This window comes from Macaca fascicularis, chromosome 7, assembly GCF_037993035.2.
Source record: "Macaca fascicularis isolate 582-1 chromosome 7, T2T-MFA8v1.1".
In the NCBI taxonomy this organism is placed as follows: domain Eukaryota; kingdom Metazoa; phylum Chordata; class Mammalia; order Primates; family Cercopithecidae; genus Macaca; species Macaca fascicularis.
The window spans coordinates 110115142-110259320 of NC_088381.1; the positions used below are offsets into that span (position 1 = coordinate 110115142).

Sequence of the window (144179 nt, forward strand, 5' to 3'; positions counted from 1 at the left end):
AAACAGTGGTGAACTTGCTTACTGTGTCTTAACTGTGGGGCCAAGCCATGATACTAAAGAAGATTATCCTTTTTTGTTTCATGGAATCACAAGCAAAACCTTCCCAGTTTTGTAAGATGCAACCCAATGGGCTACATGGGGGAACCAAATTAACATTTCTGCTTCAGCAAAAAATACTAGACACTCTGCTCAGCACCTAAGTATTGATCTGGCAATGCTCAAATTGTTCCCATTTACCCCTGCCATCTTTGATCCACTCAATGCGGGGAGGGATAACTTCTTACCAGAAGTTCAATGGGTGGTCTCCAGACAAGATGGAATAGCAGACAATCACCCTGAGTTAGGTCTGTTGAGCTTTTCTTAGCAACTCCTTTAGGGATCCCCTTCACAATCCAAATACACATAACAAGACAAAGGCAAACTAAAGGACTTCCAATATAAAGTCTCGGATTTAAAAAATCAAGAGTATTTCTCCAACACAATGTCCCTTATTCGCCTTCCAGTTGAGAAGAGATTACCTCAAAGACCTACCTTCTACTTTGGGAGGGTCAACGAGCCCTCAAAAGAGGCCACAAGACCTCTGAAGAGACCAACAAATCAGAAGAAAAGGGGGTACCGGTTGTCCTGAGAAGACTCCTCAGAGACATGTAAGAGTTTAATAATTGCAAGGTCACTGAATGAGAAAATGGGAGGAATTCTCAAACCTCAAATCTATTTCCATAAGGGGTATTGGACAAGGGTATTTAAGGAGATTATGGAGGGTGAGGAGCTGGAAAATTGGGATAATCAACTGGTCAAGGTAAGGGGATGAAATTATCAGGATGTAAAAACTGCATCCTTCTATGAGTCAACTTCCTACTAGGCCCTTTACACCTGAGTGCTAAAGCTGGCATTCATAGTTTTGTTGGTACGCGGAACCTAAAAGAGAAGTTCTTAGATTTGTATCTATAGGACAAAGAATCTTGTGACAAGGCCCACATTATTCTCAGGTGGTAAGCAGAGACCAGCTATAAGGTGTGGGGCAAAGGGTAAGCTGGCTTAACGATGACTGCTGATTGTGCTACAAGCTTAGTTGAATTTTACTTTTTTCCTTAGTTGATTTCATAATATTTTCTTAGGGAGAGTTTGGCTTTTTGCTTACTCTTAATTACCAAATTCTTAATCTTTACATGTGTATACGGTTGAAATGATCTTAACATACACATCTTAGATAGGATCTAGCTCCATTAAATATACTCTGTGCTATGGTTTGAATGTTTGTACCCTCCAAAGCTCATGTTGAAATTTAATTGCTATAGTAACAACATAAAGAGGTGAGATATTTGAGAGGGTAATTAAGACATGAGGCCTCTGCCCTCATGAATAGATTAACACACTTACACAAGTGTTAATTTGTTACGAAAAAAGGAAAATTTGACCTCCTTTTCTCTCTCTGTCACTCTCTCTCTCTCTGTCTTGAAAGGCTTTTATTAGATGCTGGCACATTGATATCAAACTTTCCAACCTCCAGAACTATGCACTAATAAATTTCTGTTCATTATATATTACTCAGTCTCAGGTATTCTATTATAGCAGCACAAAACAGACTAAGATACTCTGGAATATTTTATGTAATATTGCCATGGTACATGTGGAAAAAATTGGGTTGGTCTTAATCTAAGACACAGGCAAAATTGAAATCCCCTAAACATTTTCTGTGATTTTTACATGATAAGGAAATACTGATAAAGTTAAGGAAACTTTACATTTCTAGTAGTAAGATTTACTTATTCACATTGTGGATTGGCTGCTCTCCTTCTAATCTAAATATTTCCTGTCCTCATGACAATATATTTGTTTTTTTTCTGCAATTCTATTGTATTCTACGTTGCAATAAGAGTTCTGTGTGCTAGAGCAATGATTGTTGCTTCAGCCCCACCTCCCCTCTCCCGGCCTTGAAGTGAGGAATCATTTCTTGTTTGGAATGAGAATTGAAAATAGATTGCCAATTTTGTGGTTTTATCTCATTTCTTAACATTAAATTTCCTCTTGGGAGCAACACCTCTAGGGTTAAGTTTTAACCCCTCTCTGTTCAAATTAATGAATGGTAGAGTCATTATAATCTTCAACTTACACAGGAATAAATTGATATTTTCAAGAAAAAAATGTTTTTCTAAGGCAAAACAACAAGAGTATGATAGATTTTCAACCCAACAATCCTATTCTGAGTCTGGTTCTTTTTAGACTATAAAAATATGACGCTGTCTAGCTTCCACATGTTATTATTGAACACTGGGAACAAAACAGATCCTCCTCCTTAAAGACTTAAAGTCAACTGAGTTCCTGGGATTAATGTTTCTCCTATTCAGAGGAAATTAAAGAATCCCTTACTTAGCTTCAGGCCCAGTGATTTCTTCTGATTTGCTTTTGAATATGATACTCACTTTAGTGGTCTGACTAAGGACTTGTTTCTTGAGACCAAACCTTTGAGTCTTATCCTAGTTTTAGATAAAACTAGAACACTTACATTTATTAATCACCTTAGCATTCAATATACTGTGTTGAGGTAAATATTGTGCAGCTAATTATAATACATAACAAGATATAAAGCAAGGAAGAGGTATAAAAGTATTGTTAACTTCAAATTTATAAGCTATCTCAATATTCACTAGTTCTTAAAATTCCTTAATTCCTTCTAAACTGCATTGGTACTATGCTCCTGCCACTTACACAGTCACTCAATGAACATTAGAGTAATTAGAATTCTGGCCTTGAAAGCCAGAACCCACTACATAGGAAATGAAAGAGGATTCACCACTCATACTCTTTAAATACCCGTTTTCTATCTCCACATCAAAACTGCTGGCCCTTTTAGTACAGCTTTCTCTTTCATACCTCCCTGCCTGATATCTGCTGCAACATAATGATTGTCTAGTTTTGCTTCTCTGGAGTGAAATATCTTTCAATTCTGAAACTTTGTCCCAGTTCTAAGCTTGTGTCCTGCTGGTATGTCCACTAGGTGATACTTGTTTCCTCATTTGTTTGTTCTTGTATCCAGATTAATCCATGTAGGTCTAACTTACACAATTTTTTCACATGTGTTCAATTACATAATGATATTACCAATTTATTAATATATCCTAGTCCAGTTCAAATGACACAGATCAAGCATTTGCCATTCATTTAATATCAATCAGTCATTTTCCTTTGTATTCAAAGTAAAATGTCCAAAATTATGCTAAAGTGTTTGCAGAAATATCATGATTAAAATCATCAACTGCTATGACAATATTTTTTAAAAATTTAAGACTGATAAAATCATAAAGGAAATAAATTCTTAAAATTAGCATATGACACAAGTCGATTATCTGTACAGTCACATCTATTTTATGAAATTCTTTAAAAGATATCTTAGAGTTTCTCTATTCATGATATAAAGAAAACAAAGAGAAAAATCCATATTCACACTTAAAATATATGCAGTGACCTCATTTTTATTTCTGGGTTTTCTGCTGGTTCTCTGTGTCACGTCTCTTAACTCCTTATGCCTCTTGTGGTATTTGTAAAATAAGAAATATGACCACCTTCTACATCATAGTATAAGAGGATTAATGAAATGCGTAAGACAAATTTTAGGTTTCTAGAAAACATACCAAAGAAAGGCACATTTTATAAGAGAATTTCTTGACAAGTGCCATTTCCTGTGGAATTACAGAGAGACTCTATTATTGAAAATGTAGCATGTTTAAGAAAATGTGTAAGATAAAGCTACTTTTTAAAAGGTATTTTAATGTGTTTTGGTTTTATATGAATTGTTAATATTTGCAAGCTGGAAGTTTTAAAACAACTCTGTTTTTGCTTTATCAGTGTTACTCAAAATCATTCAAAAGGAGACAGTGCTATCTGAAGGACTGAATAAATGAGTGAATTAATACAAAATGATGAAATTGATTGAGCAATAGAGTCTGAAAGCTGATGGAAGAATGGTGGTTGCCGCTGAACTTTTCTCCGATGACCCACCATGTTGAAGGTGTGCTTTAGAAAAAAAAAGGCTATAGTAACACTGATAATTAGAGTCTATGAGACTCAAACTGTAAGCACCTCTATTACGGGATATTGTGAGGAGAATGAAGCCACCAAACACTTCAAAGATGATTGCCAACAATTTATTAAACTGTGAAAATTGAGAAATTAAACTTTAGCAGAGACAAAAGCCACCAAGTGCCCCAAGGAAGACAGTGAAACCTCAACATCGGTGGTGGAGTCTCTAAGACATTTGAAGTGATGGAGAAAGAACTAAATTATTTTCAGTCTAAAAAGCTAAATGAATTTTCATTTTGCTGTTTAATTTATAGTCACATACTCACATACTGGTAAGTTCCTGGGACATTTATGGTGCATTTGTAATTTTTTAACTGTAAAAATATGAGTGGAAAATTACCGTAGAATAGTGGAGTTATACCATCAATATAAGAAACCATAGTCTATACTTGACACATTAAAAGAAATGCAGAAACAAAACCTATAGATTGAATATTTAATGACAGAACTATGGATTTAGTATTTATTTATTCAGGAACCTTGAATGTGCCTCTTACCATGTGTCAGGAAAAAAACTAGGTCTGTGGGATTCTTCAATGAGTTACAGTTTTAGAAGAAAAGGCCAGTGGAAGGCAAATAACTATAAGACTGTGGTATTTACCATAATAGATATATGTTATTAGTGTTATGAAAAAGATAATAGTTTGCCATGAAACTTTAAGAAGTACTCAAAGGTTAAAAACACCTGCAAAGTTTGATATTTTTTGATGGTAGAATGCAAGTAACCATAGGGATAAGATTAGAGAAGCAGAATGGACTCTTGATGTACCTTGTACGTTAACCCTGCTAGGGTTAAATGGGGGTTGTTATATGCTCAGATTTGCATTTTATAATGATCATAGTGACTAACCAGTAGGGTGGACCGAAGATAAGAGGCTTGGTAAGAAACCTGCATTATTTTTCTATTGTTGCTGTAATATATATATGTGTATATATACATACATACACACACACATACATACATACATATATGTAAATTGATCACCAAATTTGGAGGTTTAAAATAACATAAATGTATTATCTTACAGTTTTGGAGATCAGAAGATTAATACCAGTTCCGATGAGTCAAAGTCAAGGTGTCGGCACCTTCTTGGCATCTCTTAAAGGAGACTCCATTTCCTTGCCTTTCTTAGGTTCTAGTGACTAAATTTCCAGGGCATACATTTCTTATGGATTTTTATAGTACACTCAGATATTCAAGGATAATTTTCCCATATCAAATAAATATTGCCTGAATAAATGAATGCAAAATTCATAATTCTGACCATTAAGTACTCAATATATAGGTTTTGTTTCTTTTAACAGGAGAGGACGTGGAGAAATAGGAATGCTTTTACATTGTGGGTAAGAGTGTAAATTAGTTCAATAATTGTGGAAGACAGTGTGGCAATTCCTCAAGGATCTAGAACCAGCAATACCATTTGACCCAGCAATCCCATTACTGGGTATATACCCAAAGGATTATAAATCATTCTACTATAAAGACACATGCACACGTATGTTTATTGCAGCATTGTTCACAATAACAAAGACTTGGAACCAACCCAAGTGCCCATCAATGATAGACTGGATAAAGAAAATCTGGCACATACACACCATGGAATACTATGCAGCCATAGAAAGGATGAGTTCATGGCCTTTGCAGGGACGTGGATAAAGCTGGAAACCATCATTCTCAGCAAACTAACACAGGAATAGAAAACCTAACACCACATGTTATCACTCATAAGTGGGAGTGGAACAATGAAAACACATGGACACAGGGAGGGGAACATAACACATTGGGGCCTATTGGGGTTTGGGGGGCTAGGGGAGGGGTAGCATTAGGAGAAATACCTAATGTAGATGACGGGTTGATGGGTGCAGCAAACTACCATGGCATATGTATACCTGTGTAACAAACCTGCACGTTCTGTACATGTATTCCAGAACTTAAAGTAGAATAATAATAATAATAATAAAACAGATGGAATCTGTATTTTCTTGCTTGTTGTTCCCTTCATTTATCCTCAAAGCGCATCACTCCCATGTCTGCTCATATCACATTCTTCTGTTCTTTGTTAATTCTCCCTCTGCATTTCTTTTATCAGGATATTTGTGATTATATTTACAGTATACCCAGAAAGTCCAGCATAATTTCCCCTTTCAAAATTTTTAAATTAACTTGTCTGCAAAATCCATTTTGCCATGAAGTAACAAACACGGGTTCCAGGGATAAGAACTTAAATATATTTTGGGAACATTATTTAGCCTGCCAAAGAGAATATGTTCAGTTATACAGAACTCTTTCACATATCTCACTACAACCACACGTACAAACAACCCTCTCCTCCCCAAGAAACATGTAAAAACAAACAAAAAACCCACCAGGAAAAATGCTTGCACTAAATGCATGGCAGTGATGGATTTGGTGAGTAATTGGTTTTGTAAAGCATAGAAAATGTAAAGTTAGAGATGAAATCCAGATTTATGCCTGATGTAGTAAAATGCATGGTGGTGCAACTAGCCAAAATGGGGAACTGTACTCATAAATGGAATTAGAATGTCTATAAACAAGTCTATAGTACAGCTAAGAATTTAGTAAAATTCTCTGTATGCTGATACATGATTGCTTCTTTTAAAAACTTCTTCTGCAATAACTGTATATTGAATGATCAATGCCACTTTGAAAGTTATATTCCATACCAATATAATGATGGAGAATATATTTCTTCCTGCTCTGTCTCTATGGAATAGAATTATTATGTTCTAGAGAGAATAGGGATTAAATTCAGATCAATGTGTTTCAATTATGCTAATGTTCTCATTGCTAGTACACTTTTGAAACGTTAAATATGTAGGTTGTAGATTTTTAGTAACTATTATATGTAATTTATGATCATTATTTAAAATTCAAATGTGCTGCTTCTTCAATTTTATAAAAAGTCAAAGCCCAAAAATGAAAGTGATAGCATTTCAAATAAAATCTAATCATTCTACTACAGAAAACCAATTGTCTCAAATTTAATGTAAATTATAATGAACTCAGTCAATCCTCCACAAACTTTTTGTTTCATATTTTAGTCTGATACAAATATCAAAGATGTATACCTTAAATTTATAGGCAATTGGATGCTAGAGCTTTGCATCTTAAAAAGTGATCACTTTAAAGCAAAAGCACTAGACAAAACTACTAGTTATTTTTCCTTCTGAATATAGAAACCAAATATTGTGTGTGTGTGTGTGTGTGTGTGTGTGTGAGAATCACTTAATAGGAGCCATTTACAGATATGTGTTTCTGTCTTTTTATAGTATTTGAATCTACAGAGAGATTCATTTGAGTTTTCTTATATTCTTGTCTTATCATTTTTGTAGACATTTATTGTTTAGGAAAGAAAATAATCTTCACAATTTCAAATACACTGGAAAATCCAAATGAAGAATGCAGGAATAAAAAAACTCCATTTTTCTTTGCCTATCAGAATCTCCCTATTTCTTACCTGCTTTCATAATACTAAACTAAATCTGCGTTGAGTTATATGGATCCAATAATTCGAAATAGCTAACTTTAGCCCCATTTTATAGATTGAATTAAGACATGTAGTTTATTCCAGTTGACAATAGAGAAGGATATTTGAAACCAGTGACTACTGAAATGAAATGGCAAACATTCAACTACTTTTTTAAAAGAAATATTTTAAGCTGTAATTTGGCACTCCTAATAGATTTGTCTGTCCTATTATCATATTGAGTTCACTAGTCTCATGCCTTTTGATTATTATTTTTATTTGTGATATATCAAAATACAAAAGGTATAAAATATAAATAATCCAGCTACTCACATCTGTTATTTAAGAAATTTCAAATACTTGTCACAAAAGAAAAGACAGAAAAAATCTTACCAACATAGAAATAAACACTATGCTGAAATTGTATATTTCTAGGCATGATTTCTTACCAAATCACATAAAACATAAATATATATTTATAGAAATATATATTTATTCATAAATATATATTTATAGAAAACTGCTTTCCTCCCTCAATATGTTTAACTTTGCTTATTTCTCTTTGAAAATTAGGAAATTAATATTTCAACTTATTATTTGTTCTCCCTTAATTTTGTCAAGAGTGCACCTTTTACTCAATTAATAAGATATTTGGTTTATCTATATAGATATGTAGCCAACTTTTGATCTGAAATGATTTCAAAACAGTTCTGCAAAGAGGTAAGTTACATGTAACAGTGGCTATACCTACCCTTTGTCTAGGCCATAGTGAATTCTCAACAGTGCAATCATGCAGGTATAGCTTCACTTTTGTCAGACTGTGAGGTTCTCTATTTTATACTTGTCTCAATAATACCAACATTAAACTTGTCCAAGAAATCAATTATTCTCACAATCAAAAAATAAAATATTTAGTAGAAACCTTAGCATCAGATAAACTCAGACGCAGAAGCTGGCTTTGCCACAGGTGATCTGTTTGAGTTTTGGTGCATTACCTAATTTCTCCAGTTCTTACCTTTATCATTTGTAAAAATGTCCTTCTTTATTCATTCATTACATACAAATTGAGCAAATCATATGTTCCATGTCTGTACCTGAGACTAAAGATACAGTAGTGAAAAAGACTTATAGCCTTTCAAGAGAATAGACATTAACATGTAATTATACAAATAAGGATTTAAATTTAATAGAAACAAATACTATGAAAGACAATGTAATGAATAAGAATCGAGTGTGGATGACATGGCAATTCATCTAAGTGGAGAGAGGACTGTGGGGGAGGATAGAGAATTCTTTCTAGAGGAAGTGACTTTCAAGGTGAGATTTGAAGACCAGGAAAAGAAGAGGAAAAAGAAAGAGATTCTTAGCATAAGCAAAGAATTTGAAATTGGAAGGAACTTAATAGCATACAAAAAACACTGAAAGAAGATGACTGTTTTCGAGAAAGAGTAGAGTTTCAGATGAGGATCAAGACATCAGCAGGGACCACACGTTTCTGTTACAGAGCTTAATCTTCATTCTAGTGTCAATGAGAAGTCTTTGGTGGGTTTGAGGCAGGAGCAAGAAAAAAATTAAACTTAAAAATCTCATATGCCTCAATGAGAATGCATGTAAAGCATTTTCCCATAAATAAAAATTCCAAAGTCTTTATTAGCATGCTCATTTATGGCTGAAAAATTGATTTCTTCTTCAACTCCACAGACGCAGTTTCTTTTGATCTGAAAGAAAAAAAAAAGAAAGAAAGAAAGAAAGAAAGAAAGAAAGAAAGAAAGAAAGAAAGAAAGAAAGAAAGAAAGAAAGAAAGAAAGAGAAATATGACTTAAGGCAAGCAAGGCCAATATTTTTGTTCCAAATTTCATAGATAAAATAAATAAGAGGTGACTGAGATCTTAAAATGTGCTGTATGACACAAAACTAGTATGTGGCAGCTCTGGGTCTAGAACGCAAGCAAAATTTAAGAGATTCTATAGTAGGGAGAGGACAAAGCAAATGAAATTCTATTCTTAACAACGTTGAGCAACAATTCTGTGCAGAGTGCTTTAAATATGTTTTTTTATTTAATTTTCATAATAGTTTTGAACAGTAAGTACAAACATGTCCATTTTCTGTATGAGAAAAAGGAGTGAAGAGATTAAATTTTATTCTCATGAGAGTATTTGAACCCGATCTTCTGGTTTCTGTTTTATTGAACCTGTCATTGCAGTCTTCTTTTCTAAGGGTGATGAAAAAAGCCTGTGGTCAAGACACAAACTACAAAAACTGCTTTCTTCATCCTGGATTTCAGGAGAAGGGGAGAGAGGTAATAAAAACTTGCTTTAAACCAGAGAATAAATTTCTTTTCCTTAAGGTTCCTTTAGGAGAATGCAAGATAGATTATAGAAAGAGAGGTAAACCTTTGTCTACTTTCTTTATTCTTACTATTCCTAGCCTATTTAATCAGGGAATCTTCTTCCTTAAATCAGACTAAAAACAATCAATGAATGGATAAATAAATTTAGAATCCTGCTGAAAATGTTACCTCACTCTCCTTTTATAATTGTTTACCTTTTCATTTTTTTATCTTATTTTGGAATTTTGGCCTACAATTAAGGGCATAACTTAGTTACAGTGTGTGTAGTAATGTATGAAATAGTTTAAATCTGTCTCTCAGAAGTCAGACTACCCGAGTTCAAATTGCCACCTTCACCAGTTTGGGCATTGTGCCTAACTTTTTTAATCTGTAAAATAGACAGAAACCCTAGTTCACAGGGGGATTGAAATAATTAAATATTGTGTTCTTAGCATGGAATAAGCATGGTTATTACAATGTTAGAAATATCAAAATTTTTTAGATATGATTGACAAGTGAAAAGCTCTACATATTTGATGAATATTTCTTGATGAATTTGGGGATAAATAGAACCATGAAATCATCATCACCATCATGGTCATATACATGTCTATCACCTCCCAAAGTTTCCTCCTGCCTCCTTTACTATTATTGTTTTGTTTTATTTTATGTTTTTTTATTCTCTTCCTTTTTTTTTTTTTTTTCAGTAAAATCTCTTAGCATAGGGTCTATCCTCTAAGTAATTTCTCTTTCTTTCTTTCTTTCTTTCTTTCTTTCTTTCTTTCTTTCTTTCTTTCTTTCTTTCTTTCTTTCTTTCAGGCGGAGTCTCACTCTGTTGCTCAGAGGGAGTATATTGGCGCGATCTCGACTAACTGCAAGCTCCGCCTCCCAGGTTCTAGCCATTCTCCTGCCTCAGCCTCCAGAGTAACTGGGACTACAGGTGCCCACCCCCACACCCGACTAATTTTGTGTTTTTTGTTTTTTTTTTTTAGTAGAGACGGGGTTTCACCATGTTAGCCAGAATGGTCTCAATCTCCTGACCTCGTGATCCGCCCGCCTCGACCTCCCAAAGTACTGGGATTGCAGGCGTGAGCCACTGCACCCGACCAGCAATTTCAAGTATACACTAGAGTACTGTTAGCTACAGGTACTGTGCTATATAGTGGATATCAGAATTTATTCATCTTGCATAGCTTGAAGTTTGTATCTTTTAATAATCACTTCTCTATTCTGTCTCTCACCAATCCTTGGCAACTAGCATTCTATAATTTCTATTAGTTAAATATTTTCGATTCTACATAAAAATGAAATCATACAATAGTTGTCTTTCTGTGTCTGGTTTATTTCTCTTAACATGATGCCCTTCATCTCTATCCATGTTGTCACAAATGTTTTTGTTATTTTTATTTTTTTATTTTTAAGGCTGAATAATGTTCCATTGTAGGCATATGCCACAATTTCTTTATTCATTCAGCCACTGAAGGAAATTTAGGTACTTTACATAACTTGATTATTGGGAATAATGCTGAATTCTACATCGGAATACAGATATCTCTTTGAGATCCTAATTTCAACTTCCTTGAAAATAGATCCAGAGGTGTGATTGCTATTTTTAATTTTTAAAGGTAACCTGTACACTGATTTTCGTAATGACAGTAGCAACTTACATTCTCACCAATAGTGCACTAGGATCCTCTTTTATCTTTAGTCTCAAAAACACTTGTTATCTTTTTGTTTTGTTTTATATAATAGCCATCCAACAAAGTATGTTTTCATATCAAATTGTGGATTTGCATTTTCCTGATGATTAGATATGCTGAGTACCTTTATGTCTACCTGTTGATCATTTGTATATTATGTTTGGAGAAATATTTAAATAAGTCCTATCCCATATTCTAATGAAGTTATTTTTAAGTGAAGTTTTCTTTAAGTGATATTGCATTGCAGGCATGTTTTGAATATCAATGCCTTATCAGATACTGATTTGCAAATATTTTCTTTTTCACAGAGTGTCTTTTTGCCCTAATTGCTTTTTTTTTTTTTTTTTTTTTTTTTTTTTTTTGCTTCACAAAAGTTTTTCAGTTTCATGTGGTCCCGCCTGTCAATTTTTCAGCTTTTGTTGCCTATGGTTTTAGTCATATTCAAAAAATCATTGCAGGTACAAATGTCAAAGCTTTTTCCTCTAAGTCTCCTTCTATGAGTTTTATGGTTTCAGGTCTTATATTTAAGTCTAATCATTGGAGTTGGTTTTTATATGGTATAATATGATGATACAATTCCCTATATTTATACGAATGTATAGTTTTCCCCACACCACTTATACAATAGACCACCCTTTCCTCATTGTGTAATCAATGAGTTGACCCTATTTGCACAGGTTAATTTCTGAGCTGTCCATTCTGTTCCTTTGTTCTACATGTCTGTTTTTATGCTAGTATCATACTGTTTTGATTATGATAGCTTTGTAATATGATTTTAAATCAGGAAGGGTAATGACTCTAGCATTGTTCATTTTAACAAAATTAATTCTTCCAAGCTATGAACATGGTATGTGTTTGCTTTTATTATGTCTTTTACATTTTTGTCATCAATGTTTTGTAGTTTTAGTGTACAAGTCTTTCACTTCCTTGGTTAACTTATTCCTAATTTTTTTATGGTATAAATAAGATTTTTTAAAATTTTATTTTTAGATATTTCATTAATAGTGTATAATAATAAAAGTGATTTTATTTGTTGCTTTTACATCCTGCAACTTTACTCAATTTGTTTTTTACTTCCAACAACTGTGTGTGTGTAGGGGCTTATGTTGGGTTTTCTTGATATACAAAATGTACACAAAGATGAGACAATTTTATTCCTTTCTTTCTGATTTGGATGTCTTCTATTTTTCTTTCTTGACTAATTGCTCTGTCTAGGGCTTTGAGTACCATCTTTAATATAAGTGATGATAATGGGCATCTTTGCCTTATTTTGGATAATAGAGAAAAACCTTTCAGTTTTTCACTAATTAGTATAATGTTAGTTGTGGACTTTTCATTTATGGCCTTTATTTTGTTGAGTTAATGTCCTTTTATACCTAGTTTGCTGACAGTTTTTATTATGAAAAAGTGTTAAGTTTTGTCAAATGCCTTTTCTCTACCTATTGAGATGGTCGTGTTTATCCTTTCATAAATACGATCATTTAAAAACTCATGATCATTTTATTCATAATCCTGTTAATATGATAAATCATATTATTTGATTTTTGTGATGAACTAACCTTGCATGAAGCCATTTAGTTCTAAAGTTTTCTTTGTTGGGAGGTTTGGATGATTGATTAAATCCCGTTATTAGTTATAGGTCATTTCTGATTTTCTACTTTTTTATGATTCAGTCTTGGTAGGTCTTATGATGCTAGGAATTTATCCATATCTTCTAAGTTATCCATAATTAATTATAGTAATCTCTTTTGATCTGTTTCCTTTCTGTGTCATCACACTTGTATCACTTCCTCTTTCATTTCTGATTTTATTTATTGAAGTCTTCTCTCTGTTTTCTTCATCACTTCAGCTAAAAGTTTGTTGGCTTTATCTTTTCAAAAAGTCAACTCTTACTTCCATTTTTTTAGATTTGTTTTCTATTTTCTGTTTTATTTATTTCTGCTCAATCTGTTATGTCCTTCCTTTTGCTAACTTTGGGCTTATCTTGTTCTTCTTTTCTATCTTCTTGAGGTATGAAGTTATGTACTTGTGATCTTTCCTCTTTTTTAATGGTGGTGTTGTCGTAGTAAACTTGTCTCTTAGTACTGCTTTGCTTTATCTTAAGTACAGTATGTAATGTGTTTTTATTTTTGTTTATCTCAGTGTAATTTCTAATTACCTTATGAATTTCTTCTTTGACATAGTGGTTGTTGTTTGTGTTTTCCACATATTTGTAAATTTTCCCACTCTGCTTCTGCCATTGATTTCTAGTTTTAACACCTTGTGATCAATAATAATACTTTGACTGGTTTTAATTTTTTTAATGTGTTAAGACTTGTTTTATGACCTACAAATTAAGACAGGTTTATGTGCACTTCAGAAGAATATGTTGTTGCATGGAATGTTTGTAGAAATTTTTTTAAGTTCACTTGGTTGATAATATTGTTTAAATCCAGTTTTCTCATGGATATTATGACTGAATATTCTATCCATTAATGAAAGTGGAATGTTGAAGTCTCCTACTATTATTACATTGCTGTCTAATTCTCCCTCAAGTTTTGCAGATGATGGCTTTATATGTTTTGGTGCTCTAATGTTTAGTCCATATATGCTTATAATTGTTTTATGTTCCTGTTGAACTGAAACTTTCATCGTATCTTTCATCATTTTTAATCAAAGAATGACTTTCTTTGTCTTTTGTTATAATTTTTGAGTTAATTCCTAATTTGAGAAATAAAAGTATATCTCTTCCTGCTCTGTTTTGGTTATTATTTTCATGGAGTATCTAACTCCATTCCTTAACTTTCTCCCTATCTGTGTCCTTAAAGCTAAAGTGAATCTCTTCTAGAAAACCTATAGTTTGATTTGATTTTCTACGCTTTGAGCTGCATTAAGTCTTTTGAGTGCTGAGTTTTATTCATTTACATTTAAAGCAATTGTTGATAGGTGGAATCTCATTATTGCAATTTTGATAATTATTTTCTGTCTTGTAGTTATTGTGGTCCTCTCTTTCTCACTTGCTGTCGTCTTTCCTGATTTTTTGAATTTTTAATGGTCATAAAGTTTTATTATTTTTTCTTTGTCTTTTTTAAACTCTAGGAATTTTTTGTAGTTACCATAATGTTAGCCTAAAATGTTTTTAATAGTCTATTTTAAGCTGATAATAACCCCAATCACATGTCATTAACCTATACTTTTATTATGTTATTACTTTTGAAGTGACTAAATAAAACATTAGTTTTCTGTGACGATTTAGAACTTTTCAAATTTTGTGTCTGTTTACGTACTTTAAATAGTTATAGTTTTAAAATTAAAAGTTATTTAAACCCCTATCATCATGTGTTATAACATACTGCACTTATCTATATGTTTCTCTTTACTAGTGAATTTTATAATTTTATATGCTTTTGTATTGCTACTTAGCATCATTTCAAATTGAACTCCCACAGCTTTTGTTTGTCTTCAAAAGTATGTACCTCTCCTTGACTTTTGGAGAGTTTTGTTTGTTTGTTTGTTTTGTTTTGGTATAGTATTCTTAGTTGAAAGGTGTTTATTTGCTTGCTTGCTTGTTTTTAATTTCAGGACTTTGAATATCTCATCTCACTCCCTCTGACCTGTAAATTCTGCTGAGAAATCCACTAATAGTATTATGAATTTTGCTTTGTAAGTGCCAAGTTGCTTTTCTCAGCTGTTTTCAAAATTGTCTTTTACTTTGACTTCTGATAACTTGATTAAAATATGGCTTAGTATAAATTTTAGGGAGTTCATCTTATTTGGGATCCATCGAGTTCCCTGTATTTTGATATCCAACTTTTTTTCTGTGTTGGGTAGTTATCAGACATTATTTCTTGAATAATCTTAATACCCCCTTTTATCTCCTCCTTCTCAGATGTTCATAGTAAATATGTTGGTCTACTTCATGGTGTCTGATAAGTTAAGTTTTCTTCACACTTTTTAATTTTTCTTGTTTTCTCCTTTAAGTGGATAATTTCTAATGATTTGAATTCAAGCCCACTAATCCATTTTCTGTTTGATCTAATCTGCTGTTGAACTCCTGTATAATCTTTTTAGTCCAGCTATTATATTTTTCAGGTCAAGATTTCCATTTTGTACTTTTTGATAGATTTAAGCTCCATATTGAAATTTTAACTTTGTTAACATATTGTTCTCTTGACCTCACCTGATTGAGAATCTTTATGATGTGTTAAAAAAAAAAATCAGCTGAATTAAATTTAAATAAGTTTAATTGAGCAATGCACAATTTGCAAATCAGGCAGCCCCCAGAATCACAGCAATTTCAGAGAGACTCCAGCACAGCCACGTGGTAGAAGATTTATGGACAGCAAAAGGAAAGTGACATACAGGAAACACAAGTGAGGTATAGAAACAACTGGATTCTTTTCAGCTCAGCATTTGCCTTATTTGAGCATGTTTTGAAGCGTTGGCTACATTTGATTGGCCAAAACTCAATGACTCGCACAGTTGTGGACTAGGGTTGGTTTACACCTCTACTTGTTACAGTTTATAATGTACAGTAAAACCTTTAGGCTGAACTTAATTACATAAGAAGCCAGCTTTAGGCTAAACTAGATTTAACAGTTCCCCACGTTTGCCCATTTTCTCAATTTTGAGAGATTTACCAAAACATAAAACATCGATATCATTACTGTAATCTTAAATGTGCTTACTTTATCTTGAAACCCACTGGGAAACAGTAGAACAATGGGTTTTGCACGGAGGGAACAAAGACTAACTAGAGGGTATCTCTATGCTGAAATGTCCTGATTACAGAAGAAAAAAAAACCTAGTCTCTTCTAGGATCTATGTATTTCCTTAAAGCCTTAGTTTGATGATGTCACATTTAGCATGAGCAACTTCATTTGAGTGTGGTTTGGTCTGTTGGAGCTTAGTGTGTGAGCTCAGTCCAAACAATGGCCTCTCATAATTTTGTTCTAAAAATTCCCCCTTTTTGGTCATGTTCTCACTTAGATGAGAGCATGACCAAAATTTAGGGCCTTAGCGCCACTCTCAGTTACCATCATTTTGGGTTTCCAGTCTCAGCACCTCATTAATAGGTTATAGTGTCCTCATGTCACACATTTCTTTCAGTTCTTGTCATTCCAGTTGAAGAAAGACCGTTTAACATTCTACAGATATCTGCATTCAAACATTTAAAACCTTTGAGAGAATCAGCACACCAGGGAGACTATTATTATGACTATCAGAAGGATAATACCAAGAGGTTAGAGTATGCTACTTACCCAAGGTCTCCATAAACCAAACCATCTCAAATAAATACATCAAAGAACAAACTAGATAAAGAGTTGACTTGCTTAACGAAGTGGTCTTTTTGTTAATCCCCTACAACTGTATCTCTATAATATCCGATGTTTTCTCTGGAGGACATAAGTGCCAGCAGCTACACAGATATTTTTGTTTAGCCAGTAAGTAATCTAGAGCATTCTACTATTTAGCAAAATATTTACAAGAGGATTTAAAGTCTGTTGTTTAAGTATAGCTTTTACAGTAAAATCTGCTATAGAGCCTATCATGAGGGATACATTTCCAATCATTGCTTCTTTTACTCCGAACTATGGAAAAAGGACATAGCAAATGATGGCCTTCTAGAAAAGTGAAGGCCTTCTAGCAATGTACTCTTTAATCCATGATGTAGGTTAAGAGGCGTGAACCAGTGTTGTGTTTCTGACTGATTATGAGGCAACATATGAACCATTAATATTCTTACCTACATTAGGCTTTCATCTTTATCTATCAAAGTTTAAAGTTCTCCATGTTTAAGGCTGGCTGCAAAATTCTTTATGAAAAAATGTATACCCCTTTAGTGCACACAACAGACCACTTTTTCATTTCTATTGTTCAGAGAGGCATACATGAGGGAAAAATACTGAAAGATAAGAGTCTTATGATAGTAGAGAAGTCTTGATCTGTGATCTTGAGAAAAGCTGTTTACATCTAGAATGCCATTTTCTTCTGGGGAGAAATTTTCCTGCTTAACTTTACCTTAAGGGTTTCATTTGGTGTACAGTTCCAAGAGTGTGGAGGGAGTCTTTTCATTTGTGAGATTATGAACCTAAGGTTCAAGATCACAAAGTTTTGTTGCAGTGTGGATAGCAAGGTCCATCTTTCTCGGATGTTCTCAGAAGATCCAATCTTTAGGTTCTAGATTCTTTCTCTGATGTTCTTAGAAGATCCAATCTTCGGGTTCTAGATTGTGAAGGGGTTGATTATCCTCAGTAAATCATAAAAAGTTTTCTTTACCTGGTGAACATACACTGTGGCATAATAATTTAGTGTTATAACATCAGCCCTCTTGCATGGGAAAGCTTTTATATGACTGAAAAAATAATGCAGTGAAAATGAAAATTGAATGAAATCCCTCTACAAATATTTAAATGGCCCATTAGGTAGACAAATGTACTTGAAGTTTTTATTGTTTTCCCAGAATTACAGGTTTGTCGTTTGTCAAAATACACATTTTGGCAATGTTTAGTGACAACTGAACATTGGTCATAAACTATTTTAGCAATACATGTTGCCACACCAGTATATTTAATTTACATCATTTTATCGGTTCCAAGATGAGTTTTGCAATGTGGAACTTGCAACAAAAGCTTTTTTTTTTTTTTTTTTTTTTTTTTTTTTTTTTTTTTTGAGACGGAGTCTCACTCTGTCGCCCAGGCTGGAGTGCAGTGGCCAGATCTCAGCTCACTGCAAGCTCCACCTCCCGGGTTCACGCCATTCTCCTGCCTCAGCCTCCCGAGTAGCTGGGACTATAGGCGCCCGCCACCGCTCCCGGCTAATTTTTGTATTTTTTTAGTAGAGACGGGGTTTCACGTGTTAGCCAGGATGGTCTCGATCTCCTGACCTCGTGATCCACCCACCTCCCAAAGTGCTGGGATTACAGGCTTGAGCCACCACGCCCGGCCTTCAACAAAAGCTTTAAGGACTCAGGAAGGACAAGGTGGCCGTCCTGGTTCTCCATGAGTCCACGCTTAACATTGGACTTATGCCCTATTGAATACCAGCTGTTTTTCCAATTTAGGGGAATAGCACTGTAAATTGATGAGTTTTCATAGGTAATTTGACTTAGGCTGTGGAGTTCATTCAGATTGTACATCTAAACAATTGCAGTATTGGCTGATTTGGCATGGAAATCTGGAAAAGTATTTTCTTGGTATTCAATTAATTTTTGTTCTACTTGAGTTAGCAATTTTATAAACCAGTCTTTTTTATTAAAGTTCCAGGAATTCTTACCTAGCCCTAATAATATGATTCTCGAGTTACCAGAAACCTGTATTCAAGAGTGCTTTTCAGGGTCATTTCCATACTTTCATGAAGCTACTGAATTAAACCATATTCTAGGATTTTTCCACCTGTGTGAAGTTTTCAGAAAGTGAATTAGCTTTATAACTGTGGAAATGACTTTAAATAGCCATAGTTAAGAACACAATTGACAAGAAAATTTAATTTTTACTCTGGTTTACAGTAACTTAATAACCATCATAATGATTGAGAGCATATACTTCAACATATTAGAATTTTAGAAATCCCATACAATTTTGGAACATATTGATGACATACACTAAAATATAACCTAAAGAATGTTAAACATAATTTCTTTTTCTTTTCTTTCTTTTTTTTTTTTTTTTTTGAGACAGAGTCTTGCTCTGTCACCCATGCTGGAGTGCAGTGGTGTGATCTCGGCTCACTGCAAGCTCCGCTTCCCATGTTCACGCCATTCTCCTGCCTCAGCCTCCTGAGTAGCTGGGACTACAGGCGCCTGCCACCATGCCCGGCTAATATTTTTTTTGTATTTTTCGTAGAGAAGGGGTTTCACAGTGTTAGTCAGGATGGCCTCGATCTCCTCACCTCGTGATCTTAACACCTTGGCCTCCCAAAGTGCTGGGATTACAGGCATGAGCCACCATGCCTAGCCTATTTCTTTTTTATTTTGACAATGCTTCCCATGTAACTTCATATGTCAGATGATGCTGTTTACCTCTCTTTTGGATGCTTCCTGGGCCCCCTGTAGCATCTAAAAGGTAAAGATCAGAAAATGTAATTTTGAAGCTGAAATTTAATTTTGGGAAGTTTATCAAATATGTTAACATTTTATAACACTTGATATTATGAAGTAGAATTCCAGGTTCTATTTGCATAAGTCATTCATTTAGCCAAAATGCCAACTCAAAAATTGTAAAAATGCAAAAACCTTTATTTGTTGATAGAGGAAGGACTTAGCTTTGTAAACAATTTATCTCTTGTCTTTCCCCCATTTTTCCCTGCATTTTATTCAAAAGGCAAACAAAAATCTTTCATTATCTTTTAATATTACATGAAAATCTTGTTCAAGAGAGAAAGCCAAATTTCACCCTTGCATTAGTCTACTATTAATAAACTGCAAGTTTTAATAAAACCTCATAGAAAAATTGATTCAATCTTAATCAGTTTGACCCTAAGGTGAGATTCTCAAAAACCTTTTATACCCTTTACAAATTTTATTAAAGAGCCAATCAGTTCTTTAACAAAACCTTATTGTGCTTTCTTTCCAACGTTCAATTTATGGAAAAACAGAAAAATACCCTTTTAAATTTAGATATTATATTCACACAAAGAATTTCTTCTACAAGATTAATTTTTTACAAACATTTCACAACTTGTTTAAACTTTTAGCTTTATCTTATCTAGTTTAAAACAATTCTTAAAAAACAATTTTTATGCCCATGGCTTCCTTTTGAATTTTTTTTTTTTTTTTTTTTTTAGTTTTCATAGGTTTTTGGAGAACAGGTGGTATTTGATTACATGAGTAAGTTCTCTAGTGGTGATTTATCAAATTTTGGTGCACTCCTCACCCAAACAATCTATACTGAAGCCAATTTGTAGTCTTTTATTCCTCACCTGCATTCCACCTTTCCCCCCCAGTCCCCAAGGTCAATTGTATCATTCTTCTGCCTTTGTATCCTCATAGCTTAGCTCCTACTTATGAGTGAGAGCATACAATGTTTGGATTTCCATCCCTAAGCTACTTCACTTAAATAATAGTCTCCAGTTCCATCCAGGTTGCTGCAAATGCTATTAATTATTTCCTTTTTATGGCTGAGTAGTATTCTGTCTTAGATATACACCACAATTTCTTTATCCACTCGTGGATTGATGGACATGTAGGCTGGTTCCATATTTTTGCAAATGAAAACTGTGCTGCTATAAACATGCATGTACAAGTATCTTTTTCATAGAATGACTTCTTTTTCTCTGGGTAAATATGCAGTAGTGGAATTTCTAAAACTGGTTGTTCTACTTTTAGTTCGTTCTTTCTTTCTCTGTCTCTATTTCTCTCTTTCTCTCTATCTTTCTTTCTTTTCTTTCTCTTTCTTTCTTTTCTTTCTTTCTTTATTTCTCGCCCTGTTGCCTGGGCTGGAGTGCAGTAGCGCAATATCAGCTCACTGCAATCTCTGCCTCCCGGGTTAAAACAATTATCCTGCCTCAGCTTCCTGAGTAGCTGAAATTACAGGTGCCCACCACCACGCCCAGGTAATTTTTGTATTTTTTAGTAGAGATGGGTTTTCACCTTGTTGGCAAGTCTGGTCTCGAACTCCTGACCTCTTGATCTGCCTGCCTCGGCCTCCCAAAGTGCTGGAATTAAGGGCATGAGCCACCACACCCAACCTGGTTTTCATAATGATTGTACTAGCTTACATTCACACTAGCGGTGTAGAAATGTTCCCTTTTCAGTGCATACATGCCAATATCTATTATTTTTTGATTTTTTGATTATGGCCATTCTTGCAGGAGTTAATGGTATTGCATCATGCTTTTGATTTTCATTTCCTTCATCATTAGTGATGTTGAGCATTTCTTTCACATGTTTTTTGGTCATTTGTATATCTTCTGATATGGTTTTGCTATGTCCCCACCGAAATCGCATCTTGAATTGTAACTCCCACAATTCCCATGTGTTGTGGTAGGAACCCACTAGGAGGTAATTGAATTATGGGACTGGGTGTTTCCTGTGCTGTTTTCATTATAGTGAATATGCCTCACAAGATCTGATAGGTTATTTTTATTTTTATTTTTATTATTTTTTTTTTATTTTTATTTTTTGAGAAGGAGTCTTGCTCTGTCACCTAGGGTGGAGTGCAGTGGTGCAATCTTGGCTCACTGCAAGTTCTGCCTCCTGGGTTCACACCATTCTCCTGGCTCAGCCTCCTGAATAACTGAGACTACAGGTGCCAGCCACCATGCCCGGCTAATTTTTTTTGTATTTTTAGTAGAGAAGGGGTTTCACCATATTAGCAAGGATGGTCTTGATCTCCTGACCTCCTGATCCGTCCGCCTCTTCCTCCCAAAGCGCTTGGATTAGAGATGTGAGACACCGCACCCAGCCAATCTGATGGTTTTAAACTGCGTGTTCCCCTGGCTAACATGGTGAAATCCCGTCTCTAATAAAAACACAAAAAACTCGCCTGGCATGGTGGCGGGCACGTGTAGTTCCAGGTACTCGGGAGGCTGAGGCAGGAGAATGGCATGAACCTGGGAGGCGGAGCTTCCAGTGAGCCGAGATGGCACCACTGCATTTCAGCCTGGGCGACAGAGCAAGACTCTGTCTCATAAAAAATAATAATAATAAAATATAAAAAACTGAGAGTTCCCTGCACAAGCTCTCTCTTTACCTGCCATTATCCATGTAAGATGTGACTTATTCCTCCTTGCCTTTCACCTTCCACCATGATTGTGAGGCCTCCCTAGGACATCAAATTATAAATTTGATAAATTTTTTATTTTGGAAATTGTGGGGTCTTGAGTATGTCTTTATCAGCAGGGCAAAAACAGACTTATATAACAAATCGGTACTGGGAGTGAAGTGTTGCTGAAAAGATACCTGAAAATGTGAAAGTGACTTTGGAACTAGGTAACAGTCAGAGGTTGGAACAGTCTGGAGGGCTCAGAAGAAGACAGGAAAATGTGGGAAAATTTGGAACTTCCTGGAGACTTTGACTTTGATTCTCTTCTTAGAGAATGGCTTTGACAAAAGTGTGGATAGTGATATGAACAATAAGGTCCAGACTGAGGTGGTCTCAGATGGAGATGAGGAACTTGTTGGGAACTGGAACAAAGTGATTCTTGTTATGTTTTAGCAAAGAGACTGGTGGCATTTTGACCCTGCCCTAGAGATTTGTGTAACTTTGAACTTCAGGGAAATAATTTAGGGTAACTGGTGGAAGAAATTTCTAAGCAGCAAAGCATTCAAGAGGTGACTTGGGTACTGTTAAAGGCATTCAGTTTCATAAGAGAAGTAGAGCACAAGAGTTTAAAAAGTGTTCAGCCTGACAATACAATAGGAAAGAAAATCCCATTTTCTGAGGGGAAATTCAAGCTGGCTGCAGAAACTTGCATAAGTAATGAAGAGCCAAATGTTAATCCTCAAGACAATGTGGAAAATGTCTCCAGGGCATGTCAGAGATCTTCATGGTAGTTCTTTCCATCACAGGCCTGAAGGCCTAGAAAGAAACCATATTTTCGTGGGTCAGGTCAAGGGACCCTACGCTGTGTGCAGACTAGGGACTTGGTGCCCTGTGCCCCAGCTGTCAGCTGTGGCTGAAAAGAGCCATCGTACAGCTTGGGCATGTCTTCAGATTGTGGAAGCCCCAAGCCTTGGCAGCTTCCACATGGTGTTGAGATTACAAGTGCACAGAAGTTAAGAAAAGGGGTTTGGAAACCTCCACCTGGATTTCAGAAGATGTATGGAAATGCCTGGATGCCCAGGCAGAAGTTTACTGCAGAGCTGGGGCCTTCATGGAGAACCTCTGCTAGAGCAATGCAGAAGGGAAATGTGGGGTTGGAGCTCCCACACAGAGTCCCTACTGGAGTACCACCCATGGAGTTGTGAGAAGGGGTCCACCATCCTCCAGACCCCAGAATGGTAGGTCCACCTACAGCTTGCACTGTGTGCCTGAAAAAGCCACAGACTCTCCACACTAGCCTGTGAAAGCATCCAGGAGGGGGACTGTACCCTGCAGAGCTGTAGGGGCAGAGCTGCCCAAGACAATGGGAACCCACCACTTGCATTAACCTGACCCCTATGTGAGACTTGGACTCAAAGGAGATCATTTTGGAGCTTTAAGATTTGAATGACCTGCTGGATTTTGGAGTGGCATGGTCTGTGTAGCCCCTTTGTTTTGGCCAATTTATTCCATTTGGAATGGCTATATTGACCCAATGCCTGTATCCCCATTGTATCTAGGAAGTAACTAACTTGCTTTTGATTTTACAGGCTCATAGGTGGAAAGTACTTGCCTTGTCTCTGATAAGACATTGGACTGTGGACTTCAGAGTTACTGCTGAAATGAGCTAAGACTTTGGGGGACTGTTGGGAAGGCATGATGATTTTGAAATGTGAGGACATGAGATTTGGGAGGGGCCAAGGGCAGAATGTTATGGTTTGGCTGTGTTCTACCCAAATCTCATTCTGAATTGTAACTCCCGCAATTCCCACATGTTGTGGAAGGAACCCAGTGGGAGGTGATTGAATTATGGAGGTGGGTCTTTCCTGTGCTGTTCTCATGATAGTGAATATGTCTCACAAGATCTAATGGTTTTAAAAATGGGAGTTCCCTTCAAAAGTTCTCCCTTTGCCTGCTGCCATCCATGTAAGCTATGACTTGCTCCTCCTTGCCTTTCACCTTCTCTCATGATCGTGAGGCCTCCTCAGCCACATGGAACTGTAAGCCCAATAAATCTTTATCTTTTGTAAATTGCCCAGTCTCAAGTATGTCTTTATCAGCAGTACATCTTCTTTTGAGAATTATCTATTCATGTCCTTAGCCCACTTTTGGATGGGATTGTTTATTTTTTTTCTTGCTAATTTGTTTGAGGTCCTTGTAGATTCTGCATATGAGTCCTTTGTTGAATGTATAGATTGTGAAGACTTTCTCCCACTCTAGCAGTTGTCTGTTTACTCTGCTGACCATTCCTTTCACTTTTCAGAAGCTTATTAGTTTAATTAAGTCCCACCTATTTATCTTTTTGTTTTATTTGTTTTTGATTTCTTGGTCATGAAGTCTTTGCCTAAGCCAATGTCTAGAAGCCAATGTTTATTCAATGTTATCTTCTAGAATTTTTATAGAGTCAAATCTTATATTTAAATCCTTAATCCATCTTGAATTCATTTTTGTATAAGGTGAGAGATGAAAATCTAGTTTCATTCTCCTACATGTGGCTTACCAATTATCCCAGCACTATTTGTTGAATACAGTGTCCTTTCCCCACTCTATGTTTTTACTTGCTTTGTCAAAGATCATTTGGCTATAAGTATTTGGGTTTATTTCTGGGTTTTCTGTTCTCTTCCATTTGTCTATGTGCCAGGGATGCAGGGATGGTTTAACATACACAAGTTAATAAATGTCATACACCACATAAACAGAATTAAAAACAAAAATCACATGATCATCTCAATAGACACAGAAAATGCATTTGACAAAATGCAACATCCCCTTATGATTAAAACTCTCAGCAAAATTGGCACAAAAGGGACCTACCTCCATCTAATAAATACATCTATGACAAACCCCCAGCCAACGTAGTACCAAACAGGGAAAAGTTAAAAGCATTCCCTCTGAAAACTGAAACAAGATAGGAATGCCCACTCTCATCACTTCTATATATCACAATATAGTAGCTGAAGTCCTAGCCAGAGCAATCAGACAAGAGAAAAAAATAAAGGGCATCCATCTCCATAAAAAGAAAGTCAAACGATTGCTGTTTGCTGATGATATTATTGTATACGTAGAAAACCCTAAAGACTCATCCAAAAAAGCTCCTATAACTAATAAATGAATTCAGAAAAGTTTCAGGATACAAAATGTACAAAAATCAGTGGCTTTGTTATACACCACAGTGACCAAGCTGAGAATAAAATAAAAAACCTTCACCCCTTTTACAATAGCTGCAAACAACAATGACAATAACAAAAACCTTAGGAATATACCTAACCAAAAAGGTGAAAGACCTCTACAAGGAAGACTACAAAACACTGCCGAAAGAAAACATAGATGACACAAACAAATGGAAACACATCTCATGCTCATGGATGGTAGAATCAATATTGTGAAAATGACCATACTGCCAAAAGCATCCTACAAATTCAATGCAATTTCCATCAAAACACCGCCATCATTTTCTACAGAACTAGAAACAACAATTCTAAAATGTATATGAAACTAAAAAAGAGCCTGCATAGCCAAAGCAAAACTAAGCAAAAAGAACAAATCTTGAAGCATTACATTACTAGACTTCAAACTATACTATAAGGCCATAGTCAACAAAACAGCAAGGTACTGGTGTAAACATAGGCCATGCCTTCTTATAATCTTTTACTAAAAATACGTTTTACTTTTCTTACAAACCTTTGAAGTAAAACTGTTTTTTTGTTTTTGTTTTTGTTTTTTTTTTAAATTGTCTGAATTACAAGTGAGAATAGTAACTCTTAGCAGATTTTAATTTTGGTAACTCATTTTAATTATGTACTAAGTGTGAACCCCAGGGTACCAGAGAGAAGCAGAGAGATAAGGTCTCTTTTCAGCATAGCTAGGGGCACAGGTAAATCTACATATCCTCAGGACTTACATATCTGTAAAGTAGTCAAGTTGAAAAATTTTCAAAAGCCAACATGGCCTTAAAGCATTTAGCAAACCTAATATCTGACCTAACTATGACCAAATGTTTTTATTTTTCCCAATAATCTTTAAAACTTTTTATTTCCTAAAGATTACTAAAGTCATGTGAACTAAAAAGCAATAGTTTTCATGTTTCTTTCAAAATATTCTAAGTGTTTATTTTTCCCCAAGACAATGAATTAGAGCTCTTTTATATAATCATCACACACACAACACATGTATAACTGCATAGACAGACAGAAGAAGATCCAGTAGTTGTAGAATTTTTTATTTGCCAGTTTTTAAGTTTCTTAATTGGATTACTGACTTTAGGGTGGAGTCCTTGGAGAAAGAGGGATAGAAAAACATGCAGTTTCTAGGGCTTAATAAACAGGCACACCTGGAAAGCAATAACAGATCTCCAAAACTAAGGGTTCCTTTTTATGTCAGATCTTAGATCCCAAAAAAAGAGGTGAATGCTATGGGAGAAGACAGTGCAATGATTTTACCATGCCTTTTATTGCATGGCAACCCCAAACCAATAGCCCATTGTGCTCCTATCTGCCATGTTAGTCTTATTTCCTAGTGGGGGAGGTGAGGATGTCGCTATACTTTCCAGATAGCTAAGAGCATGCTTCTCTGATCTAACTGTGCAAAGAGCTGAGTACTGCCCCATAACTGCCATTTTCCATCCCTGAAGGTATATTTAGTTTTAGATTTTGAAATGGATATATCCACCTCTTATTCCTGAAGTTTCAATAGGAAAACAAGAATTTTTTTCTCAAAATGGGGTCTTTGGTGCCTCCTCTGTTTTTCTCAAGGAGTTTCTGGCTATTAGAGCTTGAATATCTGCTTTTAATTCAGCTGACTTTTAACCATAGCACTCTCTAAAATACCCTTTTTAAATCTGTTATTACCTGACTTTAGCAACATCAAGTGGCTAATATTTCTGGCTTTTAAACTTTACTAAAATAACCTCACAAGTGAAACCAACAAACCTGAACTAAGATTATGACTTAATCATGAGTGTATAAGGCATTTTCAAAGAGATGATAAGCAGTTTTTTTGCAAAATCTAGAATCTTAAAAGTAAATGAGAAAGGTAGATTTAAGAAGAGAAGCTAGAAGTTGTTCATGGAGGGGGAGAGAATCAGCAAATGGTAAAGGTTACACAGATCTCAACCAGAAAGTACTCATTCCCTAAGCCAGGATTGAACCTGGGCCACCACTGTAAAATGATGGAGACCAAATGAAAGTACTGCCATATGTTTAACATGTCAGGCTTCCAAGGACATAAAACAAGATGAAGACCTCATACAGTTTATTTTATTTTATTTTTATTTTATTTATTTTATTTTATTTATTTTTCTTCACATATCTTCAGCAAAGTTTGTAACTGACCAATCTGTTGGGCTAGCTTAAACAGTAGGGCTTATGGGGTCCTAAACTTGTGTTCTATTCTAAAGTACTCCTCTTTATTATAGAACCATACAAAAAAAAAAAAAAAAAAAAATCACACCATAAGATTGGCTACAGCTCAAGATTAGCCTCTTAAGCCCTTTTTTTTTCCATTAATCAAAACTTTACAGGGAATATAAATAGTAATTTTTACCACTTATTCAACTGGTTTGCACAGAGAGAGAGAGGCCAGAAGTCTGACTGGTAAGAAATTCTTACCCTTTTGCTAACATGCCAGCTTTCTGGGTTCCCCTTCCCTGAGCAACACTGCTTGCCACACCATAGCTCCAGGGACCAAGCTGCATTACAAAGGAAAATCAGAGAACCATAGGCAAAATCCTCTTAATTTTGCAAGTTGCCACCCAACCAGCTGCATGAAAAACCTGAATTATAATATTATCCATTCTGGCCAGAGCAAAGTGTATGTGCTTTAAATGAAAATATTGAAATCTTTTTAGTAGCTTCTGCATATCAATAGACATTTCTAGATGAGACTAATTTGGGAGCCCTCATTGTTTTAAATGAACTTCAGTGTGTTGTTCATTTGGAATGTTTCACTGTAAGTTATCTTTAGTATGGTCTTGCCATTTCTGTAACATTTGTTGCTTCCCAGGCCTAACACTTATGCACGTGTAAGCCAGAAAGAAATAAGTTCTTCAGTAATTAAGAATTCCATTTTTATCTAAAGCCAATGCTTTGCTCTCAGGTTCCCTTGATTAACTTAGCCAATGATTTTTTTTTCCTGCCTAAGCACGCAGAAAAAAAATGAAACAAAGAGGTAAATGCAAAGATCCTTGTCAATTTTTAATAACCACATTTTACAACCCCTGCAATATTACCACTTACTGCCAGTTTCTTTCTAACCCAGTCAGATGTAAAAGGCCTCTAACTGGATCTAAGCCAGTGAATTACCAGATCAAATTCAATCCTGGACACAGTCGAACTTCTGTCACAACTTCAAAACCCAGTTTGCTTCAGAAATATGCTCAAAGAAACTTGGAGAGTTTAAAACACAAATTTATGGATCTCCTAAATCTGACAGAGAACTTACCTACAATCTCCAGCTGCTCTTTAGAGATCAGTGGACACAAGTGTGTCATTGCTGGTACCTTGCTTGTTTACTCAGCACTGCTGGGGCATAGTTAAAGCTCTACCCTGGATCCCACTTATGACACCATCTGTTAAAAGAAAAACTTCAGCTGAATTAAATTTAAAGGACTTTAATTGAGCAATAAACCATTTGTAAATCTGGCTGCTCGCAGAATCACAGCAGATTCAGAAAGACTCCAGCATAGTCATATGGTGGAAGAAGATTTATGGATAGCAAAAGGAAAGTGACATATAGAAAATGCAAGTGAGGTACAGCAACAACTGGATTGGTTACAGCTTGGCATTTGCCATATTTGAACATAATTTGAAGAATTGGCAGCATTTGATTGACCAAAACTCAGGGAGTGGCATAGGTGTGAGCTATGGTTGGCTTACACATCCACTTGTTATAGTTCATAATGTACAGAAAAGTATTTAAGCTGAACTTAAATATGTAAGGAGATAGGTTTAGGCTAAAGTAGATTTAACGGACAATTAATTTGAATTCACTGTCAGGTGAATCATATGTCTGTTTAATTTGATTCTATTTCTTGAGATTTATTTTATTCCTTTGTTTTGGAAATGTGTCTCTCTTTCTTCACTTTTCTTCACTCTTTGTGTAGGTAACTGCACATGTAAAACAAACAGCCACCTCTCCTTGTCTTTACAAACTGGCCTCATACAGAATATCATCATCAATTAGCCCATTGAGAGATTCCCCAAACCGCTCAAACTTTCCCGCTAATCTAAAATACTATATTTGTCCCTAGCGACTACCGGAAGTCTAGAGTATACTGGCTCTCATTATTGATATGAGACAGGCAAGATAAAAGCCAGTCCCTTGGACAGAGACAGGATAGTTGAAATGTTGGATATGTGGTCCAACTAATTCCCTCCCTAGAGAGAAACTGAGAACTGAGTTTTATTTCTTCTATCTCTGTGTTGAGTCAAAGGAGGAGCTATGACAACTACATGCATCTATTTCAAACTCCCATCTTTATTCTCAGTGATCCCCAGACATGTAGGGTATGCTGGGTCTCATCAGTGCTACAAGATCAGGGACACAGAAGCCAGTCCTTTGGCAAGACTCCAGAAAAGTTTGAACACTGAATGTGTAATTAAAGTCTTTTCCAATACAGACTGAAGCTAGGATCTATGAGATTTCTCTCGACAGTATGATGCTGTTTCAAGGGTACAAATTATGGAAAGGAGGTATTGTGAATTTTTCTACCAGCTTTGATACAACTTGTTTCATACCCTAACTAGTTTCTGGATTTTTCATGAAATGTATTCGTGCTTTTATTTTTGTTGAATCAGTGTGTCCATGAGAGGGAAAACAGTCCAATCCTTCCTATTCTGACATCTTACTGATATCTTTCCTGGCAAACTACAACTTTTGAACAGACACGTAACAACTGTCAAAAGTCCTAATATCTTGTGTAAATTTGGAGTCAGTTTTTGAATGCATGTAATTTCCCACAAATAACACTTTGATGAGAGCAAAATCACATTCTTATATTTTTGATTAGAGATGAGCAAGGAAAGATGTTAGAAGAACCATAATATGAAGAATGCAGAGTGCTAAAACGTTATGTATAGGTTGGGAGGATAAAATGCACATATATTAAGCTGCTTGATTTTGGAAGTTCAGAGATCTTTCTCTGAATTCTCTAGGCTTTCATCAGCTAAACAGAATTATCTAAATGTACACTGAGTATTAATAAGATTATTATTGGTCAAAGGGGATAACAAGTATTAAAATATTTTGTATACCTTTGTTCAGTTAGGAGTTCTATATTGTAAGCTCCATAAAGACACAGATTTTCTTTGTATCCAGTGTTCTCAAAGCTGCAACTAACCTTATACATGATGGTGCTCAATAGTTGTTTTAATAAATGAATGAATAAACAAAATTACTATAAAATTAATTGGATGTCCTCTCTGTGCATATAATTGAAGTAACCAAGAGAGAAAAATGTTGACATTTCAGCCATTGCATATGAGTTCCACTTCCACTTTCAATTTTAGCTAAATATATATTAGCCTCAAAACACATTTTTTAATAATGGTTTTGAGTAAAGCATAATGTTAGATATCAAATGATATGTCAAGCTACAGTTTTAAAGATGTGTTCTTAGGTCTTTTGAATAAAAATTAAAAAAGAAATCAAATATGCTGAATAGCAAAATAAAATTATTTTACCATTTTCACTAAAAACAAATTCTGCATATATCCTATTCAAGAAAAACCAAATTAGATTTGAAACTGAAGTTAAATGGGAAAAACAGTTTCTCATTAAATTAAATGTAAATTGAACACTGTAATAATATAATACTTTGCAGTGTTGGTACAGAGATTTGTGTAATAATATCCTATTATGCACATAATGCTTAAGAATGCAATACACAAAAGTCCTGCCTTTTAAGCAACAGCATGTAGAACTACAACCAATAAAGATAACCATCAGTATTCTTAATAAGATAAATAATCTATATTGTTCTGAAGGAAAAATTTAAATTATTAAATGATGTACCTTTTGTCTTGCCACATATTTGAGAAAAGGAATACAAAAAATTTCCACTGCTATACAACAATCTCTTTGTATATTTTCATTTTCTTTAAGAAATGAAGATAGTAACTTGCAAACACTCCTAAACTATTGATGTCATAAAGGAAATCTGAATGTAAACTTTATTATACTCACTTTTTGGCATGGTAGTATATTCCGATTTAAAAAGATACATTAGTACAGATATATTTTAGAATTAGTGGGAACACTTACCATCTGGTAAGACTGGAACTCACTTCTTTTTTTTTTTTTTTGAGACAGAGTCCTGTTGCCCAGGCTGGAGTGCAATGGTGCAATCTTGCCTCACTGCAACCTCTGCCTCCCCGGTTCAAACGATTATCTTGCCTCAGCCTCCTGAGTAGCTGGAATTACAGGCACCCAACACCACGCCCAGCTAATTTTGAATTTTAAGTAGAGATGGGGTTTCACCATGTTGGCCAGGGTGGTCTCAAACTCCTAACCTCGTGATCCACCTGCCTTGGCCTCCCAAAGTGCTGGGATAATAGGCGTGAGCCTCCGCCCCTGGCCTCAAATTCACTTTTTATTGTATACTTAGGTTATATGAAAGTGACAAGCCAACTAATGGAAACAGGAGCTGAAGAAAGGTAAACAAACTTTATAAATACTCCTAAACATTTGAATGTGATGTAACCAAATTTCTTAAAGCACCAACTTTAATAGAAGCAATATGTTCACAAACCGTTAAATTAGATATGAGAATAAATAATTACTTTGTATGTTTCTAGTAAAAGGTGCAATTTTTCTTTTTTTATTCTACTTCAAGTTCTAGGGTACATGTGCACAACATGCAGATTTGTTACACGGGTATAAATGTATCTTGTTGGTTTGTTGCACCCATTAACTCGTCAATTACATTAGGTATTTCTCCTAATGCTATCCCTCCCCCAGCCCCCCACCCCCCAACAGACCCAGTTGTGTGATGTTCCCCTCCCTGTGTCCATGTGTTCCCATTGTTCAGCTCCCACTTATGAGTGAAATCATGTGGTGTTTGGTTTTCCTTCCTTGTGACATTTTCCTGAGAATGATGGTTTCCAGTTTCATCTATGTCCCTGCAAAGGACATGAACTCATCCTTTTTTTATGGCTGCATAGTAGTCCATGGTATATATGTGCCACATTTTCTTTATCCAGTCTATTATTGATGGACATTTGGCTTTGTTCCAAGTCTTTGCTATTGTGAATAGTGCCGCAGTAAACATACGTGTACATGTGTCTTTATAGTAGCATGATTTATACTCCTTTGAGTATATACCCAGTAATGAGATTGCTGGGTCAAATGGTATTTCTAGTTTTGGATCCTTGAGGAATTGCCACACTGTCTTCCTCAGTGGCTGAACTGGTTAACACTCCCACCAACAGTGTAAAAGCATTTCTATTTTTCCACATCCTCTCCAGCATCTGTTGTTTCCTTTTTAATGATCGCCATTTTAACTGGCATGAGATGGTATCATATTGTGGTTTTGATTTGCATTCCTCTGTTGATCAGTGATGATGAGCATTTTTTCATATGTCTGTTTGCTGCATAAATGTCTTCTTTTGAGAAGTGTCTGTTCATATCCTTTGCCCAATTTTTGATGGGGTTGTTAGTTCTTTCTTGTAAATTTGTTTAAGTTCTTTTTAGATTCTGGATATTAACGCTTTGTCAGATAGATAAACTGCAAAATTTTCTCCCATTCTGTAGGTTGCCTGTTCACTCTGATGATAGTTTATTTTGCTGTGTAGAAGCTCTTTAATTTAATTAGATTCCATTGGTCTATTTTAGCTTTTGTTGCTATTGCTTTTGATGTTTTAGTCATTAAGTCCTTGCCCTTGCCTAGGTCCTGAATAGTGTTGCCTAGGTTTTCTTTAAGGGATTTTTATGGTTTTATGTCTTACATTTAAGTCTTTAATTCATCTTGAGTTAATTTTTGTATAAGGTGTGAGGAATGGATCCAGTTTCAGCTTTTTTCATATGGCTAGCCAGTTTTCCCAGCACCATTTATTAAATAGGGAATCTTTCCCCCCTTGGTTCTTTTTCTCAGGTTTATCAAAGATCAGATGGTTGTAGATGTGTGGTGTTATTTTTGAGGCCTCTGTTCTGTTCCATTGGTCTATATATCTGTTTTGGTACCACTACCATGCTGTTTTGGTTACTGTAGCCTTGTAGCATATTTTGAAGTCAGGTAGTGCGATGTCTCCAGCTTTGTTCTTTTTCCTTAGGATTGTCTTGGCTATGGGGATCTTTTTTGGTTCCATATGAAACTTAAAGTAGTTTTTTCCAATTAAAGTAGTTTTTTCCAATTCTTTGAAAAAAGTCAGTGGTAGCTTGATGGGGATAGCATTGAATCTATAAATTACCTTGGGGAATATGGCCATTTTCATGATACTGATTCTTTTTATTTATGAGAATGGAATGTTCTTCCATTTGTTTGTGTCCTTTTTGATTTTGTTGAGCAGTGGTTTGTAGTTCTCCTTGAAGAGGTCCTTCACATCCCTTGTGAGTTGGATTGCTAAGTATTTTATTCTTTTTGTAGTAATTGTGAATGGGAGTCCACCCATGATTTGTCTCTCTGTTTGGCTATTCTTGATGTATAGGAATGCTTGTGATTTTTGCACATTGATTTTGTATCCTGAGAGTTTGCTGAAGTTTCTTATCAGCTTAAGGAGATTTTGGGCTGAGAAAATGGGGTATTCTAAATATACAATCATGTCATCTGCAAACAGAGACAATTTGACGTCCTCTTTTCCTAATTGAATACCCTTTATTTCTTTCTTTTGCCTGATTGCCCTGACCAGAACTTCCAATATTATATTGAATAGGAGTGGTGAGAGAGGATATTCCTGTCTTGTGCCACTTTTCAAATAGAATGCTTCCAGTTTTTGCCCATTCAGTATGATATTGACTGTGGGTTTGCCATATATAGCTCTTATTACTTTGACATATGTTCCATCAATACATAGTTTATTGAGAGTTTTTAGCATGAAAGGCTGTTGAATTTTGTCAAAGGTCTTTTCTGCATCTATTGAGATAATCATGTGGTTTTTGTCATTGGTTCTGTTTATGTGATAGATTATGTTTATTGGTTTGCATATGTTGCATCAGCCTTGCATCCCAGGGATGAAGCCAACTTGATCGTGTTGGATAAGCTTTTTGATGTGCTTCTGGATTCTGTTTGCCAGTATTTTATTGAGGATTTTCACATCAGTGTTCATCAGGGATATTGGTCTAAAGTTCTCTTTTTTTGTTGTGTCTCTGCCAGGCTTTACTATCAGGATGATGCTGGCCTCATAAAATGAGTTAGGGAGGATTCCGTCTCCTTCTATTGATTGGAATAATTTCAGAAGGAATGGTACCAACTCTTCTTTGTAACTCTGGTAGAATTTGGCTGTGAATCCATCTGGTTCTGTACTTTTTTTTTTGGTAGGTAGACTATTAATTATTCCCTCAATTTCAGAACATGTTATTGGTCTATTCAGTGATTCAATTTCTTCCTGGTTTAGTCTTGAGAGGGTATATGGGCCTAGGAATTTATCCATTTATTCTAGATTTTCTAGTTTATTTGCACAGAGGTGTTTATAATATTTTTGGATGGTAGTTTGTATTTCTCTGGGATCAGCAGTGATATCCCCTTTATTATTTTTTATTGAATCTACTTGATTCTTCTCTCTTTACTTCTTTATTAATCTGGCTAGTGACCTATCTATTTTATTCATCTTTTGAAAAAACTAGCTCCTGGATTCATTGATTTTTTGAAAGGATTTTTGTGTCTCTATCTTCTACAGTTCTGCTCTGACCTTAGTTATTTCTTGTCTTCTCCTAGCTTGTGAGTTTGTTTGCTCTTGCTTCTCTAGTTCTTTTAATTGTGATGTTAGGTGTCTATTTTAGATGTTTCCTACTTTCTCTTGTGAACATTTAGTGCTATAAATTTCCCTCTACACACTGCTTTAAATGTGTCCCAGAGATTCTGGTACTTTATGTTTTTGTTCTCATTGGTTTCAAAGAACATCTTTATTTCTGCCTTCATTTCGTTATTTACCCAGTAGTCATTCAGGAGCAGGTTGTTCAGTTTTCATGTAGTTGTGTGGTTTTGAGTGATTTTCTTAACCCTGAGTTCTAATTTGATGGCACTGTGATCTGAGAGACAGTTTGTTGTGATTTCTGTTCTTTTACATTTGCTGAGGAGTGTTTTACTTCCAATCATGTGGTCAATTTTAGAATAAGTGTGATGTGGTGCTGAGAAGAATATATACTTTGTTGATTTGGAGTGGAGATTTCTGTAGATGTCTATTAGGTCCACTTGATCCAGAGCTGAGTTCAAGTCTTGGATATCCTTGTTAATTTTCTGTCCAATTGATCTGTCTAATATTGACAGAGGGGTGTTAAAGTCTACCATTATTATTGCATGGGAGTCTAAGACTCTTTCTATGTCTCTAAGAACTTGCTTTATGAATCTGGGTGCTCGTGTATTGGGTACATATATATTTAGGATAGTTAGCTCTTCTTGTTGAATTGACCCCTTTACCATTATGTAATGGTGTTTTTTGTTTCTTTTGATCTTTGTTTTTTAAAGTCTGTTCTATCAGGGACCAGGTTTACAACCTCTGCTTTTTTTGCTTTCCATTTGCTTGGTAAATCTTCCTCCATCCCTTTATTTTGAGACTATGTGTGTCTTTGCAAGTGAGATCAGTCTCCTGAATACAGCACACCAATGCATCTTGACCCTTTATCCAATTTGCTGGTCTGTGTCTTTTAATAGGGGCACTTAGCCCATTTACATTTAAAGTTAATATTGTTATATGTGAATTTGATCCTGTCATTATGATGCTAGCTGGTTGTTTTGCCCATTCATTGATGAAATTTCTTTGTAGCATCAATTGACTTTACAATTTGGCATGTATCTGCAGTGACTGTTACCAGTTGTTACTTTCCATGTTTAGCACTTCCTTGAAGAGCTCTTGAAAGGCAGGCCTGGTGGTGACAAATTCTCTCAGCATTTGCTTTTCTGTAAAGGATTTTATTTCTCCTTCACTTAAGAAGTTTAGTTTGGCTGGATATGAGATTCTTGGTTGAAAATTCGTTTCTTTAAGAATGTTGAATATTGGCCACCACTCTCTTCTGGCTTGTAGGGTTTCTGCAGAGAGATCCACTGTTAATCTGATGTGCTTCCTTTTATGAGTAGCCCAACCTTTCTCTCTGGCCACTGTTAACATTTTTTTACATCATTTCAACCTTGGTGAATCTGACAATTATGTGTCTTGGGGTTGCTCTTCTTGAGGAATATCTTTGTCATGTTCTCTGTATTCCCTGAATTTGAATGTTGGCCTGCCTTTCTAGGTTGGGGAAGTTCTCCTAGATAATATCCTGAAGAGTATTTTCTAACTTGGTTCCATTCTCCCCATCATTTTCAGGTACACCAATTAAATGTAGATTTGGTATTTTCATGTAGTCCCAAATTTCTTGGAGGCTTTGTTTATTTCTTTTCACTTTTTTTCCTCTAATCTGGTCTTCTCACTTTATTTTATTAATTTCACCTTCAGTCACTGATATCCTTTCTTCTGCTTGATCGAATTGGCTATTGAAGTTTATGCATGCTTCAAAAAGTTCTCATACTGTGGTTTTCAGCTCCAACAAGTCATTTAAGCTCTTCTCTACACTGTATATTCAAGTTGGCCATTTGTTTAACTTTTTTTTCAAGGGTTTTAGCTTCATTGTGATGGGTTAGAATGTGCTCCTTTAGCTTGGAGAAGTTTGTTATTACTGACCTTCTGAAGACTACTTCTGTCATCTGTCAAAGTCATTCTCTGTCTAGTTTTGTTCCCTTGCTGGCTAGGAGTTGTGTTCCCTTGGAGGAGAGAAGGCATTCTGGTTTTTGGAATTTTCAGCCTTTCTGTTCTGATTTCTCCCTATTTTTGTGGTTTTATCTACTTTTGGTCTTTGATGTTGGTGACCCACAGATGGGGTTTTGGTGTGGATGTCCTTTATGTTGATGTTGATGCTATTCCTGTCTGTTTGTTAATTTTCCTTCTAACAGACAGGCCCCTCAGCTGCAGTTCTGTTGGAGTTTGCTGGAGGTCCACTCCAGGCCCTGTTTGCCTGAGTATCACTAATGGAGGCTGCAGAAGAGCAAATATTACTGCCTGATCCTTCTTCTGGAAGCTTCATTCCAGAGGGGCACCCACCAGTATGAGGTGCCTATTGGCCCATACTGGGAGTGGTTTCCCTGTCAGGCTACAGGTGGGTCAGGGACCCACTTGAGGAGGCAGTCTGTCCATTATCAGAGCTTAAACGCCATGCTGGGAGAAAAACTGTTCTCTTCTGAGCTGTCAGGCTGGGATGTTTAAGTCTTCAGAAGCTGTCTGTTGCCTGTTCTTCAGATATGCCCTGCCCCAGAGGTGGAATGTAGAGAGGCAGTAGACATTGCTGAGCTGCAGTGGGCTCCGCCCCGTTCAAGCTTCCCTGCCGCTTTGTTTACACTGTGAGCATAGAACTGCCTATTCAAGTCTCAGTAATGGAGGGGACCCCTACCCCCAACAAGTTCCAGTGTCCCAGGTAGATCTCAGACTGCTGAGCTAGCAGCAAGCAAGGCTCTGTGGTAATGGGACCCGCTAAGCCAGGCATGGGAGGGCATCTCCTGGCCTGCTGGTTGTGAAGGCCATGGGGAATGTGCAATACTTGGGTAGGAGTGTAATGTTCCTCCAGGTACAGTCATTCTCTTATACACTTGGCTAGGAAGGGGAAATCTTCTGTATGAAGAACCTAACTGGAAAGAGGAAAGAAATGGAGAGATGTAACAGTCATTGGTCAGTAATAATTCTTAAATCCTGCTAGGAAAATATTTCCTGAACTGTAGAGAAAGCCCTTCACCAGTAAGTCCAGCAAGAGAAGTAACAAAAAGAAATGCAAGAAATAATAATGATGATAATAATAAACAGTAACAGAAATAAAGAATGCTTTCAAAGGGCTGATTAATAAACTGCAAATGGCTAAGGAAAAAGTCTCTGGGTTTGCGGATATACCAATAGAAATCTCTAAAACCAAACAAATCAAAGATAACATTTGAAAGAAAAAAAAATAGAATATCAAAGAACTGTGGACAACTACAAAAGGTGTAGCATATGCATAATGAGAATACTAGCAAAAAAAGAGAGTGAATGGAACAGAAGACTATTTGAATCCATAAGGACTGAGAATTTCCTCCTGTTCTGTGTTAGAAAACAAACCACAGTTCCAGAAAGCTCAGACAGCATCGAGCAAGATAAATGCCAAACCCAAAAAGCAAAAGCGCTATACCTAGGCATATATTCAAAATACAGAAAATTAAATATACAAGAAAAACCTGGAAGAAGTCAGGGGAAAACAATATCTTACCTATAGAGGACCAAAAATAATAATTAAATTTGACTTCTCCTTAGAGATTGTATAAGCAAGAAGATAGTAAAATGAAATACTTAAAGTGTTGAAATTTTAAAAAGCCTCAATTTCTCTTCTTTACAAAATTTTCCCTTACAAGTTAATAAAAAATAAAGACTTTCTCAGGAAAACAAAATTTTAGAGAATTTGTTGCCAGCAGATTTTCACTGAATAAAATATTTCAAGAAGTTCCTCAGAGAGAAGAAAAATGGTTTAGGTCAGTTACTTAAATTTCATAAAGAAAAGAAGAGTATTAAAAAGGAATCAGTAAAAGTAAAATAAAAATGTTAATCTTATTCTTAATTGATCGAACAAATAAAAATTTGTTAAAAATATAACAGTAATACTGCACTTGATTATGTATGTGTGTAGACATTATATATATATTGTGTATATATCTATATCTATTTATATATATATACATACACACATATGCATAGGTATACTGATATATAAGTGAAATGAATGCAGCCATAAAAAAGATACAGGATGGAATAATTAGGATGGTTTTGTTTTTATAAAGTATTCACATTACATGTAAAGCTATATATTGTTATATGAAAGTAAACTTGGATTCGTTGTAAATGTATTTTGCAGACTCAACAACAACACACAAAAACAGACAAAAAGCAGACGTATAACTGATATCCTAAGGATGGGCAGAAAATGAAACCACACAAAATACTTGATTAAACTACAAAGGGGGAAAAAGTGGAAGACAAAAATAGAAATAAAGAATAAGACTAGGCTGGGCATGGTGGCTCATGCCTGTAATCCCAGCACTTTAGGAGGCTAAGGTGAGGAGATCACTTGAGGTCAGGAGTTCGACACCAGCCTGGCCAACATGGTAAAACCCCGTTTCTACCAAAAATACAAAAATTAGCTGGGCATGGTGGCCAGCACCTGTAATCCCAGCTACTTAGGAGGCTGAGGCAGAAGAATTGTTTGAACCTGGGAGGCAGAGGTTGCAGTAAGCTGAGATAGCGCCATTGCACTCAAGCCTAGGCAACAGGAGAGAAACTCCAGCAACAACAACAAAAAAAGCATAAGTCTAACAAATACAAAATAATAACAAATATGATAGATATCAATCCAGCTAAAAAATAATTGCTTTGAACTGAATAGTCTGGATTAATCAATTGAAAGTCAGACATCTTCAAAATGTATCATAAAGCAAGACCATATTATATGTTGACTAAACCAATTCAATAGAGGAAAAAGTATACCAGGTTAACACTAATCAAAGGAAAAAGCAATATCTGCCTTCAGGTAGAGCAGACTTCAAAGGAAAAAAAATTATCAGGGATAAATAACATTACATAACAATAAAAGGGCCAATTTTCCAAGAAGATAAACAGTTCTTCATGTATATGCACCTAAAATCAGATTATCAACTATATGATGCAAAAATTGATGAAGTTTGAAAAAGAAAAGATGAATCCACTACCATAGTTTTATAATTTAATAGCCCGCTCTAAGAAATTGACAGATCCATGAGGCAAAAATTAGTAAAAACATAACTGAACTCAACACCATAAATCAACTGGATATAATCAACATCTGATGATTTTATCCAACAACAGCAGAATATGCACTTTTTAAGGTCACATGGACCATTCACCAATATAGACCACATTCTGAACCATAAAATACAACTTATCAAATTTAAAGACTAAAAATTATACAATGTCTGCCCTCAGAATATAATAGAATTAAAACTTAAATTACTAACAAAATGATAGCTGAAAGATTCCAACAAATGAAGAGATTAAGACATTGGTCAAGGAAGAAATCTCAAGAGAAATTATCAAATATTTTGAAGTAAATGAAAACAAAAACATAAGTTATCTAAATTTGTGGCAGGGCTTAGCGGAAGAGGCATAGCATTGAGTACACATATCAGAAATGAAAAATGACCTGAAATCAAGAATCTAACTTTCTACCTTAGAAAGCTAGAAAGAGAAAAGCAAGTTAAATGCAAAGGAAGCAGAATTAAAGAAAGAAATAGAGAAAAAAACAATAAAATTCAAAACAGAAAATGAACAGAAAAAATTTAAAAAAAACCTCAAAAACTTTCTTTGAAAAGATCAACAAAATTGAAAAGCTTGTAGCCAAGCAAACTAGGAAGAAGAGAGAGGACAAAAATGACCAGTATCACAAGTTAAATAGGGAAAATCTCTACAGATCCCATGGACATTAAAAGCATAATGAAGGAATAGTATAAACAACTTTATTCCCACAAATGTTATAACCTGGACAAAATCGTCCAACTCCTTGAAACCTACAACCCACCAAATGTTCACAGGAAGAAATAAAGAATCTGAATAGGTCTATATGTATTAAACTAATTGAATCAATATTTAATAACTTGACAAAAGAGAAGAAACTGGGCCCAGTTAGGATTACTGGTGAATTCTATCAAATATTTAATGAAGAAATTATACCAAATTTCTACTATCTCTTTCAGAAGCTACAAACAGAGGTAGTATTTTCTAACTCATTTTATGAGGGCTGCATTATTTTAACACCAAAACAAAATAAAGATAATATAAGAAGCATAAACTAGAGACCAGGATCTCTCATGAACAGATAAAACAAATCTTCAACAAAGTATTAGCAAATAAAATATACAAATGTATATAAAAGTGATATACCGTGATCAAGTGAGAAGTATCTCATGTATGCAAGGCTGGTTCAACATTTGAAAATCAATTATTATAATCAATCACATCAAAAGATTAGAAAAGAAAAAATCACATGATCATATTAATAGATAAAAAGCAAATGACAACTCAATACCCATTCACAATATAAACTCTGTGTAAATTAGTAAGAAAGGAGAACTTCATAAATTTGATCTAAAAAACTTACAAAAAATCTACATTGAACATCATATGTAATTGTGATACTTTCTTGCCTGATTTTTCAATATTCTTCATACTCTCTTGCCTGATTATTCTGACTAGGACTTATAGTACTATGTTAAGTAGGAGTGATGAGAATGAGCAAGCTTGTCTTGTTCCAGTTATCAAAATAATGTTTTGAGCTTTTGCCCATTCAGTATGATGTTGGCTATGGGTTTGTCATAGATGGCTCTTATTATTTTGAGGTATGGTTCTTCAATGCCTAGCCTGTTGAGGGTTTTTAGCATGAAGGGATGTTTGATCATATTGAAAGCTTTCTCTATGTCTATGAAGATGATTATATAGTTTTTGCTTTTGATTCTGTTCATGTGGTCAAACACAAATATTGATTTGTGCATGTTGACCCAGACCTTCATCCCAGGATTCTCCCTTGGCAACTTGGTCATTCCTTTCGGCTGAGTCCCCAAAGGCAATTGCAACAAAACTAAAAATAGACAAGTGGTATCTAAGTAAACTACAGAGCTTTTTGCACAACAAAAGAAATTAACAACAAAACAAACATACAACCTGCAGAATGGAAGAAAATATTTACAAAATATACATCTCACAAAGACCTAACATCCTGAATCTAAGAAACTTAAATCAACAAACAAACAAACAAATAAATAAATAAACCTTGTTTAAAAATGGGCAAAGGACATGAACAGGCAGATTCAAGTTCAAGCAGTTCTCAAAAATACTGGGCATCACTAATAATCAGAGAAAACCAAATCAAAATCACAATAGGATACCATTTCACATTAGCCAGAATGGCGATTATAAAAACAGACCAGGCATGGTGGCTCATGCCTGTAATCCCAGCACTTTAGGAGGCTGAAGCGGGTGGATCACTTGAGGTCAGGAGTTCAAGACTAGCTTATACAACATGGTGAAACCCTGACTTTACTAAAAATATAAAAAGTAACCAGGTATGGCGGTGGGTGCCTGTAATCCCAGCTACTTGGGAGGCTAAGGCAGGAGAATTGCTTCAATTCAGGAGGCACTCGTTGCAGTGAGCCAAATTTATGCCACTGCATTCCAACCTGGACAAAAAAAAAAAAAAAAAAAAAAAGCGAGACCCCATCTCCAAACAACGACAACAACAGATGTTGTTGGTGAGACTGTGGAGAAAAGGAGCACTTATACATTGTTCGTAGGAATGTAAATTAGTCCAGCCACTGTGGAAAGCAGCCTGGATAGTCTACAATTTTCTTAAGGAATTTAAACCAGAGCTACTATTAGACCTGGTAATCCCATCACTGGGTATATTCTGAAAATAAACAAACAAACAAACAAAAAATTCCACCCAAAAGACACATGTGCTTGTATGTCCATTGCTGCACTATTCACTAAAACAAAAATACGGAATCAACCCAGGTGCTTATGAATGGCCAATTGAATTTTAAATATGTGGTATGTATACACTGTGGAATACTACATGGCATGAAAAATAATGAAATCATATCCTTTGCAGCAATATGGATGGAACTGGAGGCTATATAATCCTAAACAAATTAACACAGGAACAGAAAAGCAAATGCTGCCTTTCCTCACTGATAAGTGGGTGCCAAGCATTGAGCACATGTGAACATAAATATGCGAACAGTAGACACTGTGGACTACTGTAGAGGATGGAGGGAGGAGGTGAGTTTAAAAACTACTTATTGATGCTGGGCGTGGTGGCTCACGCCTGTAATTCCAGCACTTTGGGAGGCGGAGGCCGGCGGATCACGAGGTCAGGAGATTGAGACCATCCTGGCTAACACGGTGAAACACCGTCTCTACTAAAAATACAAAAAATTAGCCGGACGTGGTGGTGCGCGCCTGTAGTCCCAGCTACTCGGAGGCTGAGGCAGGAGAATGGCGTGAACCCGGGAGGTGGAGCTTGTAGTGAGCCGAGATCTCGCCACTGCACTCCAGCCTGGGCGACAGAGCGAGACTCTTGTCTCAAAAAAAAAGAAAAAAAGAAAAAACAACAACAAAAAAAACCCTACTTATTGGATACATGTTGACTACCTGGGTGATGGGATCCATATTTTAAACCCAAGCATCACGTAATATTCCCATGTAACAAATCTGCACATGTAGCCCCAGTACCTAAAATAAAAGTTATTTGTTTATTTATTTTTTTAACCCTTCTTAAAAACCAACTCAAAATGAATCATAAACTATACGTAAAATACAAAACCATAAAATTCCTTAGAAGATAACAGAAGGGAAAACCTAGATGATGTGGGTATGGTGATGCCATTTTAGATACAATACCAAAGCACAATCCATTAAATTGGTAATTGATAAGGTGGAAGACTGCTTTGCAAAAATCAATATCGAGGGAACAAGGAGAGGAGTCATAAAATGGTAGAATATGTTTTCAAAAGACACCTAATAAACAACTACTATTCAATATTTACAAAAAGTCTTAAAACTCAATGATAAAATGATCCAATTTAAATATGGAACAAGACTTTACAGACATCTCACCAAAGAAGGTATACAAATGTCAAATAAACATATGAAAAGATAATCTACATGATATGTCATGAGGAAAAAGTATATAAAAGTGACAATAAAATGTTACCATACATTTGTTAGAATAACCAAAATTTACAAAACTGACTTACTGAGATATAGAAAATTCTGAATTTTACATATGGTTACTTTCTTAGAATTTACAATTTTTATTTTTTCAGACTCATTTTTAATTGAAAAGTTTTTCATATTTATCATTTATAACATACTATTTTTAAATATGGGTGAATTGTGGAATGGCTAAATGAAACTAACATTTGCATTGCTTCACATATTTATCATTTTAGATTCCACATATATATGTGAAGCCATGTAGTATCTGCCTTTCTGTGCCTGGATCATTTATCTTATAACGCCCTCCAGGTTCACCCATGTTGTCACAAATGTCAACATTCCTTCTTTTTAAAGGCTGTATAGTATCCCATTGTGTATATAAACCACATTTTCTTTATCTATTCATCTGTTGATAGACAAGTAGTTTGCTTTTATATCTTCGATATTGTGAATAATGCTGCAGTGAAGATGGGAATGCAGACATCTCGTTGACATACTTATTTCATTTCCTGTATACCCAGTAGTGTGATTACTGGATCAAATTGTAGTCCAAGTTTTACTTTTTTGAGGAACCCTTATAATTGTTTTCCATAAGGGCTGTACTCATTTACATTCCTATCAACAGCGTGCAAGTGTTTCCTTTCTCCACAATATTTTTTTTTTTTTTGAGACGGAGTCTCACTTTGTCACCCAGGCTGGGGTTCAGTGGCCGGATCTCAGCTCACTGCAAGCTCTGCCTCCCGGGTTCACGCCATTCTCCTGCCTCAGCCTCCCGAGTAGCTGGGACTACAGGCGTCCGCCACCTCGCCCAGCTAGTTTTTTGTAATTTTTAGTAGAGATGGGGTTTCACCTTGTTAGCCAGGATGGTCTTGATCTCCTGACCTCGTGATCCGCCCATCTCGGCCTCCTAAAGTGCTGGGATTACAGGCTTGAGCCACCGCGCCAGGCCTCCAGAAGGAAGGCCCTTCTCCACATTCTTGCCAACACTTAGCTTTTGCCTTTCTGATAATAGCCATTTTAACAGATGTGTGGTGATAGTTCGTTGTGATTTTAATTTATATTTTATGATGATTAGTGACTTTGATAATTTTTTTAATATACCTGTTATTTGTTTGTATATCATCTTTTGAGAATCATCTAGTTAGATCCTTTGCCCCAAATCTGAAGTTTTGAATGCCTGTATTTATTTATTGTTGGAGGTATGTGTCCACTTTCAAATTCTTCAGTAACTATTTCCTCTAAAGCCTCCAGGTTCTCTTTACTTCACAGCCATTGTTCTATCCAAATTGGCTTGTGTGTTAACGATTTTAAAGGTATAGATTCTGGATGCTTCACAAGGGCCACCACCAAAAATGATATTCCAAACCTTGGCAGGAACTTTGTCTTTCTGCTTGAAGCGGTTCCTTCAAACCTTGCAAATTTTTTCCTAGTCCCATACCAGGGACATACCCCATTTCACACATCGTATGTTGACTTTGAGGGTTGTATAATTGCTCTGGAATTAGAACTTGTATTCCCCATTGTTGTAATAAATCTCTCTCCCATAAATTTATAGGTACAGAAGTTATAATTGGTGGAATAGTCCCAGATTGTACATTGGGCCCTTCACAATGCAAAATATTACTACTTTGATAAACTTCCGGGGCTTTATCAATCCCAACTATGTTAAATTGAGAAGGTTGAATTGGCCATATGGATGACCAGTGCTGTAGAGAAATGATTGAAATGTCCACTCCCGGATCTACCAAACCTTTAAATTTATTTCCCTGAATAGTTATTTCACAGGTAGGGCGTTTATCAGTAATTTGATTCACCCAATAAGCTTCTTTGCCTTGTTTATTTGTGCTTCCAAATCCTCCTGTTTGTTTAATTTCACTTTTCCCCATTTCCACATATGGCATAATCAGGAGTTGTGCTATATGCTCTCCTGGCTCTGCTTTCCAGGGAACAGAAGTAGATATAACAATTTGAATTTCCCCATTGTAATCTGAATCAGTGACTCCTATATGTATTTGTACTCCTTTTAAATTTAAACTAGACCTTCCTAGAAGAAATCCTATCATCCCCACTGGCAAGGGTCCACAGACCCCTGTTGGAACTTTTTGCGGGGTTTCCCCAGGCAGAAGGCTCACAGCTTTTGTGCAGCATAAATCTACTGCAGCACTACAGGCTGTGGCGAGGGACAGACATTGTACAGGAGCAAGGGAATGGGCTGAGCCAGAAATGCCCCAGTTTGGAGCCCCTCATGGTGTTTACCAAAATCGGGTTCCCTTCTTTATCAAATTTAGAATGACACCGATTGGCCCAGTGCTTTCTTTTTTTGCATTTTGGACATATTTCTGGCTCAGCAATTTTCTTTTTCCCCCTATCTGATTTTTTCCACATTCTTTTTTAATATGACCATGCTTCCCACAGTTAAGCTCCAGGAAATGGAGTATTTCCTTTACCCACTCTCAGTCCTGCCTAAATAGAACTGAGAGCAGTCACTCGAGGCACTGTTTGAACAGTCACTGGGGCAACTACTTTTCACCCAGTGTCCTCCAGAAAAGAAAGATCTAGAGGGTCAGACCACTCTTTTTCTTCAAAATTAAGAAGGGGTGCAGAAGGGTAGGGATGAACCTCTTCCTCCTTTGCCACTCCAGCTTTAGCTGGCAAGCAAACCTGCTCTGTTACTTCGTTATACTCTCCTCCCTCCTCCTCAACAGCATGAAAAGGTTCCAAAGTGGAACAAACCAGAGCCCACACTTGTCTCATTGTTACCCCGATGCTTCTGCGTTCCCCTTCTTACTCACCATGGGGATTGCTTAAGTGTACTCAGGTGTCCTCCAGTTTAGTTCCACATTCTCCAACCATTGCTCCAGCAACCCTTTCACTCAGGTTTGAGTCCCCACTTATGGGCGCTGCTGGCCGAGACCAGCTCGGTTGTGGAGACCCTAACCCAGCGGCGCTAGAGGAATTAAAGACACACACACACAGAAATATAGAGTGTGGAATGGGAAATCAGGGGTCTCACAGCCTTCAGAGCTGAGAGCCTCAAACAGAGATTTACCCACATATTTATTGACAGCAAGCCAGTGATAAGCATTGTTTCCATAGATCATAGATTAGCTAAAAATATTCCTTATGGGAAACAAAGGAATGGGCTGGAATAAAGGGATGGGTCTGGCTAGTTACCTGCAGCAGGAGCATGTCCTTAAGGCACAGATCACTCACGCTATTGTTTGTGGTTTAAGAATGCCTTAAGCAGTTTTCCACCCTGGGTGGACCAGGTGTTCCTTGCCCTCAGTCTGGTAAACCCACAACCATCCAGCTTGGGAGTCAAGGCCACCACGAGCATTTCACAGTGCTGCAGAGATTTTGTTTATGGCCAGTTTTGGGGCCAGTTTATGGGCAGAATTGGGGGTCTTTTCCCAATAATTTATTTTATAATGTAATGAAATAGAAGGCTGAGAGATCAAAGATCAGACCAATTATTTACATTTGGCAATTAGTGTCTGTTACTCATGAACATTTTGCTCCATGTGGTGAATTGACAAAGGCACGTGTCATCTAAATGTGCAAGAGAAGGGTTTTCACAACAGTAGCAGAACCTAGAAGCTTCAGTACTGAGTTATGTAGGGGAGTAGTACAGCTACTCCTACTCTCCCTTAGGAGAAAGAGAAAGAAAATGTTCTGTTCAGTATAAACACATTCTCCTGAGCTTTCTAACTTAAGGTTACTCTTTAGTCATACTTTAGCCTGCTTATCAAAAGCTTTTGTTCAAAAGCCCTGAACATGCAATTGAAAATTGAAATGCTCACATTGGTTTCCAAAATATTAGAATATGATAATGCAGAATATCCACTAGATGATGTGGTAAGTGTGTGTGTGTGTGTGTGTGTAAACACATATACATATATATTTGTGGTTGAGATGACAAGAAGGATATTATTAGCTTTTAAAATATAGCAGAGTGGCCAGTTTCAGAGGCTTACAAAATTAAGCTCTGTCTCATTTATTTTTTATGATGTCCCAGATATGTATCATATAAAAATAAAAATATTTGATATTTAAAATAAATAAGAAAATTTACATTACAAATGAGCAAACAAGAAAAGGGCTTCTACGTATGTTTAAGTATTTAGGTTTCTGAATGAGTGAGGGTGCTTGCCAACTTATAGCAAAAAATATACATTAAAAGACCTTGATTTTTATTGAATAGAAGTTTGTAAACATTTGATTTTTCATGAAATTTCTGAAATTTGTGCTTTAGATACTAAACATAGTTATTAACAGAAAAATTAATTGTCTTAATTTTTTACATACATTTTTAACAGAATATTTCCCCTGTGAATAATACAGGAGATAAAAATAGTCTATTATACTGAGTTATATTTTTCCAAGCATTATTTTAAGGCTTTTTATAAAAGCCAAGACTCTGAAATAAATGTGTTTATTATACTTCAGATATGCCTGAAAGAAAACTAAGTAACTAAAAAAGGTCAGCTGTAAGAAATCAGCCTTCAAACACCCTGATGTTATGAATTATAACTTCTGCCTGTTGTAGATGCAGGAGATGACTCCTTCAATATCTGAAAACATGTGCCTTGAAATTTTCAATTACTCTCAGGGAACAAAACATTTCTTCTGAAAAGTATTTGACAAGGCTGGATGAAAAAATGTGACTCTGCAGAAGGAAATGCCATTGGATCACTGGAGTGTGATTGAAAGAAAAGTAAAAACCAGAGTTCCAGCTCTTCACATCTGAAAAGGAAACCACACATGGTATCAAGTCTCCTGGGAATAAACTCAAGAAGGCCTTATGCTGATATCAAGTGACATTTAGTGCCAGAAAGAGACAACACATTTTACTATCATAAATTAGAAATAAAGACATTTATTAATGTACACACCTCAATTCAAAATTCTACAAATGTCTTTATAAATTTTGTTTGTTTGTTTGTTTGTTTGTTTTGAGACGGAGTCTCACTTTGTTGCCCAGGCTGGAGTGTAGTGGCACGATCTCGGCTCACTGCAAGCTCCCGCCCCTCCTGGGTTTATGCCATTCTCCTGCCTCAGCCTCCAGAGTAGCTGGTACTACAGGCGTCTGCCACCACGCCCAGCTAATTTTTTGTATTTTTAGTAGAGATGGGATTTCACCGTGTTAGCCAGGATGGTCTCGATCTCCTGACCTCGTGATCCGCCCGTCTCGGCCTCCCAAAGTGCTGGGATTACAGGCTGAGCCACCGTGCACGGCCTATAAATTATTTTATATAAAATTACATAGTGACAGATTTTAATATGCAGAAATTACAGGAGTTAAATGGAGACATAGCCAGACACACATAGTCAGGTAGAGAATAAAGGAGAGAGGTGTAATTAAAATTATCAACAAGTTAGACCTGATATTTTCCAAATGTCATTCCAAAACATCACTTCTATTTTTTCTCAGAAACCATATCCCCATCTTTTTTGTTTGCTTGTTTGTTTGTTTGTTTTTGAGACGGAGTCTCGCTTTGTCGCCCAGGCTGGAGTGCAGTGGCTGGATCTCAGCTCACTGCAAGCTCTACCTCCCGGGTTCACGCCATTCTCCTGCCTCAGCCTCCCGAGTAGCTGGGACTACAGGCGCCCGCCACCTCGCCCGGCTAGTTTTTTGTATTTTTTTTAGTAGAGACGGGGTTTCACCGTGTTAGGCAGGATGGTCTCGATCTCCTGACCTAGTGATCCACCCGTCTCAGCCTCCCAAAGTGCTGGGATTACAGGCTTGAGCCACCGCGCCAGGCCCCATATCCCCATCTTACTAAATTTTTCTTCATATAAAATCCATAGCAACTTTATGTAAGTTGATAATTTAAATATCGTGCAAACCTATGAAAAGAGAATTAGTGGAAGCTTGAGTCTTCTTCTAATGTAGAGAAATTTGGAGTTGTTCTAAAGCCAGGATGCCATCTCTTCTTCATTCAGAGAAAATATATTCTGCCCATTTTGAAAATACTGGTCAAATACAAAGACAGTTTTTATTTCAATGAAGAAAGAATAGGTGGGGCATGTGACTCACACCTGAAATCAAAGAAATTTGGGAGGCAAAGACAAGAGGATCACTTGAGCCCAGGAATTCAAGACCAGCCCTGGGCAAAGAGGAAGACCCTCTCTCTCTCTACCAAAAAAAAAAGAAAAAAAAAAAAGGAGAAAGAATAAAATGCCTTCTCTTTCAGCCTTGTCTTACTCTTGTTTATTCAGGGTGTCTTTCAATACGTTTCTATTGGTTGGTGCAAAAGTAATAGAAGTTTTTGCCATTGAAAGTAATGGCAAATTGAAACCATTACTTTCAATGGCTATTACTTTTGCAGCAAACTAATACTAAAAGCTTCAACAACTCTTCTAAAAAGTAAAAATTGATATGCGATAATGACATGCTAACACTGCCTACTAATGTACTGCCCAAAAGTAGATGAAAAAAATAAAATAAAAATAAAAATAATCTAAAATAAACAATTTAAAATGTGTCTCTTTACATCCTGGGGGGTGCATCAATCATAAATCTTGCAGCACTGAACAACTAGGTCACAATTTTCATATAATATGGCTAAAATATATTCTCAACTATTTTGCAGCATGCAAAATGCAGCATGAAATAGCTTCAGAACTATGAAAGATATGTTAATCATTCTTTTTTGTCCAAGAGATAAGGAAACACCCTATATTTGCATATGCCCAAGATATATGCTTGAAAGTCATTTTTTTTTCTCAAGCCTGTAATCCCAGCACTTTGGGAGGCCGAGACGGGCGGATCACGAGGTCAGGAGATCGAGACCATTCTGACACGGTGAAACCCCGTATCTACTAAAAAATACAAAAAACTAGCGGGCGCCTGTAGTCCCAGCTACTCAGGAGGCTGAGGCAGGAGAATGGCGTGAACCCGGGAGGCGGAGCTTGCAGTGAGCTGAGATCTGGCCACTGCACTGCACTCCAGCCTGGGCCACAGAGCGAGACTCCGTCTAAAAAAAAAAAAAAAAAGAAAGTCATTTTTTTTTTCAAAGAGAAAACATTTTAAAGTTTTTTTTATCTCAGTTAACAATGTGCTGTAATTTATGTGATGGAAAGTGGTTTTGTAAAGATAATTTGATAGAAATGGATGTTGAATGGACAATCTCAAACAACTGAAACAAAATAGTTTAATAAAGCCTTTAAAGCAAAATGTTCATACAGGCAGGGTGAGAGGGAGAAGAACCTATAATGAATAAGTAATATTATTTGTATTTTATATTGTCTTTACCTAAAATATTTATTTTTGCACCTTAATATTATTAGCAATTGCATGTACTGTTTAATTATGCAAAGACTGTTGTTAAAGTTTCTCTGTTTAGGAATATTAAATGTGTTTTCATTGCTTATTGTTTTTTTTTTAATACTAGAGTATACCGTGTTTATAGTTTAACTATATTGTTCTAATGTTTGACACGTTGTGCCTTTATATAACTACACAAAATTGAATGCAAATAATAAACTAGTAGATATTCTTAACTATTGAAAGCTATTTTGAATATTAATGCTGAAGGGAAGAAATTGACTGCCTTCCTCTTCACTTAATGCTAGTAGCTGGTATTAACATAAATACATGTTGATTTGGTGAAATACTAATTATATCTTTACAAATGTATATTTTATTGCACTAAAGAAGTTATAAAGGGCCTGTTTCAGTTTTAATGAGCCAAGACAAATATAGTTTGGTCTTTCTGACTTAAAAGCATATACAATTTTTAACTTGAAGAAATAAAAACACTTCAAGTCTACATTTAGCTTTATTTCTCCGAGTACTATATTTGTAACTGATAATTCGAAAAGTGACCTACTTTTTCCAGGAGATTGCAAAATAAATGTCACACCTCTGCACATATTAATGTGATTGTTCTGCATTTTAAAAAATCAAGTTAAATTCTATACTCATGGCTTAGATTGATTTCCCACCAGGTGAAGGAACTAAATTGTAATCACTGCCTTTGATTAAATGAAGCAAATAGCAATGACGATGTACTAATGTGTATAGATTGACAGCAGTAAAAACTCCAATAACATATTATAAGTTTGGCAAAGCACGACTAGTATATATGAAATTCCTTTCCACTTTCACTCACTAAAACAAGTGAAATAATTCTCACTGTATTCTCTCTAGATGAGATAATACTGAGAGAAAAGTTTATTTTTATAACAACTTTGTTAATTGCATTTAAATTGCATTAAATCATAACAGATTATTTAACAAAGTCCAACTTGGTCCTGTAAAGGTTTTAGACACACAAGTAGTCTCTATATTCATCTCATAAAACTATCATTAAATTATGACTGTTTTATTGAAGTTTATTTTAATAGAAAGATACAATATCTATTTTTGTGTCTACATTCTCTCAATTAATATAATATTTGGGAGTATCATCCATGTTCTCCTATGCAGCTGCAGTTGGTTCAGTTTTCATTGTTGAGTTTTCCATTGTCTTTATATATGGCAACTTATTTATTCGTTCTACTCTTGATGGGCATTTGAGTTTTTGTCAGTTTGGTATGATTATGGAAAAATTCTGTAATAAACTTACTTGTACAATTTTTTTTTTTTTTTTGGTAAGACAAAGTCTCACTGTATCGCCCAGGTTCGAGTGCAGTGGCACAATCTCGGCTCACTGCAAGCTCTGCCTCCCGGGTTCACGCCATTCTCCTGCCTCAGCCTCCTGGGTAGCTGGGACTACAGGCGCCCGCTACCACGCCCGGCTAATTTTTTGTACCTTTTTTGAGTAGAGACGGGGTTTCACCCTGCTAGCCAGGGTGGTTTTGATCTCCTGACCTCGTGACCTGCCCTCCTTGGTCTCCCAAAGTGCTGGGATTACAGGCTTGAGCCACCGCGTCCAGCCACTTGTACTATTTCATTGTTATTTGTGCCTATATTTCTCTTGGAAATATAGCTAGAGGTGGAATTCCTGTATCATAGATTATGCATACATTCAATTTTAGAGTGAATGGTAAATGGTTTCCTAAAGTAGAGTTATACCAATTCATATTCCCAAACGCCTCTAATGTATGAGGATTTCAATTGCTTTACATTTTCATCACTACTGGGTACCCTAGGCCTCTTTCATTTTAAAATTCTAGATGAAAGTTTTGTATAATGTGTAGTGGCATTGTTTTTGCAGTTTTATTTTTTATTTTCTGAAATTAAAATGTATTAAACAACTTTGCATGTCTTTTTGACTATATGAATATGTTTTTTTGTAAAGTACCTCTTCACATTTTGTGTTTATTTTTCTTTTGGGCTTTCTATTTTATTTTATTGATTGCAGTTCTTAATCTAGCTTAATGCATTACAAGCTTCCACTTGACCACTTACTTTTCACTGTTTTCTAAAGTTAGAATAAAGATATATTAATAAAATGAATTATTGAAGTTAATTACTCTTTGATGAAAATAACTCTTCTAAGAGTTATTAATTTTGATAGTTCAATTCATTAATATTTCTTTATGGAACTCAAGTTAGTGATATTCTCTACACTAATTAATAAAAGATTTGCTGTTTTTCCTCTCACAACTAGACCAGTAGATCTGGAACTGTTTTTGTATGTGGTATGAAGGATGGGGTTAATATAATTTTCCTAGGTGGGCATCAATTGGTCCTAGCATTAGTATTGAAAAGACAAGTCTTTTCTCCTCTTCTTTGCAATGCCAAATTCTTAATAAATCAAATATTCAGATGTGAATTGGTCAGCTTCTACCCTCTCCATTCTGTCATTTATCTGTTTGCTTATCTTTGGTGCAATAGCAAAGCCTAAATAACTATAATTTATAATAAAGCTCCTAGCATCTTGTTCTTCTTTACTACATATTCTTCAGTAGTGTCTTTGCTATTCTTTATCCTTTGCATTTCTATATAAAGCTTTGAAATGGATTGACAGATTCAGGGAAAAAAATATCTGTCATGTATAATCTACAAATCAATCTGATTTTGGGGAGAATAGACATTAAACCAATCTAATCCAGGAACACAGTGTAGTAATGCATCACTAATGACAATATGGGTCCCATGGTGTTATTCATATTTTACAGTATTGCACTAAACACGATAAAAAATATACAAGAACCACAACAGATCACTCTTTGCTGCTTTACGCAATTTACTAGAGAAAGGAATTGCACACAGAAAAATAATTACTGTCATATGGCATTTTAAGCAGATGCTTGCAACACAAGCTCACTGTAAATAGCAAAAGGTGGTAGCTATGAAATTATAGTAGTACACTTTGTACTATAGTTGATTTTATGCAGTTATGATTTAATACTGAATCTTTACATTTGTTTACATTTATTTTTATTGTGAATGGTGCTCTGTATGGTCTGTAAGTGTTTGTGTGGGAAAGTTTTGATAAAGTTTAACTTTGTATAATAAGTTAGCATATACTTTATGATAGCACATGACAGGATAGGATCTGCATACTTTTTAAATTCATGATATAATTTTTCCTTAATTCTTTTGATATTTCTCTTGATATTTCTAAGCTATATGTTTTATTTGTGAGTTTTTTGAAATCGTTGCAAATATCCAAAACTTTTTCTAATGTATTTTTTGAAAAACTATCTGTGTATAAGTGGACCAATTCAGGTCAAACCCATGTCATTCAAGAGTCAACTGTATATAATTTATTTTATCTTCTTTAATGTCTTACAATAATATTTTACAGTATTTAGAAATATAGGAGAAAAAAATTACATATTTTATTAGCTTGTTTGGGTATTTTAATAACATTTACAGTGATATATATTCAATATCAGTTCTAAGTTGTTTTCGTTTATGTGTAAAAACACCATTGATTTGTCTATAACACCTATGCTATTATGTCATCTGTCAATATTTCCTTCCAATCTTTTCACTTAGGTTTTTGCTTATCACATGGATAGGACCATCAATAAAATGTGTATGAAAAGTAGTTTTCATCAGTATTCCTTCCTTTACTCAGAGAAAGTTTTTGGCATTTCATCATTATGTACATTCACTGTAGCTTATTTTTTTTTTTTATATGTGAACTTCAGCAGATTAGGAAATTTGCTTTTCCTTCCTACTTCATTAAGTATGTTTAATAGAGAAAACTGACTAAATGAAATTTTCTAAGACTTTTTATATTTCATGAATGGTAGTTGAATTTTATCAAATTATTTTTATTTCTTTGCTAACATATAATGTTTCTCCTTAATTATCTTTAAACATTAAATTACACTGGTTGACTTTTGGCTCTTAAACCATCTTTGTTTTTCTGTTGCCAATACTTTTGAGCCAAAGGCCACCATGAAGACGTCTACATTTAAAAAATTGAGTTTATTGATTCTTGCAGCAAATGGAAACACACACCATGAAAAACTCCAGGATGTCTTAGTAAGAAGCTCATAGAACTTACAGAATTCGAATGCCTTTCCTGATTTTCCAGAGTGTTCAAGGAAGCAGGATGTTTGTATTAGATACTTTCAGGATCTGGAGACAATTTTATAATTGGATAATTTCCTAAATTTTATGCATTTAGTGAGAGGAATAAAATAAGGACAAAGTTGTCATTGGTAAAAAGCATCATAACCCATATTAACAGCAGGATATTTAGCCATTCTGTGGTAGAGAAAATGTTCATGTTATGTTTTTTGTTGTTGTTGTTCTGTGTCAGAAATGGTAAGGAAGTGATTATTTTTGACTTGATATACCATGATCACAGAGTGGCTTTGTGTGATGTTGGTGTGCTATGAAATTAGTTATGTTTAGCACGAGAGAAACAAAACCTAGCTGTGATTACCAAGATAGCTCTTGGCAACATCAAGTCCTAAATTATAGTGCCAGGCCAGCTTCTGGATAGCCAAAGCTGCTTTTCTCATTTTCACTATAATTAATAAACAGTAGTGCATTGTATTTAGTACTGGATTGGTTGGTTGATTGTATATATAATTTTTGCATAGATGTTTATAAATAACATTGACATTAGATGTCAGAATGTTCTTAGATTTTGGTATCATGCTTATGGTCTTTTAAAATAGCTTTGAGCTTTTATTTTCAATTTTATGGAACAATTAATGTAAATTTTGTATATCTTCTAGGTGCTTTCCTTATATAAAAATATGTAATTCCCTAGTACACCATAAGGATAATACATCACAAAATTAACATCATAGATTTAAAAACTATTAATAAAATGAATTGATTAAGGCAGTCCATTTAAAAATATCTCCTACATTAATTTTCAGCAAACACATCTCATATATTTAACTGATTGTCTTATATCTATTTGAATAGGATTTCCATGCATTTTAATCTCAATTTTAGCTGCTAAATTTGAACTAGCCAAACTTGGAAATACTCTATAATTTGCAAAGTAGTTAATTGTATACTTTATCTTTTTACTCAATCTGACAAAATAAAATGCCATTACTCTCAAAAATTGGGAATAGAAAATTATACAAGACTGTCCTTATCAAAATTTCTAATTATTCTATAATAGAATATCTCTCCTAATTATTTGTTGGAATGACTAGAAGTACATAATTGAAGCTCTACTAACTCCTGGGTAAAAATTCTTGACAGATCAGGAATAGAAACCCTTTGTCACCTCAACACCATAATTTTAGGTTAATTGCAGAAGTAAGACCTATATTACGTATCTCAGCTGTTTAATCATCACCCTAGAAGTGTTTTCTTTAGAAATGAAAAGTGAGGTGTGTGTACTGCTAAATATTTTACCTGTAAAGTAACAGAGATATTTAAGATAACAGATGTGAAATACACAGACATATATACACAAAAAGAAGTGACAGCTAAACTGAGGAAGACTTAATAAGGTTGCTTGTTTAAATGTCATTTTTCTGGTTATGACAGTGTATTAATATACAGTGTGCTACTGCTGAGACCAGCTTGGTCGTGGAGACCCTAACCCAGTGGTGCTAGAGGAATTAAAGACATACACACAGAAATACAGAGTGTGGAGTGGGAAATCAGGGGTCTCACAGTCTTCAGAGCTGACAGCCTGGAAAAGAGATTTACCCACATATTTATTGACAGCAAGCCAGTGATAAATATTGTTTCCATAGATTATAGATTAACTAAAAGCATTTCTTACGGGAAATAAAGTGACGGGCTGAAATAAAGGGATGGGTCTGGCTAGTTATCTGCAGCAGGAACGTGTCCTTAAAGCACAGATCACTCATGCTATTGTTTGTGGTTTAAGAATGACTTTAAGCAGTTTTCTGCCCTGGATGGGTCAGGTGTTCCTTGCCTTCATTCCGGTAAACCCACAACCTTCCAGCGTGAGCATCATGGCCATCACGAACATGTCCCAGTGCTGCAGAGGTTTTGTTTATGGCCAGTTTTGGGACTACTTTATGGCCAGATTTGAGGCATATTCCAAACATGTCCCCCTTTTTTGTATTGCAAAGCAATAAAAGCAAAGGCAGCTTTGTCATGGTGAGTTACCTCTCGTAAGAGTCAGGATCTGCACCCACAGACTATACAAAGACAAACAACACAGATCAAAAGCACAATCATCATTGAAATCATAGAGCTTCCAACTGTTTTCATCCATTCTAATGGGTTACTACTAGTTGCTAATCTGTCTGCAGCTCCTTCAAGCACTTCAGTTCCTGGCATTAAGGTCAGGTATTCCTGGCATGCTTTAAATATTTGTTCGCAAATTTGGTCTTATTAAGAGTCATTAATAGTTTCCAGAAATCCTTATGTTTAGCTCCTACAACAGACCATATCATTTGAGGTTGAGGTGCCACTATACTGCCATGTTTCCAGATAATAGGAACTCTTGCTGTACTTCTTGCCATTTCCTCAAAATATCTGACTGTTTTGTTCAGACCAGCTGAACGTAGTGTGACTGTGGCACACAGACTGAGAGATGCAATTCAAGCTAAACATCCCCTTAGGGGACCCATCAATAATGATTCCATAGGAATCATTGCGCAGCACCTCTGCCTGTTCTGCAATGCAATCTTCCCAAACAAGTACATTCATTATTTCTGGCTAGGTCCAATTCTGTTTACAAATAGATTTTTGAGGGTGGTATGCCTCAATTATAGGAGCAGATTTATTATGGTAAATACTGAGGCCAGAAAACATGTGTAACTGTGCCATAGAGTGATTACACCCAGGCATTATTGTCAGCCAAGACTGATAAATATGCCCAATAAATATAACTGTTCTCTGTGTCAGCCCTTGTTGAAAGAATACTGACAGCAAAGGTCATCACTGCTATCATAGCTACCATTAAATTACTCTTTGTCACTGGTTGTCCTGCTTTCCTCAGATTTTCTTCTGCCATCTGTGACAGCTTCTTGATCTGTCCCCAGGTAGGTGGCTGTGTGAGACGGGTGTTCCTCGTGACAGTTGGGGTCCTCCTCAGCATCAGTCTTGACATGGCTGCAACTGTGGGGTCCTTGGGATCCTCTTGGACTCTCTTCTTTGGCATCTGCCTCATGATAAGGTTTCAGGTGTCGATGGTATCCAAATCGGCTGTTGATTCAGTCCTGGAGAAACACAAGTGTAACCTCTACTGCAAGTTAATATTTTACCTATTTCCCAACTTTTTATTGTTGGATCTCTCCACCAAACCAGTTTTTCTGCTTCTCTCTTTGCAGCTGGTTTCTGTAGCTGCTGTTCAGCTGCTGCTAACATCTGGCCTTTAGACAGGCTCAAAAAATTTAAAGTTAATAATGCTAGATTCAATTGCATATGGGGTGTCCTGTAGTCCCTGTTTTCCCCTCTCTGCTTTTGCAACTGCTATTTCAGGGAGAGATTCATTCTTTCCACTATGGCTTGTCCTTGAGAATTATATGGGATACCAGTAATGTGTTTAATATTCCATATAGAGAAAAATGTAGCTAGAGCTTGGCTAGTACAGCCTGGGGCATTATCTGTTTTAATAGAAGCTAGAACGCCCATCACCACAAAACACTGCAAAAAGTGACATTTAACACAGGCAGAAGACTCTCCTGATTGGCATATAGCCCAGACAAAGTGAGAAAAGGTGTCCACACATACATGTACATAAGCTAGTCTCCCATGTGAGGGAACATGTGTGACATCCATTTGCCAAAGGGAATTAAGTTCCAATCCTTGAGGATTAACTTCTCCTGTAAAAGATGAGGAATGTACCATTTGGCTAGTTGGGCATCACTGGATAATAGCTTTAGCTTCTTTCCAGGTAATGCTGTGTCTGTGTTTGAGACCAGAAGAATTAACATGGGTTAAATTGTGAAAGTGTCTAGCATTAGGTATTGCATTAGCAATGAGGTGATCAGCCATTTGATTCCCTTCAGTTAAAGGTCCTGGAAGAGGTCTATGAGCCCGAATGTGAGTGATGTAAAAAGGGTGCATTCTATTCCTAACTGCTGTTTGCAATTGGGTAAATAAAGTCATGAGTTGTCCATCTGTATGAAATTGTAACTGAGCATTTTCAATTAATTGTGTGGAATGAACCACGTATGAAGTATCAGAAATCGCATTAAGAAGCATATCAAAAGCAGTTAATACCTCAATTATAGCTACAAGCTCCACTTTTTGAGCTAAAGTATAGGGCGTCTGGAAAACTTTACTTTTCCAGTCAGAATAAGAAGCTGTACCATTACTAGACTCATCTGTAAAAACATTCTCAGCACCTTCAATTGGTTTAAATTTAGTTATTTTAGGGAGAATCCAATTACTTAATTTCAAAAATTGAGACAGTTTTGTTTTAGGAAAATAGTTATCAAGAATACCCACAAAGTCAGCTAAATGAGTTTGCCAGGTAAGACTATTTATAAAAACTTGCTGTATCTGTGCCTTCGCGAGAGGGACAATAATTTTTCCAGGATCATATCCATGTAATTTAACAATCTGAGTTCTCCCATTTTCTATCGCATTAGCAACTTGATCCAAATAAGCAGTTAGAATCCGTGAATTAGTATCTTGAAGAAAAAGCTATTCTACTAAGTCCTGCTCTTGGACAATAACACCAGTAGGTGAATGCTGAGTTGGAAAAATTTGCAAATCTAGAGTCTTCTCTGAACTGGATCTATTCTATTTATTTGAGCTTTATGGACTTGCTTTTTGATTAGCTGTAACTTTGCCTCATCCTCCTTTGTTAATTGCCAAGGACTAGTGAGACTAGGATCTCCTCTAAGGATAGACAATAAATTACTCATGGTATAGGTAGGAATGCCTAGAGCAAGTCATATCCAATTAATGACCCCTAGTTGGAAAGTGATTTAATGTTTTCAATTTATCCCTATGTATGGTTACTTTCTGTGACACAATGGTAGTGTCATTTACTAAGGTCCTCAAGTAAGAGTAAGGAGTAATAGTCTGAATTTTGTCAGGAGTTATAATTCAACCATTGTGAGAAATCAAGTTTTTCAGGTGATCATAACATTGTGGTAATATTTATTGAGTGGGGGCAACACAAAGTATATCCTCCATATAATGAATAACGTAACACTGAAATTTTTTTTACCAGTAGTTTCAATTGCTTGCCCTACATAAGTCTGGCAAATTGTTGGACTGTTTAACATGTCTTGTGGCAACACTTTCTAGTGAAAATGCTTAGCAGGCTGCAGGTTGTTTACTGCAGGAATTGTAAATGCAAATTGTTCACAGTGTTGCTCAGCTAAGGGGATAGTAAAGAAACAGTCTTTTAAATCTGACTATTAAAGGCCAACTTTTTGGAATTATAGCAGAAGAAGGCAATCCTGGCTGTAATGCTCCCATAGGTTGTATAACTGAATTAATGTCTCTTAAATCAGTTAACATTCTCCATTTACCTGATTTTTTCTTAATTACCAAAACTGGAGAATTCCAAGGAGAAGATGTTGGAGCTATGTGTCCATTTTCTAATTGTGTATTAACTAATTCCTGTAAAGCCTCCAGTTTTTTTTTTTTTTTTTTTTTTTTTTTTTTTTTTTTTTTTTTTTTTTACTTAGTGGCCATTGTTTTATTCAAATTGGCTTATCTGTTAATCATTTTAAAGGTATAGGTTCTGGAGGCTTAAAAATGGCTGCCATCAAAAATGATATCCTAAGCCTTGGCAGGAACTTTGCTTTTCTGCTTGAAGTGGTTCCTTCAAACCTTGCAAATATTTTCCCAGTCTTATACCAGGGACAAACCACATTTTATGCATCATATGTTGACTTTGAGGATTGTATAATTGCTCTGGAATTAGATCTTGTATTACCCATTGTTCTAATAAATCTCTCTCCCATAAATTTATAGATACAGAAGTTATAATTGGTTGAATAGTCCCAGGTTGTCCATCGGGCCCTTCACAATGCAAAATATAACTACTTTAATATACTTCAGGGGCTTTATTAACTCCAACTATGTTAAATTGAGAAGGTTGAATTTGCCATGCAGATGATCAGTGCTGTAGAGAAATGATTGAAATGTCCACTCCTGTATCTACCAAACCTTTAAATTTCTTTCTCTGAATAGTTATTTCACAGGTAGGGCATTTATCAGTAATTTGATTCACCCAATAAGCTTCTTTGCCTTGTTTATTTGTGCTTCCAAATCCTCCTGTTCATTTTAATTTCACTTTTCCCCATTTCCACGTATGGCACAACCAGGAGCTGTCCTATATGCTCTCCTGACTCTGCTTTCCAAGGAACAGAAGTAGATATAACAATTTGAATTTCCCCATTGTAATCTGAATCAATGACTCCTATATGTATTTGTACTCCTTTTAAATTTAAACTAGACCTTCCTAGAAGTAGTCCTATCATCCCCACTGGCAAGGGTCTGCAGACCCCTGTTGGAACTTTTTGCGGAGTTTCCCCAGGCAGAAGGATCACAGTTTTTGTGCAGCATAAATGTTCTGTGACACTACTGGCTGTGGTGGGGTACAGACATTGTACAGGGGTGAGGGAATGTCTTGAGTCAGAAATTTCCCAGTTTGGAATGGAGTCCAGGATGGACCCCTCATCGTGTTTCCTAAAATTGGGTTCCCATTTTTATCAAACTTAGAGTGACACTGATTAGCCCAGTGTTTTCCTTTTTTGCGTGTTGGACATATTTCAGACTCAGCAGTTTTCTTTTTTCCCCTATCTGGTGGTCTGACTTGCTGATTTTTTCTAAATTCTTTTTTAGTATGACCATGCTTCCCACATTTAAAACAAGTTCCAGGAAATGGAGTATTTCCTTTATCCACTCACCATTCTGCCATTGCCTGGGCTAGCAGAGTGGCCTTATGCAGGTTATCTCTGATACTGTCACAGGCCTTGATATAATCAACTAAATGTGCTTTCCCTCTAATATGTTGCAGAGCAGCCTGACAATCAGGATTTGCATTGTTGAAAGCTAATAATCACAACACTATATCCTGAGCAGCTGAATCTGCAATCACCTTTTTAAGAGACTCCTGTATGCGAACTATAAAATCTACATATGATTCTTTCAGTCCCTGTTTTACAGCACTAAAGGAAGGGTATTGCTCTCATCCCAAAGTGATTTTTTCCAAGATCTAATGCACACTCCTCTAAGCTGTTCTATGGCATCATCCTGCATGACCACTTGTGCATCCAAACCAGCCTACCCACCAATCCCCAAAAGTTAGTCTGCAGTTATATTAACCTGAGGTTGGGCTTGGGCATTGTGAGCAGCCTGAATGGAAGCTTCATCTGCCCACCAAATTTTAAATTGTAAGAATTGAGCAGGAGTTAAACAAGCTTGAGTAAGAATATCCCAGTCTAATCCCAGCACTTTGGGAGGCCAAGGCAGGCAGATCACCAGGTCAGAAGATCGAGAACATCCTGGTGAAACCCCATCTCTACTAAAAATACAAAAAATTAGAGGGGTGTGGTGGCAGACACCTGTAGTCCCAGCTACTCGGGAGGCTGAGGCAGGAGAATGGCATGAACCCACGAGGTGGAGCTTGCAGTGAGCAGAGACCAGTTTCAGGGCCAGTTTGTGGCCAGATTTGGGGGCCTATTCCCAATATGTTACCATTGGAGGAAATCGAGTGAAAGGTATACAGGATCTCTCTGTCGTTATTGTATTATTTCTTACAACAGCATGTGAATCTACAATTATCTCAAAACAAAAATTTCAACAGAACTGAGATTTAGGTCGTGAAATATAGTCTAGATAAATGGGGTAAATAAAATATAAAATATGGAAACATAAAGTACTTTAGGTCATTATTTTAGCTTAAAATAACCTGTGAAATCAAGAGTTTTGGCTCTATTGTGTAGCTAATTTGAATAAGGATTTATAATTAAAATGGTCCACTCTTCTTAAACTGAAGAAGTAAAACTAGAGGACTTGTAAAATTCCAGATAATAGTATATTTTGTCATGTATAATAATATATTTTGTCAGGTTTTAAATCAGGGGTCACCAATCCCAGGTGGAAGACCAGTAGCCATCCATGGCCTGTTAAGAACCCAACTGTACAGCAGGAGCTGAGCTGGCAAGGGAGCATTACCACCTAAGCTCCACTACCTATGAGATCAACAGGGGCATTAGATCCTCACAGGAGTATGGACACTATGGTGAACTTCTCATGCAAGAGATATAGGCTGTGCGCTCCTTATGAAACTCTAATGCCTTTTCTGAGGTGGAGCAGTTTCATCCAGAAACCATTTTGCCCCCACACCTCCTACCCATGTACCTTGGAAAAATTGTCTTCTATGAAACCAGCCCCTAATGTCAAAAACATTGGGGACCACTGTTTTAAATAATTGAGTAAATCTCAGAAACAAAAATAAAGCTTTTGCTTCAGTGCTTGTTTTTTTAAATACTCTTTAAAGGTAGCTATAGCCATAAATATATGACCCTTCAATATTCTGTTACTTTTTCTTTTCATCTGATCAGTTGCAATATTTATCTCAAGTTTAATAGTGTAATAACTGTAATGTTAACATTAACTATCCAGGCTGGGTGCAGTGGCTCATGCCTGTAATCACAGCAATTTTGTGGTTGAGAAGCTCTGATTGCTTGAGCCCAGGAGTTCAAAACCAGCCTGGTCAATGTGGTGAAACCCCGTCTCGGCAAAAATAGAAAAATTAGCCAGGGGTGGTGGCACGTGCCTGTAATCCCAGCTACTAGGGAGGCTGAGGCAGGGAAATCATTTAAATCTGGGAGGTGGAGGTTGCAGTGAGTCAGGATCTTGCCACTGCACTCCAGCCTGCGGAACAGAGCAAGACTCTGTCTCTAATTTAATTAATTAACAAAATAAAATAAAAATTAGCTGGACACAGGATGTGCACCAGTAGTCCCAGGTACTTGGGAAGCTAAGGTGGGAGGATCATGTGAACCAAGGGAGAAGTAGACTTCAGTGAGCCATTCCTAATTGTGCCAATGCACTTCAACTTGGGCAAGAGAGTGACATCCTGTCTCAAAACAAAGAAAAATGTTAGTTATCCATAAAATGAGTAGGACATGCAAGGGCAAAAAATGGTCTTGAGACCCCAAAACAGATGACATAGAAGCTATGTATACTAAATATATGTGCTTAAAAGTAGAGGGCTTAGTGTAGTCACTTGAAAACACTTTCTTTTCTCTGTACATTATTTTCACAGCTGTAAGTACAAATTTTTCCCCAGAAACACAATATAACAGAAGGAAGAGAAGAAATGCCATAGAAAGCAGTACGACAGCAGTAAATGTGTTAGCCGTGAGTGGAATAGGAAGGACAGTGGAGGAAAACTTTGAAAAGCAAAACTAAGCATAAAGGCAAGTAGCCATCAAAGGATTATTGAGAACATCAACATTTTACAATATAGAAATGTAGTGCTCACAATGTTGATCTTGAGTCATCAGAAGTTTAAATTATAATTAATAACTGTTTAAAATAACAGGTAAAATAGCAACATGATTTTGTACAATACTTTTAATAATGACAGCATTGTGCACAATAGCTCAGTACTTCTGTCTTTTTGTTGTGTGCATATAACATGCCAGAAAGGTTCATTTGTTTGTGCATAACATTTTTGAGGCAGAATATGTGTGTGTGTGTATATATATATATTTTTTTCCACTAATTTTAAAGAGAAATAAATTGAGGAAAATTGTGACTTCCATAAGGCAAAACATTCACAAGTTGAAAAACAGGATATAAAATAATTTGCAGATATAAATATGTGTTAAAGTTATAAATATGTGTCAAGTTAAAATTTTTAAATAGTTTTATTTCCCCCAAATTACTGTACTTCTCCTTTGCTTGAATTGTTACATTTTCTTATTTTCATGTTAGAATTGGTACTTAAAGATTAAAAATTCAACTAAATATAAAATTTTATCCCAACTGTCCATTGTTATTATGGTATTTGCTTTTAGTAAATTTAGTTAGAATCTATGTTTCCATTCATCTTGAGTTTTGCTGAGCCCTGTGCTGTGTTAGTGTTTCAGTAAAAGGCCACTAAAATATGTAAGATTAGCATTAGATTGAGGAGCGGGAAAACTCAGGCAATTCAGGTGTCAGACTGAGGGAACACAGGCTCAAAACTACTGGCAATCCACAATCTCCAGTAGGTTTTACTTGTCTGGGGCATAAATACTCAATGATAGAAAGCTAGACCAATGAGCTGAGCTTTGCTTCAAAATGGCTATATTGTGTCATCTGGAGCTGCCTTTTAGAAAGAAATGTCATCTCTGGTGGAGGTGAGAGAGAGATTCGTCTTTCAAAAGCAAAGAGAAAAAGAGCAAAGCTTTCACTCAGCCTTGAATGAATGTACCAAAAATAGAATTATAAAAACTGAAACATTTCCAGACAGATAATGGCATTCCTGCTGAGAGTGTAAGTTCCTGGAGTGTGCAAAGGAACTCAGAACAGTGGTCTTTCAGACAAGAAGATTGATTCTATAATTCTCCATCAGCACTACAGGCTGTCAGCATGATTGCACTTGTTTCTCTAAAAGCATTAGTAAGACAATTACCGATTATATCAACATGGCATTTACATGTTTGTGACCATCTATGCCTGGAGCCCAGGAAATTTATAATCCATTGCTGACATTTTTGCTATTCTATGTGAGCTATTAGGCAGCCAAAGAAAAATCTGATGGCACTCAGGAAAATCAAGTGAATGCAGGCTTCTAACTTGTGTTAGCAAAAAAAAAAAAAAGGAGAAATATGTGCTGTATGTGTGCAAAGTTTAAGAAATCAGAATTGGCATTTTTATTGTTTGAGAAGAAAATATTGTTTGATTGATAGGGAAAAAACAAATGGGCAGTTTTATATCTCAGTCTTGTTAATGGATTAAACCACATATACCTGTAAACCGAATTACACATATAAAGCACACAGTTAAAAATAATACACTAAAACCTGACTTTTTATATATAATATTATTTACTTGACCATTTCCTTAATGTTGGCTTTTTATTCTGGGAGTTGACATCACTCCTATAAAACTGCATTTAAGATGTTTGTAAGTAGTTCAATGGCTTACGTCTTTTATTATTTACTTAGGATTAGTAAAAAAAAGCTGTAGGAAAAAAGTCATAGTATAAGACTGTTCTTAAAAATGTACTGGTGTAACTTCCTATTAAGAGGGTTTGAAAATTCTTATTTTTGTATGTTCTAAATTTAAATATACTTGTTTCCAAGAATCTTTGCCAATTTAATAAATAAAAATGCACTTATTTTATTTTGATTTTTTACCAAGACTGCTAAGTGAAATATAGATTTCACAGACTAACTTACAATGAAGTTCATTATCCCTTCTGGTAAAAATGTATCTTGAGATGATATATCCTTGCTGCCTTCATTTGCATTTACCTGATGATTAGTGATATGAAGGATTTTTTTCAGAAATGTCTGCTTAGTTTGCTCATTCAAAAATAGCACTGTTTGTATTTTCACTGTTGAGATGTTTGAGTTCCTTTAATATTCTATATATTCATCCCCTGATGGATGAATAGTTTGCAAATGTTTCTTCCCATTTGGTAGGTTGTTTCTTCAGTTTATTGGTTTGTTTCTTTGCTGCACAGAAGCTCTTTAGTTTGACGTAATCCCATTTGTCTATTTTTGCTTTCATGCCTGTGCTTTCGAGGTCTTATTCATATTATCTTTTCCCAGGCCAATGTCCTGAAGAATTTTTCCTGTTTTCTTCTATAGTTTCCGATCTGACATTTAGGTCTGTAACTCATTTTGAGGTGATTATTGTGTGTGGTGAGAGTAGGAGGGTCTAATTTCATTCTTCTGTATTTGGATATCCAGTTTTCTGAACACTATTGAAAAGTACTGAAAAATTTCTCCAATGAGTGTTCTTCGCACTCCAGTCAAAAATCCCCTGGCTGCAAATATGTGAATTAATTTCTGGGTTCTCTATTCTATTGTATTGATCTATATGTATATGTTTATGTCAGCACCGTGCTGTTTTGCTTACTATAGGTTTGTAGTATATTTTGAAGTCTAGTACTGTGATGCTTCCTGCTTTGTTAGTTTTGCTCAGGTTTCTGTTAGCTCCTTTAGTTTTTCCATGGTTTCATTTGAATTTTAAGATGTCATCTTACCTCAGTTATTATGGTTGTTATCAAAAAGACAAAAGTAACAAATGATGACAAGAATGTAAAGAAAAAATCGGCTGTATGCATTGTTAGTATGTAAACCAGTACAGCCACTATGGAGGACAGTATGGAGGCTTCTCAAACTACAAACACAACAACCATATGAACTAGCAATCTCACTACTGTGCCTTTAACCAAAGAAAAGGGAATCAGTATATCAAAGAGATATCTGCACCCTATGTTTATTGCAGCATTATTTATAATAACCAAGATATAGAATCAATTCAACTGCCCAACAATAGATAAAGGGATAAGGAAAATGTACTATCTATACACAATGAAAGACTCTTCAGCCTAAAAAAGAATGAAATCCTGCCATTTGTAGTGACATGAATGGAACTGGACTAATGATTTCCTGAAGTTTTTTTTTTTTTTTTTTTTTTTTTTTTTGAGACGGAGTCTCGCTCTGTCACCCAGGCTGGAGTGCAGTGGCGCGATCTCGGCTCACTGCAAGCTCCGCCTCCCGGGTTCACGCCATTCTCCTGCCTCAGCCTCCCGAGTAGCTGGGACTACAGGCGCCCACAACCGCGCCCGGCTAATTTTTTGTATTTTTAGTAGAGACGGGGTTTCACCGTGGTCTCGATCTCCTGACCTTGTGATCCGCCCGCCTCGGCCTCCCAAAGCGCTGGGATTACAGGCATGAGCCACCGCGCCCGGCCCTGATTTCCTGAAGTTTAACAGCAGTGGAAATACTTAACAATATCTAATAAGGATCCTTTTATTTTGGTGGTAATTGATCCTACAGAGATCTTTTATTTTTTTCTTAAGTTTAAGTAATAGTAAATATTTTAATTGAACAGGGGAGCTATTTTTCCATTTGTGGGAAAGGCCAATACTTTGTTTCTGTAATTTTTGAAAGAGCATTTTGAACTTGGCCTAAATTTCAAAGGGGAGCATAGTGAAGTGTGTCTGAGCCCCTGTTTCCTGTAATGACCTAAGTTAGTTTTTAAATTTTTTTTGGGGGGGGGGATTTCCTTTGGCCAAGGGACTTAGAGTAAAAAAGACTTATGGCCAATTAAGCACTCTGGGCCAGATGGAAATGGAATTGGAAAGGCATTCATTAGCCCTTAAAATCTTTTGAACACTGTAAAAGTCAAAAACTAGAAAATAAAAATAAGGTTACACATTAATAAAAACCAACAGCCTAGAAACCATCTACACTGGGCAAAAGTGCTGCTCCTATAGAGCTCTAAGACAAAACATTCTAGAATCATGCCATAACCCTCAGCAACTGAGGAGAAAAATTCACAGGAGCTGATGAAAAAGCCAAAGGAGAGAGCCATCATTCCAGACCTTCTTAAAGACAAAAAGAACTGAAAGCAGCAAGACACAACAACAGTTGAATTCTGAGACATACATCCAAGAAGTTTTAAAAGTAACTGATTACCGCATTAAAAGCAAATTTTCCTATAATTTACCAAATTAATAACTTAAGAAAACCCAGTTCTAATATGTAAACCATTTTCTAGAAAGTTCACCAGGAACAATTTTCTTTCAATCATAGCAAGCTTAATCATACACAAAACTTCTTTCATAAATTCGCTTTCACAAATTTACTTCAGAATGTATACAAACCTTCTATACAATGCTTGGACTCTCTGCCTTCTGTTATATCTTTAAGAAAAAGCAGTTATTTTATTCTAGGACAAGAATTTAGGATACAAAACCCTTTTTCATGCAAAATTACTCTTTCTTTATATCATTTTTTTGCACACACACAAAAAAAACTGTCTACAACTTTCTTCACATCTCTTTTCTACTCACTAAATATTTATATTTGAACCTCTCTTTTAATAACTTCCAAGTTAGACAAAAACACTTATTTCCCAATAAAGAATGCATCTTCTTTGGCACATTTTATACAAAAGTAGGATTAAGAAAATCTTAACTGCCCACCAGACATTGGCATTCTATAGATGAGAACCCATACCACAATTTTAAGATTATTTACTATAAAAAGCTCTCATTTTAAAGCCACTTTAGCCATTCTAAAACCTATAAGCACCAGTCATTTCCTAGGTGAAAATATTAAAGTTAAAATGATAAAAACACAACCTTTTTAAACTAACAAGTTTAGATTAGTGTTATTTGTTTAATTTATGAGAACTCTTTTATTTATAAGCCAATTTGATAGCATGCTAGACACAACAGACAACACACAAAGTGACTTATACAACACACTGGATTCAAGTTATTTACAAAATTGGGACCTCTCTACCTGGCCAAATTTTGTTTGTCCCAAGAGGTATGGAAGACAGGGAGAGGCAGGAGAGTGGGCTCCACAGCATCAAATAAGGAAGGGAGGGATGAATGGTGTTGTTGAAGAGAAGAACTCAGAGTCACAGAGCTGCCAGAAAGCTCACCTAGCAGTGGAGACAACAAAGAAAAATGTTCAGGCAGCTGCCTGCCAGCCACTGAGGGAAACTGTCTGATAGGTCAAGGGCTTGAGATCCTCAGTAAACTTACTTAAGCAAGATAACTCATTGGGGCTAGAGGAAGAAGGAAGGTTAGCTCTAATATTGACAGCTTTTTTCCCCTCTCACTGGGGATAGTTAGGAAGTTCTCACTGCCAATTTGCCCTCTTGCTTACAGTAAGCTGACTGGTTTTGGCCAGGGTTGAGCAAGTCAGAGGCTCTTGTCTGGGCAACCCAGATGTTGATTTCATGACACTTTCTTGGGATGGGTAACTCTGAGGTGGCAGGGGGCTTAAAATAATTGTTAACATTTGCACTTTTGAGCCTTTTTTTTAAACCTCTTTGCCCTGTTTCTATTGTTGGAAACTTTAAAGGCCACGTTTAAGAATTGCCTTATAGGGGTTTGAGGTTCCATGGCTGCTTTTCATAGCTTCTTCTTGATGTCAGGGGAAGATTGAGCAATAGAATATATACTCTCCTGGGGTGTCTGTGTCTGCATTAGCATATTTCCTAAGTTCCTCAACCAAATGACCCTGAAACAGAGAGGGATTTTTGTCTTTTCCCTGTGTTATTTTTGTAACCTTGGCATAATTGACTGGCTTAACCACACACTTTCTCTTCTGCTTTTTTTCCACAGCACAGCAAGCAGAATAATTGTAAGTCATGACAAGTTAAATCAAGAACATTGTCAATTTAACAAAAACTCCTCTATAGACTTTTCTGGCTCCTCTGAAAGCTGGCTCAATTTTTCCTTTTATAAAGCAAATCAGGCCTAGAAAATGGCACAGGTACTCTAAGTGTTCCCCCATTTCCATTGGCTAATCTCCTGCAATAGACACAGGTTTGACTTTAGGGGCTGATATGGGGCCACAATCCTGGTGGTACTGGCTGGACTTACTTTCTTGGTCAGTGAAGGTATAGGCTGCGGCTAGTTGTATAACAGAGGGGATGCCTGATGACATTGGGGTGAAATGCTGCATTAGACACTGGCAGGACCATTTTCAGATCTGTGGGACTGAGGAGACTGGGGAAGGTGTAGGCCTTCTAGAGGGAGCAGCTAGGAACTGATCTCTTAGGTGTGGCTTCCTGGTACCTGAAAGTAACATGAACCAATAAAGGATCATAAAATCTTGTACATAGGGACTTTCTCTCATTTTCCTTCCTTTCTACAGAATAAGTTCTACCTTAAAATAGCATCATAATGTATAGCAGCACATTTAGTCCAAATCTCTTGGTTTCCTAATGTGTAATAAATGTAAGCAATGTTCCAAGAGAAAATGAGTTTATTTTTCTTTAAGCTGAATTTGAATTTGCTCCAGTAGCCTAAAAAAGCACCCTCTGGGATGCTTTTCATTGTCCCCACATCCATCAGGATTTTTACTGGGCACATCTTCCGGCCTCTCTGCTGATCACCACCCTCTCACTGTCTTACTTCTGATCACTGCTATCTCTGCTGTCTCACTGCTGTGTAGGTCAGTGCCTCTAAGTTGCCTTCTTCATTTATTCATTGGTTGCCAGATAATACAGAAAATGTAAACCCCAATTCTTGGGCTTACAAGAAGGGCTCTTGGCTTCTCATGGGAAAGAATTCAAAGGCAAGCCAGTGGAGTTACACAGCAATCTTTTATTGAGTGGTATTTCTCCTTGCAGAGAAGGACTAACTCATAGGCAGTGTGCCTAGAGTCAGCAATGTATGGGCTCTTGGCAACTACATTAATGCTCACATAAACCCACTTTATTTTTTCATTTTTAACTTCTATTTTAACTTCGGGGTACATATGCATGTTTGTTACACAGGTAAACCAGTGTCACAGGGGTTTATTTTGCAGATTATTTCATAACTAAGGTATTAAGCCTAGTACCCATTAGTTATTTTTCCTGATCCTCTTCCTCCCACCCTCCACCCTCCGGTAGGCCCCAGTGTGTTATTCCCCTCTAAGTTTTCATGTGTTGTCATCATTTAGCTCCCAGTTATAAGTGATAACATGCAGTATTCGTTTTTCTCTTCCTGTGTACATTTGCTAAGGGTAATGGCCTTCAGTTCCATCCATGTTCCTGCAAAAGGACATGATCTTGTTCTTTTTTATGGCTGCATCATATTCCTAGGTGAGTATGTACCACATTTTCTTTACCCAGTCTACAATTGATGGGCAGTTAGACTGATTCTATTTCTTTGCTCGTGTGAGTAGTGCTACAAGGAACATACATGTGCATGTATCTTTATGATAGAATGATTTATATTCCTTTGGATATTTATATATATATACACACATATACAGTATACATATACATATATATACATATACAGTAATTGGATTGGTGGGTTGAATGTTATTTCTGTTTTTAAGTCTTTGAGGAATTGCCACACTGCTTTCCACAATGGTTAAAATGGTTACACTAATTTACACTCCCATCAACAGTGTATAAGTCTTCCTATTTCTTTGCAGCATCTGTCATTTTTTTACTTTTTAATAATAGCCATTCTGACTGGAGTGAGATTGTATCTCATTGTAGTTTTGATTTGCAGTTTCTCTAATGATCAGATTGAGATTTTCTTCATATGTTTGTGGGCTGCCTGCATGTCTTCCTTAGAAGTGTATATTCATGACCTTTTCCCGATTTTTAATGCGGTTGTTTGCTTTTTTCTTGTAAATTTGCTTTATTTCCTTATAGATGCTGAATATTTGACCTTTGTCACATCCATAATTTGCAAAAGTTTTCTCTTATTCTGAATATTGTCTATTTACCATGTTTTTTCTTTTTTTTTTTTTTTTTTAGGTATGCAGAAGTTTTTTAATTAGAACCCATTCATCAAGTTTTGCTTTTGTTGTGATTGCTTTTATCTTTACCAAAACTCTTTGCCCATTCCTATGTCCAGAATGGTATTGCCTAGTTTGTCTTTTAGGTTTTTATTATTTTCAATTATATGTGAATTAAGGGGGTAGGTCAAGGCAAATTGAGGGGCAGGTCATTTAGACATTTTCAGGAAAGGTGTAGTAACATCCAAGTCATTGTGATGGCATTTGTAAACTGTCATGGCACTGGTGGGAGTGTCATATGCTAATGAGCAATGACAGCAGCTACAGATTGTTTTCTCTGCCATTTGCTGGTTTCTGCCAGTTTCTTCACTTTATCCTGTCTGGATTAGCTTCCATTTTGGTCAGCGGAGTTCTAACTAGAGAACAAATCCTGCCAGTCTCTTACTTCAATATGATGATGAACACTGAATAGTGACTGAGTGGTGACCACATTTTGAAAAACAATCATCCTGTAACCTATTTTGGCCTCAGAAGCATCATATAAACAACCAGTTATCTGATGGTGACAATTTTCAGTGTTATAATGCCACATGCCATATACTGTAATCTGATTTCTATTTAGGGTGTTCCTAGATTATATGCATGATTAGATTGATCTAGATCTAGATCTAAACTTATTATTGTAACCAGCATTCCCTCTCATTTTTTTATACCTATTATTACTAGTATAACTGTTACTGAGTTAATATTTTTTAAATCTCTAAAGAGGTCAAGTTTATAAAATTACCACTTAGCATCTGTTAGGATAGCATATGTGTGATAAATTACTTACAGTAAATGTAGTTTTTGATTTATTAATACTATTGAAACTCATTATAATTAATCAATTTGATCCTTTATTAATCATTTGTTTTTATAATATTCTCAATTGAATTTGGTTTAGTAATTTCTATTTTATTATTCACCAAATTCAGCTTTGTATTGCCATTATTTATTTCTGCTCTTTCTCTCTGTCTTTGTCACTCCTTCTCTTTCTTCTCCTCAACCTTTTTTCAGTGAATATGTCATTTGTTTTCAAGTTCTTGATTACACCAACTTTTTTATTTAAATATTGTACATTTAGCCTTAAAAACTGGATTAAGTACTTTTAAGTAAAGATTTATCTACTTTCTCTATGAAGAGGATACAAAGATGACTTGGAAACTCTCTGAAGCAGAAAATGGAAATAAATATGAAACCATAATCTGATTACTACTTCTTATATTTTCCTCTTACTTATTCTAATATACTGCTTACTCTGCCTTCTAAATAGTTATCTGACCCATCTGTGTCACTCACTTCATTTCCTTAAACATACCTTCTACTGACTTACCTTTCTCTTTCTCTCAGTCTATCACATTTACCTGGAAAACACTCAATTCTCTTTGAATTCACTTATGCTCTTTTTCTGAACCTTGTGTCCTGAATCAAAACTGTCTTACTCTAAATTTATGACCACAGATATTAAGTAGGCCTTCAGCTCTCAGACCTCAAGAAATCCACTTGTATTCCTACAGTCAATTTAATTAAAACGTCTCCTATTGTCTGAGAAATTATTTCACCCTTTTGCCTTTCTCCAACGTCCTTCTCCAATATCTCTTTCATTCTCCTCAACTCCCTCAAATGATCACATTTTATGATTTGCCGAGAAATTAACATCGTCCAAAGAGAACTTAATGTTTTTCTGACACAAACTCTGTATGACTTGGCCTCATAAATTTTTTCTTTTCTCCTCTAATGAACATGAATTATTCTCACGGTGGAGGCCAACCCACCTTGTACACTGAAATATTCTCCTCCACATACTTAAATTTTTGCCCCTCCCAATGTTCCCTTTTCCCCTTTATCACCTTATTTTGTTCTTACTGCTATGGGCAGCAGCTCCAGACAAATAATACACTGTGCAGTACTTTTCTTAACAAACTCATGCTGTAACATGAGTTTAATTTAATTGAAGACAAAGGAAAAATAGATTTTAACAGTACATCCCCCCAGCTTCATATTATTTGTCTATATTCATTCATAGTTAAACTTCCCCAAAAGTGTCTGTATTATTTTTGTTTGACCTTTTTTTATTCTCTTACTTTTTATATTAAAAATCAAACAAATCATAAACATAAATTAAGTGTTTAAATTTTACTAAATCTTAAACTGAAAACATGTACTTTCCCCTTTTTTTTAATGGAGCCTTGCTCTGTTGCCAGGCTGGAGTGCAGTGGCACTATCTTGGCTCACTGCAACCTCTGCCTCCAGAGTTCAAGTGATCCTTTGTCTCAGCTTTCCATGTAGCTGGAACTACAAGCACAGGCCACCACGCCCAGCTAATTTTTTGTATTTTTAGTAGATATGGGGTTTCACCATGTTGGCCAGGATGGTCTCAATCTCTTGACCTCATGATCCACCCGCTTTGTCTCCCAAAGTGCTGGGATTACAGGCGTGAGTCACTGCACCAGACCAGTTAAATTTCTTTGGTATGTTTTATATTTATACCTAAGCTCAAGAAATAATTAAAGCTCAATGGGAACAGTTGTAAAAGCAAAAACAAATCTCAGCTTTCTCTAGGTTAGTTAATGCAAGTAAAATATTATTAGTATAAATTTGTTACAGGAAGGATTGAACATTTCACAAGAGGTATCAATGCCACTGCTCTCTTTTAAAAATTGTATTTATAATTGACACATAATAATTGTATATATTTTTAGGGTACAATGGGATGTTTTAATGCATGTATATATAGTATAATTATCAAATGAGGGTAACTACCATACTGGTCACTTTAAACATTTATCATTTTTTTGTGGTGACCACATTCAAAATTCTCTCTTCTAGCTATCTTGAAACATACAATACTTTGTTATTTGCTGTAGTCAACCCACAGTGGTAATAGAACATCAAAACTTATTCTTTTTGTGTAATTGTTAAGTTCGTACTCATTGACCAAGGTCTCCCAGAGCATCTTCCTGCCTCTCTTCTCCAGCCTCTGGCAACCACTAATCTATGCTCTACTTCTATGAAATCAACTTTTTAAAAATTTCACATAAGAGTGAGATGATGCCTTATTTGTCTTCCTGAACCTGACTTATTTTCTTAACATAATGTCCTCCAGGTTCATCTATGTTGCTGCAAATGACAGAATTTCACTGTGTTCTATGGTTGAATAACATTCCTCTCTCTCTCAGGGGGGGTGTGTGTGTGTAACATTTTCTTCACACATTCATTACTGGATGAGCTTTCAGGTTGATTATATACCTTGGCTCTTTTGGATACTGCTGCAATAAACATGGGTGCACAGATAGCTGTTTAACATAGTGATATTATTTCTTTGAGTATTTACACAGTAATAGGATTGCTGTGTCATATGGTAGTTTTATTTTTAATTTTTTGAGAAATATGGGAAACACTTCATGAAATTGAACTGGTCAAAGATTTCTTGATTAAGACCTTAAAAGCACAGGCAACAAAAGCAAAAATAGACAAGTGGGATTGTATCAAACCAAAAAGTTTCTGCACAGCAAAGGGAAAAATCAATAATGTGAAGAGACAAGCCCACAGAACAGGAGAATGCATTTGCAAACTATGCATCTGACAAGATTTTAAAAAACAGAATATAGAAGTAACTCAAAAAATATCATCTGAAAAAATATTCTGTCTCAAAATGGCAAAATATATGAATAGAAATTTCTCTAAGGAAAACATACAAATGGCCAACATATATATATATACACACAAAAGAGCAACATCTCTAATCATCAGGAAAATGCAAATCAAAACTACAATTAAATATTATCTTGCTCTCTTAGTTTGTTCTTGCACTCGTGATAAATATTGATCAAATCTTCATAAAACATATCCTGAAATGTCTTTTTACATTTATTCATTTGATATTGCTGATTAATGTAGTGAATTAATCAGAATTATTAAAACATCATTAGCGGTTGATTTCTGATTTTTTTCTTATATTAGCCTGAAAGCTCTGCTATAAGCTGTCAGCTAAAAATTACATCTACTACAAAAGGAATACTCTCAGAGGTACTGCACCACATATTTTTAACTATTGATAGTTCAAGAAATAGTTTTTTGGGTCAAACGCTTGGAGTTTAGAGCACCACTACTTAGATAACTCTCAGACTGTACCAGAGTACTGACACAGGATTTCCAAGATTCTTGATGAATAACTTCATGAATTTCGATTTCAAGTAGCACTAACCCATGTATGCTCGAAGTTGCAATTTTCTGAATTTTTGCAATCAGACCTTGACGATGACCTTGAGCAGCAGGATATAAATAACTCTCACATGCTTAATGTTCCAATAATGGAACGCTAGGCATAAGTTATTACATAAGATTAAATGAAATGATAATGTAATACTAATTGTGCTTATTTCTTTTGGAATATTTTTTGTTTTGGAATTTTCTCTTTTATTAATGTTTATATTGTATTTTTTATTTTTTGTTTTTTCTTTTTTTGACTTTTATTTTAGGTTCAATGGGTACATCTGCAGGTTTGTTTCATGGGTAAGTTGAGCATTACTGAGGTTTGGTGTACAAATGATACCATCATCAAGGTGATAAAGCACAGTGCCTGATAGGTTATTTTTGCAATACTGTGTTGCATTTTAAACTATTCCATTTTGTACACATGCTAAGTCTTTGTTGAGTCTTCTTGACTTATTTTAAATCGGAATTTAATAGATTATGCTTATTCAAAGTGCAATGAAATATCCTTTACATGGTAAATTATTCTCACTGACCCCTTAAAATTCTGTAACAAATGCTTTAAATTATTTTCACTTTATACAATAAAGTAAGTTTTTGCATAAGTTCATGAAGAATCTGTTCTTATATGTCTCTCCACTGATGGGTGTTGGGACAAGTATGTACAATTTGTGTGTTTCTGTGTTTAGATGAAGCATGTATAGATGATGTGTGTATATTAATACAAACAGGAACACATATTTGTACATATATATACAGATACATGTGGATATATATGTTTGAATTTGAGAAAATCATTACACACCCACACAATCACATATATATATGTGTGTGTGTGTGTGTGTGTGTGTGTGTATACACACCTCAAACCAGTTTATTTTGATGGGTTAAATAATTGTTATGTCAACTTTTGGCATTTGTATATAACATTCACTTAAAATATTTAGAAAAGTATACATTTAGAAAAATACACATTATGCTAAATATTAATAGCACAATTAGTATTACATTATCATTTATTTTAGTCTATGTAATTAATGTTACTTGAATCCAATTTCATGAAGTTATTCATTAAGAATCCTGGAAAGACCAGGCGCAGTTGCTCATGCCTATAATCCCAGCACTTTGGGAGGTCGAGGTCAGAAGTTTGAGACCAGCCTGACTAACACGGTGAAACTGTCTCTACTAAAAACACAAAATTAGCCGAGTGTGGTAGTGCATGCCTATAATCCTAGCTACTCGGGAGGCTGAGGCAGGAGAATTGCTTGAAGCAGGAGACAGAGGTTGCAGTGAGACAAGATCATGCCATTGCACTCCAGCCTGGGAAACAAGAGATAAACTCCATCAAACAAACAAACAAACAAAAAAGGAATCCTGGAAATCCTGGGTCAGTACTCTGGTACAGTCTGAGAGCTGTCTAAGTAGTTGTACTCTAAATTGAAGGCTTTAATCCAAAAATCTTTGTCTTCTATTTATCATACATTCTTACCAATTTATCATCACCTACAGAATTATGTCTCTCTCTCTCTCTCTCTCTTTCTCTTTGTATATATGTATATATAGAATTTTCTTCTTTTGCTGGAGTTACAGCCCTTGTTTCCTAGATCTCCTATCTCCTTCCTTCATTTGGATGGAACAAATCTTCCAGAGATATTCGAGAATAAGTGAATAGACAATATTGTTTTCTTAAGAAATTAATCAAAATATCTATGCAAATGTTTTATTTGTAGTTTAGTTTAATATACATCACATTCAATTATTGGTTTCTCAAATTTTAAATCACTTTTTTCTAGATATTTTGATTATAATTTCCAATGCTCCTGATTTTTGACTGCAGAAATTCAAATATTTTTTCTCTCTAAAGACTATTACGTTCTTTACTTTGTGTTTAGTGTTCTAAAATTCATGATCTCTGTGACTCATGGTGTGGGTCTTTTAAAATTGGAAACTAAGCATAGATTTACCATTCCTGCTTACAAACCTCCAATGAGTTCTTATACCTTCTAACACTTCTTGTGAAATATTATATGCACAATTATTTTCTTAGCAGTTACCTTTTGCGTTCATTATAATATAAATATCCCAAAAACATTAGCTTGTTTTTATTTTAAACTGTGATATACCATATATCAAGAAAAAACACTGTTGTATAGTGTTTTTACATATTTTTTGAGAAAAGGAAAATAAATAATAATATATAAAGTTTAATACCTTTTTATTTTCTCCCTTTAGACCTCGTGCTGGTCATAATAGTTTGTATTCTAAGTCTAAGCAAAAGAAATAAATTTGATTTATTGAGTTAAGAAATATTTCCCACTATAATTATGTGGAGCACATATATACTTCTGATTTTTTAAAATATCCAAATATCATTTGTATCATGCATATGAATATCAGTTATCGCCTAATAAATTCATATAGAAAGTTTTTAAAGGCCTTTATTTTGAATTAACAATTATTTAACACAGGAACAATAACTTTAACTTGATATTAAACAAAATCCAACATTTTGCTTAACTAATCAAGTGTCTAGTTTTATTTTTATCACAGATCCTTATTATTTTAGGATTTGATAAAAGTTTATTGACCAGAGAAATGTAATCTTTAGCTTTTCAGATCTTTGAATGTGTCTCTGCCTTAGTTTGTGTTCCTCCTGAAACAGACTGCGAGAAAACATTCCGGAAGCAAGTTGTTTATTGATGAACACTGGTAGAGGATTGGGACGATGAGAAGGAAGAAGCAAGGCAACAAAAGACGTATTACCAAGCACATTTCTACTGTTGGTACCTGGAACTTAACTCCTCTTTGGAAATCAGTGAGTCGTTATAGAATATATGACTCAGAGTTATTTTGCATGAGGTGTGAGGTTCAGGTCTATTCCCAGGGCACCGATTTCCCAGGCATTTACAATCTGGCATGTGGGAGCAGAGTAGTTTCTGGTCAAGAGAGGGCCCTCAGGCAGAGACTCAGATGCTGAAAGCAAAAGTGGGGCTGCAGCTAGAGAAATATTCTGTGCTCCGTGGATGTAAGCAGGGTGCTTGCTACCACAATATCCTGAATATTATCCTGTTTGACATATATACCTCAGAATACTTCTGTTCTATATGTGTTGTCTTGAAGATCAACTGAGGTCACAAAGCCTAAGAAATTATCTTGACTGATGCTTTAGTTTGTTAAAGCAAACTAAATATGGTCTAAGAAGGACTCCATACTTCTATCTTTGTGTCGCTGTGGAGGAACTGCAACCTAGCTTAAAAGGTAGATAAGACTGAAAACCTAATATAGGAGTATGCACCAGTAACAATAAATACGCCTTGGCCAATCCCAGTGGCCATACTTCAACCATTCATACACTGCTGACTGTTCAAACTGCATTCCAATAAGGCAAATGCCGAGCTGTAACCAATACAGCCATTCTGTACCTCACTTTCGATTTCTGTATGTCATTTCACTTGTTTTGTCTATAAATCTTCCTCCACCACGTGGCTGCACTGGAGTCTCTGTGAATCTGCTGTGATTCTGGGGCCTGCCCAATTCGCCAATGGTTCCATTGCCCAGTTAAACTCCCTTAAATTTAATTCAGCTGAAGTTTTTATTTTATCAAGTTTAAATCAGTATAAGTTGAACATTGATGAGACACATGAGGTGTCTCTCTTCCATGAATAGAAAACTGTAGATAACTCTTTTGAGCATAATCTTTTGAGCTTAAGGTAGGCCAACTTCCCCAAATTCATATAATCGGAATATAGGCACTGTGAAGTTATTTCTTAGTAGTTTATGCTTTGCATCCATTATACCTCAGACAGCGTTATATTTATAAACTGCTGTACATTTTAAACTACATCATTTTTCCAAGCTCTTTATTGCAGTACTTTTTTTTTAAGTTTTACATATTCCAGGTAATAATTGTTTTCAGAAAAGCAAATGGTAAGCTCGTCACAAGACTATTAATGTTAACATTTATTTGAAAGATCAGATGTATGTGCATATATTATTTTCTTGGTTTAGACGCCCCCACAGTTTCTACTAGGTCTCTCTCAAAGAAATGTTTCTTTAACATTAGTGTCATTACGCTGCACTGCTTTGAATACAAAGAGACAGAAAAAGAACACTTTATAGAAGCTCTGGTTCTAAAGCACCTTCAGAATTCTCCTCAGAGACCATACTAATTTTCCCCAAATTAGTGATACGAATCCCAAAAGGGCACCTTATACGTGCTCCAAAATCTCATTTAAGGTCTTCTACACAGCATTTCCATGTTCCTCCTCTGCAGCACTTTGGGTTCTTTCTTTTTTCATTCATAATTCAAAACTGGTCAGTTATTAGATTAATAACTAATGACAGCTCCAGAACTGCTGATCATGCTTGTCTATAGTCTTGTACTATTGATTGACGATGTCATGGACTCTGATGTTTATGCTGTCTCCTTTTGCTAATACCATGTGTTGACATTTTGAATCTATCGTGTCCAATATGATAGTCACTAGCCAGCCACAAATATATATTGAGCATGTGCTACTGTAAATGAAGTGCTACTTTTTAAAATTTAATTTTGTTAACTAATCATTGAGTTACTGAATAATTTTTAAGTCGGTTTGGAACAACTTGATTAAATGAGTCTACTTTTCCAATTATACATGTCAAAAAAATCCAAATACAGATCAACTATTTTCAAAGAAACATTTGATTTGAAATGTACTTTAAGTGTAAAATACAGACCAAATTTCAAAATATTTTTCTTTTACTTTTTACTGTGGTTACTAGAAAATTTAAAATTATAAGTGAGACTAGCATTATGAGTCTACTGGACAGTGCTGTTTTGCATTGTAATATCTCTCGTACTCTTTTTAGCTTACTTTCTTAATAATGTTCTGTTGGGGAAATATAATTAAAAACAAAATATTTTGCTAACACAGAAAATCACTCCACAAATAAAAGAGAAGTTTGTGTTTTAATTAATTGGATAGATATTAAATCAGCCTGTGATGTACAACACAGGCAATATGCTAAATAATTTGCAAAAATATAAAGACATCTCATTCATTCATATAGTCAAAAAAATCACCTGCTCATCATATGTGTTCTCAAATGATAACTCGTCCACAAGTAAGATAAATTGATAGCAAAATTTGTTAAACATAGCTCATCCTAAATTCACCTGGTAGTTGGGATAGCCACCTATGTTTGCTAATTGCCTTTATCTAAAGGAAAAATACATTTCTGATATTTCTGTAATGGAAGATAGATTGCCAGCTTGAAGCAAGGCACCAGCTCAAGGTAGATTCTTACCCTCCCAGGGATACTTGAAGATGGAGGCATTGTCTTACTTGATGATTGCATTTCAAAGAGCTGGTTCCCAGGTCCTTGACAAAAAGATTCCTGGATTGTAAAGCTGGCAGGAGACTTACTTAGCTTTTAAATATATTTACATACATCTTAAAGGGACAGAGAAAGCATTTACAATTACAGGTTTTCCAAAGTAAATGTTTTAAGAAAAGGAATGAAAGAAGGATATATCTTTCCTGTCTAGGAAAATTCAATATTTTTTTTCAGACTGCATCTACCCTATAGTTCTTGTATTCATATATGTATTATAACAGTAATATATTAGTACCCATATACTGTAAAAAAAATTTAAAAATAGAAATATGTAATAATAAATTAGAAGGTTCTTCTTTTCCTTCATTCCCAATACCTCAGCTAGAATAGCTACTCACTTGTTTTCGGAAAGGTTAAGAATCTATTGTATGTTTATTTTTCCCCTTTATCATATTGTAGAGAATATTTCTTACTTTCGACCTGCCCTCTTTTTTGCTGAGTAAACTTCATTCATTTCAAATTTTAATTTATTTTATTTTATTTTCAGTCAATTGGTTCCATTCTCCAGAGATAGTACAAAATTCAAGCTATAGCACAGTTTTGTTTTTCGTTTGTTTGTTTGTTTCCCCAGGATTCATATGGGTGCCTGAGGGAAATTATACTTCATTTTCGAGATTACAAGAATGGAACCAATTCAGAGAAAACCAGAGCTGAGATGAAGAGAGAAAAGGAGAGGTCAGTGCTTTATAGTTGGAGACCTTTAGATGCAGCAATGCCTGGAGTCAGACTCCACTGTGTATTTCTTAGTTAACGGTCTTAACATATTCCACCTTTAGTTTAGCTTGTTAGGGTTGGAATTTTGTTATTTTCAAGCAAAGATTTTCAGATTTTATATCTATACATATATGGATATATATATGGAAAAATAAATTTCTCATATTTCTGTAATAAAAGGTAGATTATTAACTTGGAGCATATTTTATACATGTATAAAATCTGAAAATCTTTGCTTAAAAATAAAATTCCATATATATCTCTCTCTATATATACACTATATATATCTAGATCAATATATATAATATATACATAGTATATAATGATATATGTATTTATATTTATATATATTTCCAAAATAAAAACAAAGAAAAATAACTATATGAATAATATAAATACATTTAAACATAATATTGATGGGATTCTATGTTCCTTCCATAGTATAAACATAGACGTTCCTCCCATTAAGATATAGTGTTTATTTCCCCTCTTTCTTGAATCTGAGAGGGCTTTGTGGCAGCTTTAACCAAGAGAATGTAGAGGAAATGAAGCTGTTGCTTGTTTCTGGGCCTATGCCTTGGTGGAATGTGCCTTAGCTTTCCAGAGAGACAAAACTAATAGGCTATAGAAAGGTATGGATAAATCAATTCACACTCACACATACACACACACACCCCTTCCAGAAACACTCTCACAGATGTACCTAGAAATAATGCTTTACCAGCTATCCAGGTATCCTTTAATCCAGAAAAGTTGTTATCTAAAATAACTATCACAGAGCTACTTTAGATCATTGACAACAAAATTAACCCATATTTATTCAGTCCTTGGCTTGTGCTAGACATTGTATTATGGACTCTAAAATTTTAATCTGATTGTGCAGCAGGACAAGCCGCAGACAAAACCCCTCAGACACTGAGTGAAAGAAGGAAGGGCTTTATTCGGCCAGGAGCTTTGGCAAGACTCACATCTCCAACAGCCAAGCTCCCCAGGTGAGCAATTCCTATCCCTTTTAAAGGCTCACGACTCTAAGGGGGTCTGCGTGAGAGGGTCATGTTTAAGGCTCACGACTCTAAGGGGGTCTGCGTGAGAGGGTCATGATCAATTGAGCAAGCAGGGTGTATGTTACTGGGGGTTGCATACTGGTAATTAGAAGGGAACAGAACAGGACAGGGATCTTCACAGTCTTTTCTTATGCAAATAACCAGTTAGGTCAGGGGTGGATCTTTAACTACCAGTCCCAGGGTGTGGTGCCAGGCTGTCCGCTTGTGCATTTCATTTCTGCCTTTTAGTTTTTACTTCTTTCTTTGGAGGCAGAAATTGGGCATAAGACAATATGAGGGATGATTTCCTCCCCTATTCCCCCACTTTGAGAATCTCACTGAGTAGTGGGAGTTTTCACTTTCATTCTTGCTACCCATGTCTTCTTGCAAGACAGAATCAATAATGATTCATATTGAATAATGATTCAGCACACTTGTGCTGAAGCATTTTGGTGAACTAAGGTAGCGATTAAGCTTCTTATCATTTGAAGAAGTACAGGTAGCAAACAAGGGAGCAGTAAGCAGTTTCCTATTACTATTATAACTCCTATTATAAGAGTTTTAAATCCTCCTAGCACTGGAACCCTTGTGCCAGTTTTGTCATATCTCTAACTATGTTTTCAACTATGCCCTTGATCATCTTTGTGTAGACAACAATTAGTATGGTTACATTTCCCACAGAACCCTCCTTTAACTGTTAGCAAGTAGTTGAGAGCCAATCTATTTTGATGGATAGCATTTCTCATCTGAGTTTCTTGCTGGGCCAGAGTAGTCAAGGCTCTGCCGTTTTTATTCGTGATTATTTCTAAGACAGCTTGTAACTGTATGATTCAGTTGATCATGTAAATGGGGGTTGGGTATCCCTACGAGCCGTCTTATGCCCAAGTAGCAGGCCCACAATATTGTATGATTCTCTCAGGGGGCCATTCATGATCTTTCCAATTTCCTATAGCTATGCTTCTCTTTTTGTGGGAAGCATAGACAGGGAAGTCCAGGAGTTCGCCTGTATTTATGGGCAGTAGGAAGAAAGATGGTTTAATAGTGCCAATAACACAACTACCTGTCCACTGGTCAGGTAATTTGGCATAAGTTCTATGCCCACGTATCAGTTTAATTCAGTGGGGGCTGTCCAGTCCTGTTGGGACTCCGGGTGGGTCCACACAGTTTGCAACTTTGGGAATTTACTAAATGGATTTTTCTTAGTCTGATTTGAACTCCACTAGGTGGCTATTTTTGTAGTACTATTATACAGTTTTTGTTCAAGGCAACTGAGTCTTCCCACAGGAAGGGTGAAGTCCTTCCCCACTCTTGCTATACAGTATTGTCTAATGATTGAAGCTTTTAGGACCTAGAAGTGATCAGGGTGATTCTTTTGAGCCAGGAATTCATCAGGAACTGGGTCTGTAGGTACTAATTCTCGGGCTTCCCATGGCCATTGATCTCCCATTACAGTTCCTCCACATACATAGCATGAAGTGACATTGAGAGACTAGGCTACATGCTCAGCTAATTGCAAAAGCAAATTTCTTGTTTTTCCTGGAATTTCTGGTACTGGCACATTCAGTTCATCATAGAAGATTTGAAATACTGGCTCAGGAGAGCGTTTATAAACTTCTCCTCAAACCACGATATTTACTCAAGGATCCAGTCCAGCCCCGTCAATTCCTAGGGTTACACGCTCCCCTTTTTCCCAGCGAAGATCAAGGGGGTTGGTTGTTACTATTTCTAAGGGGTTACACTGACCACTGGTACAGGAAGGGTCACTTTTCCCTTTCTTTCTTTTTTTTTTTTTTTTTTTTGAGACGGAGTCTTGCTCTGTCACCCAGTCTGGAGTGCAGTGGCCGGATCTCAGCTCACTGCAAGCTCCGCCTCCTGGGTTTACGCCATTCTCCTGCCTCAGCCTCCCGAGTAGCTGGGACTACAGGCGCCCGCCACCGCGCCCGGCTAGTTTTTTGTATTTTTAGTAGAGACGGGGTTTCACCGTGTTAGCCAGGATGGTCTCGATCTCCTGACCTCGTGATCCGCCCGCCTCGGCCTCCCAAAGTGCTGGGATTACAGGCTTGAGCCACCGCGCCTGGCCACTTTTCCCTTTCTGAAAGTGAACAGGATCCTTTTCATTTTTTATCCAGGTAGTCTAAGTGACACAAGACCAATATCCACATTCATTTCCACACAGTCCTAATTTATAACAAATGTACTTTTTTTTTTTTTTTGCCATATAGACTTTTTCCTAATTAAGAGAACCACATCCTATTCCTAACTTATTGCTATTAATGACAGCACAGGCATCAAATTTGAAGCTGACTTGTTTGGGCACCCCTTTTTCTTTTGTTTTCACTGACAGTTTACTCATATCTTTTATGAGCCCCCACCAATTCTCAGTCCTTAATCTTATTTTAAAAACTATGGTCGTGGGAGGCTCAGATGGGTCATAACACATATCAGGTTGGTCATTTCCTGGGCTACATACCTTGTATAGAATAGCATTATACAAACAAGTTCTTTTTAGAGTCCCAGTACACTTCTAATAACCATAAAATAATAGGACTGCAGCAACTTTTTGTCCTACCTCGGTGACTTGATGTATACACTAGGAATAGTCCTCAGTCTGAAGAAGGTCAGTTGAAGCCCTTACTGTACAAATCCAAATTTTAAGGAAAATGAGTCCTGTGATGAGTTTTCTCATGACTTCAGCCATGTGTGGACCAGTCAGCTTCCGGGGGTGACTGGAGCAGGGCTTGTCACCTTCTTCAGAGCCACTTTGCAGGGATTGGCAAAGTTGCTCCCACCCACATACAGCTCAGAGTCTACTGATGTTCAAATATGGTCTCAGAGGTTGGGCCCACTAGAATAAACTGAAACCAATACCTCTACACAGTGATGTTCAGCTGGGCTCTCTGATACTGGGAGCAAGGTGGCAGAGTTTAGGGTGTTGCAAACTTCAATGATTATGTGGGGATTTTCATATAACAAGTCTTGGTACTTAGTTAATCTAGCATTTGTTAGCCAATGATTTCCTTTAGTATTCATCAAAGTTATCACAGCATGGGGGGCCTTTATATTCAGATTTTGCCCAAGGGTTAGTTTATCTGCTTCTTGGGCTAACAGGACCATTGCTGCCAGGGCCCTTAGACAAGGGGGCCAGCCTTTGGAAACTCAAAAGCTTTGGTCTAGTTGTTTTGAGAGATAGGCCACTGGCCTTGGCCAGGGCCCCATGGTCTGGGTTAAAACTCCAAATACCATGTTTTCTTTTTCTGACACTTAGAGTGTAAAGGATTTTGTCAGGTCAGGTGCCCCAGGGTTGGGGCCAACATGAGTTTTTCTTTTAACTTATGAAAAGCTTGTTGCTGTTGGTTGTAATAGATGTAGTTTATCCAATTTACATTTTTATTAAGTGTCATACACCAAAATATTGACTCAAATACTGCAGCTATTTGATTTCAAGCTTTAAATTGATCTGGTATTCCCCATGGGACTCCAATTGCGTCTAAATAGATGTGAGAGTTGAGAAACGCATAAGGGACTTCTCTAACTTTACGATGTCTTATTTTTTCTCCTTCTGGTTGATGAAATGCTAGGTTGAAAGGGATAGCCAATTGGACTAAAGTACAAGTGCCACTCCAGTTATTTGGCAGAGTGCCCAGTAAAGGGCTACTACAATACCACCACACATCTGCTCAGGGATGAACAAGGGCTGACTGATTGATAAGCTCTTGAAAATTCTTAAGCTTACTGCATCCTTTCAGGTCTCCAAGGAATGCTAAGTTTCCTCCCTTTCATAAGAGACACGAAGTGAACTTAGCATTGGGAGATGGAGGGTGGATGGCCCTCGGGGGCAGACCCGCAGGTTGCCGGACTTTGGGATATAGCAGAGAGCGCTTGGCACTGCTTACTACTCCAGGTTGCAGAATCCTGGAAAATAGCTACCATGCAGCCCACATGTGGTCTACTGGAGGACCACCTTAGTGGAAAGGGGTCAATCTGGGCCTCTGGCATGTGCACAAACATAACAATTGCTTTTGTTTAAGATGTGGATGGAATATTTGAACTATTCCAACCAGGCATTTGCATCTTGGTATCCTGTCTTAATTGCCAAACTTTGTTTTAAGTACTTAACTTCTATGATCCTCTAGTAAAATGAATGTATGATTTTAGGAAATTACAAAAACAGGTTGGGGCAGTCCATCCTTGCTCTTTAGTGGTCCACAGAATGTTGGACAAACTATGGCATAAAAGCTCTACATTGGGGAGCAAGACTCCTGGTTGACATAGGAGTCTTTATCAAAATTTCCCCGGATTAAATGGTCCTAATTTACTAATGCCCAGTCTGAGGAGAGTCAGGAGGGACAGAGGTACTTTTCTGAGGTAGAGAGCTGTCTTTGATTTGGCAAGTCCCCACAGGGTATAACAAGGCAAACATAAAATGCAATAGTTTGAGGCAAAATTGACTTGGTTATGTTAATAGCTAGTTGGTCAGCAATAGAGCAAGGAAAGAAGAAAGAGTAATAGAATATATGAAAGAGTTAAATTTTTCTTAGCTTTAGTTTGGTAGGATTTTCCCCTGGGACTATGGCCCATGGCTCTGGAAGGGGGTGTCTCTTTCTTGACTCAGTTGTGATGAGTTCATCCTTTTTTCACTGTATGAACAGCAGTCTTGGTGGTTAGCAGCACAAGGTAGGGTCCTTCCTAGGCTGGATAGAGTTTCCTTTATTTTCATCCTTTGATGAGAATGTGATCTTCAGGCTGATGCTGGTTTACCAGAAATTCTAGGGGTGGTACATGTGCTAAAATAATTTTAGTTTTGAGGGAAAGGAAAGTTGGTGGAAGATAAATCAAGTATATAATTTCTAAGAAATTGACCTTTTACTTTAAATGTGGGGACATCAGCGTGGACTTTATAGTCCTTGGTGCCTTTCTACTGAGAAATTCCCTTTAGCACCTATTTTTATTAGTTTTTAGACCAAAGAAGCCAACCACCATTTTATATTTGACAATGCTTCCCATATGATTTTTATACCAGATAAGCTAAATTTTACCTTTATATTAGTGTGTCATTTATGTTAAACCTAGTTGTAATAAAACTTTGTATACATATTTATTGAATTTTTAACATCGGACCATAAGTTAAGAATTTTATAGACTCTTTTTAACCTTTTATAATCTTTGTTAAAGAGCAGGTTAGTGCTTTAAGAAAAACCTGTTGTTTTTTTTATGTTAATGTCCAGTTCACAGAAAAACTGGATGATACCCCTTTAACTTTAGCTAATATGTTTACACACAGAATTTCCTTTACAATTAATGTTTTAAAACTTGCTTAAACCTTCAAAACAGTTAATATTTTTAACCTTTTAATGTAAGTAAAAATTTACATTTTATGCCTCCTTATAATCATTTTACCAAAGGTATGTTTTACTTTCCTTATACACCTTGCACATAAACTGTTTTTTTCAATAGTTTTACATTCAGGATGTCTAGTTACTTTCAAATAATACAAAATTTCTTGCATAAATTCCTTTTTTTATAACATTTTTCTCTTTCACGACTTTCACAAACAATTCTTTGACATGCCTCAACTTTCTGACTTATTACAAACATTTCTTTCTTTAAACAACCAGTTAATTTATTTCAGGACAAGAATTTATCATACAACACTCTTTTTACATAAATGCTGCCCCTCCACCTTTTTTCCCCTTTTTTCTCTGAGATAACAACCATTCTCTTCCAAAGCGAACTTCCTTTATGTCTGTGGACTAGATTGTCTAAGGCCACAATTGGAAGTTACTATAATACATGTTACACTGTTAACTTTTAGCAAACTTTACTTTTGTTGAAAACCTTGCAAGTTTGGGATTTTAATTATCCTTTTTATTAATAAGACTTTGTTTTGTCCAAATTAACTTAGAATTGGTATAGATGGCTTATTTTTTCCTTCAATTACTTGGGAGGAAACATCAGTAGTCCTGTCCTGAAGGGAGTTCCTCCTAGGTCTGGTTGAATCTTTGTATGGTAATTAAGATTTAGATGCCCTGTTAGGAAAACTTCTGGGTTAAGGGAATTTTCAGTGGTTAATGTTAAATCATCCTTTTTTTTTTTTCTTAAGATACTTCTGAACTGGTGGGGTGTGCTCACACTGAGGTTTCCTCTAAAAATTATTTTTTTTTTTTACTTTCTTCTTTTAGCTAAGCAGTTGCCACTACAGATTGAATGCATCTGGACCATCCGTGGGTTACTGGGTTAAGGATTTTTGATAGGAAGGCTATGGGTTATCGGTGGCCTCAGTGCTTCAGGATACACTCTTGGTTACACTGACAACAAAGTAGCATTGGAGTATTATAGGGTTACAGAGAATACCTTCAATTATCAATTACATGTTTTAAATTACTCTGACTTTTAAAGGAATAGGGTACACTTTTTTTTTTAACTGTTTGTTTGTTTGTTTCCTTCCTTCCTTCTCTCCCTCCTTCCCTCCCTCCCTCCTTTCTCTCTTCTCTTCTCTTCTCTTTTCTTTCTTTCTCTCTCTTTCTTTCTTTCTTTCTTTCTTTCTTTCTTTCTTTCTTTCTTTCTTTCTTTCTTTCTTTCTTTCTTTCTTTCTCTCTCTCTCTCTCTCTCTCTTTCTTTCTTTCTTTCTTTCTTTCTTTCTTTCTTTCTTTCTTTCTTTCTCTTTCTGTCTCTCTCTCTGTCTCTTCCTCTCTCTCTTTGCCTCTTTTCCTCTCTGTCTCTTTCCTCTCTGTCTCCCTGCTGGTCTTTCCTTGCCTCTGCCAGCCACTTATGCTGCTGTTCTCTCAACCACTGTGGGGATGGTGGGGGTATAAAACCAGCTGTAACCCAGTGTCTATGTACGGGAACTGGTCTGGGTGCCTTGGCTTACAGGTTACCTTGTGCCATACCTTTGAAATAAGGGACCTGTCCAGGCTTCTTCCTGATGGCCAACCCATATCTAATGCTGGTCAGTCTATTTCACACAAAGTTCTAAGTTTTCCTGGTGTCATAGTAACACTGTAATCTCCCTTAAATCCTTTCTTGAAATTTTTCAAGATAGTTCCTATTGGGGTGGGCTTACTTTGTGCCTGACCCATGCTTCCTCGAGACAAAACACCACACTCACACCACATGCACACCACATAAAGAATGTGAAAAGGGCACACACACACTTTTACAGTTTACACCAAACCAGAATCAAAACCAAAATCAGAGTATCAAGAAATCTAAGCCAGGTCAAAACCAAAATCAAAGTATTGAAACTAGGCCTCATAAAACTTAGAAACTAGGCCTCATATAGAAAAAAAAAAATTAACACCAGGTGGCTCTGGATAGGGTCCCACCCTGCCTCGATAAGGACCCACCCTGATAGGGTCCCACCCTGCCAATTCCGGGAAACAACCTCATGGGGTCCCACCCTGCCAATTCCAGGGGTCCCACCCTGCCTCGAAGTTCCCGGAATCAACAACTCCAGGAAAAAAACCTCATAAGGTCCTGCTCTAACCAATTAGCATAAGACACCTTGCTCAGGCCATAGCTAGACCCAGTCATTTTGCACCTTAAGCTTTGTTTGAATTTCGCGCCATAAGCTGTGTTTGAACTTGTGTTTGCCTATATAAACAACCTGTAACAAGCAGTCGGGGTCCCAGGGCCAACTTAGAGCTTGGGACCCTAGCGCGCTAGTAATAAATAACTCTCTGCTGTGAATCTCGTGTCGGTGATCCTTCGCGGCGACCCCTGCCCAGGAGGGAATCAACAGTTCGGTTCCAACAGTATCAAGCAATCCAAGTCAAGTCAAAAACAAAAAACCAAAGTGCCAGTACAGGCACACCATGGGTGATCAGGCCATACTTCCACTCAAATTGAGTAGGCAAGTTCCAAAGACCAGTCTTACCAAGTTTCAGATGTCCAGACTCCAAGTGCCAGTTCCTTCCCAGTGTTCAGCCACCGTGTTGATCCTCCATGGGGGCCTGCCATGCACTGCTCTGGTGAGGCATTCCACTGGGACAATTGCCTACCTGGGAGCACTCTCAGGATCCATGTTGCTCAAGCTGACTGGAGTCCCCCACAGGGATGCTCCACAGGGCAAGTCTAAGCCACCTGAGGGGCTCCCTTGACTGTCTGTTAATCACCTCGCTTCCTGGTCAGGGAACGGAGAAATGCAACAGACAAGCTGCAGACAAAACCCCTCAGACACCGAGTTAAAGAAGGAAGGGCTTTATTTGGCCAGGAGCTATGACAAGACTCACGTCTCCAACAACCGAGCTCCCTGAGTGAGCAATTCCTGTCCCTTTTAAGGGCTCACAACTCTAAGGGAGTCCACGTGAGAGCGTCATGATCAATTGAGCAAGTAGTGAGTGAGTATGTGACTGGGGGCTGCATGCACCGGTAATTAGAACAGAATAGAACAGGACAGGGATCTTCACTTCCTAAGCACTTTTCTTACGCAAATAAACGATTAGGCCAGGGGTCAATCTTTAACTCCCAGGCCCAGGGTGTGGCATCGGGCTGTTTGCTTGTGGATTTCATTTCTGCCTTTTAGTTTTTACTTCTTTCTTTGGAGGCAGAAATTGGACATAAAACAATATGAGGGGTTGTCTCCTCCCTTAATTGAATCATCAAAATTTTACAGATGATGAAAATGATTTGCAGAAACAGTAGCCAAATTGTTTAAGCTTACACAGCCTGTAAGAGGTGGAGCCAGGATTGGAACCTGAGCTGCCTTTGCAGTCTATCCTCTCAACTCCTCTCAGCTCCATTAGATGAGACCAAGGGGGACATTTAATTTGAGCAATTTTTGTTCTTATTGTTATTTATTTATTTTGTAATGCCAAACATTTGTGCATATTTATAAAATAAAGGAAGGACCCAGTAGTGAGGAAAGTATTAAACATAAAGGAGAGGGGATAATAAATAAAGCTATGCAGAAATAAAGGGAGGTATGGAGGTCTTGATGCTGAAATTTAGTTTTAACACTCAACTTTATAAATGTATGTTTATCTTAAAACACACATTAGGAACTCAAGTGTTATGCACATAAAACCACAACATTTATTAAAAATAGTTAATACTACTTTATGGCACACTTATCCAGTGTAATGTAATATTATTAGCATTTTACATATAGTTTATACATAATTATCTCATTTATTCCACACATTAACTAATGTGGGAAGTAGGTGATAAAACTCTGGTTCACAGGCTTTAATTATTTGCCAAAAATTATGCAGCCAGGATTTAAATCCAGATACCTTATTTGTGCCCCAAACTGCTCCCACTACTTCTTCTCACAAAGGCAAGAGCTCAAGTGTGGGACCAAGAGAAAGAGAAACTTAAGGTGGACTGCTGACCAACTACTTGATGTGAAAGGGTCATGATTAAAAAAAAAAAAGAAGAAGAAAGAAAGAAAAAAAGGAAAAGATAAGAAAATATTCCTAGAGGTGAGATGGAATGATGGAATCCAGGAAAGTAATTGTTAAAGAAAGAAAGGAACAGTATTTACTAATGCCCAAGTATGGGACACATATAATAGGCTCCATACACAGAGCATTACTTTTCATATTCACATGCGTTATAAGATGCTCATTATAACTTATTCTATTAAGAGCAAATTGACACTAATAAAGGTAAAATTTATTTGCCAAAGTTACAAATTTATGTAATGGAGTTGAGATTTGAAGTCAGTCCTATCTGACTTCAGAGTTTACAGCTTTTTCTTTCTTTTATACCTGATTATGTGATCCTGCCATTTAATCTGCTACAGGTACATGTGAATGTGACAATGAACAAAAACAATGTACCTGCACTAACTTCAACGGTGTAAATTTTCCATTATATTATCAATGGTCCAAAAAGTTTATTTTTTTAATATAATTCTGTAACAATATTGATTTTCAAAATCTTTTGTGAAATATTTGTTTTGTTCCTCCCATATTGCATAACTTCACTGTCTAATATTACAAGTCCAACATTGTTGATTATATTTCATGGATTCACCTTTAGACAGTCTGGTTTCTGGAGTTGGTTACTTTAATCCCATGAGAACCTCAAAGGTGTGTGACAGATAAATTCTTAATGATTGAGTATGTACAACTGTGATAAAACCAATTCTTTCTTCCAATAATTCTTTGCTCAATTTTGTTGAAAGATAAAATGGAGAATATAAATTATTATGTGTCGTTAGTGTTGTCAGTTAGTACTCATTTTTTAAAAATTCAATCTGCAATTGTATGTTTCTCAGAATGTTTTATTGTGTTTACTTCAATTTCCCAATCTACAGTGGAAATACCCTGCAAATGCTGAATTGGTTAAATTTCTACATTTTCTGAAAGTCAGTTGAATTGCTGTATTTTCCTTTTGCATGACATTTGGATATGAAAGTATCTTTCCCATATATTAAATGAAAGCAACAGTTACAAAACAATGTGTCAACATGTTTTCAAAAACATGTGAAAGTTCTGAGAAGTAGGTTGCCTGGCTGAAGTTTAGAAACCATACTAAGAAATACAATATAAGCAGATTTTTTTTGTTGTTGTTTTTGACAGACTCTTGCCCTATTGCCCTGGTTGGAGTGCAATGGCACGATCTCGGCTCACTGCAACCTTTGCCTCTTAGGTTCAAGTAACTCTTTTGCCTCAGCCTCCCGTGTAGCTGGGATCACAGGCGCCCACTACCACGCCCAATTTTTTATATCTTTAGTAGAGATGGGGTTTCATTATGTTGGCCAGACTGGTTTTGAACTCCCAACCTTGTGATCCACCCACCTCGTCCTCCCAAAGTGCTGGGATTACAGGCGTGAGCCACTGTGCCCAGCCAAAGTAAGCAGATTTTTAATAATATTAAAATTTTAATTTTTGAAACATCTGGGAACATTTTCACATAATGATTTTTTCTGCATTATAAATTATTAAATGTTAATATTGTTTTAGACCATATTAAAATTTCACCTTGAAAGACTTGGGAACAGAAAATCTTAGCTACTGAAGTACTAAAATATTATGACCAAATACTAAGATTAAAATAGATGGGTAAAAAATAATCACATTTCATAATTTAAAAATTAGATCACATGATTCCATTTAAAAATACAAATTGTGTCCAATATGCAAATTGGAAGTAGTATGGAAAACATGTAAATCGAGCTTTTGCTGCTGGAATTCTTTTCAAAATGCTGTATATTTTTTCCTACTACACATGCATTGGGATGGAAACAATTCTAGTGTAGTTATCAGTAAATTTAAATTTAAGTCATGATTTAAACTAGAAACCCAAATTTCTCCAAAAGAATAATACAACACTATTTAGAGTAGCACTAATGCAAAAACTTAATATGTATACTTTTTTTTCAGCGTTTGGGGAGAGTTTTACCTCCATTTCTAAATGTAATACAATGGGCAGAGCTGTGACTCTGCCAAGACATGGATAGTTTAACATACCTTCTGACCGTGTAATCTAGCTAAGTAGACTATTATTTAATAGACTGAATAAAATTGCTAAAGTGTAACCTAGGGCTTTGGAAGATAGTGTGACATATTGAAATGTCTAGTTACAGTTATCTTTGGAAAGCATCCATCTGACAATACAAAAGGTGGAAGACTTGGAAACAGGTCATCTTAATTAGTAAAATATAGTTGCTATTATTCTGAGTTTTTGTTAGCAGAAAATAGGCTATAAACAAGGAAAGACAGTAGTGGATTCCCATGGGGAAAGTTTCCAAAGTAAAGTATCAAGTGGTATCAACTATAAATATGAATTAAAATATACTGATATAAAACAGAATAGTTAGAGTGAGTTGCAGAAATCAAGGTCATAGAAAAAGGTAAGGTTGTTTAGCAAATTTTTGAGGGAGGTTATGAACCTGACTTAATGGAATATATGGAGAAGCCTTTTCAAATATACACACCATGTCAGAATGTTATGAACAGGTGAGCATTAAGACAAGGTGGATTGGCTTGGCAAGTGTGTGAGAACCAGAGAGCTTAGAATAACAATAAGTGGAGGTGGGCTTATGTTAATGGTTGCTCATTTGATTTCAAATCTTGGAATAATAATAGTGATAATGATAATAAGAATTCTTGAAAAATAGTGCCTTGGTATATCAAAATTAATATTTTTAAATACTCGAAGATTAGTGATGTCATATCTATTAGATTATATATTTAATAGTAAAATAGTTATTTTATACAAGCCTACTCCCTTGATCAAAATTATGTGTACCCGTAAATATAGAATATTAAAATTTCCCATAGAATAGTAATACCCTTCCATGACCATTTCCTGAGCTTTAATATAGAGACCATGGTTTTAGTCTGTTGGCAGACAGATTTACCAATTTCTTGTTGTCCGGTCTACTGTGTGGAGAACACTAGACTGTCCAAAACACATTTTGATTATTTGCAAAACTTAGAACAACACAACTTTGATTACAGGTCATTATTTATCTTATTAACATTGAAATATACTAGTCATGAGGAGAAGATACAGTTTCTATTTTACCTTTTTATGCCAATTTTTACTCTTTCAATCTGGAAAGGAAGGAAATGTTATCAACAATGAAATATTTTTTCTACCAGGAAAAAAGTTGTGTATGTACTTTTTGAAATACACTGTTGGTGGGAATGTAAATTAGTTCAGCCACTGTGGAAATCAGTACGAAGATTTTGCAAAGAACTTAAAACAGAACTACCATTCAACCCAGCAATACCATTATTGGGTGTATACACAAAGGAAAGGAAATCATTCTACCAAAAAGACGCACGCACTTCTATGTCCATTGCAGCTCTAGTCACAATAGCAAAGATAGAGAATCAACCTAGATGCCTTAACAGCGGATTGAATAAAGAAAATGTGGTACATATACACCATGGAATACTACATAGTCACAAAAAGGAACAAAATCATGTTCTTTGCAGCAGCATAGATGTAGCTGGAGGCTATTATTCTAAGCAAATTAACGTAGGAATGGAAAACCAAATACTGCACATTCTTACTTATAAGCGGGTGCTAAACACAGAGTACATACAGACACAACGATGGGAACAATATACAGTGGGGACTACTAAAAGGGGAAGAATGGAAAGGGAAAAAGGTTTGAAAAAATAACTATCAGTTACTATACACACTCCTAGGGTGACAGAATTATTCCTATATTAAAGCTCAGCTGCATGCAATTTACTCATGTGACAAACATGCACATATTATACACCCAAACCTAAAATAAAGGTAAAAATAATAATAATAAACAAAAAATAAATTATTTCTTGAAATTTTTTAATAAACTATATTAAAATCTACCTCTTTGAGATCAACAAAAGGAACGTTGTGATTTTCCTTTAAATATAATGGCATTTTGCAGTCATTTTAAAAGCAGTCTCTTAAACTGGGAAATTTATTTACTGTATATCAAATTGCAAGTTTGACCAAATCTGGAAAAAATATTATTTGTAAACTACGTGCATTTCAAAAGTTATTGTTTTAAAAAAATGTAAAGGAAAGTATCTTCCAAATATATAGCAAAAGTACCTAAAATGATTATTTGGCAAAAAGATAAATATGTTGTAACAAATTATAAACTGTTGATTGATTATATCTGCATGTTTGCTGTTCAGTTGTTACATTGAATTTGAAAATACATATCCTTAGGAAAAGCATTCTAGATCAAATTTGATTTGCCTCTTGACATGGAAAGAAGGCAAACTTTGTAATTTCTATTCATTTCTGTAAACTTTTCCAACTCTATATTTGTTAGTTAAACTTGAGGTTAATTGTCCATGTACACTTTTATCTTGGTTTGTCAATTGTGTCTATTTCTTGCTTACTAAAGTAGATAAATCTTATCTTTCCCAAGCCCATTTATTTTATCTATATTACTATATAGCCAGGCTCTCAGGTTTTCTTACACCTATTTTATTACAGTTTTATTATTACTGGACTTTCCTCACAATAGTGATGGATTGCCACTGGCCTTTTGTCTTTCAATTCTCTGTCATAATAAAAAGAAAATACCTCTAAAAAAGTCACATTGGAGAGTGTGCAGTAAGAGGATTAAATCACAGTCTATAATCCTGCACCTTTATTTCTCTGGGTGAAGTAATGTCACAGAGTTTCATATTTATGAAAATACATTGTTACAAATGAACTTCATAGGTCTCTAAGTAAATTATAAAGATAGAAGTCCAGTATATAGCAGAGATAAAAAGTTGTTTTTGTAATAAGTAATCATTAATTTATAGGCTGATAAATTTATGGTCAACTCAGAAATATTATTCTGCCTCTTGCTATCATTTTTAATATTTCTCTTATCCATATTCCTCTCTAGGGAAGCAAAAAATATGAAATGATTCGTTAATTGAAAATGGAAAGCTCAGATACTGTAGCAATACTTTCTTTGAAGTAGACAGAAAATAAATTAGAAGCAGATGAGGCCAAGTGTTGGGGAATTAATGATAGCTTATCTATGACCCTAATTGTAACCAGTGCCCTGTATGTGAAGAGAGTACTTTTTAATATGATTCTATTAAAAGATATCTTACACGTCACTAATCATTAAGGAAATACAAACCACAACCACAATGAAATAGTAACTTACACCTGGTAGGATGGCTCTAATCAAAAAGACAAGAAGTTAACAAGTTTTGCCAAAGGTGTGGAAGGAAGAAAGGGAAAACTTGTACCCTGTAGGTGGGAATGTCACTATGGAAGATAGTACAGAGGTCCCTCAAAACATTACAAATAGAACTACCATGAGGTGTAATGGTTAATGCCTATAATCCCAGCAGTTTGGTAGGCCGAATTGGGTGGATAGCTTGAGTTCAGGGGTTTGAGAGAAGCCTGGGCAACGTGGCAGAACTCTGCCTTTACAAAAAAACAGACAAAAAAAGAAAAAAAACCTACCTGGGTGTGAGGTGTGTTGGCACATGCCTGTGGTCCCAGTTACTGGGAGGCTGAGGTTACTAGGAGGCTGAGGTGGGAGGATCACCTGAACCCAGAGAGGTTGAGGCTGCAGTGAGCTGTGAGTACACTACTGCACTCCAACCTGGTCAAGAGTGAGAGCCCATTTCAAAGAAAATAAAAACCCTAAATTTCATCATCTAAATCCTGTCAATCAGGTATGAGTGAGACTCTGAGTCTAATCAATTTTGACCATAATTTATCCAATGACCTGTGAAATTAATGAAATAGTTTATCTGTCCCCAAAATAAAATGGCAAAACAGGTATAGGAAAACAGCGATAGACATTTTTGGTGTAAAAAGGGAGAAAATAAAAGGGAAAAAAAATGAGTAACTAGTCTTAAGAAATTTTAAAATGCAGTAGTAAAAACCCTGTTAGGTTTTAAGGCATGAGCATAATTTTCTATGGTTTTTGGATCCATCTTCTGAGTCTTCTTTTTTTCTTTTGTTTTCATTAAAGGAAGCAGATGTTTATAGCTGAATAGATTTGTCAGACAATAGAATTTCTGGGGTTCAATAATCTTTTTTTCATTTTGTGCTACTTGTTCCCCTTTAAGTTCAAGCCATCATTCTTTCTGCTGTTACATAAATCCCTATCACTTTGTGCATCTCCTAATATGTCATAGGGGTTCATAGCATTAAACAGGACAAATTTCCTATGGAATCCTGTTGCTATTTTGTCTTTCTACTTTGAAAGAACAATTGCTAAAGAACAATTGCCTCAAGCTTCCTTAAGTCCCTTGTTTACACTGAGAAAATATGAGAGTCACATACTTAACCTCTCAGAGCCTTTTGTATAACTAAGTACTATGTACTTTTGCTACTTTTTATTTAAAGTTTCATTTAAAAAATCTATCACTCCCCTCTAGTATTTCCTTATGAATAATCACTTGCTTTTTCCAGTAAAAGTAAATAGAAATCTTACTCTTACTCTAACATTGAAACACTTAAAAACCAAAAGGATATTCTCTATGGTCTGTTCTCTTCTCTTATCATTTTGGAAGTGTGTGATTTGAATTGAGTGGGTCCCTACCAGCTTTCTCTGATCATTAAACTATTTTTATTTTAAACTACTGTGTATTTGGGATTATTCGTTACAGCAGCATAATGTAGTCTATGTTGACTGTAAGATAAGAAATTTCAGTAGATGTTTGTTAAATGCAGTGGATTGCCATGGTAGAGAAATGAAAGGGAAGTTAAGGAAAGTTAACAGTATGAACCAAATCACTTTTAAAGGAGCATGGCTATAAGGAAAATAAATAAGACTGTAGGCCAAGAAAGGGCTACTTAAATATGGGTGTTTCTTTGATATGAAATATACTGGAGAAGAAAAATTGATTCTGTAATAAAGATAGAATAATTTATAGGGATAAGATTCCCAGAGTTAAGAGATTGGAATGCAAAAAAGAGTGACTTGCCTCAGGTAAAAGAGTAATTTAACCTATTAAGCAGATTAGAAAGTTGAAGAATTTTAAAGCTGGTTTGTGGCATTTTCTGTGGCAGAGCAATCAAGTCTTGCCATTTTCAAGGAGCCAAGGGTGGGAATGGCAACATTTCTACATTCATTATTTTCACTTCTCCACAGATCCTTGTCTGAATCCTTTTTCAAAACAAAAGATAAGAGCAATGTTGACCAGAAAATAAATAAAATAGCAATCATGGCATCACATACTTGACTTCCAGGTAAACCTTTCAAGTTAACATTTCAATGTAAGTTGAAATGAAATGTATGAGATTAATTTGTAAGGCCATGTATACTTTTCTTATTTTGTTTATAAGTATCTGGTCTAATACAAAGCATTGTTAAAAAACATCTTTGGAAATCCTACACATTTAATAAGCTGTCTTTAAATTTATATAAGATAAGAAAGATTGATTTTAATCCCAAACTATGAAATTATGAACAGTTACAAACTTGTGTTCTATATTATTGAGCAGTTGATAAAAAGTCTATATATATTTAAAAATTTAGAATTGCTGATTGGAAGCCTTTCTTTGCTTCATCAAATGATAAAAAGTAATTGAATCAATAATACTATCTCATTTTTTTTATTTAAAAGGAGTTCAATTTCTCCTTACCATTGAGACCTAATACAACCTTCTATTTCCACCCACTGAAAAAGAATCAGGTTTATACTTGCTTGCTAAGTTATTTTTCTAACTCTGCATGCCTCAGGGAAAGCTAATTAAAACTGTTGGCCATTACAAAACTATTTTTCTTTACTTAACCTTGTAAGTTTCTCAGTATTTTGAAAATACAAAAACATATTAAAAGGACAAATATAATTCTGCAATATGATTTAGTTTGAATTTGTTTCTTCTTTACATTCAGATACTTAAAAATCAAACTCATGTTATTTTTTCCAATATGCCCAACGTAGACCAGAGAGAATTATACAACTGAATATTCTATCTAAAGTTGAATATTCTACAAGAAATCAATATTTTTATAAAATAGGTTCATTGTGAAGATTTCTGGCTTCCTTAGTCATCTAGAAGTTAACTCAAAGTCTTAAAGTACTAAAAAAATTTCGATGTAGGCCTTCATTTATAGGAAATATATATCATAACCCATAATGTGGCAACTTCAGGACATTAATGAGATAATTGTGTGTTAAATTGGCATGCATATCAAAATAGTGAGGGCAAATATGCATAGAACAGATATCAAGGAACATAACTATGAAACACAGCCATATGCTGTAACTTAAAAAAAAAAAAAATAACATCCCAGCCATTCATTAAATTGCTGCTATGTGTAAAGCCCCATGCTAAGACCTATATTGAATTACTCATGTAATCCCCAGAATTCTTTAGAGTTGAGTTTATTTCAGAAGAATTTGGACATTGGGTAGTTTAGATAACTTTCCCAAGATCAAAAATATTAAAAATGGGCAAGACTCACTTTTAAATCTAAGTGTTTCTGAACTTAATGCATTTGCTGAAGCAGGGGCAGAAACAGTCCTACAGATCAACATTCTTTTACCGTAGTGTGCATCAGAATCACCTGGAGCTTTCTGGTGATTCAGTCAAGAGTGGGACCCAAGATGTAGCATTTCAACTATTTCCCAGTTGCTGATGCTGCTGGTCTGAGGCTCACACTTGAGAACCACTGCTATGGATTTCAGTAGTCATTCTATCCTGTATTTATTATCACTCTGAACCATGAAGAAACATTTGGATTATGCTCAATAGACAATGTAAGGACACAAGGAAACACGTAATACTTTTAAGAAAAACTTTCATCAAAATATATATCGTTCAGGAGATTAATCATCATTCACAAGTAGAAAACTTTATTCCCTAAATTTGTCCAAAAAGAAGTACTGCCTAATTAAGAACAGATCATGTGACATTTTCAATGTTGCTAATTTACGTGTAGTATGATTATTTCAGGACTTACTTGGTCAATGCCAATAATGCATATAACTTTAAGTACCAATCTCAGAGCCTTGGAAAATAGGAGCAAGATTCCCTTGTCAGTCTGCATTCTCAGGTAAATGGTAACACCTATTCCAAACTCCTTCCTACTCACAGACATACAACGTGTCATTGTTGATTGGACTGAGCACATTGATTGTTTCGTAATGCCATAAATTTTTCTTAACCAAGAAATGAACGGCAAGTGATAATTCTAATTAATTGAATGGTAGCTCACTACTGAAAGGACAGGTTTTTTGACTCAAAGTCTTCATTCCTATTAAGATATGTAAAGCTGTCATTCCTTAAGATATTAATTGGTTAGCATGTAATTAGCCTTGAAAAATTCTAAAGTAAATGTCCCGCCTAGGGTAACAATAATGATGAGTATGCTGTGGTGGAATTGTGTTTCCTTATCTTAGTGAGAATAGAAAGATCATGGAACAGTAGAAGCCAGGTAGACACAATTTATATTCAGAGACACGGTGAGAACAGTTACCATACAAACTGTAATCAGAGTTTTGACATGCAATAATCTGTGGTTTATTTGATTGCAGAACCCTTAAAAATGAACTAGGGGGACAGCCTGTTAAGGTGTGTTTATTTGATACTTACAGGTAGCAAAATTCTACTTCTTATGGAAAAAAGAAAACTTGCTTAAAGGTAGCACACTGTAGTGGAGATTCATAGTGTTTAAACCAAGACTATCCCTTTGAAACAGAACACTGCTATGGATCACCAAGTGTACACCAGTGAATCGTTCTGCAATTCATCCTCAATAGTATTAGTAGCCACTTGTTAGCATGAATGTGCCCTTAGAAAATATAAATTCTCAGAAATGCTGTGAGTTTTTTGATTTGGGCTCTGAACTAAAGGTAATCCTTGGGGAATTAATTCACTGTTGTTGTCTAACTTCAAAAAGAAGTTTAAAGAAGTTCAGGTATGAGTAGAGCCTTGGCTATAATTGAACTCATATTGATCCAGGGAGATTATAGCTATGGTTTTGGTTCTTTGAACAGCATCAAAATATAAAGTGTATTGACATATTTATTATTATCAAAAGCACAATCTCTAGATATTAGCCTCACCCATAGAAGGTAATTTATGATAAGAAGGGCAAATGGAAACCATTGGAGCTCTTACACACTTCAAATATGTTTCTATTATATAAACCAAAAGCAATTCCACACATTAAATGCAGCTGTGATTCCAGGTATATATATTTAATAGAATAATAGGCATAATATCTAGCCCTGGTATAAAGCTTTTGACCTAAAAAGTCATTTTGTATTTCTATCTTCAATCAGCAAATGAAATCGGAAAAGAATTTTAGGAGTTCGTTGACCCTTGATGTGACCACAGGATAAACTTATTCTCAGACTAGACTATATCATTCTTTGTGTATCTGTCACAATAGAGTTCAGAGAACTTGACTGGCTTCACGTACTGCACAGGACTGATCTGATGCATTACATCATGCTAACTGGACCCGAAAAGGAGGAAGTTTCACATATCCTCTATGCCTTATTAAGACATGTGTGAGAGGGTGGGAGAAACACCTCATGGATGTTTGGTAGCCAAAAGCATCAGTTAAATCCTTAAGATCTGAGACATGTTGCGATATGTCTTCTGAAGTGAGAGATACCTTGCTTGACCTCTTTAGATATTGCTGGTTACAAATAATCTATTAGGGAAAGCGGCTTCAGTGATTTACTTGGTAACTTGTAAGGCTGCTCATTTTAAAAGAGACTCAGCTCTGTGGTACATGCTGCACAATCAATTGGAACTATCTTTCTATCAGACACAGGCAGTCAAACGTCTGGGGCAGACAGAAATTTTCTACCTATGGTAATGTCAGTAGAGAAATGCTATATAGAGCTTTTGATTTCAGAGCAAGGCCAATCCATTTGTTGCCTACTACTACATCGTAGGAAAAAAAACATCTCCTGGCTTGCTCCTGGGCCCTAGTAAATCTGAATGACTGACAATGGGGCACCAAGTAATTGTGCAACCTAAAATGCCCATTATGAATTGGCTTTGTGTAACTCACTAGATGATAAAATGGGATGTGCATAATGGAATTTTATTATAGTATAAAAATTACACATAAATAGCATGCTAAAACTAGTCCAAAAGGCCCAAGTTAATTTCAGAAGTTTGGTTTGTTACTTCTTTGTCAAGGGGATCTATGGCCTCTGACTAGTTAATGGTACAAAAACAAATAGCCTTTGTTTAAGGATGGATCTTCACCATATGCCGTCTTTCACAGAACTGGATGGCTGCACCATTAACAGGTGGCTCTGAAAAACAGTGGAAAGTGAAATCTTCACAGTGAGAAGAATTTCAGGTGATACAACTAGTATCAGATGATACAACTGGTATTATATACTTCATGTAAAAGGAAAAATGGGAACAAGAATGAGAAATGAATAGGAAATTTTTGGAGATAAGCCGTGTGGCTGGACCTCTTGTAATGAGAACACAGTGACAAGATAACTCAATAAATATATGAGGCCAGGCATGTTGGCACACACCTGTAATCTCAGTACTTTGGGATCCTGAAGAGGACAGATCATCTGAGTTTGAGACCAGCCCAGCTAACATGGTGAAACCCCATCTCTACCAAAAATGCAAAAATTAGCCAGGCGTGGTGGCAGGTGCTTGTAATCCCAGCTACTAGGGAGCAGGAGGGAAGAGAATCTCTTGAACCCGGGAGGCTGAGGTTGGAGTGAGTCGAGATCACAACATTGCACTCCAGCCTGGGTGACAGAGCAAGAATTCATCTCAAAAAATATGTATATATATACACACATACACATGTGTATATATAAATGTGTGTATATACATATATATACACATATACACACACATGTGTATATGTGTATATGTATATATGTGTATATATGTATATGTATATATGTGTATATAGCCATATATGTGTATATATATGTATATATGAGATGCAAAAAAGAGTGATAGGCTTCTCTGTATTTCATAAATAATGTATAATACCTAAATGAATTTTTTTCTTGCAATTTGAAAAACTCTGTATAAATATTCCTGGTTTCTCATCTATGAACCTTAGTTATCTTAGTTTTGTCCAGATTACCGTGGAGTGCTAATACCATGAGTACTGTTTCATATATATATATCATAAAATGCCATATATATATATATACACACACACACACATATGGGTATGTGTGTGTATATATAGTACTTTAATTTTGTTTTGTTGTCTTTCTCAGGAGAGTAGCTATAAACTCTGTATAACCTTTAGTCCTGACCTTATAGGGCTCCATGGATTTGGTCATAGTAGTTTATGATGTGCTGTCTCTATCCTGTCTGACAGCCTAATGCCTAAGTGTCCAGCTTGTCACCAGGTAGTTCTCTCACAGAACTCGTTTTTATGCTTGCAGATGCCCTTGTTTGCCCTATGTCCAGTATTGCTACCAAGATAGCCACACTCTAGGGTAGACCGCTGACAGGAAAAGAAGCTAGGTTCAGGTGTCTGCGTCAGGCCAGACACAGAAAAAGCAATTCAGCAAAAACATGAAATTAGAGAGGCAGTTTATTACATACAGGTCCCTACATAGAAGAGAGCAGCACACTTTGCCATTGGTACCTTTCAGTACCAATGGAAAAGGAGGAGCCATTTAGGATATGCATACTTAATCAGTTGTGAACCTATGGACCAAAGACATTATTAGGGTCTAGGGCATTATCCAAGCAAGTTTTACACAGGAAATTCTAATTAGTGGGTTAGGACAAGTAGACACCAGATCCCCAGAGGTAAGAGTCAAACTGTGACTGAGACATGGTCACTGTATCATATCTGTGCAGTCCAAACCAGCTGTGGGGGCCAGTGGGACAAATCAAGTAGTTAGTATCCAGCTGGGCCATAAGCAGGTGGTATGAGTCATATATCTGGGTTAAGTACATGGAGAAACTATGGGGAGGTGGAGAACTGGAATTGAAAAATGTCAAGGGTGGCTCTGTCCTGCTTTTGATATGAGAAAATTTAACCTGTATTTAAAAATGAATGCCAAAGCAACATAAAAGTATGGGAATTGACTACTTTCTCTGTATACATGTGTATATAGTAAATATATCTTTATATATTTATGTATTTATATAGCTACATATATATAGAAAGTAACTATATGTCTCTGTCTACATATAGTTACTTTCTATATATATAAAGAGAAATATATATAGCAAAAGATATTTTTTCAAATACACATGCAAATAAGAATGCATGTATGTATAATTTTAAAAAGTAAAACTCATCAATTATACTTTCATACCTGGCCTAAATATATGAATACCTAGTTGGCACAGTGAGCAGAATGCAGTATGTCTGATTGGGAGAATATTTTAGAATATCATCAAAAACTTTCAACTACATATATATTAAATTCAAGAATCTATGTAATTTTGTTTAGTAAAATCAAGTGATATGGTTTCAAGAAATAGTGCTGTTAAAGAAGCAAGCAGCAATGAACATTTTAAACATTGTACAGCACTCTCATGAGGAAAGACCCCCAAATCCGGAGTGTCTTTGCCACCCAGGAAAAATAACAGCATTATCCTCTAAGTGAACAAAGAAGGTTGAAGGAGAATCAAAGACAGTGGTTACATAAGCCATAATGTTAGATCAGTGGCTTTTCAACACATGTAAAAGGTGCTGAAGTAAATTTATTGATTAGAATGTGAGAAAATGTTTTGCAGTATTTTTTCAATTACAATGTATATTTTATAGAGAGCAAAACACATATCCCTTGAAGAAAAAAGAAATACAATGATGCTGATAATAACCTGAGATTTAGAGATAACAAAAATAAAGGATACAATAAGAATAAGAGATAATAGCTCGCTCTTTTCTGGTGTTTGGTGATCAGGATTACCATTCGTTCTTATATTGAAAAATAAGATTTCATTGCATCTTCTGCTTTTCGTTGCATACATTTTGTTCTTTTCTTCACAACTGCCATTGGTTGCACAATTGTAATTCAGTGTTAAACAAAAAAAGTATAACCTGCCTTTCAATTCATATTTATTGATACAACTTTTATTTGGGTGAATTAAAGTAGAAATACATGTATGAAACAGATACTTTGAGCAACATAGATTAGGAAAGGCCAGGGCAAGTGTTATTTATTATCCATTTTAATATTATTTTTGCACTTAATTAGGATAGCTTCATTCAGGAGCTGTAATCTGACATTAATCTTGTTTCCTGAATTTAGATGAAATATGAGCTTAATAAAAATTTTGTAACCTATCATCTTTAATTCAAACCGGATTTCTTACCCATTATGGCTTTAGATTTTCCCAGCAGCATGGTAATGTCAGTTATCATTTGTCTCTGTAAAGAAATGTAAGAATATAAAGATCTTTTTATATATAAAATGATATTTGAAAATTTTCATCTATTTTGTGACTTAGCCAGAAAACTTCGCATAAAGTATTACATATGACAATTTTAGCTGTGTTATCTGTGCATAAAAGAAGGACATTAAGAAATTATTTTCATTTTTGTGGGCAAACTGGACATACAGTATAGAGAAGAATGTGGTTTTGGACTGAAATTTTAAAAGTGATATTAAGTTGTTTTTCTGAATTATTTAGATATTTCCTTATTTTGTATAGCTACTCAGAGTTTACAGTATATAGATTGCTTATTTATAAACAGATGCTGGCTATGAAACTTTTCTTCTATTTCCTCAAAGTCTACGTCTCAGAAAAAAAATGACTAGTTGGGTTCGGGTAGAGATAAAAATGATTATTTTTTACTTATTCATAGCATGAAATGTTTATTTTTCAACAAGAATATTTTATTATTGACCTTTTTACAATATATTAACTGGGTTTCTGTTTCAAATAAAAAGCAGAAATCAAAATCACCTTTTGATGACATCTCTTTACTATTCCTAGCTATTAACATTCTAAAATGTCTCTTCACAATCTTTTAAATAAAGCCGCAGCTTATAGGTATGTCATTAGATTACTTTTGGTCTATCATTAGTAAAATCACCTTTCTTCAGACTGTTACCAAAGAATGTTTACTACTTTTTTTTCCTTTGTAAGAAACATTATAGAATTTCACTTATAATATCCTCCAGCTTAGTGTTGCTGCATATGACAAGATTTCATTTTGTTTAATGGCTGAATAGTATTCCATTGTGTATATATGCCACATGTTCTTTATTCAAAATGGGCATTTAGGTTGATTCCATATCTTGACTCTTATCAATAGCACTGCAGTAAACATGGGTGTGCAGTTTGACACCTACGACATACCAATTTTATTTCCTTTGGGTACCCAGCAATGGGATTCCTGGATCATATAGAAGTTTGATTTTTAATTTTGTTAAGGAACCACCATAATGTTTTCTATAATGGCTATTCTAATTTGCATACTTACAGTTTATAAGAGATTTCTTTTCTCTGCATCTTTGCCAGCATATATATATATTTTTTATAATAGCCATTCTAACTAAAGTGAAAAGATACTCATTGTGAGTTTGATTTGCATTTATCTGATGATTAGTGATGTTGAACATTTTTTCATATGTTTCTTGGACATGTGTATGTCTTTTTTTTTTGAGAGCAGTTTAAGTATTTTGCCCATTTTAAAACTGGATTTCATTTTGCTATTGAGTTGTTTGAGTTCTTTACATATTATGAATATTAACCCCTCATCATATGCATAGATTGCAAATATTTTCTCCCATTCTATTGGTCATCTCTTCACTTTATTGAATGTTTCCTTTGCTGTACAGTAGTTTTATAGTTTGGTGTAATTCCATTTGTCTGTTTTTTTGGATTTGTTGCCTGTCCTTTTTGAGGTCTTACTCAAAAACTTCTTGCCCAGTATAATTTCATGAAATATGTCTCTCCTTTGTTTTCTTCTAGTAGTTTCATAGCTTCTGGTCTTACATGTAAGTCTTTAATCAATGTGCAGTTTATTTTTTATATGGTGGGAGAAAGGAGTCTAGTTTAATTCTTCCACATGTGAATATCCAGTTTAGCCAACAAAACTTTGAAGGGATGCCCTTTCCCCATAGTGTATTTTGGGCACATTTGTTGAAAATCAGTTGGCTGCAAATATGTGGATTTATTTTTGTGTTCTTTATTCTGTTCCATTTGTTTATGTGTATAATTTTATGTTAGTACCTTGTTGCTTTGGTTACCACATCTTTGTAGTGTATTTTGAAATCAGGTACTGTGATACCTTCAGCTTTCTTCTTTTTGCTGAGGATTACTTTTGCAATTTGTAGTCTTGCTATTGTGTTAAGCGAAATAAGGCAAGCAGAGAGAGACAAATGCTGCATAATCTTACTCATATGTTGTGATGGTTAGTATTAAATGTCAACTGGATTGTATTAAAGGATGCAGAGTATTGTTTCTGGGTGTATCTGGGTGTTTCTGGCTGTTGCCAGAAGATGGTAACATTTGAGTCAGTGGACTAGGAGAGAAAGACCTACCCTCAGGAAGACCCATCCACAATATGGGCGGGCACCATTCAGTGGGCTGCCAGCACTGCTAGAAAAAGCAGGCAGGAGAAGGTGGAAGAAGCTGACTTGCTGAGTCTTCTGGCCTTCATCTTTCTCCCACTCTGGATGCTTCCTGCCCTCAAACATCAGACTCCAAGTTTTTCAGCTTTTGGACTCTTGGACCTACACCAGTGGTTTGCCAGGGGATCTTAGACCTTCAGCCACAGACTGAAGACTGCACTATTAGCTCCCAACTTTGGAGATTTTGGGACGTGGACTGATCCACTACCGGCTTCCTTACTCCTCAACTTGCAGACGCCCTGTGGTGGGAATTCACCTTTTGATCATGTGAGTCAATTCTCCTCAATGAACTCTGATATAGTTTGGCTGTATCCCCAACCAAATCTCACCTTGAATTGTAATAATCCTCAAGCGTCAAGGGTTGGGACAGGTGGAGATAAATGAATAATGGGGGCCGTTTCTCCCATACTGTTCTCTTGGTAGTGAATAAGTCTCATGGGAGCTGATGGTTTTACAAGTGGGAGATCCCCTGCACAAATGCTCTTGGCTGCTGCCGTGTAAGATGTGACTTTGCTCTTCATTCACCTTCAGCCATAATTGTGAGGCCTCTTCAGCCAAGTGAAACTGTGACTCAATTAAACCTCTTTCCTTTATAAATTACCCAGTCTTGGGCATGTCTTTACTAGTAGTGTGAGGACAGACTAATACAAACTGCCTTTCATATATACATATATAATATTAGTTCTGTTCCTCTAGAGAACCCTCAATAATACATATGTGGAATCTAAAAAAGTTAGTTTCATAAAGGTAGAGAGTAGAATAGTGGTTATCAGATCCTGAGAAAGGGATGGGGAACCAGGAAAGATTGGTCAATGGGTACGAAGTTATAATTAGACAGGAAAAATGCATTCTGATATTCTTTTGTAGTAGAATGACTGTAGCTAACTGCAGTATATTGTTGATATGGTTTGGCTGTGTGTCCCCACCCAAATCTCATCTTGTAGCTTCCATAATTCCCAGGTATTGTGAAAGGGATCCATGGGAGATAATTGGATTATGAGGGATCTTTCCTGTGCTGTTCTCATAATAGTGAATGGGTCTCACGAGATCTGATGATTTTAAAAATGGGAGTTGCTCTACACAAGCTTCTTTTGAGTGCTGCCATCCACGTAAGTTGTGACTTGCTCCTCCTTGCCTTCCACCATAATTGTGAGGCCTCCCCAGTCATGTGGAACTGTAAGTCAAATTAAACGTCTTTCTTTTGTAAACTGCCCAGTCTCAGGTATATCTTTACCAGCAGCATGAAAATAGCAATACAATTTTGTATGTTAGAATCACTAGAAGAGATTTTAAATGTTGTTGCCAAAAGAAATGATAAATGTTTATATTTATTATTTATTTATTTATTTATTTTTTTTGAGACAGAGTCTCACTGTGTTGCCCAGGCTGGAATGCAGTGGCAGGATCCTGGCTCAGTATAACCTCTGCCTCCCGGGTTCAAGCAATTCTCTGGCTTCAGCCACCCTAGTAGCTGAGATTACAGGCAGGCACCACCAAGCCTGGCTGATTTTTGCATTTTTAGTAGTGACAGGGTTTCACCACGTTGGCCAGGCTGGTCTAAAACTCCTGACCTCAGGAGATCCACCCCCCACTTGGCCTCCCAAAGTGCTAGGATTACAGGCATGAGCCACTGCACCTGACTGAATATTTAAAGTGATGTATATAGTATGTATCCCCATTTGATCATTGTACTATGTATACATGCATTGGAAAATCCCATTGTATCCTATAAATATGTATAATTATTATGTGTCAATTATGAATATAAAATTAAATTTAAAAGGAAACTATAGAATTGACAAAGATGAGTGAATATTCACATGTTCTTCCTCTAAATAAAAATATTGGCTTATTACATTATACTAGTCCACAGTTATGCTAAAATATATTTGTTCTAATTGCATTGTATTCATGTCCACTAAAATCTATGTAAATCAGGTATAGTAATGAGTTTTAGGTTTTACAGGAACTGGAGACTGGACATTCTGTACAGAAATGAGTTTGTAATCAGAATTTAGCTTTAATGTTAGTTGGCTTAAGTATATTATGATTCATCAATGAAAAACTGTGGACATAAAGAAACAAACTACTAGGAATTTTATAAATAACATAAAGTGAAATACAAACATTTTCAGTAAATTCTTCTCCAAAGCATAGTCCTCATAGCATTGCTTGTTTTTGAGGGGTGTAGTGGGTGGAATGTTTTCCTCTGCTTTCTAACATACGTAGCTTTTTAATAACTTATGTGATAAATTTTACTTTTAGTTGGTGTTCCTTTTATCTGCTTTGCAAGTAAACTCTGGTCTTGCTGAGTCCAGCTAGCTCAGATGCAATTTGACCTAGTTCTATATTTTTCAAATATGTTCTAGCACAACTCCCCCCCCCCCCCCACAAAAATAAAACACCATCAAAAGGAAAACACACACACACGTGCACACACACACACAACCATTTTCATGCAGTCAGGAATGTTTCAAATAGCTTCTGATTGAATTGTAACAATCTATTTTACTTATATCAATTAAAAATTACTTCGTTTAAAATAATAAATATGTTTAAACCATCTGTCATTTACACAGATTAATGCCTTCTTAGTTTTTTCTGATGAAAAATTAATCCACATTTACAATATTCAAGCAAAACTGAAAGTGTAAAGAGATACAAAACTTCCTCAGAAATCTCACCCCTCAAAGTTAAATATATCGCTTTTAACACTTTGATACACATCCTTTTAAGCACTATGAGTTTATAAACAGTGGCATGCCCACACAATGTATACAGTAATATTATTCAGGTATTACAGATTATTTTTTATGAATAGGTTTTTGCTTACCCAACAATGTGCCTCAGATAATTTTATCTATTTCTCATCATACAATAGTTCAGTATCATCTTGTTAAATGTCTGTATACAATTCTTATGTAATGAACAGATTATAGTTTATTTTGCCAATTTATTCTTTATGGTACTTAGGTTTACAATTTTATTCTACGTGTTTACTTTCCTGTATCATATATCATGAGAGTAAACAGCTGTTCTTATAATTATGCTTCATATATAACTGGCATGTTCTCATTCATATATGGAAGCTAAAATGTTGGCCTCATGGAGGAAGAGAGTAAAATGATGGCTAACAGAGGTTGAGAAATATGGGTGGGTTTTGGTGTAAAGACAGTTTGGCCAATGGGTACAAGAATATAGTTAGAAAGAAGGAATAATTTCTAGTGTCCAATAGCGCAGGTGGAGTGACTATAGTTAACAAGATTTTATTGTATATTTCAAAATAGCTAGAAGAGAAGAATTGGAATGCTCCCAACATGAATAAATGGTGTATGTTTGGGTTTATAGATATCCTAATTACCCTGACTTGATAAGTACACATTGTATGCATGTATTAAAATATCACATGTACCCCATAAATATGTACAATTATGAGGTTTCAACAAAAATTTAGAAATGCTATAAATAGAGCAATTACATTGCTCTATTTGTCTATTCTTAAGATATTTCAACCAAATCTTGAATATTATAGCCTAATGGCTTCTGAAATCTGGTTCTGCAAGTCTTCCAACATTGTTATGATTCTTTAATACTACAAAGGGCCCTTCAAGGTTTATTACACTGTCATGTAGTGTTGATCAATTTAGAATTAGCTTGACAACTTCTGCCATAATCCTGCTGGGAATCTGATTGAAATTACATTAAATCTATAAATCATTTCAAAAAGAAATGATTTCTTAACAGTAAGTCTTCTGAGGAAGGCACATTATACATCTTTCCATTTATTTACACTTCCTTTAGTTTCAGCAATATTTTTATAGATTTTAATGTAGCAATATTATAGCCTATTATTAAATTTATCAAAGTATTTTGTGATTTTTGACACTATTGCAAATTGTATTTGATAAATATTACTTTCAAGTTCCTCATTACTGGTATATAGAAATATGACATTATCCCCTTAGTTTAAATTTTCTAATTGATTGTAGTAGGTTTTTGTTGTTGCTGCTGTTTTATAGGTTTTCTAAGTAAACATTTATATTCTCTGTGAATATTATAAATTGTATTTATTTTTAACCTTTATTTTACTTACCTTTTTGGTATTTCTGTAGGTTCCAGTACAATAACAGAATATAAATGAAAAGAGAAGACTGGGGAAAATTCTTTAATCTTTCCACATTAAATGTAATAGTGTATAGATTGTTCTTAGATTATATTTATTAGATGATGTTGGTCCATTCTTCTCTGAATTTGTTGATAATATTTATCATGAATGGAAGTTGAATTTAAGCATATTATTTTTGTTTTGATCATCACCTTTTGATGTTTTCTTTATTCTCTTAATATGTCACATTAAATTGATTTTAAATGTTAAACCAAACTGGCCTTCCTGGAGTTAATCTCACATGGTCATGACATATCCTTCTACTAATGGAATTGATTTGCTAATATTTGCCAATAATTTTTACATTTATATATAGTAAAGACATTAATATATACATGACTTTCTTTTAATTTTTATTGTTACCATATACTATTTTTGATAAACAAAAGAAGCTCTAACTTCTGTGCCTGAAGTGTTCTGCAACAGTGCATTTTGTTAGCTTTTCTACTGTTGGTTTAGTATGAATAAGATATGATAATCTTTAATAAAAACATTTTATTCTAGATGTTTTTTGCTAGGAAAAATAGTATGCATCTTCAGGGTTCTCTTATTCTTATAAAATTAGTTGGGAATTGCTCTCTCGTATTATCTGAAAGTGTTCTTTGTGGAAAAGATTTTGGTTTTGGATTCAAATACTTCCACAGAGATAGGGATGTTCCGATGTTAATATCGTCTCTCTTCAGTTTTGACAGTTTACATTCCAAATCACATGTCAGTTGCATTGATATTTTCAAGTTAAATATTTGCAAAGACTTCTCTGTAAGTTTTAAAATTATCGTATTAATATTTTTGACATCTTTAGTGATGTTTTCCTTTCAGTATTTAAATTGCTGTCATCTGCGGTTTCTCTGTTTTAGCTTGTGTAGCAGTTTTTCAGTTAATTTTTCCAAGTAAGCAACTTGATATGTTCATTTAAAATGTATTTGTTTTGTCAGACTCTCATTTTTATTACTTTCTTCTTTAAAATTTCATTGCTTTAATTTGTTATTTTCAACTAACCTCTCACTTTAACACATAGATGATAGAATATATCATTTTACTCTTCTCTAATGTAGGTATTAAAACTATAAATTGCCCTCCAACAAGACATTTTGAGATTCCATGCCTTTGTAATAATTCAGTTCAAAATATTTTTATTACATTGTGATATTGTCCTTGAAATATGAACAAATTTTTATTGTGTTGTATAATTCTTAATTATTTGCAGATTTTGTGTATATCTCATTGTTATCAATTTCCAATTTAATATGATTATGTTTCCAAAACATATGTGTTGTTTGAACATTTAAAATATATGGGTTTTGTCTCAAATCTTGGAGTGATACATTGGGGAGTATAATATTTGTACATGAGAAGAACATATATTGTACAGTATATTGAACATATATTGTACAGTTGGGAATAATACTTTATATATGTAAAATAGGCAAAAATAGGGCAATAATGTTGGTGGTTCAGGAACCACAAGAGATTGACCAACTAGTACAAAGTTACAGTTAAACAGGAAGAATAAGTTCAGGTGTTCATATCTCATGCTATGATGAATAAGAATAAGTTCAGGTGTTCATATCTCATGCTACGATGAATATAGCTGAAACCAATGTAATTTATATCTCAATATAGCTGGAAGAAAATATTTTGAATATCATTACCACAAATAAACGATAGATGTTAAAAGTGATGGGGATGCGGAGAAATAGGAATGCTTTTACACTGTTTGTGGGAGTGTAAATTAGTTCAACCATTGTGGAAGACAGTGTGGTGATTCCTCAAGGATCTAGAACCAGAAATACCATTTGACCCAGCAATCCCATTACTGGGTATATACCCAAAGGATTATAAATCATTCTACTATACAGACACATGCACATATATATTTACTGAGGCACTAACCAACCCAAATGCCCATCAGTGATAGGCTGGATAAAGAAAATGTGGCACATATACACCATGGAATACTATGCAGCCATAAAAAAGATGAGTTCATGTCCTTTGCAGGGGCATGGATGAAGCTGGACACCACAATTCTCAGCAAACTAACACAGAAAGAGAAAACCAAACACCTCATGTTCTCACTCATAAGTGGGAGCTGAACAATGAGAACACATGGACACTGACAGGGGCACATCACACACTGGGGCCTGTTGGGGGTTGGGAGCTGGGGGAGGGATAGCATTAGGAGAAATACCTAATGTAGATGATGGGTTAATGGGTGTAGCAAACCATCATAGCATATGTATACCTATGTAACAAACCTGCACCTTCTGCACATGTATCCCAAAACTTAAAGCATAAAAAAAAAGTGATGGTTATAGTAATTGCCATTATTTGATTATGATAAATACATACATGCATTGAAGCATCACACCATGCCCCATTAATATGTACAATTTCTATGTGCTTATTATAAATAGACAAAATTTCTATATTCTTAGGGGAGTTTGAACTACTTTTTCTGATCAACTTTTGAAATAATGATACTAACATTTCCAAATGCAATTGCAAATTTACCCATTTCTTAATTTTTTTTTCATTTTTTGTGTATTTTGAGAACCTGCTATTAGTTGCATTGTGAAATGTTACATGTTCTTGATTAATCCATCAACAATTTTATCATGATAAAATGTTCATCCTTATCTCAATGGTGATACAGTTTGTCACAAGTCAATAAAATGTATCTGATACTAAAATAGAGTCACCAGCTTTGCTTTGTGTTTGCAGGGTATAGATCATCCCACCCTTGTCATTCAACCTATCAGTAGATAATTACATTTTCCAATTTTCTTTTTTTAAAACACCCTTAAAATGCCTTTTAATTTTTTTCTTACTCATTTTCAGTAAATTTGAATGCATATAATGGTCATCTGGTGTCATGAGGGATTGCTTTCAGGAACCCCCGTGAGTACCCAAATTCACAGATATTCAACTCTCTTATATGAAATGGGGTAGTATCTGCATGTAATCTCCACACATCTTCCCATATACTACTTTAAATCATCTCCTGATTACCTATAGTACCTAATACAATGTAAATAGTTCTTATACTATTATGTTTAGAAAGTAGTGACCACAAAAGATCTTTATATTTTCAGTACAGATGCAGCCATCCATTTTTTTATATCTAAGTATTCTTGTTTCATGTTTCACTGTATCCATAGATTCAAAACCAATGGATACAGAACTACAGAGGGACAACTGTATATATATTTATTCTTAATATACATTTACATTTATATTTATTAATATAAATGTACATTCAAATATGTAGTTGAATATATATAGTTGAAAGTATACTTTAATTTATATGTTACATGAATTGCTTATATATAATATATATACAAATATATATCTACACATGTATATATAATATATATGCAAGCACATGTATACATGTGTGTTCTTGTGTGTGCGCAGGCGTATTTCATTTTATCACTTCTTCGATTTTTAGCCATTTGTGTTTTTGTTATTTTTAAATAACTGTTGTAGAGAATACACTACGCATATTTAATTTATTCTGATCTATCTTCAAATATACCATTTCATGGACCACAGAAAATACTTGCAATAGTATGATTTATTTACTTCTCTCCTGCAATTTGTAACATTGTTGTTCCAAATTGTACAAATGTTACAAACACAACACATTGTTATTATTTTTGAGCAGTCAAATATATATTAGAGAAATGAAAATGTATACACAACTATTAAATGGCCTTATATATAACTCTTTTGATTGTTTTTATTCCTTATGCAGGTCTCAGATGCAGAAGGATAATATTTTGCTTCAGCTCTATTTAAGCTTTTTTTTGTTTGTTTTTTTTTTTGTAATGCTGGTCTGGAGATTAATGTTTGCAAAACAAAAGAAGCTAGGCATAGTGGCTCATGCCTGTAATCCCAGCACTTTGGGAGGCTAAGTTGGGATGATAGCATAAGCCCAAGAGTTTAAAATCAGCCTGGGCAACATAGCGATACACCATCTCTATAAACAACCAACCGAAAAAGAAAACACCATCAATAATAATTTTTTAAAACTTAATATTGTTTTAAATTTGGTGCTAAAATATTTTGGCCATTGCCAGGTATACTGACCCTACATGTGTTATCAAATGGTTGAATCACTTTAAACCAGACCTATTTCTGTAGTTTCTTAAAAATAGAAAATAATTCCTAGGCACACTCTAATGTGCCTAGAAGCAAAATGATTAGATTGTAAATCAGTTCTTTGAAAATTAAGTTTTTGAGCCTTGAATCATTGACTGTGAAGCTTCAGATGAAGATTCCAAAGTGCCAACTACTTAAATGGTAAACAATAAAAGGTCTGGGTGAATCGAGAGTTTCTCAATTTGCTTTACTTAAAGAACCAAAGAAAAGGTGCCCAAAACAGCACATTGTGAGCAACTATAGTCTTTATGTTGTACAGTGGATGTTTAAGTGAGTTTACCCTACATATCTATATGTATCTTGTACCATCTATATGTATCTTGTAACATGTGCTCTATACATTAAATATACACAATGAAATTTATTAACATTTTAAAAGATAATAGTGAAGCTCCATCTGTAAGAATGTTGAAGATTTTGAAGCATTAGTTGTGACATGCAGCTTGGTGCTTACTTTTGTACCTCCCCTATTCACCCCCAGGCTAAAATGGCATTCTAGCAACAATAAGCCAGAATACAATCATATTAGCAGGTCTTCTTTGATGAGAACTGCCACAGATGTTTAAGACTAAAGGTTAATGACATAAATCATCCTCACAGAATAATAAGTGAGCATCTGTGTTATGACAGAGGATACGGAACCAAGGATAAAACCTGAATCTAAAAAAAAAAAAAAAAAAAGGAAATGAAATTACTCATCTATTGTAATTCTCTTCTTTGGACCATATACACTGGCTAAAGATCTAGTGATTCTCTTTAGAGATTTGTTAATAAAAGACTATAAAATGTGAAAGTCATTAGAAAATTCTAATATTAAATCATACTAATGTATCTCTGACTGGGGTTTGTGTGCGTGTGTGTGTGTGTGTGTGTGTGTGTGTGTTGGTTTTACAGTAATAAATAACTATAAATTCTATTCCATATAGAATGGTAGTGAAATTGTCAGAATGGACATAGTACCTCTATTTTACATTATTGGATTACTTGAATAGAATTTGACATGTGGAGAAAGGGGTTATACTTATGAACGCTTCTGTGCTTAAGAAGCTCTTATTTGTACACAAGAAAATCGAATAGTTAAACTTCTAAATGTATTTTTATAATGGGTGGCATTCCCACTTAAAAATTACCTTAGAAAAGTTCAGTTCAGTTTTATTGGTGTCTTATAAATGTGTCATGCAGATACAGCACAGAATTAGCATATTGTATTCAGGTCTAAGTATTATTTGCATAACAGTTTCAAAAATAATTTAATATACACAATTATAGCCTCAGCAAATCTTGTTGAGATTTAATTGGATTGTAAACTAATTTTATCTAGTATTCATGTTATTAAATGTTCTTGCTGTGTATTTGTTTTTAATTGAAGGAATTAATTATATAATCATTAGTGTTCACTTTTTTAAATTTATTCTCTTTGTCCTACATTACCTGGATTATTTCAGTCCTGGAACACTGCTGTATGAATGAGTTGTCAGAATTTGCTTTTGTTTGACCCTGTGGACTGTGCCTAGGAATTTATTGGAGATTGGCACCCGAGTTGGGGTAGAAAGTGGGGAGAATTTTTGGGGGAGCTCATTGACATCTTTAATCTACTATATATTAAATATTCAACATTTTTGCTTCATAAAAATAATATGACGTTAGCTAATGTGCATTGAGGCAGATTTCTCATTTCATTATTCTTCATTTACAAATGACCTGATTTCCTGGTCTCATTACAGATCTACCTTAAATATAGATTCCTAAGGAATGAGGTTGCCCCACTTAAGGTTTATTATCACATGTTTCTAATATGCCTTAAGGAAACTATTTATTGTACCAGGATGTAGGGTGTAAGAGTGAACGCTACCTGGATAAAGAAGGACAATGATAGAGGTAGAAACTGACAAAAATTATATTGATAATAAAGGCATAAAGATAATTCTCATGCTTTCTTGAAGTTAAAATATTTCAAAATATTAGACAATATATGCATGAAACAAAGCCATATTTTAAAAGAATTTTTTACCTAAATTATATCATTGGCTTTGTAAGAATTTTATTTATATTGTTGTAAGTACATTACATATAATACATTTCTTAAATTTGTATGTCGTAGATGTGAAATTCCTGTTTTGTTGAATACACATTGGATTGTGATTTTTATGTAATGCAACATGTTCAATATTCTTCAGCAAAACACCATATCAGTTATAAATCAAATAACCAGTAACAACAGGATTTAATCATATAAATGCATTTGAAAAATGTGGGGTATATTTAAAAAAAAACACTTTTAAAGAATTTATCATAGCCTTTATTATAAAAGTTATTTTAATTATTCGAACTGCATAAGTAGCATAAAATATTTTCTTTACTTATGTAACTATTGAAATCATTACAAAATAAAACATGTAACAAAGTCTGAATGAGCCTGTCACTTATACAAAAATGTGGTAAGTACATTTTTATATGCGTGCATAACATGCTAGAAAATAAAATATATGCTATATGTTTTCTTTATCAGCAGTCCTCTTTGTTTTAAAGTTTCAATCAATCAGGCTATTTTTTTTATATCCAGCTGACAAAAAGGCCTTCCATTTGAAAAGCAGATGACAAATTTAGTATCATGTATTTTTTAGATGTAGCTTGTCTACTTTTGCCACTTAGAATGTTATTAAAGTAAGGTTAGGACAAGTAGGTAAGTTTAGGAAACACAATTTTCTGAAGTGATGTTAGGAAAGGCATTTTTAAGCATCCACTCTATGTCAAACTATTTTTTGGGGATGTACATAGATAAGCCTATTATGAATAAATATAGCGATCTTAAAAGAATACATTCTAGATAGACCTGCATACACAAAATATCAGTGAAAACACAAAAACAAATAGAATAGATGAATAGAGAAAACATTAAGTGTTGACTGGGGAAAGTAGAAGTCAGCCTTAAGTTTACAAAAAAATAATTGGCATATTCTAGTGTCCTCCAATAAAATAACAATTTTTAAAAAATAAGCAGTAAATTCATGATGAAAGAAAAAAAAAAAAAGGCCAAGGACAAGGCTCTTAAACATTTGATATTTAAAAGGTGGTGGTGGTGGGGGCGTGAACCAGAGTCAGCAAAGACTTTAGAAGAAACATTAAGAAAGAAAAAAAGAAAAGGGTGATGTTCCAGATAAAATATTTTTTAGAAGAGAAGCTATTCAAAAGAAAATTCCAGGAGGATGTTAAGGAAGATGAAGCCTGTGGAAAGGCTGGTACATTTATTGATTCAATTAATTGTGATCCTTTAAAGAAAACTTTCAGGCCGGGCACAGTGATTCACGCCTGTAACCCCAGCACTTTGAAAGGCCAAGGCGGGTGGATCAAGAGGTCAGGAGTTCGAGACAAGACTGACTAACATGGTGAAACCCCTTCTCTATTAAAAATACAAAAAATAGCCAGGCGTGATGACACACGCCTGTAATCCCAACTACTCAGGAGGCTGAGGCAGGAAAATCGCTTGAACCCGGGAGGCGGAGGGTCCAGTGAGCTGATATTACGCCACTGCACTTCAGCAGCCTGGGTGAAAAGAGTGAAACTCCCTCTCAAAAAAAGAAAAAAAGAAACAGTAGGTAGACTAACGGTAGGAGAGGAATTTTAAGTTGCTGAGTAATGACTAGCAGTGGAATGTCATGTCACCATATGGCATTAGTATGGTGTCTAACAATATTAGACACTTAATATTGTAAAAAAATTAAAAAACAGAAATTCTGAATACTACATAAATATGCAAACTATTGTAAATTATTTGGTCAATTTTGCTCAGTTTTTGGTGAGCTGATGTTAGCAACTGCAACAAAAGTATTTTGTGAAATTAAAAAATAAGTCACTTTTACATTGCTTAATTATCTAAAATGGCATGTGGAGAAAACAAAAATTAAACTATTAATACATTACATTTAATGTCTTATTTGACAAAACAGTACCTTGGGGTTGAGGAACGTTGCATCCTTACTTGAAAATGATGGCTCCATAGATGAGAGGAAATTTAAATGAAGTTAAAGAATATTTATCTACATTAAATGATGTGATATTACTTCATTACGATTTAAGTAAAGCTTAAAGAAGCTAATTTTCTATGATGTGAAAATATTTTTAAACATTAATTTAAAATAATAAAGACATTTAAGAAATCAACATGGATGCAGCTGGAGGCCATTATCTTAAGTGAATGAATGCAAGAACAGAAAGCCAAATACCACATTTTCTCACTTACAAATGAGAACTAAACATTGCGTACACGTGAATACAAAATGGGAACCAAAAACACTGAGAAAACTTGAGTGGGGAGAGAGGGGGTGTGGGTTGAAAAACTACCTATTGGGTACTATACTTACTACCCTGGTTAATGGGATCTATAACCATCACCATCACGCAATATGCCCATGTAAGAACCCTGCACATGTAGCCCTTGAATCTAAAATAAAATGTCAAATTATAAAAAAATTAATTACATGAAAAAGAAACCAAGGCATATCTACCATAAATAGCATTGCCAATAAAGTCAAAGATGAAGTAAGCAGGATGAGGAAGATGATGTTTCCTACAAAGCAGGGCATGCCCACAGGTTAAGGGGAGACTGGTAATAGCAATGTAATGCAGCATGAAAATTGTATTTACTATAGACAAATATTTGTTTTAAAAGACTTTGACTACCAAAAGTACCTTGATTGTTCCCTCCCTACAAATATTTAGACATTATGAAATTCTAATAGATCATATATTTATAACACATTAAACAAAATTACAACTGTTTTATTGGACCTTGTGAGGGAGAAACGTTTCATTACCATAAACATGAAGTTAGTGTTACTTTATATTATTAAAATGGTCATTACCCATTTTTAAAGTGTTTGTTTTCATTTGTATGTAAGTTGCTGACAGTAAAGGTGGTACACCAATTGAAGAATGTTGGAGGAGAGTGTTATTGTTTTCAACCCTTCTGAAAATTAATAGAGAAAACATTAATAGAAACCTCAGAAATTGAATTACAAATATTAATGCCTAACTACTTTTAAAACCAGCTTTATTATGGTTTGACTGCTATATATATGGTTTGACTGATATATATATATATCTCTCTCATATACACATATATGTGTATATATAGTTATTGTATGTAATATTTTTATTTATATTTATAATATATTTATACTTTATATTTGTTGTATATATATCATATACACATATATATGTGTATATACATTTATTGTATGTAATTTTATTAAAGTTAGGCATATGCAAACATCTGTGATGTCATCAACACAATCAAGGTAATAGATATCACCTCCCAAAGTTTTACTGTGGCACTTTTGTTTGTTTTATTTTGTTTTGTTTTTTTGTGGTAAGGATACTTAACATCACATGTCTTCTCATATTGAAGTGCATGATACTGAATTGCTAGCTACAGACACTAAGTTGTATAATAGATCTCTAAAACTTACTCATCCAGCATAACAGGAACTTTACACCCATTGAACAATAACTCCATTTCCCCACTTCCCAGCTTCTAGCAACCAATACTTCATTCTTTACTTTTCTGAGTTTCACTATTTTAGATACCTTATATAAGTGGAATTACGCAGTATTTGTCTTGGTGGGGTTGGCTTATTTCACTTGACAATACGGATGGCCTCCAAGTTCATCCACACTGTCACAAGTGATAGGAATTTCTCCCTTTTTAAGACTGAATTATATTTCATTGTATGTACATAACACATTTTCTTTATTTCTCTGTCAATAAATGTTTGGATTGTGCCCATACTTTGGCTGTTGTGAATAATACTGCAATGCACATGGGAGTGCAGTAGTTTTTCAAGATCCTGATACCAATTCTTTTGGATATGTATGAAGTTTGGGGATTGCTGGATAATATGGTCATTCTAGTTTTAAATTTTTGAGGCATCTCCAATCTGTTTTCCATAGCATCTGCACCACTTTATATTTCTACGAATAGTGTTCAAGGGCCTAAAAAATGAAAGGAGGCACAAATTATTGGAAAAGCATCTTGTGTTCATGTAGTGGGACACTTAATATTGTTAAAATAGCCTTGCTACTTTTTCTTTGGCTTAAAGTTGTTGCATAAAATAGCATAAGTAATATTCATGATAAAATATACTTATCTCTTTAGTTATTTGCCAATACTTTAATACTACCACAATAACAGGGTATAAATGAGCTTCAGTGAGGTCAGGAGTAAGAAAACATACATCGGTACTTAAATATGTAAAAATGGGAAGTATTTAAAAATTATAGTTCATCTGATATTTAATTGGGTGCACTTCCAGTTACAGTTATAATTTTTAAAAAATAAGCTTTTGATTATGTTGGAATGAAGAATGATGGAGAACATTTATTTCATTTCAAACACACTCATAAGAAAATGTAGGGAACTTTAATGAGAGCTCTCACTAGTTTACACAACAGGGAGAAAGTAACTATTTTCTCTTAAGCACACGACTTGTGGTCTTATTTCTATTATATTCTAGACAATCCCAACACTGATACCAAATTTAATTGTCAAGGAAATTGAGTATTTAAAATAGTATAGCCAGATTAACTAAAGCACATGCAATCAAACAAGTGATTTAAAAATATATCCATGCTGATAACTAAATTCCAGTAAAAAATATTATTATTTTCACAGCTAATACTTATACACATCATTTTTCACCTTATTTTTTTGACTATATAGAAAAATACAAAGCAAAATCTGTTAACAACAGGTTTGATTTTTTTCTCATAGCATTTAGATTGTCTAACAGCAAATCAATGCATAAAAATAGGATTACTAGTAGCTCTTAGTGAACTTCCTCCTATGCTTAACTAATTAACTTTTGCAAATCATTCATTCATTTATAGCACCAAATAAAAAATTAATTTGGCCCTCTAGGATTTATTAAAAAAACATGGAGGATTAGAAGGAGAGAATATGTTTATGGGGGAAGACAAAGGGGAAATATATACGAAATATAAAATGGAAAACCAAAAGAAAAATACTAGGATTTGTTCATTTTTAATGGAGAAATATAGTTTAATTTCATTAAAAAATCTTTTTAAGGAGGTGGAAAGAAAACAGGCAATATTTGGGATGTGAGCATTAAGTTATGATGAAACTGTTTAATATCTCTAAGCACTTACAATTCACACTTTGGATTTGATGCAAATTATATGTAATACAACAATCTCTGAGTAGAATTTCATTAAGTCCACCTTTGAACACTGTTTATACCATCGACTTGCTTATAATTTCTCATATCTATGACCTATAGAAGAAGAAATTTTCCTTAAAAAAACCAAAAACTTATATTCAATAGACTTCAAACATTTTACAATATGGCCCCAATCTACCTCTCCCTTTTTATTTTTTGTTGATCACATCCATCAAGCTGAATGTCATCTTCTCCTATTTCATTTCTTCAAAGTTTCTCACTCTTCTATTACTGTTTAGAAACTTCTCCTTAAGTTTTTTGTCCCAGCAGTAATGTCAACTTCTCTAATATAATAGCTTTGAGTCATTTTCTTATGATAGAATTTATCATTTTGAATTATAATTTTTCTTTACACATTTGTTTCCTCCACATAAGAGACAATAGCATTAATCTTTATCTCACAAGCACTTGTGTAGTGCCTGGGAGTGCATAATAGATGTCTCTTGAATAAAGTAATCACACAGTCTTCTTCATATTTTCCTATAGTCACCATTTTTATACGTAGCTTTTAAGTTTCATCTCCTTAATCAGGGATATAGGAAATATCAAAAACCATTGTGTGTCTTTGACTCTACACTTTAGTCCTTATTTCAATAACTTCAAGCATGAAGACCAATTTAATTGATGTCTGGAGATTCATCAGCATCATAAAAATGTCACCTTAATGATACTTGTTAATCATACAGTCTTTTTCTTTATCATTTTAGTTCTAAAAGTTAACTGACAATTGTATAGCCCTTTTCTGCTTTGCTCTGCTCTTTTACATGAAGTGATTGTTCATCCTCTCAGGGTTTAGGTAATTGCACAGCAAGATTAACTATGTGCAAGAATTTCTACTTCACATTTATAAAATAACTATATCTCTCTTTGTAAAGAACTTAACATTTCTTTATGAGGCTAAGACCATGATATAGGTCATTCAATTTTATTCGAAACTATTCATAAATCATTTTTCTTCTATTGTGAAGGAAGTTAACTACGAACAGAATAATTTACATAAAATGTTCGCTTAATAATTAAGACTATAAATGCTATTTTCTCAAAGAAATGAAAGCCACTATGTCTCCCTTAACTTATTAAGACTATTTATTAAAACAACGTTTTAGTTACTTCTTTCTTTCATTTGCCTCTGCCTTACTTTTTTTTTTTTTTTTTAATTCAGAGACAGTATTGAACACCTTCTCTTGAGAATCACACTGGTAATCATTAACAGATGAATATGTTAACAAAACTTTGACTTTTAAGTAATTGAAAATAAAATAATCTGCTAAATAATTTGATAATAAGTACTAGTTTCAAGTTGGATGTTAACAAAGTCTAGTTACCAAGTATAACCATTTTTCTGACAAGAAAAGTATTTTTCTCTGTATATTAGAAAATAGGCATTTTGGTTATGTATTTCAGCTTCTTTTGATTTTGATGAGTTAGCTCCATATATTGTGTCAATATGGGCACTGAGTGTTGTATAAAAATTGTTCTTCTGCAATAAGATTCTGGCAAAAAACAAATATTATAGTCAAAGTATAATTAAAGAAAAGTTTAAGTAATGAGATACGAACAGAGTCAAGAAAACCAACAGGCTTTGTTGATGCACCCAGGTTTGGTAACAGGGTAAAGCTATTACCATCCTTGTCCTGAAAGAGAGAAGGTACGTGTTACCTCAGAGAACCTCAGAGGTTCTGAAATCATGGGGCCTTTTAAAAAGAGCTGTAATGTTTGATACAGGTAAGATAATCATTACCAAATGGTTACTGGCTTTTGGGCGAAGTTTCTGAGGAAATAAATAGCAAGCCCCCTCTTGTCTCTCTTTCTCAATACTTCACTAAAGCCTCCTACAGGCCAAATTCTACTGGCCAAAAGTTCGTGGAGGTCAGCTTTCTGAGACACAGAGCTGGGAGGGGGAGAGTAGATAGTTGATTTAGAGGACTACAAACAGAGGATATTCAGCGTATACTCTTACCTTACAACCAAAGACACATTTATAATGTTGAAATACTGATTTTTCAAATTCAATTTCTACCTTCCTCACCAGTGTTTGGTTGACACTTCTCCATGCAGTAGATCAGTGATAAAAAGTTAATAAGGAATACTTTACCATAAATCTTACATTCAAACATGAAATACACACTTTCACAAATTGAAATGTAGGCACTGGAGTTTGACAAGGGTAGGAATAAATCTCCATAGGAAAATCCTTAGATACAAATCAAAATAAATTTTGAATAATTTTTCTTCAGAGGTGTATTGGGGTGAGGGATTAAAAGAACTCTTCATGCCAGAGAGCTGAATTTATCTATTCATATATACTCACTAGCTGGAAGAGTGCCTGGGCCACATTAAGCTTTCAATGTCTGTTACATTGAACATAATTTTAAAAATTTACTTTCAGTACTGTTGCCAGCTCTCTTTGTAAGCTTAGGCAAATCATCTACTCAGCATCATTTTCATTGTCTATCAAGTGGAGTCAGTACTATCCAGGAAGTTTGTTCCAAAGATTACCTGAATTAAAGGCTGGATTGTTTATTACTGACATAATTTTAGGTCACATATATCAAAATTAATGATTTCTTATAGTTCAATCTAATTAATAGTCAATCTTCTTTGTAAATTCTAATGTGAAAAAAAATTAAAAATAAAAATAAAATTACCAGAGGCTTTTATTTCATTTTCAAAGTTTTCAAATAAAAATATATTAATATATTAGAGGCTACAGAAGCAGGTTTCATGTTCTCCTTTTTACTCATCTATTAATAAAACAATCACTCATCAAAATTAATTGAATGCTCTCTATGTGCTAAGTTCAATGCTAAGAGTATAATTTATTTTCTCGTGACATAAGAAATTGGAAAATGTAAGAATGTTTTCCTTAAAAATCAATACAAGATTTTACAGCTGAGTTGAGAAAAAAAAAAAAATCACAGCATCTAAAAATTTTTCCCCTAATTTCATGCAAGAAAATATTGTTAATATGCTCACTAACCATGCCCTTTCTGCTAACATTTAGTTCTCCACACAGGGTACATTTCAGTTGATTAGATTTTTACTTGCTAAAATAATTTCATTCTAGACGTGCTTCTCTGAAAGTACAACTCAACTGGCATATTAGTGGTTTTTGAACTATTTAGCCACAAATTTACAGAACTATCTTAATTCCCTCTTGTGGAAGGATATTTGTGTTAACTATGACTAGATCAACAAGTTTAGCTTTGAGAGGGAATCTTTATAATCTAATGATTTTCGGTCACTTTCGTGGTATCATTGTCCTGTGCCATCACTTTCTCCACTTTATGGAGAAAGTGCTATGAAAATAATATAGGTCGCAAATAATGCTTTTTCTTTTTTGTTGTTAAATAATGATGTGATATGGCAATTTTTCTAAAAATTTTCTCCTCACAAAAGGAAAATTATTCTTGCTATTGGGAGCATTTGCTACTGGGATATTTTAAATATTCTTCCTAATTTGCCTATGTAAACATTTCTAAACTTAGAAAATGTACTGTAAAAATATGATAGGAAAGATAAAACATGGTGCACATGTATAGGGCGCTTTCCATGAATGGAGCACTGGAAGTTGCTCTGGGTGAGTCACTGAGTGAGTAGTGAGTGAATGTGGAGGCCTAGGACACTACATTACTGTGTACTACTGTACACTTATTAAATGCTGTACACATGGGCCACACAATATTATTTTTAACATTTTCTTTGTCAAATAATAATTTAATTTTAGCTTACTGTAGCTTTTTTACTTTATAAAGGTTTTAAAAACTTTCTGACTCTTGTGTAATAACAAAGCTTAAAGCATATACTGTACCTCCATACAAATTTATTTGCTTTCTTCATTTATTTATTCTGCAACCTTTCTTGTAGTTTAAAAATGGAATTTTTAACGTTATAAATTCTTTTGTTAAAAACTAAAGCACAAACACACACATTAGCCTAGGCTTATTCAGGGTCAAGATCATCCATGTGATTGTCTTCCATCTCCACATATTGTCTTACTTGAAGATCCTCAGGGGCAGTAATACACATGAAGCTGTCATCTCCTATGATAACAACTTCTTCTGGAATATCTCCTGAAGGAACTGCCTGAGGATGTTTTACAGTTAGCTTTTGTCGGTGATAAGACGAAGGAGTACGCTGTAAAATAACAATAAAGGCTTAGTATACTAACATAAATCAGTACATAGTGATTCTCAAGTATTTTACATAATTGCATTGCTTTGACATAATTATTTTTTACATAACAATTATTTTTTACCTAAAAAATGCAATTTTACATAGTTGCATTGCAGTTTACACAATTGCATTGCTATGCTTTTATATGACTGGCAATGTAGTAGGTTTCTTTACACCAAAATCACCACAAAAATATGGATAATGTGTTGCACTACAATTTTATGATGGCTATGACATCACTAGATAGGAATGTTTTCAGCTCCGTTATAATCTTAGGGACTACTACCATACATGTGGTTTATTGTTGACTAAAATGTTGTTATAGGAAACAAGACTATTGTGTGTGTGTGTGCTATTGTTTCTGCTTTTCCGGTTCACCCTGACTGATACAAGCAGTTAAAGCTTACTTATTTCATTTTTTTTTTTTTAAAGACAAGACCTTGCTATCTTGCCCAGGCTGAAGGGCAAAATGGCATGATCGTAGCTCACTGCAACTTCAAACTCTTAGGCTCAAGTGATCCTCTCATTTCGGCTTGGAATATCTAGGACAAACACGTGCCAGCATCCCTGACTGTTTTTTAATTTTTTTTTTTTTTTTTTTTTGTAGAGATGGAGTCCTATTATATAACCAAGTCTGGTCTCCAATTCCTGGCCTCAAGTGATCCTCCCATCTGGACCTCCCAAAGTACTGGGATTACAGATGTGAGCTTCCATGATTAATCACTTATTTCATTTTTCAGTATGCTATATCTGACTGTAGTGTATGTCAGGAATCATTGTAAATGTGCAGAGGGAAGGGAGAGAAAAAAAAAGAGACTACATTTAGTGTAAAGCTGCCCCCTTATAGGAGAAATCTGCATTAGTAATATGGAGATCACAACTTTTTTCCATGATCAATAAGAAACACATATAGAGAAAGCAATGGCCTAGTTGTCACTAATTCCTTCCATCAATATTGTAGAATTTTGGAAGGAGATGTGTTTATTTCTTAAGGATAGTTAGACAAAACTATTTACTTTACTTAAAAAATGCATATAATTTAGGTCCACATCAACCATGTCCACATAATGCAATACTTTTTGCTAGTAACATATCCTGTAACTGAGCACATCCATGGAAAAACAGGAAAGATAATTGAGGTAATAGTGAGTGAAATTGTGGTGGTAATAAAAAAATCATGATCATAAAATCCATATAGTATACTACCTAAATAATTAGGGCAGATGTTTGCTAATTAAATATTCTATAATTTTCCTTAGTTATTTTTCAACATGTAAAAATAGATATATTGCAAGAATATTGAAATCAAGTTATTTATAGTAAGACTACATCCTGGCAATTTCTGGCTTTATTTGATCTCATGTAACCTATACCTATTGGTTTTCATTATAAATATTAAAATTTTTGGTAACCATTTTAACAGTAGAAGTGGCAAATAGGGAATGTGCAGTTTTGTACTTTTTGTTTTGCTTCATCTGTTTATAACTTTGAATAGCTTAGTACCTTTAAATTAATCAAATTCATTTGTTTAGTATTTTAGAACTAACACAGCCCTGGGAAAACTTGGTTTCATCTCCTATCTTGTTTTTTATCTAATTTCATGACATCTGCACCGTCTAAAATCTCTGGGGTCAGTTTTCCAATCCATGAAATAAAGGAGATGGACTAGGCGATCTATAGAGCTTTGCCCAAATCCAAAATTCTGCCATGTTAATTTATTTATGCTTAGTTGGTCCAGTTTTTTCCTTCATTAATCACATTTATCTGATAATGATCAACCCTTAGCATCCTTTTGAACTTAAATCAAAGTGAATTCATTTTCATGCATGTATACAATAATTAAGTATGGATTTGTCTTGAATGTTTCAAGATTTCTTTAAAAACAATACTTTCCCATACGTGTTAGGGTAATAGGTGCTTCTTTCTCAATTTTGCTTGAAGTATTCATGGACAAATTTATGTTCCATTGGTCCCTTATGTGTAGATTAATATACAACAAAATTAAATAATTCCTAAAGATATTTTATTGATCATGACTACATGTAAATAGTTATTTTTTTCAATTGTCGGGGTGCCATAATTCATTTGGCCATCTTTAGTTATTTACCTTGCTGCAATATGTACCCTCTTCCTCTTCAATTGTTTTATCTTCCTGCTGCTCAGTTATTTCCAAACATTCTTGCTGTTCAAAATAAAAACAGCACACATTTTTTTTAACCTTGGAGTTCTGCCAGAGAAAGAAGAAAGAAAACTAACATCCACGAAATAAAGAGAAAATAAAATCTGGCAACAACATCCAAACCAAGAATCAGTTACAAGTACAGTATGTACCATAGAGTCACTTTTATAGTTTCTATGAATTCTTGTTTCTCAATATCCTATGAAAGTTATTCATTGATAAGTTCTACCTAATTTACCCCAATGTATTCTCTACTGTGAATCAACAACGAAGACTGAAGAGTAAGGTTTCTTGATGGACAAAATAATACTCATAAATACACTTGCACATTCAAAGACACACACACTCACACACATGCACATTCATACAGTTCCTAATCTCCTTCATTCAGACTGCAGTGACTTATTTTAGTACCATGTAAAGATACAGACTATTTGAAGAAAATATGTCAAAGATGTAATGTTTCTTTTCAAACTTCCAAGATTTCACTTTTTAAGGAGATTACCATATATGCTGTCATAGCATCATACACTTCACAGTACATTCAGTTTTATGCTGTGATACTTCATGTTCATTTTTGCTGTCATATTCAATTTTCTGCCTCACCTCTATCTTGTAAGCTCCATTTGAGCATGGATTATTTCTGGTTTGGGTCTTCACTGTAACCCCTTCATCAAACATGCAGCCCAGCAGATTATGTCAATAATTATTTATTGAATGAATAATATAATTGGTGGCTCCAATTACACGGTTAAGTAAAAATGGATGGGCTTAAAAATGGCATCAGAAATATTCTACTATATACTTAAAATTTCATCAGATATACTATATAAAAAATTTTTACAACATTTACAAATATCAACCAAAATGTAATTCATGCTTTTATTGTTTCATTTTCTGTCAATCTTTTTGGATAATGGATTCATATAATGAGTGAAAGATTGGCCAAGATACATTCTAAACTTGCTTCCAGGTTAAGATTCTGTTCTACCAACATGATTGTTTAATAAGAATCACTGCATCAAAATGATGTGGTTGAGTTTCAATAGTTTATATTACCTGTATGCTCAGAGTATTAATATATACACTTTTATGTTTTTTCATAAATCAAATATTTTTATTTTACACACTTGGGAAACATGCAGAAACGCAGAATACATTTGTTTATCTTTGACTTTAATGCAGACACTCGAGTCCAGTACTGTTTGGTATTTAAAAATATATATACATATATATATATATATATTTAGGAGAACTAAGTATGATACACATTTTTGTGAAACAAAGAATGTTTTTGCAAGATAAAATATAACTTATTGTAGGATGTTGTTAGCTTAATAAATAGGCTTATTCATTATATTAATGTTTAATTTGTCATTTTTGTCTTTCTGATAAATTAAATGACTCTAAATATGAATTCAGAAAAGTGTAGATTAATACCATGAAGCACGATAAATAAATATTAAGGTTTCTGAATCTACTGCTCATACAGAATGCTGCAAAAAGCTCAGGCTTTGTATCTGTAAGACAAAGGTAATAACAGAATCAACCTACTGGGTTAGTGCAAAAATTAAATTAGAATATAAGAAAATGTATGTAAGTGTTTAACAAAAATTCTTCAATACATTTTTATTTTACTAAGAAGATAATTCTCATTTTTTGTTTTTTTTTTTAGTGAAAAAGCACCAGCCAGTGAAATATCAAAACTAAAACATCTGAGCCAATTAAAAGACTTTCTTTTCTCCTGATTCAGGATTTATACGCACACACAAGTTTTCTCAGGAGAGGAGTGGGGAAGAGGTTGGCCTCCTCACCATTTCCTAGTTCCACATTCCTCACATATTAGCTGAATTTCTGGCCGCTCGGTGGAGGAGTGAGTGGTAAGGAGCTTTTACCTGCTTCAGATAGTAATGATCTTACGTTGGCTCCCTGTGGTTACAGATGACACAAAATTGCTGATCATCTGCTCCTGAGACACATTCATTTGATCCTCAGAGACTCTGCTCCCTTCATAGGTATCTCATACTGCAGTTCTTTTCAAAGGGTCATATTGCAGGTTGCTTTTCAGTTTCCGCTTCAGCCCTTGGGATCTGACAGGCTTCTAGTGGACTGTATTGACTCATGGTTAGTAGGGATAACCTACAACCGCACCCTTCCCCTGTTGTGAGGAAAAGTGCAATTCATTTTCAATACAGACTTTCTCACTTCCCTCAATGGCTTGCAGGCAGCTTCAACCAGCTTTAGGCATTAGGCTTCTGGGTTGTTAAACACAAATTATTTTCTTGCCTGCACCTCAAAGGGTCCACGGCAAACTCCTCAAGTAAATTTGTGATGATTCCTCACATTCACATAGTTTGCATGAAAAGAAAATAATCGTTTTTATAGTTCTGAAAAAGTTGTTGTCAATAAGATACACAAATCATGGTCTTTATTTTAAAAATATATCTTACGGTATTGACTCCAAGAACAATACAGAAAGAAAAGAGAGAACAGAAAGCAGGCTTAAAACACCCTAGAAGCCTTTTATTATTCATCGAATAAAACTTGCACAAAATTTGTACCATTTTTTAATATTGCAAAAACTAAACCAACAAACGACTTACTATACAATTCAGGTGGATACCGACATGTAAAAAAGCTACTACACTTTACTTTTGGGATTAGTTCCAATTAATTCATTGTAAACTATTTAAGAAGTAAATTGTTTTTGCCTAAATCATTTTTGCATAAATTTGGTTGAGAGTGACCATATAATTTTTCTTACAAACTTGGACACATTTCATGGTAAACAAGAGCCATGACTGCAAGTGATATCTAACAACATGTAAAGTAGACTGTCCCAGGTAAATCAGACACATGATCACTCAAGTTAGGAAAATTTCACCCACAAGAAGACTTTAACTCAAATTGGTCAAAGAAGCATATTACAGTAATTAATAAGAAGAAAGATATATTGTCATTTTCCGTTTTGGCTGACAGCAATTTCATTATGAACGTAGGTTTTCATTTTTCCCACCAGTCATCTTCAATTTGCCAGCCTGCATCTCTCCTCGTATTTGAAAGTTGGCTACCGTGGTTAAAGGTATAAATCTCAGATGAAATAGTATCCAGATGTACAAAGATCTCTTTCTTGGGAGCAAGATAATTTCTAGAAAGTTTCTCAGTAACCTCCCATACTTCTCACTATCAATATATCATTGCTACATCCATCAATGCAAAGGGAAACAGGATTTACCCTTGGAGCTAGGGTTATGGGAAAAACAACTTTGAATCTTACGAGAAAACAAAATTGGATCTCTTTCAGAAAAGAAGATATATGATGATTGTTGGAGAGACAACCAATACTGTTTACTAAAACTCTATTCTTGCCTCAAATCCTTGACTCTTTTCCGAAAACTCATGATTAAAATGTCTATAGAAACCATTCTTTTGGCCGGGCGCGGTGGCTCACGCCTGTAATCCCAGCACTTTGGGAGGCCGAGGCGGGCGGATCACAAGGTCAGGAGATCGAGACCACGGTGAAACCCCGTCTCTACTAAAAATACAAAAAATTAGCCGGGCGCGGTTGTGGGCGCCTGTAGTCCCAGCTACTCGGGAGGCTGAGGCAGGAGAATGGCGTGAACCCGGGAGGCGGAGCTTGCAGTGAGCCGAGATCGCGCCACTGCACTCCAGCCTGGGCGACAGAGCGAGACTCTGTCTCAAAAAAAAAAAAAAAAAAAAAAAAAGAAACCATTCTTTTTATTTCTATATCTCCTGCCCTCAAATATTTCTGCATTATCTTTTAATTACCTGAGAAATTCTCCATTTAATTTGTGACAGAATATCTCACTATAGTTCAAATTTATAGAAACTTAATTTTATTAGGATAAAGTATGAAAACAGATATTTTCCATGAAATTTTAAAACAAAATATTAATGCTTAAAGGCTCATCAACCAAAGTATAAATAGGCAGCATTTTCTAAAATTAAAACTTCTTCTGCAAATTAATAACTTACAGACATCAGTCAGTACAGTGTGATTTTTAAGACAATATGACAATATATTAATCTGAACATTAATTAGGTTATTATTTACATTAAATAAAAGTTTTAACTTTTTAAAAATGAGTCTTCTTATGCCAGAAAGGATATTTAAACCCGAATCATTGTAAACTCATCACATCAAATGTTGTTCTGAAAAAAAAAATCTGTCATAAAACATGAAATACTTCTCTATAAGATTTAGAAAACTTGTGCTGTCTTTAGGTGTTTACAGACAAATAAAAGTAAAATTTTGCAGTTAAATTTTATGTATTTTTTCTCTTTCATTTACTGAGTTATTTAAAATAGAAACAGGAGAATCCCAAGAATTCTAATCCTTATTGAAACCAATTAGAGACCTTTCGCTTAGTCTGTCAAAAGCTAAATAATGTTCTTCTCCTACAAATATGCTCCTCCCGCTGTTTTCCTGTCATTTAATGAGAACATCATCTGCCAGCTGCTCAAGTCCAATATCTTAGAGTCATCCTGTACTTTGTTTTTCCTGCCTATTCTGCTCATGAGCAAATTCATTGACTCTACTTGCCAGTTGTTAAGTTCTTGTCTCTCAGCTCTAAACCAGATCTATATTCTGTGACGCTGGCTCAGAATTCTGCAAATCACACTGCTAATTGACCACCTTACTGCCTGTGAGTTAATGCCAATAGGGAAAGCTAAAGAAAGACTAGATGGCAAGAGAAGGAAGATGGGAATATTTCCTCCCATTTCTTCCCTCTCAAATTTATTTACCTAATTCAGCTTTTCTTGAGGTATAATGTATACACACATAACTGTATATTATTAATACATATACTTTGATCAGTTTAGACATATTCATACACCTGTGATAGTATTACCACAACTGAGATAACAAACATATTCGTTGCCTTCAAAAGTTTTCTTATGCCCCTTTTTGTAATTGTAATTTGTATTTAAAATTGGACCATACAACTCTCTATCCCTTTCACTCCTTTTTTATTTTTCCCACCATTTTTTACTGTGTTTAATAACTTTATAATACATTGTAATAATATAAATTCAAAAAGAGTGACTAGAATTTGACAACTGAATTATGTCTGGTCTCTGTTCATAAAGGAGGGGATAGGATGACTAGATCCATTAGATAAATGGTAGGCAACCTTTTCTCAAGAAATTGCAGACCTATGATATACCTTTACATACATATATACAAATTCCCATATATACAGTATTATTTGATGTTTTTTATATACAAAATATATCCTACTTTATGCATCACTCTTTAACTTGCTTTTTTCATGCAACAGTATTTCCTGAAACTCTATTGATATCAACATATTAAATTCTGTCAATACTTTTAACTGCTGTTTAATATTTTTGTGCATAAATAAACTGCATTTATGTATTTGAAAACAAAAGAAACCTATGGTTCCCATATTCCTAAATATCCTCTGGCCTAATTTCCCAAGATAAGGTTTCCAAAATGGACACCCCTCATCAAGAGATTCAAAAATTTCTGAAATCTCCTCAGTAGTTCCTCATGTACCAGCCAATCTTAATATGGAAGTAGAGTGATTGTACATGCCTACAGAGTCCTGGCTTATGCTGACTGTCTTGGTATGAAATATTCATAGTATCACATTTCGTTCTTCCATTATAAAAACTGTTTCTTTTTTATAATAAATTGTAGGGAAACAACATCAAAATCCTCCAATCAGTTGTTAAACTGGAGTGGACAACTACCACCCAGTAGTACAATACTGCATCCAGGACCCTGTTGTATCTGAAAGATAATAAACACCTTTGGAACACTTGAATCATCAGGACTGCAAGATATCTAGGCTCAAGCTTCCCTTATATTACAATGCTGCATCCTCAACTGTTATCTGATTAAATATTATGCATCCTGTTTATAAAGAAAGAGCTTATTATATTTAATATGCTCTGGGAACTATATATTTTGTTAATTTTTGTTTATTATTGTCTCTCTTTCACCTCTATAACATAATCATTTTAAAAACAAAAGTTTCCCTGTTTTGTTCACTGTTGTGTCCTCAAAATCTTATTTAGTGCCTGCTACATTGAAGGTGCTGAGTAAATATTTGTTGAAAGTAATGTAGGTTCTGGAATTCATTCTATTCTTACCATCTCTAAAATTGATCTTGTCGTTCTTATGATACTGCTTTCTAATATACTTTGTTCTCCCTAAAGCCAAAGAAGTCATTTTTAAAATAAAAATGGAATTCTAGCAGTGGCTACTTCTTGTTAAATTTAGTTCACTACCTCCTGCTTGAGAAGCATTTAGGTTTCCCAAAGTCTCAATAGTGCGATGCTTTGTGTCTTTATTCTATGATTCATTCACTTTTATAAGCTAAATAATAAGTGCAAACTTGCAATGGTGAACATATTAAAAGGGCATAGTGCATCAATTCACGAGCTTTGGGAATTTTCTTAAAGTGTATTTGGATGTTGTACAAAAGCTATAAATATATGAATTCAAATTAAACTGTATTTTCTAGAAATGAAATACTATCAAGTGAAACATTCTACTTCAGAAGTGAAAGAAATACAAATATCTTATATACTATATTGAGGGTTTAAAAAAATTTTTTTGTTGTTGTTTGTTTTTTTGAGACAGAGTCTCGTCCTGCTGCCCAGGCTGGAGTGCAGTGTCACAATCTCGACTCACTGCAACCTCTGCCTCCCAGGCTCAAGTGATTGTCATGCCTCAGCCTCCCAAGTAGCTGGGATTACAGGTGAGTGTCACCACACCCGGCTAATTTTTTTATTTTTTAGTAGAGATGGGGTTTCTCCATGTTGCCCAGGCTGGTCTCGAACTGCTAGCCTCAAGTGATCTGCCCACCTTGGCCTCCCAAAATGTTGGGATTACAGGCGTGAGCCATCACACCCAGCCAGATATTCAGTTATTCTTACATAAGACATTCAAATATTTCCATGTTAGCCAAACATGTCATCTTGTTCTTGAAATAGCAAAATAAAACCAATTATGAATTTTTATCCAACATGTAGAAAACAGAAGCAGTGAATGTTAAGAACTAGAACTTTTGATTTCAGCTGAGGATTAAATAAAATTTCTTTAACTTCATGCATCTCCTCTCTTTTCATCTGACTACCAAATATTGTAGTTGGAGGCTGAACATGAGTGTGAGGCTCCAAAAACCTGTGATCTCATCCTACTTTTATTCCTCATGTAAGTCTGTACAAGTAACTCCTCGCTAAAGTTTTTTTTAAATCTGTTTAATGAGGAGGTAGAATTAAATTTTCTTGTATCTTTCTGTATGAACATCTGATACTTTAAACCTTTAGAAAAGATAAATCAGATTTTTCATGAAAACATTAGGATTTAAACTTACAAATTATTTAATGCTTTAAACTCTTGTTACTATTTTATCTTTCTCTACTTTTAAGAAGATATTTTATGTATTAGATGTCCATTAAAACATAGTCAACTGATATGGTCAACCAGATGCCACTAGATAATAATGCAGCCTTCTCAGAGGGCAGATAGAAAAAAAGTATACTTTTTATGAAGGTGTCCTTGAATTCTCATTTTGATCCCAATTCCTGCAAAAATATGGCTTTGATTTTTAAAAAGTAGTTTAGTCTGTAATTTACAGAGCTCATAAGCCATCAGCCTTCAGTTTACATTAAGACTTAAGTCTTAAAATTTTCTTCCATGGTTTTAGGTGAAATTCATACACCAAGCTTTCCTATTACATTAGTGTTCAGAAAACAGTCTTTTCCATTGCATGACTCACTTCCCACCCTGATGTGAATATTATCCATCACTTAATATTTTTTCCTGCAAACTTCCAGTTTTAGCTTATATTCTGAGATACATTTGATAGTGATAGGTGCAGGATAAGCAATCAAAAATTCTGTGTGCTGTGGTATTGGTCCCTCCGTCTCACTCTCAGACTCACAAATCATTGAAAAAACCGAGTGACTAGTTGGTAAATTCATCTTCATGCAGTGAATTCTACAATTTACAATCTGTTTGTATAATGTACTTCTTTAATACAGTAACAGAAATCTCCCTTCTAGGGTCAAAGACCAGTTCTGCTGGTTTTCTCCCTCTTGCTCTTCAACAACTTCATTTGTTGTTTAATCTCTCTCAGGGGTCAGAAATATCTTCCCCATATGCTGAAACTTCCCATTTTTCAGCTTCAAGTAATTGCAACTTTCTATGTCTATTGGCTCAAAACAAGAATGTGAATTTTTCATTTACGATTCTTCACATTGATGATCTATTGTTCCCCGGCTAAATTGGTGAGACACAGAGGGAAGGTATACATTGGCCATTCATGTTAGGATTATTTGTAAAGTGGAAACCTCAAAGGCAAGCTGGTTTGATAGCTTTTTCAACGCAAGTTTGGTAAATACCGCAACACACTTTCATGTGTTCTGTGTTTGGAGCTGATATAAAAAGATAAAATGCCTAACATGAGTTGTGAATGTCTTTCCTCTGGGATTTAGCAGAATACATACCAGATAGTAGAGGTAGCCGGTGCTAACTATATTTGAATATATTGCTTTAAGCCTGCACAACACAGGATAGTTTTTCCCCCTTTCTGTAGCACAGCTATAGCATTGTCTGAACTGAAGATGACGAGAATGCTCACTGGCATATCAGACTTCTTCGGTACATCTGTTAGGCTGACATATTCTCTATCTCTATATAAGTATAGAAGCATGTACAGAAAACAGTCATATAATTAAGTATGAGATACAGCCACAGGAATAACAAAATAAAAATGCTCTAGTGTGAAGTTTTTGATGTATTCTGCATAGAAAACTTGTTAGTGGGGATAAATTTCAGTTAATAATGTTCCAACAATTAGTTGTTTCTGTTCACTTATTTTGCTTACAATTTATTGTACTAAATTTTAAGACTTATTGTTACTTTCATACTACCCCAATCTTCTAACAAATGATTAATAGCAAATTTGTCTAAATTATGAACAAAACCCCACATATTGAATTTACTTAATGTCTTCTATTTTGTTATTTCATTTTCTTGATAACCTATTTTAAAGTATGTATAAATTAGAAGTGTACCAAGTAAACAACTATCACCCAACAAAGAGTGTTAACTTTACACCAGAATCATCCTTTTATCTCCTCCCATAAAAGGTAATAACTGTTCTGACTTCTACCATGGTAGACGAGTTTTGAACATATATCACAATTTCTGTAAGGCATATTTCAAGGAGAGAATTGCAAGGTAACAGCATATGTATACAAAAAATTATATATATATATTCCAACAAGTTTTCCAAAGAAGTGTAATGAATTATGATCATTGTAGCAGTATGTGAAAAACTCAGCTTTTTCATAGACTCTACAATACTTGCAATTTTACTACTGTACAAGTTTTTGTCATTCTACTGGGTATGTAGTGGTATCTCATTGGAATTTAATTTACATGTTTATGGTCATTAATGAAATTAACCATTTGTATATACTTTTTGCTTTCTCAAGTCTTCTGCACATTTGTTTTGGTGAAATTTTTGTTGACCATGTGTATTGAAAAAGACTTCCACTCTGTGGCTTGTCTTATAAGGGTGTTTTTTAATTAACACGAGTCTATACTTTTTCCTGTTTTTAATTGTGTAAATTCCAGGTGTACAGCATTATATATGCAAATATACATAATATGTATAGACATGTACATAAATATATATGCATAATATGTATATATACATATATGTGATATAAATGGTTATTGCAGGTAAGCAATTTAACATATTCGTTATCTCACGTGGTTACATTTGTGTGTGTGTGTAGAGAGAGCTACCTAAAATCTACTGTCTTAGATAATTTCCAGTGTACATTGCAATATTATTAACTACAGCCCTCATGCTGTAGTTTAGCTCTCTGGATTTCTTCATTCTACATAATTGCAACTTTGTACCTTTCGGCCCACGTCTCTCAGTAGTCTTCCTCTCTGTTCTATTTTCTGTTTCTATAAAACCATGTTTTTAAAATTTGGATTCCACATGTAATAGAGAGCACACAGCATTTTTCTTACTGTCGCTAACTTATTTCATTTAACATAATGTCTTCTTGTTCAATCCACATTGTGTCAAATGACAGAATTTCCTTTTTTTTTTTTTTTTTTTTGAGACAGAGTCTCGCTCTGTTGCCCCGGCTGGACTGCAGTGGCCCTATCTTGGCTCACTGCAAGCTCCCCCTCCCAAATTCACGCCATTCTCCTGCCTCAGCCTTGGAAGTAACTGGGACTACAGGCGCCCACCACCGCACCCGGCTATTCTTTTGTATTTTTAGTAGAGACGGGGTTTCATCGTGTTAACCAGGATGGTCTCCATCTCCTGACCTCGTGATCTGCCTGCCTCGGCCTCCCAAAGTGCTGGCATTACAAGTGTGAGCCATTGCCCCTGGTCCAGAATTTCCCTTTTTAACGCTGAATAATATTCCATTGTACATATATATCCCAAATTCTTTATTCAGTCATCACTGATGAACACTTAGATTGTTTCCATATCTTGGCTATTATGAATAATGTTTCAACAAACATAGGCGTGTAGATACCTCTACGAAGTGCCAATTTTTTTGGAGGAGGGGATATAACCAGCAGAGGGATTGTTGGATCATACAGTAGCTCTATTTTTGGAAAACTCCACTGTTTTCCATAATGGCTATACAAATTTGCATTCCCACCAACAGTGTATAAGAGTTCTTTTTTCTCTGCATCTTTGCCAGCATGTTTTTTTTTTCTTCTTCTTTTTGATAATAGCCATCCTAACAGGTGCAGGATAATACATCTTTGTGACTTTGATTTAAATTTTTCTGATGACTAGTAATATTGCGCACATTTTAATATACTGTTGGACATTTTAATAATTTAATGTAGTCCAATTTTTCTGTCCTTCATTTTATGGATAATAAATTTAAAGTCATGTTTAAAAGACCTTTCCCCACCTCAAGTTATTTAAGGTATTCATTCTATGAACTTAATTGTTGTACTTGTCATATTTGAAGCATCATCTGAAATTGACGTTTTAAGTATGAGTTGGGTGATATTCAAGCTTAACTTTTATACATATTGATATCCAATGAAATCCAAACTAGTCATTAAGAAGACAGTTTTCCTTTAGTGCTTTGTTCTACAGGATGAGCTTTTCACAAATTAGTTTACTATATATTTGTGTGTTTATTTCAGAACTCATTTTGTTACGTTGGTCTTTCTGTCCATCCTTTATGATTATAACACTGTCTTAATTGCTGTAGTTTTGTAACTGTATTAGACTCCTTCCAACTATATTCCTTATAATACCTGTCTTGACCTTTTTTAGCCATTTACTTTTGTGTATAAATTTTACAATTATTTTGAGAATTTCTATGAAAAATAATATTACCAAGAATAATAACTTTCTGGGTTCATACTGAATCTACCCATCTATTCAGAGAGAAGTTACAGCTTTACAATACTGCCTTCTAATCAAGAAAATGATGCATTTCTACATTGATTCAAGTTTCCTTTAATTTCTCCCAATAATATAACAAGTATCTGTTCAGAGGTTTTAGAACATCCTTCATTAGATTTATTAGTATTCTAGCAAAGCATTTTATAGACCTTGGGATAGTGGAATATCCTAATCTCTTTCATGACCTCAAGAGGTAGCTGTCATACAGACACAGAAATAATATGATATTTGTCATAAGATATTAGTAGATTTTTAAATAAGAAACTAAAGATTTTTCATTAGATTCCTAGTCAGATTAAAGTTTTAAAATCATAAATGGGATTTGAATGTTTATCAAATAATTCTTCTGAAGTAACCAGAAATAATCATGAGTTAACCATGAGTTTTCTCTCCTATTCTGTTATTATTGTGTATTGTTACTATATATTAAATATTACGCTAACCTAGCATTTCTAGATAAACCGTAAGTTGATCAAAATGAAGTATGCATTTGATATATTGCTAGATTCAGTTT

The 144179-nt window shown here is 35.0% G+C and overlaps 1 long non-coding RNA gene across 2 annotated transcripts; it reads right to left on the reverse strand.

Moving 5' to 3' along the window:
* Positions 1–19530: 19530 nt before the first annotated feature.
* LOC135971970 (uncharacterized) lies at positions 19531–92604 on the reverse strand. 2 transcript variants are annotated; one of them, XR_010588456.2, is made up of 3 exons: positions 92230–92604; positions 28757–28883; positions 19531–19632 (listed from the first exon to the last, which is right to left on the reverse strand). It is a non-coding gene; the product is annotated as an uncharacterized lncRNA (long non-coding RNA). The 2 variants fall into 2 exon arrangements; XR_012416310.1 differs by lacking the exons at positions 19531–19632; positions 28757–28883 and adding an exon at positions 56301–58779.
* Positions 92605–144179: the final 51575 nt, after the last annotated feature.